The sequence below is a fragment of the Aphelocoma coerulescens genome, chromosome 2, assembly GCF_041296385.1.
Source record: "Aphelocoma coerulescens isolate FSJ_1873_10779 chromosome 2, UR_Acoe_1.0, whole genome shotgun sequence".
NCBI lineage: Eukaryota > Metazoa > Chordata > Aves > Passeriformes > Corvidae > Aphelocoma > Aphelocoma coerulescens.
In genome coordinates, this window is record NC_091015.1 from 158,298,910 (window position 1) to 158,443,088 (window position 144,179).

At 42.7% G+C, this 144,179-nt stretch overlaps 2 long non-coding RNA genes across 5 annotated transcripts in view; both read left to right on the top strand.

Moving 5' to 3' along the window:
• Window positions 1-7,028: 7,028 nt before the first annotated feature.
• Window positions 7,029-64,049, top strand: LOC138105467 (uncharacterized). Of its 4 annotated transcripts, XR_011148483.1 has the most exons (4): window positions 7,029-14,899; window positions 15,867-15,925; window positions 24,978-25,221; window positions 25,461-25,607. It is a non-coding gene; the product is annotated as an uncharacterized lncRNA (long non-coding RNA). The 4 variants fall into 4 exon arrangements; XR_011148485.1 differs by lacking the exons at window positions 24,978-25,221; window positions 25,461-25,607 and adding an exon at window positions 63,479-64,049; XR_011148484.1 differs by lacking the exons at window positions 24,978-25,221; window positions 25,461-25,607 and adding an exon at window positions 63,482-64,049.
• Window positions 64,050-142,159: 78,110 nt separating this feature from the next.
• Window positions 142,160-144,179, top strand: part of LOC138105469 (uncharacterized) — a 12,957-nt gene continuing 10,937 nt past the window's right edge. The window contains exon 1 of the long non-coding RNA XR_011148489.1: window positions 142,160-142,270. This is a non-coding gene — a long non-coding RNA (uncharacterized lncRNA). The remainder of the gene's footprint in view (window positions 142,271-144,179) is intronic.

Genomic DNA, 144,179 nt, shown 5'->3' on the forward strand with positions numbered 1-144,179 from the left:
ATGTAACTGCCCTGCTCAAATCTGATCAGTTTGTATTGCAGGGCATCCCATGCTGGTCAGCACCTGTGTGCCACGGCCTTCATACAGAGAACATCCTGCAAAAAACAGCTCTTCCAGGGGCAATGGCAGGCCTCCCTGGGCAGCAGGTGATTTCAGCAAGTGTAGCAATTTTTCAGCTGCAAGTGATTCCAGCCCTTGTGAATCAGCTCTTTGTGAAATCACCCAAGGAGAACTCGGGGACAGAGAGACAGGAGCCTCATTTGGCATTAACAGAGGTAGCTTTAATTGTCCAGCAGCCCCTATGAAGGGAAGGCCAGGAACAAAGGCTCCCTCCTCAGGGGCAGAAACAGGGGCTTTTCATGGGAAAGGCAGGGGGTGGGGTAGAAACCAATTACCCAGCTGGGTACAGGCTATTACCATATAGAAACAAGGCATGCTGGGGGTGGTTCACTTTGTCACCATGACCCGAGGAAGGTTGCACATCTCTGGGAGATTCTTTTTGCCCTCAGGCCTGTCTCCTCCAAGGGAGCGCAGAGGGTTCTTGTGCCAAGGGCTCACAGCCCTCCACAAGTTTGAAGGAAATGTAAACAGAAATGTAAATGTGTTTTTTCACAGAGCAAGTAGTCAGCACATGGGAGAGACTCTCACGGACAGTGGTGCTGTTGGGGAAGATGTGCTGTTTCACAGCAGCCAGGATAATTGCCCTGAATTGGTATCCCCTACTCCCATTACTTTCCTCCAACTCAGGGGTACTCCTCTGCTTGTGCACAGCCTGGCATGTGCATGGGTGACATGCGAAAGGCAACGAAGGGGTCAGAGGGCACTGTTGACCCTGAGCCTGGCAGAGCATCGCACATCATCTTTCCTGTGTGAGGAGGGGCAGCTTTCTTGCAGAGAAACAATTTCCTGTGCTCATGAAGAGACTTGTGTAACATCCTCTACCAGGGGGCAAAGGGATATTTTGTACTCTTCTGGTACCTTTCATACCAGAGGAGTACAAAGTGCTTTTAAGACTATTTTCATAGTCCTGAGGAAGGGATGAGCAGTAGGTTTTGCATGAAAGGTCCTTTCTTGCCAGGAGAACAGCACCCATCTGCAGCAGCTGCAGCGCTGGGAGCCAGAGCTTTTCCAGTGCACCGACTTCTGCTGGGCAGCAAAGCAACACCACAGCATGGTGTCATTTCAGAAGACTGGAGGAAGAGCTACCCAGAATTGTTGTGAGTATTTTAGGAGCTATTTTGAAGGAGAGTGGATTAAAGGAGAGGAAATAGTGCAGACATGGAAGGTAAACAGCTGCATTTTGAGCAGGTGGGCCAAGAATGGCTTTGAGGTGATAGCAGGGAACAGACTGCAGGTGAATTTCTGTGTGTAATGCCATCATACAGATACAAAACACTTCCCTCTTTGACAGAGAGATCTTTCATATCAATCTAAGGGAAACAATGCTTGGCTGAAAGAAACAGCATAGCTTTGGTCTGGTAGCACCTGGCATATTCCCTAGTCCTGGTTCCCCAGTCGAGCAAGGCTATAGAAAACATCAAGAAATGGAAAAACAATAAACTTTCTCCTAGGATCCAAGCCAGGAGAGTGTTCTTCTGGGATGATCCAAATGCCTTTAATTAAACTCCTGCAACTGGGAATGGCAGTTTTGTTGGCATCTGTGAGTCATAGCACAGAAAGGCAGCAGGTTGTGTCATCATCGTGACTTCCAGGTGGTGATCACAGGGCAGGGAGGACATGGCAGAAGATTTGGTGGAAGAGGAAGGATCTGCTATAGTAAGGAGACATGGGAGATTGGACAGGGTGATCCCAGTGTCCATGTCAGTCTGTGAAAGAGGGCAGATGCGGGCAGCTCTCCAGTGTGTCCCAATGTCACCGAGGATGTGGTGGAAATGGCAGCTCCTCATCCTGTGGTCTTTTTCTAGAGGTCTGTGGCCATCCACTAGCCTGTCTTGGATGGCTTCTCCAGTGTGATCACATGTTCACGACCACATCCATCAAGCAGTGCTGTCATATGGTGTAAGTTGGGAGCTGCATGGGAGAGCAGCCAGAGGAGACCCTGGCTGGCATGAGCCTCTTCCAGGGGTCTCCCTTCTGCTTTCTGACTTTGCTCAGTCTAGTGGTGGAAGATGTGCTCCCTCCTTGCAGAGTGTCCAGCCCAGCCCAGAGGCTGCAGGTCACACTTTGGTGTGCCCTCCCTTTGCCAGCCATGCCAGCTTGGCTTGCTTGCCAAGTCCATGTTCAGTGTGGTGAACTGTGTCAGCAGCCAAGAGATTGCTGGGGTGTGTTGGACTCTGTTTGCAAAGTCTGCAAGGAGATGGAAAAAGTCATTTTGTCTAGGGCACAGGAAGAAGAAAGAGGCATAAGGAGTAATGCCATGTGGATTTGTTTAATTCCCTTGAGGAAAACAAGGCATCTCTGCAACAACTTGATGATCTTGGAGGTATTTTTCAACCTTAATGATTCTATGATAGGAGAGCAGCAGGGAAATAAAAACTGAGATAAAGAAGAGATAAAAAACTGAGATAAAGAGAGAAAAACTGGCTCACCCCCTGGCAACCTTCTCTTGCATCTCTCCTTGCTGGGTCTCTTTACCACAAACGCAAGGAATAAAAAGGCAGGAAAAAAAAAAAGCCACGAGATGGGTTTTGAATGGATGCCAAGGTTGATTTAATTAGATGTATTGAATTCGTTAACTTCTGAACGACGTGGCTGTCACGCGGCGCAAGTGACGAGCTGCGAGTGGCGACGGCAGCGCAGCACCGACCTGCCAAAAGGCTCAGCAAAGCAGAAGGATTGACCTACTTCCCTCGGCTCCATGGAGAGCACAGGCGAGTACCCTCCGCTTGCTGTTGCTGTGCTCCCTGGAGGGCTGTGCATCCCTCTGTGCAGGGCAGAGCTCACTGGGCTGGGGGCTGCTGGGCAGCCCAGCATCACCCGTCATCTCCAGCACAAGCCCGGGGCTGGGTAAATGTCCGTGTGCCCTTGGGAGGCAGCTCATTCAAAGCAAGGGCTCCTGCTTTGTGTGCTGACTTCTGTCTTCTGGCTGACACTGATTTTCTGCTTCTCCCACCTATTGCACCCTTAAAAAAATACCAGTGTTCTCTGATAATGGAACGTAAGTGCTGTGGCAGCTGATAAGGGTGATAAAATCACCCATGCACACTGCCATGGCAACCTACAGCAATTGCTCTTCAGTCTTGCTTTGTGTCTGCTCTTTGGCTTGAGCACAGATGTGTGGGTTTGGTTGAGACTTGGCCTGGGAGTCACCCAAGCCTGGAAGATTTGTTTTCCATTACGAGCTCTGACATGGATGTGGAGCCACTGAGCAGCTCCTGGTCTTGCTTGCCACCCTCAGCATGGAACAGGGCATGCTTCCCCTTGTACTTTGCTGTGAGCCCTGGCAGTGCAAATTGCATCTTGAAAGATTTGTCAGTGCTGGGGAAGAGGCTTCCAAAAAAGAATTTTGTTTCCAAATGAATTCCATAATGGTTATCAAGAGGAACTGCTGGGTGTCTGCTCCCAGGTCTGCCATCGTGCAATGCATGCATAGATCCAGTGTGACCACAGGATCCTTTTGAGATCGGTGTGGTGCCTCCTGGACAGGTAACGTTCCAGCTAGAGGAGTTCCAACAACTGAGTGGCATTCTGATGTTCTACTCCTGGTACCAGCCATGAGCCGAACTCCACCCATTTGTTTGACAGTCCTCTCCATCTCTCGTTAGTGCAGATGCAAAAATATGTCCTGTCAAATTGTGTCTGTCAAGTGATGAGGAGAGAAAGTGGATTTCCTAAGCTTCCACCATGGAAGTGGTGCTCTTGTGATAGGGAATGTTCGCCAAGACCTTTGGAGCTAAAAGACACCAACAGAGATGTTTGTGAAGTGCACAAGTATAGAAATGCTGCATGAAGCCATGGTCTGGGTTGTGCTGAATATTGCTGTGTGACCAAATGAGATGCTGACGTGTAAGGGAAGCTTAGGCACACCATCAGCCTCCTCTGATTTTGTCAGTATTAACCCCAGATTGGTAACACCAGGCCAGGTAGTCACCCAGTATGGTGGGGAACTTGCTATTTCAGTGGGGAAATGAGACAAAGCAACATTGGGGAAGTTGTCTGAGGTCATGCAGAGAAGACAACTGGGATGTTGTTTCCCACCACCCAAGCTCTGGCCTTTTCCTCTTCTTCCCTCAAGTGTGGTTTCTTCTGGCCCTACAGCATCACTCAGCTGGAGGAGAGAAGGTTTGCTTGAGTGGAGAGATGAAAGAAAAAAACGTTATTCCATTGAGCAGTGTCAAGAAATTTTATGAGAAGAAGAAAAGGAGGACAGGTGGAAGGATTCCAGCTGTCTTCTTCTGCAGAGAAGAAATCTCTTTGTAGCATTGAGGCTGCTTTCAGGGTTCATGGTTCAGCTTTCAGGTTAGTTGTTGATGGTTAGGATGTTTTCATTTTGACTTCATCTGTTGACAAGGCAGTAAGAGCTCTGTGAGGACGCGTATCTCACCATCACATATGACTAATTGTATTGGGACAGCCGTGAGCACAATAACACTTCTGTTTTCTTCCAGAACAGCTCCATTACAGACTGCCTGGTAGCTGAGCCCCAGCAAGTGTTTTTGCAGTTTTGCTGATTGTGCAGCCCAGATAACCTGTGAGAGAGCAAACATGGAAAGTGTTGAATATTCAGCTCAAAAACCTTCAGCTCAGAAAACAGACGTGTTTCGCTGCTTGTCTGAACCGAGCTTTTAACCGCGTGTTGTCAGTGCTTTTCAGGAAACTCACCTTGTCTGGGACACATCATCTGGCAGCAAAGTGCTCCCATTTAGTGACAGCCATCAGGAGTTCTGCAAAGGCCAGGCCTCGTGGCTAGGCACTGTTGTCTTTGCAGCTTAGTTTTGTGTTTTACTTTCCCCATCTCCTTGGAGAGCAAAACTCAATCCATGCAAAACAGGTGCATTTTTAAACAAGATTTCTCTTAGTCTTGCACTCAAGAAACTGTCTCCAAAAAAGCCAGTGCATAGCAGAAGCTAGCAGAAGACTTTCTCTGGATGTTTGCTGCTGCTGATCCCGTTTGTGCAGGAGCCCAGGAGTTTTGGTGCAGTGTAAGAACTGAATTTAAACTTCTTTGCATTAAACTGGTTGCCCCTGCTCCTCAGGGTAACAGCTGTATTTTTGCATGAAAGCCACACTTGCATTCCTGAAGAAGTGTGTCGGCACAGATGAGCCTTTGACCTCAATATATCAGCTCAGTGGTCAACAGCCTTATGTAGAAAGAGCTTTGTGTGCAAGTCTTCCACTTGGTGAGTTTAATCTATGTATGGATTACAACAGAAAGTTCTCTACAAGAGGCTATGCAGGTTTAAAGCTGCTCTTGCCTTTGATGAAATCATTGCTTGCTTGTCAAGAAGGTTTGTGGTATTTGGAAGCTGCATTCATAGCATGCAGGAGGGCAGTCAGTCCAACATAGGGAGGTAGTAGAGATCTTTGTGACTCTTCCTCTGTCCGTTTTCCCTAGGAGGGAGGCCAGTTTTCCTGCCTGCAGCAAGGCATCCCTTCTGATTTAGGAGTGCAAGACTACTTCTGTCATGATGCCATCACAAGGCCATAGTTTCTGTCTGGGTGTTAGAGGAGTTAGTCAGTAGGAGAAGGATGACGTACCAGGAGGTAGTCAGTCAGTGCAGACCTTCTGAGGGCATTGACTTCTCACAGCAAATTCACTGAAGGTCCATTTCAGTCTTCTTTTCTCCTTGCTACGTTGGCTTTGTTGTTTGTTGTTGGAAGACAAGTTACATAAGGAGCTCTGGGCAACTGAATAGAGGAGTTGAGCTTGGGATGTGAACTTGGCAGCTGTGGACACCAAGGAGAAGACTGCTCTCCTGAAAGTATGAGGAATCTCTGGACACTGACAGAGGGTGCGTAGTATTAAGACTGAGATCTGCCCAGGGTGAGTGCTGCACAGATGCCTCTTGCAGGGGCTAATCCATGTGTCTGCAGCTCTTAAAAATAAGGATGTTGCCCGATGTCCCCTGTCCGCCTTGAGCTCCCGTTGGATGCCCTGCGGTGGGAAGAGCAGGCGTACTGGCTGCCAGTTCAGGTCTAAAAATGATGTCTGTGCAAAGTCCGTCCTTGTCTGGACTCCAAGGGGCTGCTGTGCACAAGGCCTTCACACAGTTTCCTTAACAGGCTCCTTTTCACTTTTTCCAGGGACTTGCACTGTGCTTCATTTCAGAGTGATCCAGTGAATTAACATATTGTTGCTGCTGCCTGGGTAATTGCATGCCCGGGGTCTGCTCTGCTCCAGCACAGTCTTCCCGGCTTCCCAGACAGAAAGCATCCTTCTCCTCAGGCAAACAAGGTTGCAAAGTATTGCCCTGAGGCCTAGCTCAGAGATTGAAGGAATGGGAGGGTGGAAAGAGGAGAGGGAGGCTGTTTCTGAAGGTATATCTGGCTTCAAGTGCTTACCTATCAACAAGGAGGTGGAGATGGGTTTTTTTAATCTTTATTTCTGTATGAAGGTACTAATTTTGACTGAAGCTGTGGTTTCTCTTGCTGATTTATGCAGACGTTGGTATGGGTGCAGTTACAGAAATTTAGTTTAGCACAAGTCACTATGAGGACTCAGAACTGCTTGAAATGAGCTGTCCTGGGTCACACAGGAATTTCAGCAGAAGTTGAAACTGAGTGGTCTGATACCCTCTTTTGTACTGAAAATAAAACTCTTTGAATAGGTAGGTGTAAAAATGCTTGCTGGTCTCACTTCCAAGTACCAAAAAAATCATATGTGGATAAACCCCTAGAGCCTCTAAGGCCCTGTGAGACAAGACCACATCTCAGAACATGTTGGCAAGCATATTATCAAAGCTGGACAGGTTTCTTAATGCGGATGCAAGTTTGCATTTTTGAAAGATGGTATTTGGTCAGGACTGACTTTTGGTGGGGAGCTAGCATCCCTTAGGCAAGGGGTCTTTTGGTCTCCAAAAAGAAGTGTGGTTATGTGTAATGTGAGGAGGGCAGCTTTACCTCCCAGCACAGCTTGGCTATCAAGCAGAGGCATGAGGAGGACAGGGAGCATCCAGACTCTGGGATAGCGGGGAGGAGGTTTATTTATGGCTCTGCCACTGACTTTCTTGGTGACCTGGGGTGAGAAGATGAACCTCTCCTTTTCCACCTCCTCCTTTCTGCCAACCCAATACATGTGACAGTCACCTTTTAGTTTGTATGGATCCTTCTGAGAAGCTGGAGCTCGGTAGTGTTGTCTGTAAGGTCCCTTTTCATCTTCTCAGTTGTGAACATTTCCTGTGTCCTAGCAAAATAAGCTATTTTGACTGAAAGCAAGACATTGCTCCCACACTCTTTGTGACACAAGGGACAGAGAAGATGGTATGGCCATGTTGACAGTGTAGCTGGATCATCCCACACTGGAGCTTTGCAGTTGGTGGGGCAGAGGGAAGGCATCTTGAGGCATCTCCATCCTGTGGAGCAGAGGCTGCTGCCTTGGGCAGTGTGGAGTACATGTATTGGCCTGTACATGGGGCTTAGGGAATCCTGCTTATTCTGGAACTGTGTGTGTGTACTTACACACATACACACGGAAGAAAGATGGCTGTGTGTGCGCTGCAGATGGGACATGGACAAAGGTTCCTTGGCCATTGATGCCCAAACTGAGATGAGCACTTGCATGTGGGTCACTGTGGGACTGCATGCAGCACTGGGGTTTGTCGTGTTCTGAGGGGAACATAAGGCACAGTGCCCAGGGATGCCTTCTGGGCCTTCATGGTCTTGGGATGTGGTTGTTTCTCCAACTCTTTCACTTGGGCGATATTGCGGTCCCTGAGCACTGAGTGATTCCCACCCTTTCCTCCAAAGCTTTTGCACTGGTGGCAGAGGCTAGAAGATGCCCTATAGGATAATATAGGCTGAAAGGGATCTTGGGTGGGTCAGCTGTGAGATCAGACCAGGTTGTTCATGACTTTGGTCAAGTCCTTCTTTATGTGAACCCATCTCTGTGTTCCCAGTCACCTCCCTGCAGATGCTGGGCCTGCTTCTGGATCCCTCAAAGCCACCTCTTGCCCTGGCTGAACAAGCCCAGCTCCCACAGCCTCTTCTCTTCAGGCAAGTCCACCAGTGCTCCTCCATTGCACTTGCTCTAGTTTGTCAGTGTGTTTCTTGTACATGTTTCTTGTACCAAAACTAGATGCAGTGTCTGTATGGGGTCTAATGAGTGCTGAGGTCTCCTGGCTGTTTCTGTTCCTGCCGCCCAGTATGCTGCTGGTCTTTGCTGCAGTTTCTTTCCTGAGGTCCAGTTGGCCTGTGGTCCTAACAACTGTCCCAGCCCTTGAGGAGTGGCAGAGCTGCTGGGGCATTGAGCTGTGCCTACATGGTTGCTTAAATAAGACCCCTGTACTGTGCTTGGAAAGCTTGAGTGTTTCACAGCAGCCAGGAGAGAAGAAGAATATCGAGGAGCCCTGGGGTGGCAAAGACTTCTTCTCCCTGCTGATGGTGTGGGCTCCCACAGGGAGAGGGACAGAGCCCAGACAGATGACCTGAGTTCTGCAGAAGCAAGCGAAGAGGTGTAGTGTTATAACTACCACTGTCTCACTTACTCATCTGGAAAGCAAGATTTTACTTGCTGCTGTGCTTCCCGTGGGGCTGTGACTGCTGATGGCCACGGAGAGCTGAGGTCCCGCAATAGCAGCGCACAGGGCTGTGGAACATAGCTCACTGTGCTCACTGGTGGCCTTGAACCATGACCCCTGGGAGCCCTGTGCAGAGGAATAGTATGGATCCATGTATATGTACCATACTCAGACAAAACTCTCTGATTCCATGCTGTGCTGCCAAGTTGGTGTGTGAGTTTCAAAGCAGCAACCTATATTCTTTAAGATCCAAGAGCCTTGGGAAAAGATCCATTTCTTATGCTGTACTAATTTAATAAATGCCTTTTTTTTTAGTGTAGAAAGGTAGCAATAAAAGACAAAAAGGCGAAAGGACAGAAAGACCTGTCCTTCTGAAGAAATACATGATTTCTGAAGAAAGAATACGATCATTTTAAAGGTTTTCTGCTTTTCCGTTCATGTTCTTTTCAGGAAATGAAACTGGCTATATATGGTATAGGAATGAATATCACAAGTCACTGTCAAGTTCATGAAGTGACCACATTGAAAAAGTGGTGAAAAATGGGTTCTTACTCGTGCCTTCCTAGCCCGTAGGAATCCTGGCTGTGGCTTGTGTCTGTAGTAGGGTGAAGATTTGCATTTTCAAGTTGGCGGTTTTCCTTTTTACTCTTCCACTTCCTACAAGCTAATTTGGTGCTGTGTTAATTGTGAATCTGGAATGCAAATCAACTCACCTGCTTGTTTTTTCTTTCATTTTCAGATTTTCTAACTATGGAAGCTCTCCTGAGGAGCTGCAAGCACTGCTGCCCCTGGGATGGGAAGCAGAGCAAGGAGTGAAGAAGAGCTGCAATGTGCCACTGCAAGTTGCTTTTGTGAGGAGAGGGGCTTTCTGGCATGTCATATGGTGCCAAAAGACATTTTACTCTTGGCAGCAAAAATCCTTATCCTTCTTGGTTTTTTTTTTTCCAGGACAGGTGATATTTCCTGTTAGAGATGCTTTGTATGCAAATCAAGGTGGTACAACAAGAAAAAAAGTCCTGAAAGCAATCACACTGATAAACTCAGCCCACTGGGGAATTCCTGCTTATCATTTATCTTTTATTTTTTCAGTTCTGTACAAGATACTTCTTTGCCTGTGTTTTCTTACTGTCTTTAATGTTTGTCCTGCCAGACCTCTTGCTTATGAACTACAGTGCTTGCATTTCGCAGGGCTCCATGTCAGTCTGCACAAACAAAAGGCAGTGAGTGCTGGAAATTGGGGTTAACAGTCCCTGTGTTTCAGCTTGATCTCACATTGATCTGGTACTTTCTGAAGTTCAAGCTAGACGTGAGCCTCACACTACAGATTGCCACATGCTTGTAGTGATGATCTACCTGGAAAGGTGATCCCAGAAACCTCAGGAAGGAAGAAAAGGAGATATAAAAAGGAAGAAGAAGCCAGCAAAAAGTTTACCTACTAACTTAAAAAGGAGCAGGATTTGACCTGAGGCACCTCAAGAGATGGTGTGGGCAGCACTGCAGTAATGCAGGGGCATGAGTTGATTGCCTCATTGCTCCAGCAAAGCAAACTCACATAGAATCACAGACTGGTTTGGGTGGGAAAGTACCTTAAAGATAGTCTAATTGAACCCCCTTGCCATGGGCAGGGACACCTTCTATTAGATCGGGTTGCTCAGGGCCCCTTCCAACTCTGCATGGAACACTTCCAGGGATGGGGCATCCACAGCCTCCCTGGGCATCTGCTCAGCCTGTGCCCTGTAGGTGCCCCTGTACGTGGATGGAGCTGATCAAAGCCTTGCCCTCACCAGGCTACCACCCTGCTGCCAGCTGCAGCATCACAGTGATGTTGCAACAGGTTGTGAGGGTGAAAAAAGACTCAGAAGCAGAAAAGGACATGTCAGAGAGCTGCAGAACTGCATTGCCAAAGAACATTCTCATGTGTGTCCAGAGATACCCACTGCAGTCCAGGTCTTGTTGAGTCATGCTGTGGTTGCTCTGGCCTTTGTGTGGGTAACAGTGATGATAATCATTGTGTGTGGTGTTGGGTTTTATTATTTGCTTTTTTCCTTAAATGTAAAATTAACAGTCAAATTGGCTTTGGTGAGGCAGCAAGCCTGGTGCAGCTTTTATCTATCCTGAACCTCGGGACAAAGGAGGGGAGGAAAATGTCTTGACCAGTTTGGCGGCCGTGCACGTAACGATCCTGGAGTTCAAAGCAAAGGGCACAACAGTCAGATACCCAAACCCGCCTGGGCTTCAGCGATAAGTCACATTTCAAAGTAAAAGGCAATCCTAAAGGGGCTCTGCTGAGTGCCTAAAGCCTCCAGTACTGAGTCTTCTTTAAAAGAGGATTTCATAAGGAGTAACATATGAACAGAAATGGCTCTTTTGTGGTTTTACACATTCCAAGCATGCCAGGACTGTCCCTGTCAAGGATGGGCAGTCTCTGGGGTTTTGGGTTCTTTTTCTTTTTTCCCCAAATATTTCCCACAAACTAGCAGCTGAAATGGTGAAAAATAAGAGAGAGTTGCAAAATCAACTACAGTAGCAGTAATGGAAACTGTGAGGCTTATACTTAATCTGGCTGTGGGGTTTCACTCCGTCTTCTGCGTTGTTGCACTGTGAGGATTGCTTCTTTTACCTGACCACTTCAGGATGGATGATTTGAAAGCGGAGGTTTAACTGTTGGTTGCCCAGGACCTCAAAAAACAGTGCTTTTTTTTTTCCAAAAGCAACATCTTTTCAACTGAACCACTGTTAAGTATGAATTCCTTCAGTGTCAGTGCAGTTATATGGCCCTACAGCATCTTTACATTATGATTTCTGCAGGTCTGTGTGTACAGAAATGGGGCCCAAGTGTTCTGCTTCACGTGCACTTTTGTTTCACACATCTTGTGCCAGTTTGGATTGCACTCGTACACTTAACACAGAATTTTAATTGATGTAAGAGTTTCAAGGCACAAAATTGTGGTGCCTAAAGTAAAGAAGAGCACCTTAGCTCTGCCTTAAAACAGTCGGAAGTTTCACATACAATAAAACACTAGATGGTTTGTGTAGACCTGCCCTGTTAGATGAGTGCCTAATTCATCAGCCTACATGTCCTGTTCTTCTCCACATGGGTACTGCTCCTGTTGCCATAGTTCTGTGTCTGGTTTAGGCAGCAGGACCTCATGGACAGCTGGGAAAGCCACGGCCAGAGGTGTTACTGCTATCACCTCACAAAAAGTATGGCTGTAGCAACGTGCAATTAAGCCTCAGCCCCCCCGAGACACCCTCCACAAGCACTCAGTGCCTTCACTGGCAGCACATGCTGACCATAGCCAACTCAGCACCTTCACAAGCTGGAGCTGCACCTTTACCTGCTCTGCAGGTGAGATTAATCCCTCTGGGTGGGGAGCAGAAAATGGAGTCAGGCTCATCCCAGCAGAGTCTGAACCATGGAATAGATATCCATCCTGACAATGCATTTTCAGCCTGAATTTGGCCAGAGCACAAATGCAGACAGAGGGTGAGAAAGCATCTCTTTGAAAGTGGCAATAAAAGAGACACTGTTGGAATGAACCATCTGGCCTGGTTTTATTAAATGTGAATATGGTTACTTTGTGGAGCAGGAACTGGAGTGGATTTAGGAGATGGTGCCTGAAGCCCCCTCCCATCCTCCAACACAGGCTGATGTTACAGGGGAGTCTCAAGGCTGTTGCCTGGGTTCTTGTGGGTCTGTGGGTGGAGGAACTTCATCACCAGGGTTGTCATGAAATGCTGCACTTACAAGATAGAAGGAAGAAGTACTTGTGTTAATTCTGTGCTCAACATAAATATTTTTTCATCTTAGAGGAGTCTGGGCTAGTAGCCTTCTGGACTGCTGCCATTTTGGGTTTGTTTCCTTAAGAAAGGAAAAAAAAAACTTTTCTTTTCCCCATCAGTGCTACCAACCACAGACATTTGGAAACAAAAAGTCAGAAGGGGTGTTCAGCAGTGAGGTGTCTTTTTACTAGGCCGATCTTTCAGGGGTTGGTTTTGAAGTGGATGTTGTTCTGTCCACTCCAGGTCTATGCTGTGGAAATATTTATTGTTGTGAAATTGTAGCAAGCCTTATAAGTGTCAGGAAAAACTACTTTTGTAACTGAACTAACGTGCTTTCCTTACAAGTCACACAGGTGTACACTTGGCATTTTTTTGTTCTGTTTTGTACCAAAATAACTTTTCCACTGTTACCTGGAGTGGGAAAATGAGTGGACCTTGAATTGTATTTTAATGTTGATTTCATCCATTTAGTCACAGCAGAAGGGTGCATAGAGATGCTCTGTTATTCTTCTTTTTCTGTGTACTTGCTTAGTCTTTTGTGCCTCAGAATCTGTGTTTTCCCTCTTTTTGATGGTTTGAGAGTTTTGACAGAGAAGGTAAAAATGCTTAAAAATTTTAATGTCCTTGGGAAGGCTACAGAAAGTTATGCAATGGTAAAGAGATGCAGGCAACCTGTGGAAGAGCCAGTTTTTGACAGCATGGGAAGTGGTTAGTGCCTCATTGGACGTCCTCACATCAAAGGTGGACAGTGGGCTGGTTGAGATACTCTGTTTGAACCACAAATTGCTGGGCTTCAGGCAGAAATCACTGTATGAAATTCTGTGGTCTTTATTAGGCAGGTGGACACACAAAATAATTTTGCTGGTTTCTGTCAGCTCTTAGAATTTATGAATCACATAGTCAGGGTGTTCTGGGAGGTTTTTTGAGTTTCCATGAAAAGTTTGCCTTGGTAGCATGCAGACAACAAAACCTGTCTGTTCTCTTGTCCTTTCATCATGCTGTGTTGCTTTTGAATTGTTCCAGAAGGAGGATGAAATTGGGCTTGTTATTTAAATTTCAGTATGGGTGGCCAAAGCAACTCTACCTTGGTTATCATGGGCGTCCAGTGACCACAGGAATGGATGGTGCCTAATGCCAGCTCTGATTTAACAAACACCTGAGGACCAACTCATCACTGCAGCATAGCCCATGGGAACTGTGTGCCATGGGATCCTGCAGCAGGGCAGTGTCAGGGAATATCACCTCACACTCTTTAGTAGTAAGGATGTATTCAGTCCTTGTAGGCTGGAATCTGATTAAATAGCACAGTGTGGGGAGAAAACCAACAACCCCACACTCATTTATGGCAGTTGAATGTGTGTAGTTGGGAACAAAGAATTCAGGTTCTGTCTATAGTGTGTGGGAGCCCATCTGGGGAGGACAGTGTCAGGGAGAGTCCATGGGATCCTCGTGTGTAATCATGTGAAAGCAAGCTCATGATGGAGCTGTGGGGCAGAAAGGAGCCCTGCAACTCTGGAGAGCAGGTAGAAGCAGGGACTTTCATGACTTTGTCCTTTTAAAGGGAGACACACTGCCTGGTGTCTGTACTTGAAGAAGGGAGGGGAAGTGCCAGGAAGAATTCATGGAAAGCCACAGATGATTTGGGTTTGCCAAACGAGAACTCCAGGCTTGAGGAGCGCAGTGTATTTGGTTAATGGGGATGAAGGCTGGCAAGGGGGTGACTTGATTGCCACATCTAGGGGAAGAAAGTTTTCGTCAGCAGGTTTGGGGTGAGGAGGAACCTGTAGAATTTCTATGTCCTTTTCCAGATTCTAGAGGAAAGGGCAATGTCTCTCTAGCATTGCAGGTTTAGTCAAAAACACTGGGCTTATTATGTAGAGGTCCTGGGTGAAAGGGACTGATGTGCAGTGTAGTGAAGGCAGGATGCATTTGGGTCTTTCTGCCTTTATGCTCCGAGCTCTGGTGCTCCCCAGCACCTTCTTCCCTCAAAGAAGGGAAGCACCTTCTACCCCTCCCTGGGGTAGGACAGTTCTGCTGGCCATAGTGTGAACTATCAGGACAAAACGCTCTGGAGCCATCTCATCTTAAGACGGGTGTCTAAGATAACTGGGTTTTCCTCTGATAATGGCTGTTGTCCTCCAGCAGCTGTGTGGGAGACCAGAAATCTGGCTGAGATGTGGACTCCTGTGCTTTGGATGTCTGAAGCCATGTGAGGTGAACCCCCCTCTCAGTGCCTGCGTGCGTGATGAGTTACTGGAACAAAGCACCTAACGAAGAACCGTCTGACACCACTGAGATGAAAATAATATGGAAACTTTAATCAGCTCTCCACAGCTGAGCAGTCCCTGGGGGTCCTGTACCAAATCTGACCCACTTGCTGAACCCCAGCTGTGCAGCACTGGGCACTCCTCTGCCTGCCTTCAGAAGAATGAAAGGACAGCAATCTAAAAAGAGACAAGCACAGGGGACAGCAATCATTGGTAAGTCTTTAATAAGAAAGAATTGGGGTATTTTGTTCATTATTAAAAGCAAACACACCTTCTGCAGCATTCTTTTTTGTGAAGTGCTGAGAAAGGAGGGAGGTATTGGCAGAAAGGAGGGAGATGTTCGCAGAGGTTTATTTTCAGCCTGATCAAATGTTTTCCTAGTTCTTTCCCTGCACCCCAACTCATCCCATCCCAGTCTTTCCAGCCATGCCATGTTGGGAAGCAGCTGTGAGCTCATCCTCAGGGCTGAGTTCCAGCATGGTAACTGTCCTGTGGTACTCCATCCCAGGCTGTAGCCTGCTTTGCAGGGATGGAGGGAGGGCTCTTGCCACTGGTAAGGAGCAGCATGACTCTTTTGCCAGATGTCCCAGTTTGCTGGCAGGATTGTCTGACATGAAGGCTCCTCATGAGCCCAGCCTCCCATCCCTAAGCTCCACAGAGATGTGACCACTTTGCCATGGCTTCAGATTAGGGCATCTGCGTGGGTAAAGCATCAGTGGGTAAAAATCAAATCCAGAACCTCTGGGCTTTGAGAGGATGATAGCAGTGGAGTATTTGCAGCAAACCATATCCCCCTTCCAGGAAGATGTTGCTCAGATGATTCCCATGTGCTCCTCAAAAAAGTTGCTGAGCTGCCAGACAAGCAGCAAGCTTTCCTCTTCCTGTGTGTACCCGCCCTGCCAGCTGCAGCCCTTGCTGGACCTTGGGAGGATGCAAGGCTCTGGCACTCACTGGCCTGACTCCCCAGGCAGAGCGATGCTCCAGGGCCTTTGAAGGGCTGTCCAGCATAGTGAGGACAAGCCACCTCCTCCCTGGACACAAACCACATTGATTTGCTGGTGTTTTTTCTTGTTTTTTCTTTTGGCTGGCTGAATAGCTGAAGTACAAACCTCTTTCACCTATTTGACATTAATTCACTAATGGATGGCAGAAGGTTTCATGTTTGTTTTTTAACTCACAGGGTGATGATGAAATTATAAACCTCACATCTGTGATGTATCTTGGAACCATCTGAAAAATGTGAGTTTTTACAGAGACATGGAATGCTGGGGGTTGTGGAATAAACTTTTTTAATCCCTGAATTTTATTCTAAGTTTTGAATGAATCAGATGTGTTTCATGGGACTGAAAAAGCTGTGATTTTTCTCCTTTTCTTCCTTCAGTGTTGGGTTTGGTGGGTTTTTTTAGGGGGGGGGTTGGTTGGTTGGTTAGGTTTTTTTTTTTGTAATCAACACATTTACTCAGTCCACAAGTTAAGTAAGTGGTTTCTCATCAACAAGTTGATGTCAAAGGCAAAGTGAGGATGAGGAGAGGCCAGACATTGGGTCTTAGTTATCTCCAATTTTTTCCTTTTTATTTAAGCTTCAGCAAAATAGCAATTGTTTCATTTTGACCCACTTTCAAATCACATTAGGGAATGAATATAGAATGGGAAGGGTAATCATGTGAACTTCAAAAATGCAGCAGGTCAGGGACGGGAGAGACCAGCAGCAATCCTGCTCTGACTGCCGAGACTTGGGTGTTTTAGTGTATCCTACCATATTTTCTGTGTCACCAGTAACAAATGTCCAGTGACTGGAAGGGGATAAGGAAGAAGGAGCCCCCAGCACTCCTCTCCCTCTTTGCCTTGGCTCACTTTCAGGTGACAGCAGTGTGCATCTCACAGTCACTGCAGCTGCATCAAGCACTTAGTTCTTGTGTAGAGCCCATCAGTGCAGGCAGACAGAGTGTGCCTGCTCTGGTCCCAGAGCTCTGGAGCCTGCCATCAGTGCCAAGGCTGAGCACAAAAACCTCGCCCAGAGGGAGGGTACATCACCTGCAGTTAGCAGCAGGGAGCTCAGTTGCAATGCTGCCAGGAACCACCGAGCTCATCCGCACCTCTCCTGGCTTGTGGCAGGACTTGGGCATTCCCAGCTTTGGCCTTACAGCAGAAGCTGCAGTGCTTTTTCTTCCATGAGTCCCTGATTTTTTTCTGGCACTTGCCAGGTGTAGGGAAGGGTGATCTTGGCGTTGCATCTCCTGAGACCTTCTTCATTGTTACCCTCAGCCAGTGCCTAGGAAACATGAGCTGGTTATCTATGAAAAAGAACAATTTTTGAATGAATGATACGTGGGAATATTCCAGTCCCTGCCTGTCTGCTGTTCTCACTGTGAGATTGAGGCACTGCATCTGTCTTCTGTTCTTATCCCCATTTTGATGATAGGAAACAGGCTGGCTGAGCAGCTACAGAAAAGGTAGCAAACCCAAGAGATGTGGGATGCTGATAGAACTCGCCAGTGTTTGGAGTGATGCTGCTGGGAGTGCCCAGCCTGGGGTGAGCATGGCAGTGACACCCTTGGAGTGGCTCTTTCCTGCCTGCCTAGGACCTTGCAGCCTGAGGATATGCGATACTACCAAAATTTAGCACTGTCTCAGCCAGGTCAACAAAGAAACAGCATTCTCTGCTCTTAATTGGAGGGAGGTATGGCTTTGCTTGGCTTCTTGAGAGCTGCCTAGAGTTTGTGCACAACTCCATATCCAAAGCCTCCCTTTTCCTGGTGCCTGACCACCAGGTGACAAGCAGAGGTACAAAATCCCTGTCCCCAGCCATCTGCAGAGAGAGAAGTTACCCAGGGACCAGCCCTGGCATTGCTCCCTGAAGCTCGTGGAAGTACTACTGCTTCCAGATGTCCTGCCTGTCCCCTGCTTGTCTGGTCATGTTTATTAACCTCTGCAGCAGATTGGGATTGGGAATCAAAGGGATAAAGCACAGTTTGGGGTCTGTGAATGGTTGCAGAAACCTGGGGCAGGGAGATGGGAGCAAGGAGTGATAATGTGCTAAGCCACTGCAGGTGCTGGATCAACAGAGGATGAAACAGCCCCTCGCTGCCCTCCCACCAGCAGGCTCTCACAGGGATGTGCATTCAAACAGCAGAGACCCGGGGGGGGGGGGGATTTCCTCCTGTCTTTTGGCACCTCCTCTTGTCCTGGTTGGCAGCCATCATTGGATGTGTTGCCTAATGCCAAACTTATTCATAGATGCCTAATCCTCTGCAGCCAACCAGCTCGGTGTCGAGGACTTCCTTCCATGAGCCAGATATGTCAGTACCATTATACATGTGGCTTTTGAGTGACTTGTGCAAGGCCGGGCAGCAAGCTTGTGGCTGAGCAGGTGTTGAAAACCAGCTCTCCCAAGCTTCCAGTTGGCAGTCTTTCCACCAGGAAATCCTTCATTTAACTTTCCACCACAGCAGATGGGGTTGCATCAACATAGGAGGGAAGTCTCCATGCGCTTGTGCATCTCTTCCCGTCCTTCTTCACCTCCCCACACTTCTCCCTGAAGGCACCTTCTCTCAAGGTAAAGAAATACTGCTCAGTGTCCAGGAGAGAGCAGAAAGGGAGCTGGATTGCCTCTGGCACCATGCACTGAAGAAAAGAATGGGATCGTTTTGGGCAAGGTTCAAGGCAGGTCATGCAAGTTTGCAAACAGCTCCTGCAGGGCTCCATCACCAGCTCTTATCCATGAGAGCCTGTCAGGTGTAGCAGCAGGTTTCTGTGCCACCCCTCACATCTCTCTCCTTCAAAGTGAGAACAGACTGCCCTGGAACAGGGTGACCTTCGGCATAATTATTTCTGCTTTTTTCCCCCCAAGTCAGGGGCACCCGAGTGAAAGCTGAGGAAAGCTAAAGTAACCTCAGCTTTTTGTCAGATTTCCTTGCAGCAGTGACAGGGCTGTTGTTCTGCTCTTGGCATTAAGTAAGAAATCGGTGTTACCATGGGAGCAAACTCCCAAACAGGTGGTGATCACACACATATTAACCTGAAGTAGTGCAGGAGGCACCAAGTCCCCCTGCAGATCCGCCAAGGGTAGAGGAGATCTCATTACTCTTTGTTTGTGCTCAGAGTGTGGCTGTCCAGAGGATGGTGCCCAAACAGATAAGGCTCTGGGCACAGATGTCCGGTTTGATTATTCCTTTCCTTTTACAACAAACCATATGGTACTACGGGCAGCACAGATATCTGGCAATCAGAATTCCTGGGCTCCCTCCCTGACTCCACCATTCACTCATTTAATTTTCAGAGTGGTTTTCATGCATCAGCAAAACTTGCTGCCTTGAACCTCCCCACCCCCTTAAAACAAGAGCTCCCCCACATCACTGGAGGTGCTTTTAAATGTAGTCACCATGTCTTGCTTTGCTATCGCAAAATTAGGTGCACTTAATGCTTGTAAACTACTTTGCAACCAACAGATAAAAAGGCACTACAGACAGGTTGCTAATCAGTTTGATTAAGTAAAGCACCTAAAGTTTGCCACTGCTGCTGGAGGATTGCAGGCTGATCCATCTATAACCCACAGGAGTAAGATGAATTAGGCATGATAAGGATTGTTTGGTTTCTGGTCTGTCAACCAGTGAATGAAATGACTCGGTGTTTATATGCCTGGTCACAGAGAAAAGTTTCTTGCGATTGGAAATGATTAGGCACACTGATTAATGCTTCCAGTGCTCTTTGATCCAGAACTGCCAGTTGGAATGAGTCTTGCTGCACAGAGACATCCCAACTGCCTGGTAGTGAAAGTGCAGGGGGTGGAAAATTGACTGAAAAAATGCGGGTGGGGATGGGAAGGCTCTGCTGTAAGATACGCTCTTTTTCCATCGGGCTCCAGGCTTGCATTCTTTGAACCATCCTCTTATTCCTGGAAGTCAAGGCGGTTTGTAACTCGTATTGTGCTTGTCAGGTTTATTCATTTTAAAGAAAATTTTCAGGAAGATTGCCAAGTTTTCTAAACCTCCAGCACTGATAAGGACCTCAGGGTCTGCTAAGTTAATAAGAAAACATCCCAGGTCCAAGAAAAGCTTTAAAATACAGCACTTTCTGAGTAGTGTCAACTCTTGTGAAACTGTTGTTTCTCTCAGTGTGAAGGTGGCATCCCCTTGTGATGGATGTTCCTTCTTTAAGCCATAGGATTTCCCATTTTTAATCCTCAGTTAGGATATGCCCCTTTTATCATAGGTGAAATATTTGAAATAGTTTCCTGTGACAGGACACCGGAAGATTTGCTTGGGTAAGAGGTGGATTCCCCACCATTTCTTACCATTCCCACACAAGCACACCGTTTGTCTTCATTATTTTGTGTCTCCTTCATGCCTTGGGTTCTGTGGATGAACCTTGAACCAGCTGGGGGACATGAACAGGGCTGCATTGCCCATGAACATGGTTGCATTGCCCACTACATTTTCTTTACAGCCAGGACTACACTGTTTGTCATGCTCAGTGTCACACCTATCCATCCACACTTGGTCCTTCTAGGGTGACATCCTCTTTTGTGTGATTTGTGTATATCAGGATGAGATTTTTATAAAAATCAAGCATAACTTTTTAGCAGGTGGTGAATGGTTACTCAAAAGAGCTGTAGAAAGTTAGGAGTGAAGACTCTAAAGTGCCTGGATGTACCATGGAGCTGAATTGCAGGTCTCCACGCTCAGGGGCATTAAGCCATTCCCAAATCACTATCTGCTCACTGTTTTAGTAGAGCCCCCAGATCCATAGCAATTTATCTCAAAATGCTTCTACTGCAAGCCCAGGTGGTTCAGCAGCTACAGCTGCTTTTGTTCAGGGAAGAGAGGATGCAGGAGCTGGGGCTGCCCCCTCCTCAGGCTGTCCAAGGACATCCCTGCTGCTCATGGCCAGCTCCGTGCTGGCCACCTTTGTGAGCCCTGCCTGTGAACCCTGCCTGAGCACTAAGCATTCTGGCCATCCCATATTTCTCTTTGCTTGTGTTCTCTTTGCTTGTGTTGCTGAAGACTCTGATTTTATGAAACATCAGAAAACTTTTGAAATACTGGAAGTGTTCAGGAGCTGAGAAACCACTGGATGAAAACCGGTGCCAACTGAGGGTGTAGATCAGTGTAAGGAGGAAACTGTAACACTTTTAAAGCAAAACTTCAGTTTCTTTGGGTATATCTACTTTTTCCATGTTTTACCAAGCACAAGAACTGACAACTTCCTCTTTGACGTGGGAGGCCCATGTCCCATCTTCCACTTGAGTCAGTCGCCTGCAGGGACCCCTGGCCAGACACCTTCCCACCACCCTTTCATATATCCAGAGATTATCTGTGCCTTCCCTGTACTCATAGACCTGGGACCACAGCTGGTCCCCATACAAAGCCTCTGATCTCTGATAGTGCATGAACTCACCCCAAGCTAGGCTGGCAACTTTGGGATTTCTCTCCTTTGCTCAGCTGCTTTCACAAAATGCATTGAAATCTTAACATCTTTCAGTTCTCTGACATGTTTGGTTCCTTCCAGCCAATGTATTCAGCAGAGGGAGGATGGATAGACAGTGAACTCCTGGATCTTGTTATGTGGGAAACTGGTATAAATATGAGCATACATCAGTTTCCTGCCTTTGTGAAGCTGTGCTTCATGCCTGTTTTCAAGCCTATATTGTCTTCCTGTGCATGGTCTGAATCAGTTAATACCTAATTGCAGATAATTTTTATAAAAATAGGTGCCTCCTCAGCCTATTTTCTAATTTCCAGGTGGCTCCATGGTGGCTGCTTGGCTGCTGCCTGCCCTGCTGCTAATGTTCCTGCTTTCCTCCCCAGCCTCCCCAGTGTGGCTGCCCTGGCATGTTGCTGGGACAGGGAGCAGTGACGCAGGGTCTCCTGGAAGCCTGTGGATGGGGCCAAGTAAAACACAGCTGGGCATCATCCCAAGTACCTCAAAGACTCCTGCACCGAGTAAGTTCCCATTGTCTCAGACATCTCATTGTACTTAATAGCGACAGAGGTGTCTGTACCACCCTCATTTACAGCAAGCTACTGTCTGGGGCCAGGAAAGGGAGGAGTTTGGGGTTAGACATGCCTCCAGCTCCTCAGGGTAGGTATTGCTGCTTATCAGAAACAATTTTGGAGAGGTATTTCAGGTGTGGCTTCCGTGATGGAGGCAATTTCACAGTGGTGGAAGCCATCCCAGAGGTGTGTGACAGCACTTGGTGGCCCCAACACCTCCCCAGCCACATGCCTCTGGCACTGCTCCAGCTCACTGCCATCCTGCTTCCTGCCTTGCTTGCCTGCCACATGCAGGACAAGAAAATGTTGGCGTGACTGATAAACCCATCCTGCTTATCATGTCCATCTCGGTATGGATCCTAGCAGGGAGACAGTGGGTGGGATGGTGAGTTTAAAGGTGCCTAGCCAAAAATTAGACAGCTCAATCATTTGCCTTGTTATTGCTACCATAGTTAACCCTTTGGCTGCTGGCCCTGGACTAGAGTATCTGTGAGGCTCTGTTGATCTCCTGGGCTCGTGGCTCAAGCCATGATGGGTGTTTCTGGTAGGCTGAGACCTTTGGTCGCAGCCAGTTTTGCCTTTACTGGTAGCAGTTGCCTTTTTTTCCTCTCTTTCATGAGAGGTTGCTGCTCCCAGTCAGAGGCTGGGCCATGCATGCCTGACCATGCCCATGAGGTGAAGGGCAGGGCTCATGCTTCAGGCTGGCGTGATGTGGAGCATGAAACAAAACCGTAGTTGGGGAGGCATGCCCAGCAAGAAGCATGAGACTCACAGCCCCTCTGGGCAGGGTTAGACTGGGCAGACACCTGGCAGAGAGAGTGTCTGCCAGGTGTCCAGGTTAGGGTGCAACCTAGGGCATTAAAAGTCTGGGTATGTGAGAGCTGGAGCTGCTGTCTGAGTTAGTGAGAGATCTTAAAGATCTTTGTATGTTGGACATTCATGGAAAAAAATTGCTGTTGGATCCTTACTGCTTTCTGCTCCAAATTGAAAAGCTCAGGACAATTCTTTCCCTGACATAAATACATAGCAAAGTGTCTATTGAGAAGATAATGGAAGGAATCACAGAAAATAGAGACAAGACTATGTTAGAAGGGACCTCATAAGACTATCTGATCCAACTTTCCATTAAAAACAGGGCCTTAGATTAGGTTATTTGAGGCCCAATCAACTCACGTCTTTATTATTTCTAGTGAGAAAGATTCCACTCTCTTCAGGCAACTGATCCTAATGTTTAGTTGCTCTCACAGAAAAGAATTTTTTTAATATTCAGGAACTTCCCTAGAAGCCACTTGTGCCCATTGCTTCTTCTCCTGTCATAGTGCATCCTCATGAAGAGATGCGCCTCCTCCAGAACTACTTTTTAGATACTGGAAGGCAGTGATTTTTTTCCCCATGCTAAGCCTTCCCTGCTCAAGTCTGAGCAAGCACAGTTCATTCAGTTGTAAAGTTCTCCAGTTCCCTCATCTTTCTGGTCCCCTCTGGACCATCTCCAGGCTTTCAATGTCTCTTGAACTGGGAAGAGAGAAACTGGACAGTGTGTTCCAGGTGCTGAGCAGAGTAGAAAAATCACATCTCTTCATCTACCAGCAATAGTGTCACTAATTCAGCCCAGGATGCTGTTGCCCTTCATTGCTGCCAGGATACTTGGCTGGCTCATGTTCATCTTGCTGTCTGCCAAGACACCCTGTGCCTTTTCAGCAGAGCAGCTATCCAGCCAGCCAGCACCCAGCTGGTGCTCCTGCTTGGGATTATTCCACCCCAGGTTCAGGACTTGACATTTATCTCTGCTGAACCTCATGGTAAACTTCATTCTTGCTGGCCAAATCTCAACAACCTGTTGAGGTCTCTATATAGTGACTTTTTCTTCCAGCACTGCTACCTCTTCACCCAACTTAGGCTCATCCTCAAATTTGAAGAGTGCATTCAAGTCTACCTTCCAGACCACTTGTAAGTCTGAATTGCATTGACTCCAGAAGAAATTAATTTGTGCCCAGATGCCAGCATGACTTTGAGCCTTTTAATTTTGAGCCTCTGAACTGAACAGTTTAGTCAGTTTGTCAGCTGTTTTGTGTTTCAGCTGCCCAGTCCATATTTTATTGACTTGTTATAAAGGATTTTGAGGAAGGCTGTGTCAAACACTGTGAAAATCGAGTTGATGATGATATCCACTACTTTCCTTTCATCCACTGAGCATGTTGTTTGGTCAAGCGGGATTGACCCTTCAGTTTGTCCATGTTGGCTTTTAGCAGTCAGGTTCTTGAAATGTGTTTGCGTGGAAATAGCTTTTGTAGGGACCTGTTCCATAGTTCTCTCAGGGATTGAAACAAGGTCTGCAGTTTCCTGGACCTTCCTTCTTGTAGAAAGACATAGTGTTCTTGTAGGCCCTTTTTGTCGGTAGACATAGTGTTCTTCAACAGTCTTTAGACTGGAAGACATCTCTCCACACAAAGCTGTTTACTCTTTGTTTTTCACTTCCCCTGCATGGGGAAATAATGTGCTTGACCCCAGACAAATGGCTTAAAGCACTATGAATGTCAGCATGCAAGGAATAGAAGATCCTTGTGTGTATTGATACCAGTACAAATTAGTTAAACAGAACAAAATCTGAGCTGGAAAGGACAATGGTTCATGGTGGCATTTGGTCATCACCTGAATTCTGAAGATGCTCTTGTTGATGGTAAAATAATCCTATCTGCAGATCTAGGTGAACTAAAGTGCAGTTCTGTGTAGCTTGAGCAATCATTAATATTACTCTTGGAAGTTTAATCTAGCAGGGACCCGTCTTTGGTCTTGCATGCATTCAACAGTCAGGGTTTTGGCCTCTCTGCCAGTATCTGGAAGCCAGGTCTCTCTAAGGAGTGAGCTTGGTTTCAATGGACTGTTGTGATATTGCATGGAGCTGTCTGGTACCATAATGGGGTCCTTAGAGTTGTCACTTCCTGAGATGCAGTTAGAGTTCTTTTAGGTGAAAGGTATGTGTGAAGTTTGCACAGACCAGAGCAGTAAGTGTCCTAGTTTTGGACTTACATTGATATCAATAATTATATATGTCAATATACAGATTGTTTAGTCGATGCAGTTACTTGGCATGATTACCCCAGATATACAACAACATACACTCTCAGGCTTGTACACTTCTTTCATGTTCCAAAACAAGATATAAATCTTAAGCTTGGACTATCCAGTTTTGAAATATTAGGAGTTACCCAGTGATACCATAGTAGTTGCGTTGGAACCTGAATTTTGCATTTTAATAATCACCACATTAAGTAGGAAATATCTTCTCTCTCCTTCCAAAGGATGGGTTTTTCTGCTCCAGCTCAACATCTGACTAAGTCCTTCACATATCAGTTGTTGGTGCTCACAGCTTGGCTTCTTGAGAAGAGCAAGAGGAGGATAGCAAGGGCTGACTTGGAAGCTGTAGAAAGACCGGGGAAGTTCATGTGAGGCTTCTGAATGGGACTATCCTCCTAGGCAGTGATTTGTTGACATTCAGCTGCACAGGGGTGTCCTTCTTCCGCACCTATGGATTCAAATTTTAAGGTATAATTGTAATTACAGTTGTAATTGTAAGGCAATTGACATGACATTGTTTAGCACTGTTATTAATATTCACAGAGCAGGTGGCTATATGTCTTCCCTTTAGGGGAGTGGAAACCTGGCATCCACCCAGGCTCTGTTAATGCTAATCCCAAGTTATTTCAAGATACTAAGGAAAGTGTTCTTTATTCTTCATTTTTCTGTTCTGTTTTCTTTTTTTTTTTTTTTTTTCTCCTTACTAGGATTACCAATTTGTGGTCTGTCTGGAAAGGGTCAATAGAAAACAAGATTCCATTGGAACATTGAAACATGTCATTGCAACACCCCTGGTCAGTATTATGGATGTATACTGTCAGCTGAGTTTAAATAAACATGCAGAATGCCTGGTTTTGGACGAGCAAGAAGTGGCAGCTGTTTGCTCCAGTGTTTCCCCCATGCTGTGGGCTACCTGCTGGCTTTGCAGAGGTGGAACAGTTTGGGGTGTCATTTGCTTGAAGCCCTTTGTCATGCCTTCCCACCAGCCCTCACTCCCTCTGTCTGGCTGCTTGCAGGTTTTCAGTGAAAGGCCCTGTTCACACACGCGGCAACTCAAATTATCTCTAAATAAACCAGTATATGTGAAGGGTAATTCATGAGCACTTCCAGCACGATGATAAATGGCAGGCAGTACAAGGTGGCCCCTCAGGCATGTGTCTCAATCAAGTTGTGCAAAGATGCTGTAGAAGGGTGTGGAAACATGACCTTAAAATAAGAGCTGTGTCTTTTGGAGCTTTAGAGACCAGATTGTAAGTGACAGACATGCAGTATTTGATCTGTCACCTCTTGTCTAATATTTTATTTCCAGAACTTGACAGATACTTCAGGTTCTACCCCCTCTTCCTCCCCATGTGCCTACCAGTCTGCTTCCTGGAGAAACAACAGTCACTTTAGCCCTTAAAAGACACCTTAGACAGCCAGATGTGATAAATAATAACAATAAAGTCTAAGAGTTTATGTGCTGACCAGCTGTTTTCTAGCCCTTGCTGACAAAATTCTTGAAGTGCAGTTGAGCTTTGTCTTAGCAGACACCATTCTTCTGTGATGACCAAGAGAGAGGAAAAGTCTTCAAATGCAAGAGCTATAGGAGGTTGTGGCCAGGTTTATCCCAGCAGGCTAAATAGGGACAAGGCATAACTCTGAGCACTGCTGTATACCTGTCCGTTCTGTCAGCTGTTATCACGGCTCCAGCCCCTGCTAGAGCTTCTTCAGACAATGCCTGGGCACCATCTGGGGAGGCACACTGGCCAGAGGCCATCACCAGTAGTAATTAGGCTGCAGGCACCTTGTTCTGGGGATGTGAAAGGACTTGGCTGGCTGGATACGAGCTGCTGGGCAGGTGGTTCCAGTGCCAAGGGATGGAACCAACGTGTCTTACTCACATGTATGGACAAGATGAAGGTTTTGGAATACGAGAGCCTCAGTGGTGAGGTACAGCAGATGTGAATTTTGCAATTTCTATTAAACTTTCAAGTACTGCTTTCAGATACTGTATCTCTTGAAAATCCTATGTTTGCTGAGTTTCTATTATTGCTTTCATATGGCAAGGAAGGGAGGAAACCCTTGGACTTCAGATAGTAGACATAAAATAATGTGAAAGAAACATTAAATGACTGGGGAGGAGTTTTGTTCTTGTCTATAAAGTATAGGAGATTCTTAGATTGCTGCTGATACAATTAAAAAGTGTGCTGTATCTTTCTATTTGTGAGAAGAGGAAGAAGGCACAGAAGGAAAGACAGCTCAAGAATAGGGGTATATTAAACACAAATGGTATGCAACCTGATGTTCAGTGTCTTGCTTGTCACATAATAGTGTCTATGCTATGTCCGTACACATCTGTACCAGTGTCTGTTTTATTATTAGGAATAAAAAAAGGCATCCACTGTAGTCAAACCAGTCATGCTTGTTGAAAAAATGACTGGTTTTCTGCCCTTAAAATTCCAGCTAAAATTGATCTGATTCAGTGCTGGAAAGCTCATCCTGCATAAACCAGCAGTCCTGGAATCCACCACACATGAATTATAGATGAAATGTATTTTTGCCCATTATGTCAATGCATTGCTTGTACTGGGGAACCTAAAATTGAACACAATGTTCCAGATGCAATTTCACAAGTGTCAGATAAATGGGAATTAAAACTTCTTTCAACTTACACAGTTGTTTTACCATAGTAAGTAGCCTGGTTGGCTAGCCAAGAGATCAACAAGCACTCTGTTTGTCCACACTGATGTGATAGGTTATCTCCAGAGGAGCTGGCATGTCTTTGGCTAAGGCACTAAGCTTAGAAATGTGTCTGACTTGAAAAGTAGGAGGTGGACTTTGGTCCTGCCTGTTTGTACACATTGGGGTATCTTCGTGTCCTGTTAAAATGGACTCCATGAGCATTAGGCGCTTGGTCTAAACAAAGAAGGAGGCAACACGGATTATTTTGGTATCTCGGCTTAGTGTGTAGGATGGTCCTTTCTCTGTCATCAATGTTCTTTGTACCTATTTCTGTATCCATCCAGTCTTTTGTATCTTGTGCTTTTTAACACAACTAGACCTGAAGGGACATGAGACCTTGCTGACGTGCCATGCCATATCTGAGCTGCTCTAGTTGGTGCAGCTGCCTAAGTGTTTGCAACATGTTTGCAGCATGTTAATGTGAAGAACCATGTGAATAAATGAGTAGCCCCAAAGTGCTGAAAATGAACGCTTTGTGATGGATTGAGGGACTGGGGGAAAAATGTCCCCCTCCTCGCCCTGCATCCTCTCATCCCCCTTCCTTTCAATATGCTCACCAAGGCGGGTGAAGGGGATCCTGGGGGGGGGGGGTACAAAGGTCTTGTCACGTTCCCAAGGTCTGAAGTCAGTTGACAAAATGTGCACTGAGCAACCCGAGAGCCTCTCCGCTCAGGCTGGGAGGTCTGAGCACTGCCAAAAGCTTCTGGCCCCCTCTCCCAGCCTGATGCTTTGAAAGAATATCGTTGGCTCCATGACACTGCGGGTCTGTTGACTTGTGTTTGTGTGTTTGTGCTTGGATGTGTGCAACTCAAAAGCAGGTCTGAGGTTAAGTAAAGCCCCTTGCTTGGTGGGGAACCTTGATCAGCATGTCACAGAACGTGACAATTTCCATAATGGTTTTTAAAAAATGTGTACAGGGTTAGCTGCCAGCTTCCAGGGAGGGATATGTGTAACCACTTGAAATATTCAACTTGTGGGCTCTGCCATCTTCTCCACAGCAGTTTTGAAGACTTTGTTTGATTTCTCTATGCCAGCCAGCTAGTGTACCATTTATCTGACATCTTTGAGTGTTGTGCGGCTTACTGAAGGGTTTTTCATGTCAGAGGCTTAATATAGGCTTTAGTGTTTTGGGTTTTTTCCTAGTGTTCTAACTGAAAAAGAATTGTTGCTTTTTAAAAATTTCTTTCTCTATTTATGTCTCTCTTTATGGGCAGATATTTAATACTTCTGAAAATTTACTCCTTTTATCATGTCTTAATTCAGGCATCTAAAACCACGGCCCACTTTGAATGTAGGCCAAACAGCCCTACCATGACATGACATGGTCTTCTCTTGGTTGGGCACACAACTTAACTCAGGACAGATGGGTTTGGAGGTGAGGGTGATAAAAAGATACCTAGGCTGCAAGGGTATAACAAAGTTTTGTCCTGTGTGCATCAGTTGTGACATACTCTTATGTCCCTCCAAGACACTGGGTTTTGCCCTTTATGAAAGGCCTGTATAAGCATGAAATGCAGGAAATAAAAAGAAGATTGAGAATAATTTTGCAGTCATTATGGGCTTTTATTTCAAGAACAATGTGACTACTGGGGTCAGTAATAATAACCAGAGTAGGCCTACCTTTCACAGACACTCATAAACAAGTGTTGGGGTACTTACATGAAAAGAGGAATACTTAAGATGCACAAAGGAATATTTTATTAGATAGGCAGAAATCCAGAATGATGCCATGACCTGCCTACCACCTTCTAAGGTCACAGTCACCTCTTCTGCCAATGCTGTAGTAATTTGCCCCCAATCTCATTTGCTACATCCTTTCCACTAATATACTTCTGCTACACATCTTGAAAAAGTTTAGTGTTAAACTGGTTCTCCCATCCCCACTGGAGGTCAGTGCAAATGAGAAATGAGAATCAGTTAAAAGCCCTATGACAACAACTATTTTTGGCTTAGCCCTGATAGGACAACAACTCCGTTGTTCTGCTCTGGCATTGTCAGTGTGACTCATCTGTAGAGGACTTTCTGGCCCATTTTCTTTAAAAATGTGCTCTATCCAGAGAACTGTCTGGGACTTTCTAAAACTGGAAACACTGAAAAAGAGCAGCTTGCCCGTTTTTTGGGTGTTGGTTAACCCTTTCTATACCACCTGACCTCAAAAGGTAGAATATATGCTGTTTTATGCAGGAAGGTGTTTTCAACCAGAAGCATGTTTTTAGAGATTTTTTTTCCTTCTGGTGGAGGGGGATTATGGAGAGGTTAGGTTTTAAGGCTGTCATGGTGACTGAACTCAGGTCTCCTCAGAGACTTGAATAGCTGGGTGGCTACTTCAGTGTGGGAAGAATGGGCAAGACTGGATGATTCCATTCTGAACCTCATCTGGCCTCTTGTGGTACCTGCAAACCTTGGGTTTCGGAGGATTTTCCTGGTCTTTGGGATTCCCAAAGCATGAGGACTGCTGCCGAGCTTTGTGGGTGCCACCACTGACAGAAATGTGATGCTCAGCAGAGAGCCTGGAGACATTCCCTCCTTTAGTCCCTCATTATCTAGGACCCAAAGTGGCAAAATGTTTTCTTCAGTCACTCAAATACCAGAAAGCAGCATATGTTTGAGAGAAGTGTTAGGGGGAATTCAGTCTTGCCATCCTCCCAGAGAGGACATGTCCCTTTTCACTTCTGTGTTTTCCCTGAAGATACAAATTTAGGTTGCAGTTGGATAAGTGCTTACTTAGTTTAACACTGAATAATCTCTCTCTCAAAGGCTTTAAGTACTATGTTGAATGAGGTCTTTAGAAAGGTAAAAGCCAAGTTCCCTTTGCCTAAAGGAGCTTCCATTCATGGAGTCTGGAAGTGGTCTGACATGGACATTGGTGACCTGCTTTGTTACCTGCATGTGAAATCTGGCTCTGCTGAAACCAGTGGCAAAACTGCCATTGATTTTAAGAGTTCTGAATTTCATTTTCAGTATGTTTATTTGCATTACCTTTTTTTCCTGTAACTTTTGATATGTAGGCATGGAGGACTTGGGGAAAATACTGATATGATTGAGACACAGTTTCCATTATGGTAAGGGGTGGGAAGATGTGACTGTGGGAAGATACTTTTAGAGTTTTGCCTGGCACTTTTAAATGCTTTTAATTTTTTCCAACCTGCCATGCTTCAGCCTTCCAGGTTAAACTTGAGTATGAATGGCAGGTCTTATTATTTTGAGTGCTCTGTGTTTTTCTTCATTACTTAGATACTGAACTTGAAAAACATTCCTCTTGCAAAACATTCCTGGGCAATTCATCCTCAACTGGATGTTAATGAGACCAGTGCTTCCTTTCCTGGGAAAGTATGTGCCTCTGGTGAGAGAAGCCCACCTTTCACAAACCACAGCTAAAACTTGTTTTTTCAGTGAAGCACAAAGCACACAGCCACTTGTAAATGTCAGTTTTCATAGCATGAAGCAAATATGCATTTTGTAAATGTGGGACAGACATGTTTTGATGTGGGTCTTGAACAGGGCTTCAGTATAGAGATAGCTCATCTTTAATTTATAGTTACATGCAATCGAGCCATTCCAGGAAAAGCCATTTTGTGGTTCTTGGGCCAGGGAAGAAGAAGAAGGATAAAAACCTTCTACCCTAAGCAGTAGCAGATACAACAGGCAGAACAGATCTATGTTCCCTAAACGAAAACTTAGTGTAGGGCTCTTAAAATGTTTTTCATTATTAAAATCACCGAGAAATTCATGCTAAAACTCTTTCAGGTATCAGCTCTTCTTTCTCTGGGAAAAAAAGAAACACTCAGTTTTTGTTTGCTACCTCTGTTGCCACATGCGAATTTAGTTAAATTCAGCTGGCAGCCAGTCACCAGTGGTGTTCCCCAGGGGTCAGTACTGGGGCCAGTTCTGCTTAATCTCTTTATCAATGGTACTTATGAGGGGATCAAGGGCACCCAGTAAGTTTGTGGCCAACATTAAGGTGTGCGGGGGTGTTGATCTGCCAAAGGGTAGGAGGGGTCTGCAGAGGGATCTGGATTGATGGGCTGAGGCCAATTGTTTGAGGTTCAACAAGGCCAAGTGCCAGGTCCTGCACTTGAATCACAACAACTCCATGCAGTGCTCCAGGCTGGGGACAGAGTGGCTGGAGAGATGCCCAGAGGAAAAGGTCCTTTGGTGAACAGTGGCTGAACATGAGCCAGAGTGTGCCCAGCTGGCCAAGAAGGTCAACGGCACCTGGTCTGCATCAAAAATGGCCAGCAGGACAAGGGAAGTGACTGTCCCCCTGTGCTGGGCACTGGTGAGGCCACGCCTTCAGTCCTGTGTCCAGGTTTTGGCCCCTCACTACAAGAAAGACACTGAGGGGCTGGAGCAAGTCCAGAGAAGGGCAATGGAGCTGGGAAAGGGTCTGGGGCACCAGTCTGATGAGGAGCAGCTGAGGGAGCTGGGGGCATTCAGCCTGGAGAAAAGGAGGCTCAGGGGGAACTTACCACTCTCTACAACTCCTGAAAGAGGCTGTTGCCAGGTGGGGGTCAGTCTCTTCTCCCAAGTAACAAGCAATAGGACAAGAGAAAATGGCCTCATATTGTGCCAGAGGAGGTTTAAATTGGATATTAGGAATAATTTATTGATTTATTCAGTGAAAGGGTGTTCAGGCATTAGAAGAGACTGCCCAAGGAATTGGTGGAGTCACAATCCCTAGAGAGATTTAAAAGACATATAGATGTTGCTGTTTAGGGACATGGTTTAGTGGTGGACTTTGCAGTTCTGAGTTAATGACGGGACTCAATGATCTTAGAGGTCTTTTCCACCCTAAAGAATTCCATGATTTTAAGATGTAACCATAGGTTTTAATCTGATTATGAGACCTGCTGCAGGAAATTCTCTGGGCTCTCTTGTGCCCAGTTTTGACTTAGTTGAATCAAAATGGCATTTCCGTACTGAAAATTCATCAATCATTGGAGTCCAACAGAAAACTTAAGTCATGTGGTATGTTTTTAGAGGGAGTTACAGTCTTTTAGGAACCAAAAACATTTTATAAACAGTAATTGGTTCATGCTTTCCTCCCACACATATGCAACCACCACTAAGGATGAGGAATGTCTTGGTTTTTTGTAGGGGATATCAATGGGGAAGATGTATGTAGGCAGCACGAAATTACAAAAAAATTGAGTTTTGTCATAACTTTGTATTCATGCTTCTAAAAGAGCTGTGGGATTTTTTAGGGGTCTGTACCTGTTGATTTGTAGAGCACCAGCAGTAATCATAGAATTATAGCATTATTAAGGTTGGAGAAGACCCCCAAGATCATCAAGTCCAACCTTTAACAGAATAGCACCATGCCCAGTAAACCATATCATGATGTTCCATGTCTACCCAGGGATGGTAACTCCACCACTTCCCTGGGGAGCATGTTCCTGACCACTCTTTCAGTAAAGGAATTTTCTCCTAATATCCAACTCAATCCTCTCTTGATGCAACTTTCGGTCATTTCCCAATGTCATATTGCTGCTTGTCACCACTGGATTGTTTGGGGGCTATTGCTTCTGTACCAACACTTGTAACACGTTTCTGGGTTATTATTACCTTGGCCTGGAATATCTCAGTGCTCTTTGATCAGCATTTGGGTGAGAGAAATTTCATTGTACCCCTTGTCTGTTACTGCAGGTGCCTGTGTACTGCAAATACAGCTGCGTGTCTGGCAGCGCTGATGTGTGCCTGCCCCTTGTCCAAACCAGCTGGCTCGGGCTCCGTGCTGAAGGCTGTCCCCTCAAGCAGCAGGGTTGTTCTGCACTGTGGTATATTCAGCCTTTACTGATGCTCACCACAGCTTCTCCTGAAAGGAAAATGAGTACTTGGCTAATCTGTCAGAAACGGGCTTGTCCTAAATCATAGGAACAAAGAAAAGCTTGTAAGGAAACTGCTGCATTATCTCTATCAGTCAGCTTTTCCTTATTTCCATTACATGCAGCTTTGCTTATGTCTCTGACACTTGGGGAATACTCAAATTCTGCTCTTCTTTTCTTTTTCTTCAGACCAACTGTCTTTGGGTCTGATCCAGACCCCAGTCAGTTTGAGGGAAGTCTCCCTAATGCTGTTGGCTGGTTTTGGATCTTCTCCGTCACTTTAGTGAATTGAGGCACATGTTTAACTTCTTAGAAAGCTGATCTCAGGAAGGCAGAAATCAAATAATTTCAGTGTAGCACCTCAATGCTCTGCTTGAAACAGATCTGTCAGACAGTTACTCATCCCAAAGACAGACATAACAAAGGAAGGATTTTCTCCTGAATATAGTATGGTTTCTAATATTTTCTATTAAATACAATTCAGTAAAAATATAGAAGAGAAAGAAATCTTTTTTGTGCAGATTGCTTCCTCTGCCCCACAGACAAATTCCGCAGGATCAACTTCTTACACCCCTACTTGAACCATCCTTGCTAAAATAAAAGACCTAAAAAACTAGTCAGATCTCACCATTTAATATATATCAACAGGGTGAAATGGACCAAAAGTCTAAATCAGTACTGTCAAATATCTGTAGGAACTAAGGAAATGGCTTCAACTCCTTACCCCAAAATCAGCAATGAATGTGGATTTTTGTTGGGTTGGGGGGGTGGGGGGCTTGTTTGTTTTGGTTTAGGTTTTGGTTTGGTATTATTATTACTATTACTATTATTATTACCACCCTTATCCCTGAGGAGGGGTCTTTTATGGTAATAGAAGTATTGCTTATTTCTGGCCTACTGGACTGAGGTCTAAATTAAAAGAGCAGCTGATCTTCAGAAGTCCCAAAGGTATGGAAGAACACAAAGGCAAAGGGTGCTTGCTGGTGGCCTCATGGAGGAATAGGAAAAGCACAGGGAGAGCCTGGAGACACCAAGGAGCAGGCTCCGTGGTGCCTCCTCCGTGTCAGGGTTTGTGCATGGGTCACAGTGCCATTGTACCCTAACTTTGGAGCAAAGCATCACTGAAGAGGACAGTGTGTGGGAGCTCCTGGCCAAGGGTGTCTGGAAAAAGGGACAGCTACTGCCAGTCACTCCAGGCAGATGGGATCAGCTGCTGAGGGAGCACCTGAGTTGGAAATGGGGATTTCTAGAACTCCAGCTGTTCTCTGAGCTGTACCTCTTGGTGCCAGGTGGTGGTTCTGATCCTCAGATCAGATGGGGCTTTTCAAGAGCACTCAGGAGCTGTCACTGGAAGAGGACAAGCTGAGAAAACTGCAAACTCAGCTTCTGCTTGGGCTGAAAAAGTAAAAATTTCAGTGAGGGCAACTGTATGGAGTGTGTGGCAGGTTTGAGGGATAGAAGGTAGTGTGATAGGGAGTGTGGCTTGGTGTTCCCTTCCTTTTCCTAAAGAAAGAGTTTCATGTCTTTAATTTGGTACTTTGTAAGATGAATACTGTTTGTGTCAAAGGCAATCTCAGCTGTTCTCCTAGGCATCTGGGCTGGGACTGGTGCTGATTTTACTGCTGCTCTTCAGCAGGGACCTTTGGAGGCTAAACCTGACCTTTTGAGACTCGGCAGAGATGTTACAGGTGAGCTGTATCTTGCTTTTGAAGGCCCTGGCTGGAGCCTCTGGATGCTACTGAAATGCTTACATATAATAAAAACAAGGGTTTCTTTTCATCTCCTTGTGCTGAGTGGTATGTTACCTTCGGGAGATGGCATCTGCCTGGGAGAGCACTGGATCTAACGCAGGGGAATGTTTGGGACCTGGTAACAAAGGTGTGGGTGCTCTAGTCCTTTTCCACAGAAAACCTGAAATCTAATAAAAATGTTTATTTATTGTTTTATCTTGGCTTGCTTTCAGCTCTTATTATATTACACCTACAGAGATTTAATTAAGAAGACTATTGAATGTGGTCAACTTTGTGCACACTAAGGATGTGATAAAAACAACAGCTACTGTAAAAACCCTTAAATAGTTCTATCAGGCTCCTGAAAAAGAGGAAACTTGGTGTTTTCTAACCAGTCTTTTCCTATCATGAAGCAGGATTGGGGGATTTTAGAGGATGATAAATTGACTATGAGTCAGTGGGGCAACATTGTGCTAAAGGAATCTGCTCTACTGTACTGCAGATAGTGTGGGGTGTACTTCAGAAACTAAATAAAAACTACCCAGACACTCAATTTTCCACTTTCCTCAGCAGTGACTGGACCACAGGATGCAGTTTGGGGCTTCATGTTATAGAATTGGACAAGTGACAGTCTAGAGGTGAGACCACAGCAGTTGTGGAAAATGAGAGTCAGTATTTTTGCAGAGGAGGGATGCTGCCCTGATGGGAAGAGAAGTGAACAAGGACACCTCATGACAATTACGCACATAAACACTCAGACTCTGCAGCAAGACACCTGATCATCAGAGATGCTGTCTCCAGGACCCTGCTCTGTATGGGATTAGAACTGCTAAGAGACAGCAAATAGAACAGCACAAGACCATATCAGTGGGAAAATGGAGACCCAGCTGCTTTGTTCTGGTTGTTATGTTGCTTTTGCATCTGTTCCACATTGCAAGAAGGCTGATACCAATTCCTGTATAGCCAAATACAGTCAGCAAAGCATCCTGTGTGGTTTAAGCCCAAATTCTTGGGGGAGAATTAATCTGGAGCGTGCATTTTTATTGTCTTGACTGGCAAACAGCTGATCTGACAAGAAGTCTGTGGTAGTGCTGAAAGCTCACAAAAGTATTTCAGAAGCATCTTAATTCATGGCTCATATCTCAGTTTGTGCCTCCACATTACCGGTTGCTCTACAGTAAATCTTTCAGCATTTGAGCTCAGCTGCTTCTGCTCTTTCCAACAGTAAAGATGAGGGTCACTTCTTCTCATTAGTCAGGAAAAGCTGAATTTAAAAATAACATGCTGATGTTGCTGCATGGAAGTGTTTAAGTTGGATTAAATATGAGAGAAAAATAAATCTGGGAAAAGCGAGCTACAAAGAGAATTGGAGATTCACTTTCCAGTCTGAAAGATTTTTAGGGCAGAGACTGTCAATTATTTTGTTTGTTCAACAATCTCAACATAAATGGGCCCTCTAGCTGCTTCCACAATGTAAATTATTGATGCTGTTAGGATCCACAAAAGACATGTGCCTAGCTTTAAGCACAGGGGTAATAAAATTGATGTCTAGAGGAATCCTTTAGCTCAAAGTTAAATATGTGCTTATGTTCTTTGGGCTTCTGGTGGCTGCTTTAGGGCTTATGTACCTGATGGGATGTTGAAGTAACAAAGCTGGCCGTGCTGTGATAGAGGATGCAGGTCTGAATAGACACACTTGGAAGTTCCGGATAATTCTTATGACCTCTCAGAGAAACTCAGCCCTGTTGACTTCACAGGAAACCACTTGAAATAGATAGTCCTTATCCAAAGTGACAGCAGGTACACGATCCTAATAAAAGAAACATGGTCCCGTTGCACATCATCCTGTCATTGCGTTACCTTGCCTGACAAAGGAAGGCGGCACACCATGATCTGAAAGAGATCTGAGGTGACACGGCACCTGACAAGACATCCTGGCTGATGGAAAGGGAGCTGGGAGGCAGGGAGGGTGGGAAGGAGGCGAGGCTGGAACCACCTGGAGCTGTGGCTCAGCACTCACTGGTTGCTTTGTGTTGGGTGGTCTGGGCCTGCGCTCCCGGCAACAGATGTGAGTTCGTGAGGTGCCAAAACGAGCCTTGACTAAGCAGAAATAACAAAAAGAAAAAACTGAAGAGACAAAAAAGTTAATAATCCTCAGGCTCTGGGGCCTTTTTGGCTTGCTATTTTTCACCCCAGCCTTCAAACAACCTGTGCTACAGCAGATTGCAAGCCCTTACAGATTTTCTAGCCTTTGCCTCTTGGAAAAAGCCTTGCTTTCTTTTTGGCTCAGTTTACATTCCTTTTCAGCCATCTCTCCCTCGCTTGGAGGTGGAAGTTTGCAATGTATTATGCATGATGTTATTTAAACCTCTATGTTGATTGTGGTTTCTATGGGGGCCCTTTTCTTGATGCTGATTTTTTTGAATGTTTCACCTGCCCTTGGAGCAAGACACTTCTGGCTTGGCTGTGAAATGGCAGAGGGAGCAATGTGAGAGGAGCCCTAAGCCCTGCAGACACAGTGCCATGGTGATCAGCAAAACCTCCCTGATCACACCTGTCTGTCCTGCTTGGGCCTCTGTGCACTCTGCATCCTTCAGTCTCTCTTCTCTGGTCTCACTTTCACACACTTGCCCTTTGCTGGGGGATAAGTTGCAGGCAGCCTGTTGGAGGCAGTGCCTGTGCTTCCAACCAGAGGAACACCCTTCAGGAGGGGGAACATGCATCAAAGGCATCCAGCTGCTGGGAAGGAGCTGTGGATTTTCCCTTTGCTTTACTTTTCCTGGGCAAAAGGGAGAGAAGCTGTGTAATGCCTCCTGTTCATCTCTTTATCTTCCTAATTGAAGTACAGAGCTGAGGGGCAACTTGCCATTCCTTACAGTGGAGTTGTCACCATGTGGTTATTTCTCTCAGGAACAAGGTGACACAAAAAACTTTGGGGAGATGTGCAGCAGGAGCCCATGAGAGATCTGCCTCTGATGAGCCCAGAGGGGTGGGCTCTGACCTCTGAAATCAGTGCACTACTTACCCCAGTGCCTCCTGTTCTACCTCAGCCTCCAAAAAAATGAGATTGTGCTTCAGTGAGAGGAAGCATGACCCAACTTTCCCAAGTGCTGAGGAGAAGGTTTGGCTCTGCAGAAGGAAGGTCAGTCTTAGGGCATCCAGTACAAGATGGCAACTCCTGCTCCTTGGGCTTGGAAGGAGACCCTTGGCTGAGCCTGGTGGAGCCCATCTTGAACTCTCCTGGTTCAGATGACCCTTCTGAGCATGGATGGCCACTCACAGTTCTGAGACTCACATAACACTGAGCCCTGTCACCTGAAGAGATTTCCTTTCTTCCAGCTTCTGGCTGTATCCTCAAAGCCTTTCCCTTCAGGAAGAGTCTTTTTTGGAGTGTGGGTGTACATATGTCCTCCATGGAGTCATTGTCAGAGCTGTGCTCACACAGCACTATGTTACGGGCAGAGTAAAACTGATATTTCAAACTAGAAGATGAAAAAACCAAAGGGAGTTACACAGATCGGGAAGCTGTAGATGAGTGAATGACACTTTTACCCCTCTGCTGAATTGTGTATGTAGTACACAATTTGGTTCTGGTCAATCAAGCCTACCTAGGGCAGAGACCTAAGGTGAAATGCCCTTTAAACAAGGAAGACATGGGAACTGTGTGCTCCTCAAAAAGCTGCTAGAGACCTCAGGGACATTCTTGCAAAAGTCAGTGCTGCTACATCTTCACAGCTTCCCCATCACCAAGCTCCATGTGCTGCAGTCGCACTGCTTGGTTGCAGAGGAGATTGTCTCCCAAATATAGAAAACTCCATGCTCTCATGTGCCAAGCAGCCATGGCCTCTGCTGTAAGGCCATCACTCACTGATTGCCTGGGCACTGTGCGAAAATTGACAGATTTCAGCTCTTGAAATCAGGTTTGGTTCATTAATCTTTGCACTGGGCTGACTCCCAGACTTACATGAGATGATTAATTTAAGGTGGAGAACCAAAGAAATTTGAGATTCAGAATGTAGGGTTTTTCTGACTTTGGGGGCAAAAATTTCTTGCTTCTCTAGAACACATTTGGGGTTCAATCCTCTCTTTATGATGCCTCTGTGGCCCAGGCAAGGGTTAACATCTCTAGTCACCCACCCCACTGCCCACTCTGCAACAGGCTTAGCTTGCCCTTCCATTGTTTGGACTAAACCTTCCCAGATTTACTTACTTCCTTTTGATGTCTGGCAATGTTTGTTTATTAGCGCCAGTGGCCTGTGTTAACTCTGAGTAAGTCTTTGACTAAATCCCATTCTCTGCCTTTCCTCCCTTCACGGGCTTGTGAGCTGATAAACCTCAGTGCTGGCTTTCAAACCCAGTGAGGTTAAACATGAACTTCTTTTACACCTGCCTGCTTTCCCAGCTAATGGACTCTGGTGGCTGCCGAGAGAAGAGTCCTTTTATGGCAAAGAGAAGGCTGCAAAAGTTCATTTCGTTTCTGGTTCGTATGTTCGAGAAGTGGGGTTTTAACTCTTGGAGAGGAAAGGATTATTTTAGTGAATTCCCTACTGTCCTGAGGTCATCTGCTTAACCACAGCAGAGAAATAACAACAGGACAGGTATTAGCCCATAAGTCACCTAGTGTTATATATAGTCCACCAAGCATTATTTTATTATTCCCTTTATTTCATGGTGCTTAAATACCATTTTGGGACTCAGGGTTTAGACAGCTTCAATCTAGAGTATGAATCAAGAGAAAGAAGATGAGAGCTGTTTGGGAAATGATAAGTACTTCCTATGGAAACTTTTGCAACAGTTCTGTTTTTCCTTTAATCATGGGAAAGTTCCATTAAAAGAACCAAGCCTACCAAAACAAAAAAAAACAGCAACCAAAAACCAAAAGCCAAATCCACGTTTTTTCACATTTTTAATGTTTGAAATGTTACATTTTCTTATGGGTCCATCTCAGGAGAGAAGGTATTGAAAAATCCCCTTTGACTGTTTGTGGCTTTTCATTTTAAGACAATCTCCTGACTAGAATTGCTCATGTTATTTAATTACAGACATAAGCCCTACTCTCAAATTCTATATGGGTTATGTGCTTTATGTATATGCACTAAGTTTTATGATTTACAAATATAAATTAAGGCTGCATGGTAATAACTTTAAAGTAAAGAATCTTTGGATATTTATTACTCCATTATTTCATCTCATAAAGTTCTCTTAATCAGCAATGATTAATTTTTGAGTCATCAGTATCTAAGAGTCCTAAAATGTCTTGTGGGTGCTTAAATATTCTTTTTATGGGATTTACAAATTCACTGATTTTTAAAATGGTGTTTCAAGAGTCTACAGATGTTCCAGCATGGAGAAGTAACTCTGGTGCCAGTCTGAACTTTTCTATGCCATATATTTGTCTTTGCCAAAAAGAACTTGCATTCAAACTGCAGATGATTGACAGGTGGCAAGAGGAAGGATTATAGAATATGAATTACAGAGTGAACCCAGATTGCACTGAAAGATTTCAAAAGCCTAGGGAGAATTTGTGGTCATCCAGAACTGAATTTACATTACAGTCAGATGACATAATAACAGCCCTCCTTTATATCTCCAATATTTTTTCTTCATATATTTTCTTGAACTGTAGCATTTGGTGGAGGGTCTTTTACCTCATTTTACCCATCATTCTTTGGCAATGCCTTTGATCTCTTTTGGTGTGGTGATGGAAGGTTTCTGGCATCATTCAAGAAATTGTCACCCAGATCCTCTCTATCCCCATCAGAACAGTGAGGGGAGCAGATGCCTGCCTTTCTACCCCTCTTATTCACAGCCCAAATTCCATCCCAGCCTTCTCCATCCCAGCCCCACAACAGCTTCTTCTCCAGTGTCCCATGCCAGCTCGGAGCAGGACATGTACTGTATGGCTCTGCCAGGAAAGGCCACCAGCAGGGACCACAGGGGTGCTTATGAGCCTGACTTCCACCTATCTCCACAAGCATCAGGGACCTGGTCACCAAGCCTGCAAAACAGACTTCTCAGGATACTTGGACACTGTGAGGGAGAGCAGACTGTTATTTAACTTTAAAGATCAAAGCTTGACCCTGTCTGCCTGTAAGAGCTATTCCTGTCTATGTAGAAACCTTTTGGTTTCAAGAGGTCTCTGGTTTACATAACAAGGGCTTTCTCCACTTCTTTCTGCAGCCAGCTTAATGCTGAGATGTGCACAGAAATACTCTGCAGAAGCCTGGAAACAGCTCACTGTGAGTCTGGGGGCACTATTTTCCAATAGTGCGATATTTCTGAGATTGTTATGATAACCAGTAACAAAAAAATCTGTTTACATGGAAAACAGCATTGATGTAGCAAATGTAGTTGCAAATCCCAAGTGCATTTCAGCACAAATCTGCATATTATAGACACAGTTCTTTGTAAGCGAACGCCCTAGTGCCACAGCAGCCTTCAGAACAGCAACAGCTTTGTCTTGTCTTTAGCTAGGGTTGTGAGTCACAGAAAGGTTTTGGTTCTCCTTTTTGCATGAAAAAAAACCCAGCCTCTTGTATGTTCCAAATATCTTCCTTTAAACATTTATTTGCCTGTTGCAGTGCTGGACTGCTTGTGCCCTTTGCCTGAGCAGTCAGGCAGTTCCCTTTGAAGATGTTTACTAATTAAATAAGAACAAAGATGGAATGAATGTTAAGCATTCCATCAAACACTTGTTGTGTGCTGCAGTTCTATGACTGTACTTCACAAGCTGCATAAAATCTGTACATTCGGGAATACACCACATTCCTTTAATGGATTCTCTTTGTTAAAAAGGTTAAGGGGAAACAAAAGGAATTCTGGCTTGTTTCATAGTCTGTTTTTCACATCTGCAACTTTTACAGTAGGAAAGGTGCAGAGTTTGTTGGATCTGGCAGAGCACTGAGACCCAGCATGGCAGATCCCAGCTCCAGCTGTGGCTTTAGGAAACTTACTGGCTCTGCTTCTTTTCCTTATCCACTAAGCATAGGCTGGTACCTACAGGCACAAGTGCAAACCAAACCCCTGCTACAAGCACTGCCAGATTCAGGGGTATCCAAATTCTGAATAACCCTTATTTTTAGGATCTGGGGTAAAGTTGCTTTCTCACTCGTTTGGGTGTGACACATTCATGCTGATCTCAATAGCTGGAGATCTTTTTAATTAAAGAACAATGATAAAAAACCACATAAAATGGGTTGCATCAAAGCATAATCATACTACTAATGCTAATTATTATAATTATATAAGATTGCTCACGTTTATTTTCTAGGTGGGAAGGCACACCAGCTGGCTGGGTTTCAATGTGTGGCTATTTCAGCAAAATTTCAAGGAGTCTGATGTCTTGCCTAGCAGTTGTCCCTTCCAAACTGCATAGCTATGGTCAGTCTCTCACCTAATGTAAACACCTCACTCAATGCATGAAAATTGACATGAGGGACTTTCTTTGAACAAGTTCTAGTCATTGACTTTCTTTGGTTTTCCTGTTTTAGGGACCTCTCCCAGGCTGAGTAACACAACATCCTCTGGGGAGGTTGTAGAAGTGCTGTAGGTACCTGCAATGTCCTACTGGGCTGCTTGTTCACGAGTGGTCCAATCACCTCTACTTAGCCATCCCCCTGGGATTATGTCGGGGTTTGGTCCCTTCCAGAGGAATAACAGGCCCAGCATGACTGGTCCTGCTGTTAGTGCAGGAGCTGGGGCATGGTGTGCAATAGCAACAACCTCCTTTTCCTCACTAAGAGGCTGGTGAGGAGGTTTCCTGGGACAGCAAATCTGGAGTCATAGCAGATACTGTTTGTTTGCTCCAGATAAATTACCAAGGGAAGCTTTGTCAGAAAAGTGGGAAGACACAGAATCCCAGGAGCAGCGCTCTGGTATAACAGGCAAGGTGGAGAGAAGGAGCCATGAGCTGGAAAAGGTCAGGAGACAGAGAGCAAAAGCCTCTCAGGGCACCGGAGGAACCACTGCTTGGTTGGGCTGCTCTTTCAAAGTATGCAACCAGCATTTGTTTTACACTGACAAAACTGTGTTAAAATATACTTTTGCTGAGCTAATGAGCAGCCCCAACACATACCTTGAAAAGTCAAGACTGGAGTCCTTGTCTCTGTATAAACAAACTTTGGGAGAGGGCTAAAACATCTTGTTAGGAACAAACAAATGAAACAAAGCAATTTTGAATCATTCACAATTAAAAATAATTAGAGGCTGTTAAAAATCCTGTCTAAAGATGATGGGTTTAAAAAAAAAAAAATCCCTAAGTGAAATGGTTCCAGAGTGTAGGGTGTAATTTTTCAAACTAAAGCAATTCAGTGGGTTACTTAGAAACTTGTGAAAAAAGGAGCTGCCAACCCCAGTTTATATTTTTCCTGGTTAAAAAAAAAAAAAAACACCACCACCTCAAAATAATATTTGGTTGAAATTTTTACTTATCTTTTTCTTTGGGGCCGGTGAATGGAGATGTGCAAGACAACTAAATTTGCATCAGTTAATTGTTAAAGCTCTTGAGTAAATATTTGCATGATCATAAGATGAATTGGATTGGAAGGGACCTCAGGACGTCTCTGGTCCAAACTCCCTCAAAGCAGGGGCTGTGCTGAGATTGGGCTGCTCAGGGCTTTATCCCTGAGGTTTTGGATACTCCATGAGGGCCCTTGAGGTGCTGAATGCAATGCTCTTCCACTGTCAGTGCCAAGAGAGGGCTATGGAGTTGCCCCATTTCTGTTCTCTGCCCTCATGGGTTGGGGCCTGACATCCTACTGCATGTAGAGGTCAATCTTACAGGGGAAGAGTAAAGTCAGGGGTTTTATTCACTGTTTCTGTTCAACAGCTTTTCCCTGGGGCAAAAGCAGCATCATGCAGTTCATCCAAAGCCAGGTATGGCATCCCATTTCAGATCACCCAAAGCTAAGGGCATTGATTTCATAGGGGAAACTGAGACAATGGGCACATCTGATGAGACAGAGAGAAAAATCTGGGCAAAGGGCACTAGTGATACCTGCTACCTTTCTGTTATGGTGTTTCTTTTCCTGCACTGGAAATAAAGGCACACACCCCTAACTTTCCATAGGCTTTCTTATCTCCAGGACCCAAAGCTGCACAGAAAAATTACTTTCATCTTTTAAGCAGCAGATTTTCACTATGATTAAAGTTGCATTTTCTTTTTGTGCCTAGTAAAGGGAGCTCTAACACATATTTCCATTCTTTATTTTCCACACTACTGCTTTAATAAAACTTCCTCTTGATAGAGGCAAACCATTACAAAAACGTGCAGATAGTTCCATGAGTAGCAAAGCCAAGGAAGCTTCATTTCCTATAGGTTTGTATCTTGAGGCTGGATTTTTGTGTGGTGTCTCTGGTGTTTAATGACAGATCAACCACATACCATGATTTAGGTGGGAACGGTCCCCTTGAGGTGTCTAATCCAGCACTGAGGTCAGAAAAGGTCTAATTCTGGAGGTAGATCAGATTTCTTGGGGTCTCATTCAGCAAGGTTTGGGAATCTCCAAGGTTGGACAATGGCCACCCTCTCAGGGGTCTTGTTCCAGCTCCTCTGAACTCCTCTGAAGATGAAACAATTTTCTTCTGTCCAGCTGGAATAGCCTCCAACATAAGTTGTGATTGTTTCGTCTTGTCCTTTCACTGTGCATCTTTCAGAAGGGGCTGTCTCCATTTCCCCTGTTTTCCTTCCACCAGGCAGTAAAAAGAAGGGAACCTGATCCCCCTGCCCATAGTTTTCTTCTCTCCTTGTTGAACAAAGTCAGCCGTCCCCGTCTCTCCTTGCTCATTATGAACTTCAGTGTCCCCTCCATCCTAGTGATCTTCACTTGGATGCCTTCAAGTTTTTATGACTCTTCTGACTCTTGGGTGATGGTCCCAAATCAATATAGAATACAGGGGGTTTTTCTTGCTATTTGATTTTTTCTTCTTCCTCATCCTCCTATTTGCATTGCTTTTGTGTCATTGAGTCTTTCACCTCTTTGTCAATGTATTTAATAATTTTTAAACCTGATAATATGTTTTAAAATTATTGCTAGAAAAGGTTAATATACAGGTTCAGTCTTATACAGAGTAATTACACAGGCCTCATATTCTTGTGAAAGGAGGCTAAAATGCCAGTAGTGATAATGTATTGCTCTTACATGGAAAGAGAGATGAAAACCAGGTGATGATTGGGCAGATCTCATTCCAGATCAGCTGTGTCTGTAGAAGAGGTTTCTTTTCTGAGGTATTTGCCATATTTTCCTGCTGGTATTTATTGACCTCTCAGACAAAATTATTTCTTCTAAAATCAGCTGGGTTAATCTAGACACAGAGTTGAGGCTGTTTCATCTCTCCTGGTGGATGCTGCTTCATGCAGAAGTGCCAGTAGAGTATCAGCAGGTGTTTTGAGTGATGCTCTACTAGGTACTCATTCTAGGTGACCTGAGAGGGTGCAGGGAGGGGGCTGAAGACACAAGTCATTGCCCTGCACATGGGAAATCTTAAAGGATTTGCCTCGCCAATGTTGTATCTTAAAGATTTTTATTATGAATATGAATGAGACCTATACTGGTAAAAAAACCTGGTTTACACCAGAATAATGTCAGTTTTTCCCAATGAACATATTTCTGGCATGGAAAAGGGGGTACAGGTTACATGGGGAAAACTCTTCTTTCACCTTTGTGGCTTAGTGGAATACTCTGCTTGGCTTAAGGCACAGGCATTTGAAAATCTGGGTAGGCTGGGTACTCAGTGTCTGTCACACATCACAGCCTGGCACCCTTATGACTGATGCTTTCCCAACTTTGTATTGCAGACATGGTCTAAAGACAACTATTGTAAATATTTTTGCACTAGCATAGCTGTATCGATTCTTGGAGGGTCAATGATTCTGCTTTGCTTATATGATTACAGCTAAACTGGAAGACCTTCCTGAGAAGTCACCTCGCTCGATGGCAATTCATTTTGAGCTTCTCAGAGGTTATGGTGAACATGGAAAACATCCAACAAATGGATTGTTCCCGCAGAGGCAATGAATGCAGATTGAATCGCCCTTGAGTACGGCTGAGTTTTCAGACAGCAACAGAGCACCATGCCTGTGTTATATTAGTTTTACATATTTATAAGCTAGTGAGTGTTACACATTTGACAGGGCAAGTCATTGCTCAGCTTCCAAGGGCTCTTTCTAAGACAAACAGACACTTTCAAAAAATCCACAGAATTTTTTTGTTTTTTGTAGAGGAAGCTGGAGGCTGAAGTTGGAAACATGCATTTCAAGGAGCTAAAGCCAGAGTCTTTTAAATTACTGGGTTTGTTTTTATTTTCTTTAAACCAGCTGTTTTGTCTCTTTCCTATGTGGTTTCCATTTCTTGCCTGTATGCAAACTTCTGTTCTTCATTCCTCAGGTCTTCATCCAATAGTTAATACTTGAAGGAGCACCTAAGATGGCAATGGATAATGAAGCCAGCCTTTTGAAGAGTCTTCAAATAATAAAATGGTCGTGCATCAAGCTGTAGGATTTATTTCCCAAAGACTGTGAAGAAATTAGCATGAACTCTTCACATTTTTCAATGTTCTATTCATATTTATTTTGTTTTTTTCCTCCTCTCCTATGTTTGGAGTCTGATCACAAATCATCTCTCTTTACCGTACAGACTTTTTTCTTTCTGTCTGATCTCACAGACTGTCTTCTGCTAAGTAACTGAGTCATCTGGCTCATCTCTACCTCAGACTTCCTTAGGTGCTGAGTACTGTTCTTTCACAAATTAAAGTCTGTTTTTTTATGCTTGGGGACTTTTCCACTTTTTAGCCCTTCCTTCTTTTGGACAGTCTGTACTGGTTGTCTTTTCCTATTCATGTACTTGCTTTTCTTTCCTACCCTTCAGGAAGAGCACTGTCATAAAGAAATTACTTCCCCTTTGCTTAGTGTAACTTCTGGACAGGAGACAGTGTGTACTGAAGGTCCTGGCAGCCAGTGGGTTTTCCCCAAAATTCAGCATTTCAATTTTAGTGGCATTTAACAAACCACCACAGTCAGAAGTCCCAAGATGCCTGATGAAGCTGCTTTGTATGCACCGACTTACCCACACACAAACTCTGATTGTACAGAGTGCTCAGTGTCAAATTGAGCATCAGCAACCTGAATCCTGATGGCACCTAGATTTCAGTGGTAGCCAAGCAGCAGTCTCAGTTTTTCTCTGGTCATTCCTCCCAGCAAGGAGAAAGTGCTTTTGATGTGCTTTTATTTATTAAGGTTGCCTTGCTGAAAGTGCAGTAGAAGTTGTGATACTCCACTTTTATGGGTTTTCACTGTTAGTTGTTAACTAGGGGCAAAACCAGAGCTGGGTTTGAGATGGAGCAATCAAGATGGCTCAGACCAGAACCTGTCTGCCTGCCAATGGGGCTGCTGCATCCTCTGTGGTTGGATTAGTGCCTTAACATCACCTCAGATCACATATAAAACTGATGTCGTAGAATGCTATGGTGCCTGTACTGAACACTCATGTTCCGTCACCTTCACACCCACTTACTGAAAAAAAATATCATACTTAGGGCTGTATCTTCATTGCTCAGAAAAGGAGTTTTTCTGAAGCAGAAATGAAATGTGCAGCAAGAACCCATGGGGTCCCATAGGCAGCAAGGTTCAGGTCAGTCACAGTTTCAAGTACAGCACTGCCAAGCAGTTGAGAAGACCTATTGTGTTAGCATTGTATTGCCCTGTTGTTAGCTTTCAGGAGATGACTAATGTGCCTTAATTAATCCCTGTGTGAAAAACATACTTTGTCGGCAACACAGACAAGGCCAAAACTGTGAGCAAGTTATTGGGAGCTGCATCTTCATGCTTTTCATCAGGGAAATGTTGTCCGCATAAGGAAGCCAACACAAACTGTGCTCTTTGGTCAAAACTTATTTACTGAAAATGATGAAAATGTGACCCTAGTTCAAGAAAAAGCATCTTCATAAGTAGAAAAATACCACTCAAAATTGCAATTAGCCAGGAAGACATGATCACCAGCTCACAGAGAATGGCAACGGACAGCAGCAGTGCCACAGCGTAGCAAAGACACGGTGAGTTCAGATGTACTGCTCTGTATAATCTGGACATGATTTCTGTATGCAGTGTGAGTGCTGTAGGAATTTTTTTTTTTAATCTTAGTAATAAAGTCAAATCCTTACTTAAATTAGGGCATTGGTAGTGATGGCAGATACACACTGCCACCATCAGCCAAAAGATCTCAAATCTCTTTGTAGACAGATATTCAAAGGTCATTTTGTCCACAGCTGAAAACCAGCCCTCTCTGGAAAAAAAATTAAGCAGAAATTAGAAATGTGCAGAAATACCAAGCCAGGAAGTGAAGACTTCCCCTTCCAGTTGAAGGGCAGAGGGAGGGTTAAGTGATTAAATATTAGCCAGAAGACTGACATAACAAAACTGCATTGTCCTGTCTCTTGCAATACAAAGGAACACCGTATGAAATTGAAAATACCTGATCCAAGTCAGTGGTGCATGAACTTCCTTAGTGTTGGATATGTTGTTGATTTTACTTTGAATGTTTTGGCACAATGTGATAACAGCAGTAACTGACCATCAGATTAGCCCCTGGTCCAGACTGGCCAAATGGAAATTCTGAGTGTGAAAATTGACTCCGTGGGGCCTAAAATGCTACATGTATATTGATTATGTGCTTGCACGGGGATATTTATCCTGAGTGTGCTGGTCACACATGTTATACCCATCCTGTAGGCACTGAGGGAGGTGAAACACCCGCCTTTCAAAACACTCAATTAGTGAAGTAAAGGCAGGAGTATTGAATGGGGAATGGCTTGACTGTAGCAATGCTTGTGAAGCTGAAGAAGTTGTTCCTGAGTCTGATCCTTAGCTAGCTGTGGATACATCACCATGCTGAATGAGGCTACATTGGGCTTGCTGGAATTTGGCCCAACTTTAATACTTAATTCCAGTCTTGAGTCAATGGTCTCTCATGGGAATTAGTTAAAATAAAAGCTAAAACTAGGCTTGGTGTGGGGGAATTTCAGTTTGGGAAAAACTATTTATGGGTGGAGGTTAAAGAAAACAAGAAAAGCAATTGTGATGCCATGACACAGGCAGCAGTTTGAGAGCACAGATAGCTCTAGGGAGTGAGCTCTGAAGTGGGGAATGTAATCCCTCATCACAGGTGAAACCAGCACCTGAATTCCTCTGAAATACTCAGACCAAATCTCCTACTGGGAACACAGTTTATCCTGGTGAGGCTTTGCTTTACCTGGTGATTTAGGCCTCTCCTTTCCATCATCTGATCACCAGCAAAACAAATTATGCAAGCAAGAGCACTGGAGATTCTTTTATGCTTCTGGAGTTAGCCCAGCTATGCCAGTGCAAGTCTGACAAATTTGGCATGGCAAAATTTAGTAGCCTTAGCCTGGCCTCAGATTACATCCTCTCACCCTCTTTAACTCACTTGGATGCTGAAGCCTCCTGGTTGTAAAGTCAGATGTGAGATTTCAAATGATAACATGGGATCCAGAATTTTCTCTCTGAAATGCACATTTCACTGCTGGGAAAAGAAGATGGTTTATGGTATATTCCGTGAAACATCTTCTCCCTGCTCTGGAAACCAGGGCAGACCTGAGCAGGTTGCAGAAGTTCGTGAAGGTGTGTGTCTTACACTGATAGGACCCAAGGTCTGTATTCTTGGGCTGTTGTTATGCTAAATGGTAGGAAAGAGTATTGTGAATATCTTCATATCATAGTCCTTACCCTGCATGTTTCAACTATTATTTTTCATACAAGAGAGACTTCTTTTTACACACCCTGCTTAGTTGCTGCATGACTTTTCCACTAAGATGGGCAACCAGACATTAGTTAGGAACTAATGAGAATTTTAAGCCAGTGGAAATCTTTGCAGACCTTCCAGTAGTTTCTCTATCAAGCTTGAACTCAGATTCTTCCTAGTAATTGGTAGGTAGCTCTGTGAATGACAATCTGATGTTATAGGGATGGCACAATGTGCTCAGGCAGAGCCTAACCTGCTCCAAAATACTCATGTGAACAAATGCATGTCCATGAACCACCCAGGAGTAATTAAGTGATTGCAGCCAGTTAAGTGGTTGCATCCACTTGTTATTTTGATCATATTTTCCCAGTTTTAGTCACTGCAGCCTGCTCCAGTTAAGTGCAAAACCTCTGCTCCTCAGAGGACACCTTTGTGCGTGAACAGGAAGGTTGTGTCATATCACTAGCAGAAAAGCAGTGCTTTTACTCTGCTGGAGGGACAAGAGATGGATGGTCATTAGAGGAGGAGCAGCAGTCTGTATTCCCAAGGATATTTAGGTACAAGATTCCTATTGATTTTCTCATGATCCAGGTAGCATGTAAATACCTGGAACAATCTGGACAGAGATAAGCTGGTTTCTTTATGAAGCTGCACTGAATGTTAAACACAGCAATGACTCAAATGCTGGAAACAAAGCTGAAGAGCAGAAGAGATGTGATTACCTGGGGCCATGAGAAAAGGCCTGAAGGACAGCCAGGCAGGAACTGCTCCGGGAGATCTGAAAGCATTCTGTGCTGGCAGTTCATCGATGAAGGTTGCTCATTATTTGCTTATTTTGAACATGCTGTTTGCTGAAGGCCAAAGCCTGTCAGATCTTAGGAAGGTTCTTTTTCAAGAGCTTTTGTTGCCTCAGCAAACAGGTCATGAGTCCAACCCACCCACTCCACAAACAAACATTTCTCCAAATTATCAGGGGAATGGAGTTCATTTGACAGAGATGTCAGTTTGGTAGAGACAGATCACTTAGGGTGTGGGAGTTTTTATTGTGTGTATGTGTCCAAGCCTTTGCCCTCCACTCCTCAGCTTTCTCCTCATGCATCCTGTATAATGACTGTGTGTGTGTGTGTTGATTTAATTCCTTTTGGAGCTGCTTACCTTTCTAATTATACTCACTAAGTATTCAGTACTTCAGTTGGCTGTGTTCCCAGAACAAAGGCTATAGCTGAATACAAATAACTGAATTAAAATAATGCTGGCTTATAATCAGAGGAAGGCCCTGTGTTGCTTAGGAAGTTTGAGATATCACTAAGCAGAAAGGTAATTCTACCAGCTCTCATGTAAATTGGGTGCCTGTCTGCTTCCCAAAGCAGCCTCCACACTCACATATCTGCCAGATCGCTTCTCCTGGTGAGCTTTGCAGGGGTCTAAAGGGAGGTGATGCCAACAATTTCCATAGTATTTAGGATAAGAAGGAACTCTAAATGGGTAAGAGCATTTTTCAGAGACAAGAATTACTCACAGAATGCCCGAGCTTGAGCAGAGGCCGTTTGAATCACTGGAAATAAAGTAGGGCAGGAATTACATATAGATGGTATCTGGAAGACAGTTTAGTGGGATCCTACTGCAGATCTTAATTTCAGTGTTCAAGAAACCAGTTTGGTTTTGAGAAAGAACTGGGAAGAAGAGTAGATGAGAGCAGCTTTTGGATAATGTCAGACATTGCTCTTGCTCTTCCAAGAGAACAGAGAACAGAAAACAGAACTAACGTGTGCAAAGAAAAACAGAGCTCATCTCTCTGCACTGATGATTATATAGATAAAAAAAAATTACTGGTAGACTTAGCTCACTCTGGTCATGCATAGAAATCCATCTAAATTGTCAATAGCCATTAATTAGAAACCATTTTTGTCAGATTTTAGCCCTCTTTTTTTTTTTTTTTTTTTTTTTTTACTATGGTTGGGAGTTCATTTTTTTGAGATTTTTTTGTTTGTTGGGGGTTTTTTGAGAGGGAGAGGGGAAGAGCTTTTTTATTTTCTCTGGTTTTGTTTAAATATGGCTAGTGCAATCCAGACCTGAGGTGCAAAAATATGTTTGTTTTTTTTTCCTTGGGGAGCAATTTTGATGATGTTATCATGAAATGAAACCATCCTAGAATATTATTATTATTATTATTATTATTATTATTATTATTATTATTATTATTATTATTATTATCAACAGAGAAGTTTTGTCTCTGACTTTTTGTGGTTTTTATTTATTTCCCTGATGACTTTGATTTCCAGTCTTCACCTCTGTGCTACTGTTTTCTATCTATTCATTCTTTTCTGCAAGCATCAGATGTCTGTCTGCAGAGAGTCCCATCATGTGATGTGAATTTGAATGGTATTGAATTTTTAATGCATGAAGTGCCCAAAACATGGGAAGTCCTTTGTAGCCTATTGCTAGAGATCCAGTTGATAAGGAGATGGGGATGTTAAGTTATAAGGAAGGCTGGAACCTGCTGTTGCCTGGTAGTGTCACTTGGACATCCTGGGCATACCTGAGAATAGGTATTTTATGTAGAAGTGAGAGGAGAAAGGTGGCATCAGGGATGCTTCAGCCCTCTGGGGCACAGTCTTGAAGGTGCTGGAGTCTTGTCTTGATGTTGTAATGACCAAGTTGCTTCCAGGACCCTAAGCAGTAAAGGAGCAACAGCAAATGCTATGGAAATAGCTCAGAAGAGCTCAAAAGAAATACCTGTCAGCTAGTGGTCCCTCAGGCATACACCCTTCCCTCACAGAATCGGGCATAGAATCATTCATTAAGATTGGGGAAGAACTCCAATATCATTGTGTCCAACCTTTGACCAAATACCACCATGTTAACTAGACCAGAGCACTGAATGCCACGTTCAGTCATTTGCTGAACACTTCCATGGATGGGGGTTCCACCAATTCCCTGGGCAGCCCATTCCAGTGCTTAATCAGTGAAGAAATTCTTCCTGATGTCCAACCTGAACCTCCCCTGGAACCTGCCTCTTGTCCTGTCACTTGCTGCCTGGGAGAATAGACCAACCCCCACCTTGCTTCAATCTCCTTTCAAGGAATTGTAGAGGTCTCCCTGAACCTCATTGTCTCCAGGCTAAACATCCCCATCTCCCTCAGCCACTCCGAATGTGACTCACTCTCCAGATACTTTCCCAGATCCATTGCCCTTCTCTGGACACGCTCCAGCACCTCAATGCCTTTCTTGCAGGGAAGTACCAAAAACTGAGCACAGAACTCAAGCTGTGGCCTCACCAGTGCTGAGTACAGGGGAACTGTCACTGCCCTGGTCCTGGTGGCCACACTATTGCTGATAGGGACCAGGAAGCCATTGGCCTTCTTGTCCACCTGGGCACATCTGGCTCATGTTCAGTCACTGTCAACCAAGACCCCCAGATCCCTTTCTTCCCAGCAGCTTTCCAGCCACTCTTCCTACACCCTGTATCACTGCAGGGGTTGCTGTGACCCAAGTGCAGGACCTGGCACTTGGCCTTGTTGAACCTCATACAATTGACCTTGGCCAATTGACCCAGCCTGTCCAGATCACTCTGCAGAGTCTTCCTGCCCTCTGGCAGATGAACACTCCCACCCAGCTTGGTGTCCTCTGTGAAATTACTGAGGACTCCATCCTCACTTTATTCCAGCTCTGGGGCTGCAAGGGTCATCAGAGTTGGTTGGGATCCTCTCTATCTGTAGACCTTGTATATGCGGGGGAACCCCTCTGGGGAGTTGTGGTTGGCTTCCTTTTCCCTTTGAGCTCTTGGAACAGATCAGCTGTTGAAGGTAAGGTAATCCCTTGAGCTGTGAGGGTTCATACATGGTTCCCAGAGACCTCAGGGCTTGTGGGAAGAGCATGTTCCAAATGTGTGTGCAACCCAGTCCCTGCTGTCTGAGTTGGGCTGTCAGTGTGTGCACAGATCACCCACAGCCTCCAGGCAGTATCAAAACACCTTGGAGTCATCTGCTATCAGAATTCGTCAGAGATGGTTTAGGTGTTCCTGATCCTGCCAGGGATTGAGCTGGATGGTCTCTTGAAGTCTTTGCCAATACTGTATTTCAGTAGTTATCATTAGCAACAGGATCCTGCTCTGAGAAAGGCTGGTCTGTGCTCCAGCTAACTGGAATGGGGGAAGAGAAACAGCAAAGCAGGCATCAGTTTTTATTAAGCAAACTGTGCAGATGCTCCAAATCTAACCTGGTGTTTTCTGAGCTGCTCCTTTTATCCTTTAGCAGTGCAAAATATGATGTATCACATTTCTGGCAGCATATGTTGTTCGGCTTTTATTTTTCCCCTCTGGCTTGGGGCTCTGCTTGTGAAACAAAAAGAAGAGAAAAATTATTTTTGGAATAAAAATAGTTTTAGTGAAAAAAGAATGCATGAATAAAAAAGAAAGCTGCACCTTTCCAGGTAAGTTATGCATGAATACAACTTGCAGAGTATCAGTTTTCTACTCAAATATTCAGTAGTTTGTAATAACTGATTGTCAGTTTTTACAGGTAGCTTTCAGAATTTCTTCTGTGATCCAGATGCAGTAGGTTTTGCTCATTTAAATCTCATCTTTGGCCTTTCGGAAGAACCTGTGTTTTGAGATTGAGAGAAAAATAGAACCTGATGGCTCTTCCCTTTGGTTGCTGTATTTCTGTGGGCAAAGCCTTCACCTTGTGAGCACTTGTTATGCAATCCAAGAGGAAACCCACCAGGGCAAACAAGTAGGGGAAATTCCTTCACCATGTTCTTTTCTGCTTACATTCTTCTTCCCCGTGAAAGGAACTGCTATTTTATATCCACACTGCTATCAATAGCCACACTTATCTATGTGTATAATTGCTTTGGAAGTAAAAGAGTTTGGGGGAATTTGTGGGGGTTGTTATTGCTTTTTTTTTTTTTCTTAGTATGAAAAGGTGAAATAGTGGCAAACCAAATCCCATTTACAGAGCATTTGGCTCACAGATTCTTTTAGATCCTTCTTTTCTGGTTAATGGAACTATTTCATCTGATCCAATGTCATTATCTAATCTTCAGTGATAGCAGATCTAGACCATAATGAACTCTGTTGGTCCAGAGAAAAGGAGAGTATAACAGCAGTGTAATTTAATTGTGAACAGCTCTTCAGTTAAGCAGAAAATGATATTAAAAAGTCAGTGGTTGGAAGCTGAAGGCAGAAAAATTATACCTAATTTCTAGGGTGATTTATCTACACATTCCGAATAAATGAGATTAACAATCATAATAAATGTAAGGATGCTTTGGACCTTAGGATTCTTGGCCTGGGACATATGTTACCCAGTTCTGGATGCCTATGATACATCTATATCCACTTCTCAGAACTCTATGTCTTGTTTCTTTTGGGTGAGGATCCAGTCAGCATGAGGGTGTGATTCAACCAACCAAAGTCAGGCACTTAATTTAGGATAAAACAAATAAAGATCAGAATCTCCAGTGGATATATTGACCATATCCCCACCAGATGTATAAGGGCCAGGTGACATGACATGACATGCAGGTGGGTTATTTCTGTCTCTGAAGGCTGAGTCTCTGAAGAACTCAGCCTAAATGACATTCTCCAGACCAGCCAGTGATAAAGAGCCTGAAGCAAAGTGAGGTTTTAATTGCCTGCTGTGCAGGAAATCAGAGGGCATGATCACCAGCCCCTTCTGGGCATAGAATATGTGAATCACCAGTGAGTAATTCTCCAACTGCTGTTGAAAACTCTGCTGATCATTTTGGGGCTTTCACTATGATTTCCTCCATTCCCAACGATTCATTTCTACCCTGGCCATGTCTTCGAATGAAGGCCCATGGAGAGGCTGCTTTTCTTGGTTTGGGTCTTGGCCTGCTGCTGGGAAAAATGAGGTACTGAAGTGTGTAAGCACCTTTCAGCTCATCCTGGTGCTTTTTTTTGACTGATGCTAGCAGAGACATGAAGAGTCATTGAAATCAGTAACATTTTGAACAAGTTTAGGGGCCTGCCCATGCAGAACGACTCACAACATTAGAGACTCTTTTTCTATCTTTCACCTGATAATGATCTTCTTGGAGTTGACCCCATTTATTGTTTGCTCCTTCCAGGCTGTTCATGTCCAGTTTCACACAAGAGCTGTTTGCCTGACGTGTGTGTTTTTGTAAGGGTTTCCTCTGTGCCTTGAAATGGTTCCCCTTGCCAATGCACCCTGCCTGTTGTGTCCCATCTGGTTGCTTTGCTGTGGACATACACTGTTCTCCACCTGCTTTGGACACAAGAGACTTATCAATGTGTGCAGAGAGCCTTACTGAGACACTTTGGCTCCCTGGACATTTCTCCATTGTGCATTCCCTTCAAGTTTTCATTTACAGATGCTCTTTTCAGGCCAGTGGTATGCCTTCCACCCTTGCATGGTTTTCCTGGGCACCCTTTCTCCCTGATACATGATTTTTCCTGGCTGTCACCCTGCTGGTTCCCTGCCACCCTTCCAGCTGGGATGCAGTAGAGCCAGTTGGCATCAGGAGTATTTGACTTCATTCAGCACCAACTTCCCTTCCTGTCTTTCATATAAGAAATATGGACAAAAACTTTTTAACAGGGCCTGCACTGACAGGGTAAGGGGTGAAAGTTTTAAACTAAAAGAGGGTAATTTATATTGGACATTAGAAAGAAATTCTTTACTATGAGGGTAAAAGAGGTTGCCCAGAGGACTTGTGGATGTCCCCTCTCTAGAAGTGCCCAAGGCAAGATTGGTTGGGTCTGTGAGCAACCAGGTCTAGTGGAAGGTGTCCCTGCCCATGAGGGGGGTTGGAACTGGGTGACCTTTAAGATCATTTCCAAGCCAAGCTATTCCATGATTCTGTGATAATATATCTCTGCTAAAGTTTCCATCAAATTTGAAGAAACTTCCTGGGGTTTTCTTCTTTAATTTTGTTTATTATTTCCTTTTCTTCCCACATTACATATTGTGTCAATAGTACATTATCCTATACCAGATAAAAATATCCTGTGCCTTGCTTTTCTTCCCCCCAATACAAAAGTTAAGGTTGTCATCGTGTCCTCCTTTCATTTCTGTCTCCTGACTCGTTAGTTTATTGCCAAATTCTCTTTTAGAAGTTTGTAATTCTTCCCAGTACTGGCAACAATCCTATCACTACAATCAAATGTCTAGCAGTTTCTATTTCTTTTCCGTCTCTTCTGACCTTCACACCTCATGGAAAATGTATGTTTGTTTCGCTGTTGTCTTTTTGTAAATGTTGCAGCAAAATAATGCCCTTTAATTTTCATTTCACTAGGGACTTTTTAAAGTTTTCTCTGTTCTGCCAATAAATTGTGTCACATCCTGTGAGGATTTAAACCTGTCTCCTTTGCTGAACTCTTAGTTTCTCACAGACTGTTGTCTGCATCTGAATTTTACTGGTCTTTTCATTTAGCATTTTAAGAAGTTTGGTATCCTTTGAGTCATTTTGTTTCCTTTCCTTCCCCGTGACCTACTGTCCTTATTTTTCACATTTCTTGCTTTCTTCACTGTCTTCTTCATTAAATGGACTTCATTCCCACCAACTTGCCACAGGTATCAATACACATTTGGGGATCACTTAATGCTTCCCTCCCCTTCCTTGGCACCAAGTTTCCTCCAAAGTGCTCCAAATCCTTCTGACCAAAACCAGAGCACACTGTACCTCATTTCTTTTCTTCCCAGTGCTGAAACCACAGTGATTAGTGGTATTGAGTGGGTTTGTTTCAACACAGTTTCTCTGCACCAAAGGAACCAAAAGCATGGAAACCTCAAGTGCTCACACCAACACTTTTCCTCTGGTTGTGCTGGACTAACGTGGCTCTCATTGGTTCAGCACTCACTCAGGTGCCTGTGTTTTCACCTGTGTGCCTCAGCCCAGGTACATATTCTATGCCCTCCTCGTTCTTTCACCATTTGTCTTGGTGTTTAATTGTGAACTGATGCAAATATTTGTTCAGGGAGCTCAGCTGGCAGCACGATCTCAGCCGTGTGAGCCCAGTTGCCCAACATGGGCTGGGGGAAGGCATCTCCTGGAAGATTCCCACATGGGATATATGTTAAAAGGTGTGGCATTTGAGAAGAAATTCTGCTGTTTTATTCCACTCTTGTTTGTCCATTGATAAACAAAGCATTCCTGATCTTAAATCTACTTGGAAACCTTTGTTTGCCAAAGGATGTTTTACTGCCTCTTCAAATCCTCATAAACCATCGAAGCTGAGCAAAGCAGCACAATTAAACCTCTCAGTCCATGTTGTTCTGTCTCCAGTGAGTGTTCCTGAGCAGGAGCAGCAAAATTTGCTACCACTTGAAATATGCAAAGAGTGCCTCTAATTTATTCATGAAAAATAATAAGCTACCTGCAAATGGAGCCACACCTGTTTTCTCCAACCAGAGGAGAAAGTGGATTAAACCCTTGTCTCATTTTTCCACAGCTCTTACAAAACACTGAGTACCGTTTACAGTTGGGAGCCTGATTATCGTTATGCTTCTTTAGCTCAGGGAAAAACAGCTTTTCCTGGTGTAGATTATATTTGCATTTATATTTATTCATTTGCATACAGATTTTTGTGCCCTACTCTTGGAAGGTAAAGAGATTCCAGCTCTTTTAAGGCAATAACAGTTCATTTTATGCCCTGTTCTCCATAACAATAATTGCTATAACTCTGAAGCTCCCCTGGCATTTTAAGGGCAATAAAGAAAGGGGTGGATGGAAGAAGAGAAGAAAATTCTCTTATAATTGGTGAGACTCTAGGTTTCTGTTCTGCAGTGTTTTACTCCTGTGAGTAATTTCATTATCCTTGATAGGACTGATTGTACAGAGGCAGCAGGATCATGCTCCAGAAGTCCAGCCTTTAATCAAATCTACCTGTTTAAAAGGAACACATGGTTGCCTTTCAGTGGGAGCCTTTAGCTCTGAAATGAGGATGTAAATTAGCCAAAATGCCTCAGAGGAAGGAAAACTTCATCTGCCAGGTTTCCCCTCTGTTCTTGCTGAAATTAATCCATTGGTTGTATGTGTGTGTATGGAGTGATTCTTTGCTATTTTTCCTTTCATAGAGGTTCAGATCCCCCTTTGGAGAAAAAAAATTTCACCATGTGTTTGACAAAAAAAACATATAAAGAGTTGTGTTGTATGGATGCATTAAAAAAACATATAAATCTTTAGTCAGGGAATAAAAGAATTGAGGGCTTAAGACAAACTATTTGAACGCTAGTAAGTGTATTCAGATCCCCTAAATGTGAGTTAGAAAAGCAAGTCTTTGAGATAGTCTTCCATACAGAATCAGATTTAGCCCAAATTCCAAAACTGTTGCATAATAAGAATAAAAATCATTGTGTTTTTTATAAATGTGAACAAACGTTACCACTTAATCTGTAGCTATCAGATGGGGTAGTGCAGAAAAATAACACCATCTTTCCCATACTAAGAAATAAAATGCCAGATGAAAAACAGAAAAGATGCAGAAAAGCTCTGTTTGTCTCAGAAAGATTTAAAATAAGACCCCAAAGCAGCCTCAGTATTTTTCCCCCCCCATAACAATAGACATAAACTCAAGTGGAAAATTAAAAGAGTCAGAGCAGAGGAGCCTGGATCTTCTTCTACTCGCTCTGTCCCCTGCCTGCCACCTCACCAGGCATCCAACGTTCTCTCCATCTTCTGCCACCTCCCTGGTGGCCTTCAGGAGCAACTTGAGGGAGGGTCATCTCATCCCGTGTTGATGACCCTCCTACCTTGATTTTCTACTGCTGTGGTTAAAGCAGCAAACTGCACAGAGAGGTGTCGATCACCTTTTGAGGCATTCATCCCATGGCAGAAGTTTTGAGCCTTTTAAGGCGTTTTGCTGTTCAGCTGCTCACACACTGCCATTGATAGCCTGGTGATCCAGTCAGTGTCAGGGATGGAAATGGAGGAATGGTACTGCAGGCAGTGGATGTGGAATGCAGGGGGAGGTTGTGCTTGACCTTTTGAAGAGCATCAAATGTCAGGACAGGCATTATAAAGTGACTTTTAGTGCCTGGCTGCTTCTCCTGACCTGCTCTTTGACACCAGTTTAAGACACACCCACTTACACCAAATGAGGATCTGACCTCCATTTTTAGGAAGAGCATCAAGCTTGTTTATGAAATAATTGACTTGGCATCCATCCCGAGCTAAGCATCTTTTTCTTTTGGTTTTGGTCAAGCTAAGTTCCTATTATGGTTAGCCAGGCTTGTACAATAAATATTTGGCAACTGGCAGTGGGATGTTGCTCAGCGTGAACTTTTTGTGCTGCGGTTGCTTACACAAGACCTGAGTGGCTGCTGCTATGGGACAGTGTTGGTGAAGGTGCAGTGAATCGGGGTGGGCTGGACCCACCAGCTAGGCTGACTCATGCCATCAGCCTTTCCTGACTCCACACCAGCCATCCAGACCCTTCTCAGCTGTGGGACCCTATGGGAATCTCTACTGCAGTCCCCACAATTTGGAAACAGAGGATGTGGAGAGGCTTAAAAATGCCAGTGGTACAAAGCAGGTACCAAGCATCTGGTGGAGGCTGGAGGAGAGGCTGCATGGTGCCATGGCTGTTTGCTTTACCCAAGACTGGTCTGTAGCTGCTGGTTGTGCTCCAGCACTGAGCAACATGACATCATCCACTTTCAGTTTAAACTGGAGCACTTTAAAGCAATGTTTACCTTTTTTGTTTGTTTATTTTTGAAAAAGGAGCTCTTTTTTTTTTTTTTTTTCCACAGCACAGAGACCTTCAGATTATTCTTTGTATGCTGAGTGTGAGTGAATTAGATATGTGCTTCAAGGAACAAAACTGTACATAACACCACACTATTCCATATATGCAACTTCATTCCCATTCACAAAGAAATAGGGTCAGCCTCCTGCAGCCCCAGGAGAGACTTGGCTTCCCACTCAATCCTAGAGATGACAACTTTCTGGGCAGAAGCAGATTCAAGTTTTAACAGATTTATTTATTAAAAATTGATGCAGTCTTATTACATCAATGACTTAATTTGTATGCAAGTATGTTAGAGAAACATCTGTCAGGATTGAAAAAGGTTCAGATAACTGTGTCTTGAGCATGGAGATAAACTAGGAAACCTCCTAAGATGCCATCCAACTCTTGTTTTCAGTGGTAACTTGATCCTTTAAATTGACAGTAGTTTTCCCAGGTAGGACATGTATACACAATCCCTGGGGTCTTGAGGGCAGTTTTTTGCTAACAAATAAGGTGAACCTTACTGAAGTGCAGCAGCTCTGGCATGCAGATGAACTCAAAAGTCACTGCAACACAAAACCCCTCAGTTTTGTGAGGGTAAAATCTGAAAGCTTTTGTGTCATTAGCTGCTACATCACTCCCCTCCCTGATCTCAGACCCGTCCTCTCAGACTTTCACTTCCTTGCTCTGATTTGGTTATGCCCGTGATGTTGAAACACTCTTCTCTGTGTACCTCCTCCTGCTACTATTAGTTCCTTATTTTTTTTCTGAAATCTCTTACATTTGTTTACAGATGAAACCCTCTAACTTCCCCTAAGTCACCACCTCTGCTTGTTTTCCTGTGAAGATCTCTTTCATAATTTTACTTTTCCCACTAATTTTAAAGCTTAATATTCTTTGCTTTCTCTCATGCTATTTCCCTTCACTCTGGAGTTTTCCGGTGTATATCTCATATTCTTTTCCAGTCTTTTCATTTTCCTGGGGCTGCCTACTACAGAAATTGTTGTCTTTCTTTTCTCCCAGTCAATTTAATGTTTTTTTGTTCACACATAACTGTTTTATCTCTCTGAAGCTCATGTGAGCTGTGTAAGTGCAAATTGTTTCAGTCCATGAAAGAAAGTCTCCCCAGACTGAAATCTTTCCTAGCTGCACTAACTTTCCTGATAGTTCTCTAAGGTTTTAATCTGTGCTTTTCATAGGGAGTCTAGATATGAGGTTGTATTCTTTTAGTTAACTAATCTTGCCTTGCACAGGACAGGTATTTATGGAACTTGCTTGGCACATGAAAAACCTGAGCACCAGCCCATGATGGGGATCAACAAGGGACTTGAACTTTGGCCATCTCTGTCCAGCATGAAGGCCCTGCCCATGACATTACTGACCCAGCTGAGATGGGTAGCTCTCAGAGGTCCAAGAAAGTCTTCTAGATGTCACAGAACTGTTCTGGTGTGAAACAAGAGAAATCTCAGAAGTGGAAGCGGTTTGGGAAAACCAATTCTCACAGAGCAGCCACAGGGCTCATATCCTCAGCTTTGTAGAAGTCATCACAATGTGAGGACTGGGCTGGTTGGCTGCTAATTTCAACCTTCTCACAGAATGGTTTGGGTTGGAAGGGACCTTAAAGATCATCCAGTTCCAATCCCCCTGCCATGGCCAGGGACACTTTCTACTAGACCAGATTGCTCAGGGCCCTGTCCAGTCTGGCTTTCTCCTGGACTTCAGGACCACTCGCAAAGTAGTAACCTGAGACTTTTCCCTAATTTTCTCCCTGCAGGCCCAAGTGTGGACACCAAACATTGCTGAGTGCTTCTACCTCTTATTTGTCCCTTAGAACAGCATGCATCTCTTCTGCTCCTGTGAAACTTAACATGTCACCAACTTCCAAGTATAATTTGCCTCACTACATAGGATCACAACTGCCTTCACACTGTCTTTTTATTTCTCCATGTTGTACATGCTAGGAAGAATCTCAAATTTTCCTTGCTATTACTTTTTTAGATGAACATTTCCTTCCTCTTTGCCAGTTTATGCAATAGAGTAAAATTGCTGTCAGGATCAGCAATGCTTCCTTTGACGGACCCATACAGGCAACATCACTACCTTATCTCCTAAAAATAAAATAATTAGGAAAAAAATAGTGCCCCATTTTTCATCAGCCATTGGAAACGAACCTGTGTTTTAGATGGAAATATTGAAAGTATAAGTCTTCTTATTTTCAGTTAAAGCAAATCAGCCTGTTCTTCCTCTTTATTTACAGGTGAAACTATAACATTTCCTGCCAAACAAATCTATGATTCTGTCTTTAAATAGTTTTTTAATTTTGTTTTGTTTATTTTGGTTTGGGTTTTTTTTCCCCCTCTGTATGGCTGTAATGTTCCAGTTTTGCATTTGTTTTGCACAGGAATAAGGAAAGACAACTCTAATTTATACGTTTATTTTTAAAAGGTGTAAAATGCAGTACAAGATGCAAAGGACAGTAGAACTGGTTTATGCATTATTAGTCCAGTCACAGGGTACTGTGTTCTGGTCCATGTCCTTAAATTTTTGTATAAGTGCAACCTCTTTTACTAGAACTGGAAGGATGAAGAGGTTCTGTCTGTGTTACATTAAAAATTTGTTAAATTTCACTAGTGTTATTAACCTGCAGTCTCATTCCTCCCTTTGACATACAGACAAATTAATCTTTACCTAAAACTCTGAGTTTCTTTAAAAATACGCTGATCATTAGCTAATTTTTCCTTTTGTTTTCTTCTCTCAATTGTTTTATTTTCATGACCAGAAAATGTCAGCCCTTTGCCTGTGGCTAAACAGCTAAGTTGTATAAGACTGGAACAAACAATATTCGTTGCAATGAAAGTACACGCAGACCTTCTGAGTCTCGTGCATTCAGTGAGATTGCTTCAGCCTCCCCTTCAGATTCCTCCTTTGCCGTGGCTGTATCTCCCACTGGTGAAATAAAATTTCATGTGCTTTTCCCAGCAGCATTCCAGGAGAGACTGGTTTGGTCCAGACTGGAAGGAGGAGGCGTGGAGTACGTGATCATTGCCACGAGGATCAGTGCTGCCTGAGCTTCACGAGGACGGCCCAGCTGCCAGTCTCAGGAGCCTGCTCACCCTTTTTTCTTCTTGTCCTCTGGCTTTGAGGCTCCTGCAAGTCACTCTTTCTACTTCATCTCTCTCCTCCATGGCAGGGGAAGGGTGCCTTCTTGCTGCAGGGTCTCATGAGCTGATGTGTCTGAAGGCTTCTTCAGTAGAAAGCTATTGGCATTTGCAGAGTGCAGCTTCATCACGGAGCTGAAGTAGTAAAAATGTTTCCAGAGGATGCTCTGTGACATCTGCTGCTTAGACTTCGAGGCATTTGCAGAGGTGAAGTAAACATAATATTAACTGACTAGAAAGCAAATCCCTTCTCTTTAAAGTTCATGTTAAATGCAAAGTGCAGTGGAAGAGGAATGGAAAACATCAATCCAGATCATTTACTGTTACCCCTAAGGAGCAGATTCATTGTCTTTTTTGTTCAAAGGATTGCTGTACAGCTATTAAAGAGCATTCTTGGCTTCATGGGAAGGAGGGGAATGTACTCCTGTTGTCATTAATTATTGATAATTGATGGCATATTTAATGAGTTCAGAAAATGATCAGTTCATTCACAATAATCTCTTCTGCCTGCCCCCTTCAAATCCTCTAGGAAAAAAACCCCAACAGACAGCAAAATGGAGCCACTAAAATTCAGGATGACTAATGGGACTTGCATAGTCTAAAATGGCAGAAGGAAGACACAATTCTGTGAAGGTTGTTGCTATTTAGATAGTTTTAAAAATACAGGTGAGTTTATTTCATTTTATTTTTTTTTAAAGAAGGTAGGGACAGAGACAACCATAAAATACCACACCTACTGAAATGTTGTTATGTTAACTTAGATTTGAGCATGCAAAAAGGAAAAGAATGAGGAATTAGGTATTCAGAAAGTGTCCCCATAAAGGCTATTTAAAGCCAGCAGCAAGAATGAGGAGGCTGGTCCCAAAGGGGAATCCATGCTGAGTGAGAGGGGAATTGCCCTCTGAATGTCTTTAGTCTGCAGCTGTTTGGGGTGCAGCTTTTGTGCTATGCCTTTACAGTCCACAGTAAAATGGGTCACTGGCTTGTGACTAGGAATCCTAATGCTTATCCCTAACAGCAGTCACCACTGTTAAAATATCAGCAAGAATGATAGGAAGTATCAGATATTTGGGAGTAGTGGGAAAGGCAACAACTGTTTATTCTCTTTTATTTGCAAAAATGGATTCTGGCAGTTCCACATCTGCTGAGGATTGCTTTGCTCCTTAGGAATAGAACAGGAAGGAGGAATAATAGGAAAACATTTTATAAAGTGTGACAGCAGATGGGCTATTAAGCATGACTCACTGTGTGGTGTGCTGGCAAACTCTTACTAATGACCTTGTGACTCGGAGGCCACTTCGGCAAAGGTTACAGACTTGACAGGCCATCTCTGCCTGGCAAAGGTGAGCCTCAGCCTTGCGAGCATCATGCTGTTCTGAGACTTGTGGTGCCAAAAATGTGTTATCTGAGTCAGGGAAACTGAACTATGTGAATAATTAAAATTCGTGTCAGAGTTGACTGTTGTGCACTATGTGGATGGTGAAGTTAGTTCTGCCTACGACCATTTCATCAGTCTTTTAAGTTATCAAACCAAGGGGCCTGTGCTAAAGGTGGAAATATTAAGTGGGGTATCTTACCCGCATATTAGGTAGGGGTAAATGAAGGGAGGGTTGTATATATCAGAAAGGTGAAAAATGCAGTGAAAATGCCAGAGCCACCTATCAGTTGATAGATCCATGTTTAATTTGACCTTTAAAAATCAGATGAGATGACCACTATATGATGCACATTAGGGAAGGCCCCTGCCATAGAAAGGGAAGGTACAGACTGACCTAGTACTTATCTGGTTTTAATTTCTGTATCACAGATGACATTTTAAACATCAAGTGTTCATGAAACCTGAGGACCACTGGTTTTAGAATGACTGCATATTCCCACCATGGGCATAGGAGACTATCAGGGGTAAAAGACCTGTAACTGGTGTCAAAGCTCACCTTTGGTGCTTGTATTACAAGGGACCTAAATCAGCCTTTCTTCTGCTGTCTGCTGAAGCAAGCAGCCAGAGTTGTAGTCCTGTAGCTGCCTGTGATATTTTCAGTTCCAGGTGCATTTAATTTTGTTTACAACTGCACTGGACTTGCTCAGAGAACCACTTGCACCTCTTGCCGGTACTTTGGAGGTGGTATTGTCATGTGGAATAAGGAAATTACTATTCTGTTATTCTTCAGACTTTACATAAGAAAATATAGGAGGCATGAAATAGCTTGTATCTTGCCTATTTTTGGTGTATTATGGAAATCAAATACTTTTTATTTTTGTGGGCTGAAGTTGTGTCTCCTTCACCTTAGAGGTGCAGTTTCTGTAGAGTTTGCTCCAGAGGCCATAGGTGCTGAGCAGAGAAAGGAGTGTGTCCTCTCTACTGAGCACCATTAATACGTGCCATTGAATTATTATGAGGAGCCTGAAATTTGATGGACAAACCTCTTGGGAGGGTTAATGATGAAGGGGATGGCACTGAGGGAAAACCTGAGGGCATATCTCTGCTGAAGGTGCAACACAGAGATTGGATGGCAGGGCAGGCAGGTAAGGGAGGGTGGGAAGAACAGCACTTCTGGTTTCCCAGTTCTTTGAGAGAGGGGGGAGATTCCTGCCCTTGGCAGACAATCTACAGACCTCCAAGAAAGAGGGGAGAAAATCTCAGTGTCTTCCTCCTCAAAGCATACTCCTGCAGTGAGTTCAAAGGGAGTTTGAAATGTTCTTTACAACAGCTATAGGACCTGAGGATTCAGAAAGCTCACTTTGGCAATATTTATGAAGACTGAGTAACTTAGTGAAGCTTGCATGCTCATGTTTTCCAGATCCCTGCACCAGATGGATATTTTGATCCAATGCAACAAATCAGAGCACCCTCAGTTCAGTGAACAACATGGGGCTGTGACATGTGCATTTCCAATGCATTCCTGGAGTTAGGTATTATTGGAATGGTGCAATACTGGATGTCCTCCTGCCATTGGGAAATCTCAAAAAGGTTGTCCCACAGAATTTGCAAAGTGAAAAACTTGGGTTGTGATGTTCTTGGGTCTCACCCCTGTTCATAGCCATGCAATCCAGGAGAATATGGAGGGGCAGAAGGAAACAGGTGGCTCTCCTCTGACAAGAAGGGACTGAAGGCCCTTTTGCAATAACCCTGCACTCTCTATTTCCCCAAAATTTTATTATCCACTCTTGCATGAAGTCAAATTAAAACTATCTGGGGACAAGCACCAGCATGCTCATAAAGCCTCCCGAGCTACCTGAGGCCAGTGCAAGTGCCTGCTTTTCCTGATGCAGGAGGATTGCTGTGTAAACTTCACCCTGTGACTTCAGCCGTGTAATCTGTATTCAGAGAGATGCTGCCTTTGCCCCCCCGGCTTCCTTTGTCTGGCTGCTATCTGTGCAACAGTGGCAAGGGAAATGCAGCAGACACAGCTGGAGGTGATGTCAAGGTGGGGGTAGAAAGCCATCACAAGTGGAAGGCAAGAGTGAAACTTTAATTGAGACTCTGCAAGGTGCTATGAAAAGGCTGTGTCCCTTCAGTAGAGCATGTACGGAAAATGCAAAAAGTTCCCTGTCCTGCATCTCGTGCTACCATGTGTCCCTGCAGGTTTCAGTTCATTGGCACGTAATGAATCCTCTTATTTCGGCAAGAGGGGATCCCCATGTAGGAAGTCAAATCCTAGGGAAAATGGCCTTGCTTTCCTTTGATTTTCTTCTATAGACTCCATAGGAACCTGCAGTCCTTGTAAGACGCCAACTTTCCCCGGATCCAACCCAGCCACCATCACACTTGATGCAGGGAGGCAGCCTGCTCTGCAAATTCCCTCTGTCCCACCTATAAAATAGGTTTTGAGCATAACTCAGCAGCAAGGCCTTAATGAGGCTCTCTCAGCCCTAATACAAAAAAACTCCATCGCTCAGTGAGAGCTCTTACACTCTCCATCCCCTCAACTTTTGGACAGATACACATTGACCAGCTAAAATTCTTTCTTTGTTTGGGGGTGAATGGGTACAAATTGACTTTCTTCTCTGTTCCAAGGCTGGAGCAGGACCTGGCAGCAGTGTATCAGTATGGGCAGCTCCCGACATTTTAACAGCCAAGCCTCTTTTGAGCAGATTGGCCATGTCTTCACCCCTCCCTGTATCCCCACTTTCCTCCCAGCCTGGTGGTGATGCTGACACCAAGCTAGCAAGGCCACCTGAACCTCTCTGTCCTTTAGCCCTTTCTCCAGGGCTTCCTGTATGTGAAGACATTGGGAGCTGTCAAAGCTCAATCAAAAAAAAAAGTTCACGGGGTAATCCATGCCCCATGCTGGTAAGGCACTTTTATTTCACCGAGCTGTTGGAAACAACAGCTCTGTTATGTCCCATTCCTACTGAAAATGGGGCATCTGGGGTGGATGTGATTCCCAATAGTTGAGAGTGACACAGGATGGAGTTCTTAGAGGTAAGGTTTTGACCTGTTTGGTCAAAGAAAAAAGAATGAAAAGAAAAAATCATAAAGTAAGTCTGTGAAAAGTTCAGAAAGATTTCTCTTGTGAAAATGAGGTTAGTGCAAGGAGACAGCTTTGCTCAGCATTTACCTTCTGCAAATTTCCACCCCAGTCAGCTGCAGTCATGTAAAAGAATGAGTAAGTGGAATGAAGGACAACATTTTTGCACTGAATTCTTGGTTATCTGAAAATTTCCTCGGATTGAAAAAAAAGCTACTGCCATCCATTCCAAGAGTGTTTAGATGTGATCAGGTAGAAACAATCTCAAACAAATGCAGCAGAAAGAGCTTTAAATTGCAGTGAGTGTCCTGTCTCAAAAAGAATGATTTCACAGGGGAAAAATCCAAAGTAAAACTGCAAGAACAATGCTAATTAGAGATGTGTCAGGTGCTGGCTCTGGATTACTGTTCTGCTCCTGCGTGCATTTCAGGGACAAATGACAGGCAAGAACTGGGGTAGATGTTGAAATATCCCCATCATTTTTTTCCTTGAATTGACCCAGAGAAGCCCTTGGGAATGGAAGCTGGAGTGTAAACCACGCTGAAGGCTCACTAGCCCCAGCTGGTATGCTATCTGCAGCTGTTTTCATTACTGGCTAAATTGTTGGAAGTGCAATCCAGAATGAGAGGCAAAACTGAAATCTGTGGTGAAAATCTGGCTGATATTTTTTAACTCTCATAAACTGGTACACTTCCCAGCTTCAGACAGGGCTGAAAGCAGTGGTACTGTCAGAAAAGACTGCTTCTGGCTGCACATCCTGCCTCACTGCAGACTGACAGGAAATTTAGCCAGAAATGTTGAGCCTCACAACTCTGCACAAGATCTACTCCCCAGGGTCCCCACCAGCTAATTAGTGCTCTCCTGCCATGAGCAGTGATCTTTTCAAAGTCCAGCTTTCTTTTTCTGTTAAAACCGAAAGGCTTTTCCAAGCAAGGGCATTAGTTGCAAGTGAAAGTTTCTTTTTAATTAAATTGACACAGAATTTCTCCCTGAGATGTTGAACAGGTGTTTTGTCTATATTTTAATTAAAAAAAAAAAAATTCTTACAGGTGTTCCTTCTGGTGTCTCATCATACTGATACCTCTTCAGTGTTTGCTCTCTGGGTTAACCTGCACATTGTTGGAACTCTCCTCACTTTCAGTATATATGAGCCAATTCAACCAGTCACCAGTTTTGCTTGTGTCTCTTGCATTCCAAATAGTGATATTTGCAAATTTTTTCCTATGTACACTGTTTATGAAAAACAAATGTCAGGTCCTGTTGCCTGTCTGTCCTAGAAGAAATTCCTTCTGCTCAGAAGACTGACTTATTATTGCTCATGCTTGGGAAAGACCCCAAGGGTTTGCTAGGTATGATTTACACTGTTTTCTCATCTGCTCACTCAGCATTCAGCCATTTGTTTTCTTATTGCTTTAACGGTGTGATTTTTGCTTAGTATTTGACTCTGTCTTAATGTTAGGATAAAAAGCAGTGGTAAAATGGGACAAAAATAATGACTTGTGTGCACATGCACATATATCTATGCATCTGAATATCAGTCATCAGATGTATAACAGGATTAATAACTGAAAAACTGCTTTTTTTTTCTAGTTGAGCTGCTTTTTTCAGACTCTGTGATTTACAGGGGTGTTTAGGGCACTGATCCTCACAATCCCTCCCTCTGCTTTCTGCTTCTCTGCCCTGCATCCTTTGCAGGTAAGGAGGAGCTTGCCCTCAGTGGGGAGATACCCATGCAGGAGAAGGATCTCTGGCAGGGCATCTCATGTCCTGTCCTAGCACACACCCTGCTTTCACCCCCTCTTCACCTGACCTCTGCATCTCCATTTTCTGTGGCTATGGATGAGTCCAAGCCCTGCATCAAAGCCTCTCTCTCACAGCCAAACTCAGCTCTGCACTGACAGCCCCACTGCTCGGCTCTGCTGTCATTTTGCATCTTTCAGGAGATGAGAAAATACTCACATGCAAAGTTGTAAACTGCTTGCAGTTCACCTGTCTCTGCTGGTGAATAAACAGAACATTCTGCTTATGACACTTTCTTTTTAGAGGGAAATATTTAGCAGGTGAGCTAAGGCACTGAAGCGTGAGCAGCATTAGCCATACTTGTGAAAAGAAAGACAAAAAAGTAAGAAAAAACAGGTGTAGTAAGGCAAAAATCCTGTAGTTTGTAAAACATTTCCTGACCATCCTACCTCAGCCACATACTAGAGAATCTAATCCTGTAAAAATTCTTCCCATGTCCTTCCAGCTGCATAAGAGCCTTTAGCTTTATAAACTTTTTATGAATACTTCTCCAACAACTTATGCTACCTGCATAAATTTTAGTTTTTCTTTTTTTTCTTTTTTTTTTTTTTTGTATGTGATTTTTTTTAATAGAAGACTCTTTGTACACTGATGGCATTACAGAGCTGATGAGTAGTTTGATTTACATGAAATAAAATGGGGAAAATTGCATGAGTAAGACAAGCTAATGAAGCATTGAAGAAAGAAAATGTTACTATGCTGTCAAAAAAAAGAGTACAACAAAAAACCTCTGTAGGCTGACAAGAAACCAGACAAGTAGACTCTCTGAGTAATAGATTTACCAGCAGTGTAAGTCATCTTTAGTTTTGATAACATCTTCACTGGGAATGGGCCTGAACCAAACTTTTAAGTTTGAATAACTTAAGACTGGGGTTGTGTGGTTAAATAGGAATATGCAAGTGTGTCTCTGTTGGTTTAATGGATTGACTGAAAATTCTAAGCCAAATAAGTCTTAGCACTTATATCCAGCAGTAGTTTTAGACATTCTTTTTCAGTGGAAGCTTTAGGCTTATAAGGGGCAATTTCACTTACTGGAGTAGTGAGTTGTTAACTGCTCAGGCATATTTATCTTGTTTGCAAGAAGCAATGGAGAGTGGGAAATCTATGGACCTTGACTTAATTTCCCTGGAGTTGAAATGACAGTGCTTTTTTTTTTTCTTCCTTTGCTTCTACAATATTCAGCCTCTAGATCTTGGTGCCTACAATTTCTTACATTAGAGATATTGGCACATATGAAAAGCCTGGTGTGAATCACCCCACCACATAAAAAAAACCAAACCAACTTTTAAATTATTTGCTTAAAAACAGAACCACTGCTAATGCTAAAAACAGTTTGTAGAACAAAACCCAACCCCTCTGTGTTTTAAACATTAAGGGAAAACACTTCAGGGTTGGATCTGCTGGCTTGCACTAATGCCCAAGGGCTATGATCCAAAACTGCAATTTATTCTGCCTGATGGGAGACTGCAGATGTGGCTTTGTGTTTCTGTCCCAGGGTAGAGGCTCCTGTACACCTGTCAGAGCTGCATTTCTCCCAGACAGTGCATTCATCTGTGTGTGCCTCCTGCATCCCAAATGAATATGTTGGGTGGTATTAGCAAGCATTTCAGAGGTGCCCAGCTCTGCAGCATGTGTGTGCCAGACTTGCAGGATAAATCGGTCAAGTGAGTGCCTTGGGATTTGCTGTCTTCTTGGCAGATTTTTGATTTTTGACCCCTGTGAGACTGCCAGTGAGTGCAGTAGCTTAGACAGGAGTAATTAGTGATGGACACCTGGGTAGTGTTTCTGCATTCAGCCTTTTGGCAGCACAAGCAATGGCTTTGGGACCCACCCTCACAGGCAGAAGGTCTGATTTGCATCCACCGGACTCTGGAGCATCATTTTCTCCTCTCTGATTCACTGGCTGTGCTCTAACACCCTGCTGGGGCCACCAGACAGCCTAGGTCAGGGATGCTGGTCTGTCTGACTTGTTCCTTCCCCCCATACCCACCAACCTGTCCCAGACTGACTCCTCAGTGGAGTGGTTACAATGTCCCTCAGGTTCCTCCAAAGTGCCCAGCAGACAGACCCTGCCCTGTGCCTATTGCTTCCTTCTCTCTGAGGAGATAGTGAAAAAGGAAGGAAATATGACACAAAGACACTAAGACCAAAAAGTCATCAGCACAAAGACGAGCCCCAGCCCTTGCTGAGTTGCATTGCAATCTCTACAAGGTAATGGTTTATGCTTCGTGTCACAAAGCACATCTTCATATAAAATGGAGAAAGTTCAGAGATGTTTGGCTGCACAATAGGGCACTGCTCTCCCCGGTTATTTTTGATATTGGTGACATTGCAAGTCAGGTCAGCCCTTAACTGAGGTGCTTGTGCTGAGGCTGACTTATCTGATTGGTTTGTCTCTTCCTTGAGACCAGTGAGCAATAAACTTAGCAGGATCCATCCATATTGTTGCAGATTTGCATTAATATACCCATACCATTGATCCACATATCCTTTTTGCATTGACTTGTAAGGGAAGTCCCAAATTTGTTGTGCCTCTTGAAAGTAATTCTCTTTCTCTTATGCCAATCACTGACATTATCTGGTGCTTTCTGTGTGATTTCCTCCTACTTTTGTTACTTTATTGATAATGCTGGATATTTTAAACTTCCTATCAGCAAATTCCATTTGCACCAGGCTTTGGGTTTTTTTTTTTCAAGTAATGCTATTAATGAAATTATTGTCACATCAGTCTTGAGACCAATCCTTGAGGAACTCCAAAAATATTCTCTCTAGCCCAAAAGTTCCGCTTTGCGCACAGGCCATTGTCATCTCCCCATTAGTCAGTTCCTTCTCTCCAATTTTGAGTAGTGCCTCACATTTTAAATTTGCATTGTCACCACATCCGAGACATTGGAACTGTCACAGACAAAGCGTGATGAGGGCAGCTGGATCCTGAAGCACATCCGTACGTGTTTGACACCTTTTGGCAAGTCCTTGGTAGCAAGCTCTGCATGCATGTTTCAGACTTGGGAACCTAATTGCCTAAATCTCAAGTCTTGCTTCCTATCCCAACATTAATAGTCTGGGAATGTGAAAGACATCTTCATCCTTGTCAGAGTTTTAACTGGATTTATATGGAATTGCAGTAGCCCTAGCTGGTGTGTCACTCTATGAACTGATCACTGTGGGCTGCTCCGTGGTCCCATTGAAGCAACATCCCTTAAAGTTATTTTCTCAGACTTTCCCACCAGCTGACTTCCTGCCTACCTCTTCTGACTTCTGAAGAAATTTTTCCTTTGCTTTCACCCTCCAAGAGTGATCCTTTTACAGAAGATTGCCAGTCAAGCTGAGAGTAAGACATTCATATGAAGTCAGTAAAGAGATGATTTTTTAAAACTCAGGTCTTCTCCAAAGATGAAAGAGTTACACTAAAACTGCTGGAAACATTGGTGTGCATTGACTTCATCTGGCCTTTTAGATATGACTTTTTCTATACTGAACCTGTTACGTGGCTGAGCTTGGTGCCAAATCATTGCCTGACTGAAACAATTTTCAATTCTAATATTTATACCAGGAGAGGTTCTGGCAATATAAACTTCTGTAATCTACTTCTTAACCAAAGTAAAATGACATTGCTCTTAATTTCAGTGAAGCTTTGTTAATACCAGCTGAAATTTTGGGTCATTAATTTTTTTTCTTTGCCCCACTCCTCCCACCTTAAAACTTCCAGTAAGTCCTCTCCGTGAAGAGTCATGTGGACCTGGTAGGTCGCAGAATTTTATAGAGTTTCACTCAGATATATATGGCTGGGAGAAAGGTTACTCAAATATTTGTTAGAGGAGTGTTGTATCTCCTATGTAGAGTGACTGATTGGCATCAAGAGCCTTATCTCCCCCCATATCACGGAAGAGTGCACCAGGCTCAATTGTCAATAAAAGCAGTATAAAAGGAAGACACTGATGCTTTGACTGCATGAAAGCCTGTTCAGAGTTACGAGACTAAGACAGAGCAAAAACAGGTCATGTGGTGGAAATGGAAAACCAAGTTGTGGTGCATTGCAGGATAAAAAATCTCCTCATAAGAAGAATCGATGGATTTAGGATAAGTTAAGCACTGGACAACTTTATCCTAGTGAGCTACTGAGCAGGATACATCTGCTTCCAACACTGGGGCTGTGAAGCCAAAAAATTTGCCCCAGCCAAGACCATGACCAGATACTGATCAAGAAAGCAAAATAAACTAAGCTCTATGTGAAAAATGACAGATACAATTGGGGTGGAGGGACAGAGGAAGAATATGTGGGTGTGTGAATTTCTAAAACTACCATATACTTCCTCCTATGATTATTTTCCCTACTAGTGGCAACTTTTTCATAAGTTAGAACTTTCACTGTGGTAGGAATTATACTAAAGACATTGATACTAGCACAAGTCTCAAATTAAAAATGTTGTATTTTTATTTCTCCATTTGCATTTCTGTATCTTTTTCATTGTGATCTGATATTTGGTAGCCCCCTCAGTCTGTCTTCCTCAGGCTTGCTTTTGTTTATTTCCACTTAGAGATAATTTGATTTTATTAGTGAAAAACAGCTTCTTTTATCCATCTCGAATATAATCTCTGCTTTTAACTGTAATTGTAATTTTAACAAACCCCTTCACTTTCATTGAATATTTGGTTTATTGGGAAATAGCAAATGTATTGACACCATTTCCTTTAAATTAGTACTGAAAATATTCAAACACTGGGTGTTTCTCAATTCAAAATAATGAGATAATTGATATCTGATGAGAAAATGCAGTCACCTTGAGGAAGTCATCAATGGGTTAATGAAAATGAGTGTGTTACACTGTTTTTGGCTCTGTTGAAAAAACGAACCCTGAACATGTTTTTCATTTGCAACGTGCTGTACAATGGCATCAAAGCCTGTAGGTGCTACAGAAACATCAGTGATGCTCACAGAAACAGAAGCTTTGGTTTTCCATAGCCATACCTGCGACAAAATATTCAATATTGGACACTTGTTCCATCAAAACAGTGCGGGCAAACAGAAAGTCCATCAATAAAGTGTGAGGCCAAGTTAAGAAAAAACATCCTGAGTGCTGGGAACTAGAATGGTCAGATAAATCATAAGAGATTTCCATAGCTGGAGGCACCTGAGATACGTTTATGTGTATCTCACATTTATGAGATACATAGCTCACATTTATGTGTGGCTACATGGATGGGAAGAAGCCTTTGATATTGACCAGAACAGAAATCCATGTATCTGTTGTATTCACATGAGCTTGAATTCACATCTTGAGCCTTACATCTAGACTTTTTTGCCTTTGCTGTCTCTAAGCAGAAAAGTTTTGAAGTATTATCTATAAGATGATGAAGTGAAGCTCGTGTATAAGCATATGAAAATCACAAATTTGCAGGAAAACTTATTGGAAATATCAAAGAGCTAAATGTAGCAATGTAGGAATACCATTCAAAGAATAACAGGGCAACTATGGGACAAACATCAAAATCTATTATTGGACTAGTAAAAACTCCCCAAAGAGTTGGTGTAGCCCCCACTGCATGAGACTTTTAAAAGGAGATTGAACAAAACACTGAGAAACACACTATGGAAAGTGTCTTCTGTGATGGACTGGATGACCTTGCTGCTTTTTTATTCTGCTTGCCTTAATCTTTGAACAATAGTGCAGTGAACCAGTCACTGCTTTTCAAACACACTTCTGAGGATACAAAAATCCACGAATGTGTGCTTGCTTCATGGCTCTCATCCCTCCTCTGTTAAGCAGCACCTATATCCAACAATAGACATTTCTCAGTCATTGCAGTTCCAGGTATTTGTGAATATCCTATTGAAATTCAGGAGTGGTTCCCCCTCTTGAAGCCAATAATGACCCAAGTTTCTTACAGATGAAGGGAAAGGATACCCAGCCTCTGAATATTATTCAGAGAACCACAAAGGTGATCCTCTTTACTCCTTTATGATCTGGTATATTCTAATCTTGACAAAAAATACTTTATCAGAAATGGGAGGGGAACCCAGGCAAAATGGCATGCTACACATGAGTCCTGAATGTTGCAAGTGCTAAATACTTGGAAGGATTTTCGCCTCTTGCAACCTCAACTGCATAAAAGTCAAGCATTTAAAATAAAGTAGTAATTAATTTGATGTCCCTCTGTAGGACAGAAGGAAGGAGTGGTCTTCAGAGGGTCCTGATCCTGCCCAGGTATGTTGCCTTCTCTCTCCATTGAGTACAGAGCCTAGGAAACTTCCTTAGCTTAGATGTTTGCCTCTTAGATGGCTAATCTCAGATAAAATGAATTCTGCCCACCATGACTCGTTTCTTGCTGTGTGAATGACCTTCTCCATTTGGATTCCACAGATAGCAACGAGTAAAACTTTGGTTGAAAATATTCACGAGAGTTTTTCTTTTTTTTCTTTTTTTTTCTTTTCTTGAATTTCTTTGAGATAAAGCTAAAACCAGCATTGTTTCCTGCCCTGCCTTGATCACACTCATACCTGTGCATGAATGAGATCTATGGATATTATATTTACTCACAAAGAAATGCTGCCGTCCCATCCAAAACTATACATATTAAGGATCTTAAAATGTCCTGGGTTGGAAGGGACCCACAAGGATCATGGAAGTCCAACTCCTATATGCATGTATAAGCAACTTGCAAGCTACTTATGAGATGGTATGAAGAAAGGTCTGAAGAAAAAAGGGACTGCTAGAGCACATTTCTGTTAGTATAAAGAAAGTATAAAGCTGCACTGGGGTGCCAGCAGTCTGACCTCCAGCCACCCTTCTGCAGATAAGTAGAGCCAATTGGCAATGGTTCCACAGCAAGCATCATCTGTTCTTCTGCAATCATGCCATATCAATTCCATGCCATTTGCAGACCTCCCAAAGGCTGCAGGTCTGACCTCCAAGGTGTGCACAGTCTATACAGTTTTTGTGCCACCCGAGTGAGTCATTGGAAGCTGAGTGTTTTGGAGAATATGTTTTATAATGTACTTCCACAGAAAAGTTCAGCAAAACAGGATTATCAACCTCTATATCTCACCTGTGCCAAATCCCCCAAATCAGATAGCAATGGTAACAATTCAACATCCAGTTTATGCTCCATGCTTGATGCAGTCGTTCCAACTCTTTATACCCGGTACCTTGTGTATGCTGCAGGTATTCACTGTCACCTTGAAGAATCCCCAGCCATGTTCCTGGGTGATGAAATGCTAGGTTTTGTGAAGGAATTTTGAAAGGGTTTTTTCAAATTACATTGCTCAAAGATCCATCCTGGAGAAGGAGGGAGAATGTGCTTGCGAATGATACAGTTGAGCTGTTGACGAAGGGTTTGTAAAGCTTAGCAACAGATGACTATGGATGTGTGAATGACAGCTGTTGGCAATTCCTCTGCATTGGACACTTGTAATTTCTGCAGCCACTGCAATTCTATCTCGGCTTCCCATGGAGATTTCAGTTTCTGTATGTGTGTGTGGCCATTGGTTTGATGCAGTGCATATGGGAGAGGAAGTTATTTAGCTGTGCAGTCAATTCACCATTATCCATGGGTGGATTTTGTCTATGAGCCATGCAGTAGGTGTTGAGAGATCCAGCTCTGAACCACCCAACCCATCATTTACTAGTGCAGGCACAGTGCCAAGTGCATGTGCCTATGCTGCTCTCAGAGCCAGTGCTGGTCTCAAAATAGTGTAGCTATACTTGCAATTTACATGGCACTGAGCACCAGTTGATAAGCCCCATAGCTTTAAATTAGATTTTTAGGTCCCTCTTCAGCACGGGTTCATAAATGACAGAGGTATGTGGAAACCATCCTGTGACAATCAGAGGTTTCATGTGCCCCTTGCTGAATGTAGGGGTGATCCTGCAAGGCCATCATGGGAGGCTTTGTCCATCATCCCCAGAGCTTGCTTCTCAAAAAGTAGCTTGTTATGGTTCAGAGCTTCATGTTGTACCTCCACTGAAGTACTTTTTCACCATGTTGGATTGGAGACCTCCAAAATCTGTAAGGATTGTGGCACTTGAACCAGTCCTGCCAGAAATATTACCCAGGATTTTCTTTCACCCAGGATATCCCTGCCTTACCATTACACTACTAATTTCTCATAACCCTCCAATGTGCTACATTACTAAATGTGTTGTAGGACAGGAAGGGATGTGCAGCTAAAGCACTTTCATTTAAACTATACCTCTCATACATGGTCAAATCTCTGAAGGGTCCTTACCATTGATTGATCTCTTAGCCTTGAGATATATTGTGCAGTTAAAGAGTGCAGGCCTGAAAGGGGTCTCTTGTGTGTAGGCAATCACATTATATAATCCCTTTTATAGACTGATTAAACTCAGATTTTAAAGTAGTTAATATGTTTTATGCCCAGATGTTCTCACATGAAGCTTTTTCTAGTAAACTACTGCCCTGATGTTTAGAGGTTCTGCAGTCTTTCATCAAAATCAGTTTACACTCATTTGTTCTTGGAAATACAAGCAGATTTTGCACGGGACATTGTGCAAACCAGCAAGTCCACAGAGACCTTGCCTGAACTGCCTGTAATGTTCAGGTTGCAGGGACATGACTATTTTTTTTCTGTTGAGTAAGCAGAAGGCAACCTACAGTTGAGCTCATATCTTTGAAAAAGAAAAAACAACTGCCCTTTAATTTTTATCTTTTTTTTTTTTTTTAATGAAATGAAGGCACTGTGACTATTCAATAAAGTAGATCTGCTGAGTAAGGTGTTGTCACCTTCAGGTAGATGGCTTTCAGTCTGGAAATGGCCTTCAAGAGACTTTCCTGAGGTCAGACAGCAGCTCATGGCAAAGTTGGAAATGCAGCCTGGACTGAGTGATTTGCTGCATCAGAAAAAAGTGTCTATCAGTCATCTGTCTATGTCAGTCATTCTGCTTATTTATTCTGACCACTTAAGTATCTGTGCACCTTGAAAATTATAGAGAAAATGAAGCGTGTCCTGTGTGATGTTTTTTCTTGGGAACCTTTGCTGAAGACTGAATGGGATCCTGGCTGTTACTGTCAGCAGGGTCCTTCACTGATGGCAGTGGGTACTAGGTCAATGTCTCGGTGATTCAGCTTTCCATAGCTATATACCCCATAAATTTTCCCAAAATGGGACACACCAGCTCACACAGGGAGGTCATAGGCTCTTTTTGTTTCAAGGTACTAAAGCAAAAGTGTGGGGAAAAGTTTTACTGTGAATCTCTGTTCAGTCATGGGGGAACCAATCATGATGCAAAATTTGAAACAAGGGAATAATGATGGTGGCAGGTACTAAATTTCCTCCAAATGTAGTGCACATGACTGGAAGGCTGTGAATAAAAGCTGGGAGAGGTTGTAGAGTTCCTTTCTCAATCCCCTTTGGTCTTTTGGAATGATGCCAGCATGATTTGCCCCAGGCATGAAATATTTTGACTCTGTTTATGGTAGGATAGTGCTAAAGGAGGAATGAAGGAGGTGAAGGGATGTGTGATGCTGTAGAGGAAACTGAGGCAATTGTGTGACAACAAGATCAGCCTGTCTGCTCTGCTTTGGAGGTCTGCTCCCATCACAGTGGTGATGCAACCACACAATCCATTTCCTAGGACATAGAGATGAGGATTTTCTTAGTGAAATCCTCAGGCTGCTCAGTTCTTTAGGTGAGCCAATTCACTGATATTTAGAAATTTTCATTTCACTCAACTAAAACATCCAGGTAGGAGAAAATCTAGACATGAACCCTAGGAAACAAAGCCTGTTTCAAAACATTGCTTCTGAAATTGCAAAGGCTGCCAGTAAAATACAATAGGTAAATGTATGTCAGGAGTTTTAAAACAAGCACCAGCTAGATGCTGCCATTTCAAAGCTAAGAGTGAAAATGATTTACAGAAGCAATGTTTGGTTGTAAGTGACTGAAAAGCATGTCTCCCATTCCGCTATAGATGGAGGCTGTTTCTTGATCTCAGCTGCTTTTATTTAATTTCACTTCAAATAATCCTGGCATAGAGCTTTTTCTCATGCCTTCATTTTTTATTTTTTTTTCCATTGGCCATTCGGCTACCAATTACTGTGACAAATTCTATCTTGCTAAGTGATAGGCAGTATATTTTTCTCCCTTGGAGTTCTCCCTTTTTTCTTTCCCCTATAGAATTCTATTTGCCAGAATTTCATCCATTCATTAATACATACACTGAGTACTGAAATATTATAAGCAGGTTTAGCTTCAGTGATTTTGGGGAAGGCACACCCATAGATTCCCCTTCACAAGCTAGCCTTTATATGGGAGAAATGGGCCATTCTTTTAAGATAGAAAGGGCCATTGTCCTGTCTTTGAAATATCTCCTGTTTGGTACTCAGTGAAGATAAATTTGAGTCTTTCCTTAAATTACTTTTCACTCTGAACTGATGTGACATTTATCTCTGCTAGAGTGTTGACTATATGAAAAGCTGAAGCTTGTTTAAAGAATGCTGCCAAACAAGAAAGATTGTAATCCATCTAATTACTGAGCTAGGATGTGCCAGTGCTGCAAACTTCAATTACCACCATTACAGCATCAATTGAAAGCTTCAGCTGATTCCCAGAGAGTCAGACACTTCGAGATATTTCATGCATTATACAGATGTTTTGCTGCTCCTTCAGTCACTAATGGTTCTCTATTTTGAACATTTGGGACTCCTGTAACACGAGAAGTAAGCTCCAGATGTAGAGGGATTTCAAGTGAATTCTGCCTCTTTAAACTATATTTTGTCAATTGTTCCCCCAGTAGGAACTGATGACCTCATGCTGGATGCCTTTTATTTTTCCCAAGTGTTATAAGATAAATTTGCCCACAGGCTTACTTACAGTTCCTGAGAATCCACATTTCCATGGATATCAAAAGCCCAGTACTACAGTGAGGTCCCTGGGACAGAATTCTGCAGGCACACAGATCTCTTTGTCGCCTCAGCTGCTAATTCTTTATATGTCAGTACTGCTGTCCACACATTTAAAGAATAGCTCCAAAATAGCAAAAAAGGCCCCCATGTTTTGAGCAAAGCTCTGGAAATTTTGTGGGCAACACCTTTTGTGATAAGATCCCCCTTGTTTCACTTTGACACAACTGTTAATAACTCAGTTTGATTGATTCCTTTCTGGCAATGTGCTCTTAAGTCAGAGCTGGGTCAAAATCAAAAGAAAAAAATCCTGGAGTCTAACCTTTAAAAAAAAAAAAAAGCCCAAGGCTTTAATAGCTGAGCATTGAGGGAAGTTTCAGAATTAAAAGTCAATTTGAATCAAAGAGTCAAATAATTTTATTTTGGAGACATTGAGACAAAACTGTTCTATTTCCAAACCCGTCTCTTTTCTGATGCAAATCATCTAAGAGAGGTCACAGAAGTCACTGCTTCTGTGTCACTTACGTTGCTTATATTTGCCAAGGGCAAAATTTGCACCTGTGCAGAACAGCCAGCTCTAGAGTTAAATCAGCATTTATGGGCTGCCCAGTGACTTTGGGCACTACTGACTTGTACCCAGCTCTCCAGAGAATATCCCTCAGGAAGATTACACTGCCTGGAAAAGTGATGTGGCTGCAGGCTGAGGCCCTCAATCTAAAATGCTGTGTGGAACTTCTGTGCTTAATATTTTCTCCTTTAAGAACAAAATTATTTTCACTGACAGCCAATTAGCAGCTTCTTTCTGTATCTATGTAGTTAAACCCCACTCGGTCTAATCTTTAACTGATTTTTCCAGGAGGGCTCCCTAAATAAATACCAGTGTTTCTGAGGACATATTAAAAGAATGTGAACTATATTTTTACCAGGGTCTGGGAAGTGGGAGTTTGTGGCCACAATTATCACATATTTCTGTTTGCCAGTGCATCTTTCGATCTCTTCCAGGTACTGCTGAAAGAGATTTGGAAGATAAAGGGAAAAGACTCCGTCCTGTGAGGAGAGATTTCAAGTGTAGAGGCTTCATGTCACGAACAGCTTTTACTTTTGGGCAATGGTCCAGAGCAACAAGAAATGCTAAAACACACAAAGCTGGAAGGAATTGTCTGTCAGTCTTTTACAAAGTGGTTTCATGAGGTGTTCACACGAGACCAATTAGGAGAAACTGCAAGAGTGAACACCCCGGTATTCTGCAAGTAGTGGAAAATAGCATTTTAGCAGCACAAGGACATAGGCAAAGGTATATAAAAACTGGAACTGGTTCCCCAGAGAGATGGTAGGTGCCCCATCCCTTGAAAAAATTCCAAGCCAGGTTAGATGGGGCTCTAAACAACCTGATAGAGTTGAAGATGTACCTGCTCATTGCAGTGGTATTGGACTAGATGACCTTTAGATGTCCCTTCCAACCCAAACCATTCTATGATTCAATGAAAGTATGAAGCCCAGTGGCTTTAGAAACACTGTGTATAATTAGCTATTCCATAGATACTGGTACAACACATATGGCACAACCATACATTCTCATTCAAATTTTCAGTTTATGGTAGCTGAAAATATAAAAATGAGAAATGGTAGACAGCAAGTGTGCCCAACAGGTCTGTAAAAGTTCTATTAATGTCTAAATAAAAATGGCAGCCACTTCTGGCAAAGAGGGGACTGCTAGCAACTGAGGTTACATCACAGAAGAGACAAATGGAAACTATTGCCTAGTAAGTGGGCCATTCCTTGTTTTAAAGACAGCTAGTAGCAGAATTGCCCCAAAAAGAAATGGGTATTGACAGCAGTTGAGGAAAGGTTATGCCTTTTAAATACAGAAATGCAAGAGCAGCTCCACAGTCAAGATCCAGGTATTCCAGGATTTCCGTCTCTGACACTGATTTGCTGTAAATGTTTAAAGACGAGTTATAAAAACAAATCAAGCCTTCAGTTTCACTTCCCCAGCATCTCCTTGCAGCAACATGTGGTAAAGGAGGTGTGTATTTATTTTTCATAGTTGCTAATGGATTTTAATTCAATACACTTGTTTAATGGCTTTTTTAATTCATCTAAACTTCTGGCACCTACAATATCCTGTAGCAATGGGTTCCATTTGTTTAGGTATGCATCACATAAAAGGTACTTCCTTTCAGATTAAATCCTCTACTGATAACTCATTGCTTGCTTTCTTGTTCTTGTTTTAGGGGAAAGAATGAATAATTGTTCCCTAATTGTCTGCTGCTTGCCACTCAAGGTTTCATACACTGGCCTAAATATACAAAGAATTAAAAATATTCAGTCATTTTTGAGACGTATTTATGGGAGGAAATTCAATGGTTGTTTTAATTCATCCTTCTGCCAATGAGTGAAACAGTAACTGCATGGTTTTTTATGCTCAGCAGCCAGTGGCAATAACTGAGGACAGACAACTTAAGAAGTTTTCTGTAAGTTCTTCCTGATGTTGAAATGTACATGGAAGCACTGCAACTGCTATAGGGTTCAAAAACTGAAACAGTGCTAAACATCAGTGTAAGGAATTATGGGTCCTTCCTACAGCCGTGGTGGTGAACTCCGTTCTCTGTTGTAACCATGGTGTTCTTCCATTTGCTGCAAAGATCAGGACAAAAAATAGTTGGGCTTATTGTGTCTAACCCAAGAGCATCCAAGCCCTGTGGATCTTTCTAGTAAGTCAGAATTTAGAATGTGTGTTTTAGGAAACCCTCTGTTTCTCTGCTCTACCCTGTTGGCACCTCTGAGTTAGCTTGAGTAAGGCTGGTTCATACACTCAAGTGACATAAATATGGTAACAAGGGTATTTATTCTGCTCAGGCCAGTCTGAATCCTTAAATTTATTCTGTGCTCTGTGTCTCTGTGATGAGTAATGACTGCAGCTGAGACATACCTTGTGAGTAATCTGGGAACCATGTTCTTACTTATGGAAGAAAAAGTGCAAGCATTGGCAAGGGAAAAAAGTAGCCTGTGTAGGGAGAAGGCAGCTCTTCTTGTGGATGTATCCACAAATACGAAATTGTTAAATTCCTGAATAGGCATCACTTCAAAGGACCTATGGGTACTGCAGAAAATTATGCAAGCTATTATGCATCTTGCAAATTTTAATCCAAAGGGCAGGGTGATGTTCCAAGATAATGACCTGTGTAAAGACTGGAGGCAAAGAAAATCTTGGTCTGATTGAGTTGAAGCTAGAGGTGATCCATGGGACAGAGGAGGATGTAATAACATTGAGAAAAGTGATCTGTTTTCATATTTAGGTGACCCCATAAGACTAGTCAACTGCAGGCATGCAGACACAGTCAAACTTTGTTGGGTAGAAGAATTCAATCTCGTTTTCAAAAGTTGTTTCTGTCTTCTATTAACAAAAAGGGAATGTTGGGAATATGAGCTGTGAACACTGGGGCAATCAGTCCCAACAATCAGAAGATACTTTCAGGTGTGAAATGTTTTTCTGGGTTGATATTTTCATTTATAGAAGTTACTTCCCAAGCACCCTTGGTGCAATTCAATATACTGATCTCAGAGGCTTGTCTCTATGCCCTGTGTTGAGGCAGCCTATGAGTACCTGGATGGTTGAAGGCTCCATATCTTCTGTGGATTTGTTAAAGGAATCACTGTGTTACCAGTGTTAGGAGTATCCTGAGGATCACAGCGGTTTATTTTCTTGTATCCCCAATCTTCAGGACAACATATCCACCACAAAGAACAAAAGGCATTAGGATTGTACTCATAGCTGAGGCCCTGCTTTTCCCTCTGATGTCAAGTTTGTCAGTATCTGACTTTGCTGGAGGAGAGAGAAAAGTGAATGTTCATAAGTGGCTCATAATGGGCAAAATTATGTAAATGAAAAAGTATTTTCAGTAACACTGGCTTGTAATTCGTGAGAAGGACCCCAGAAATCTATTTATTTCTAAAATCCCTGAATGATTGCCACTATTTCTGTGTACTTCCTAACATTATTAGGAGATAGTTTCCCTGCATTGAATGACAGGGACGGCTTTCTCAGAGACTCTGAACTGGTGGGAACATTTATGAGTCTATTGCTTTGTTGAAGGATCCTCTGCTTAAGTATAATAAAAGGCTAATGAATAATTGTTGTCTCTTAGACTATGTGGATGTTTGTGTATGCAAGTTTAATCATTTTGCTCTGTTGGTTTTAAGGCTTGTGTGTCTCTCCTAGGGGTTGTGGTCTGTTTGCATGGGGTTCACAGCAGAGCATTCACACTTCTGTAAAACTGTGTGCTCTGCTTTAAGACTACTCCAGAGTTATTATTAACAATGAAAGTTAAAAAAAAAAAAAAAAAAACAAAAAACAAAAAAACCAGAAAAAACACCTTGCTGCAAGTCATTAAGAAAACCAACTCATTGAGTAAAAAAAAAATTATCTTTGGAAAAGGAAACAGCCAATATAACTGCAAACTACCGGTCTGACCACTCATTTTTCATTCTTACAACCACAGAACATACAACAAAAAAATCCCCTATCTCAGAGATTAAAGAGAACTCAGACTGACAGCTTATTTAAATGAAGTCTCTCAAGCTGTTTAAGGCTGAAAATCACACCTGTGCCGAGAGCCTGGCACAGAGATGAAGGGCTGGGTCCGATAACAGGCATAGGACTTTGCAATTCTTTGGTTTTAGGTCATGGAAAAGAATTTTAAATTGACCAGCCATTTACCTCTGAGGATGTGCTGAGAACCCTCTGAACATGTTCCATGGACCAGACCCCTGGGGTGGGGGCAGCCCTGACTGCAGAGCATGAATGCAGCCTGGGACTGGGTGTGTGCAGAAAAGTAAACACATGTGTGCCACAGACCTTTCGAAGAAATGTAAGGAAAGGAGAGCACAGGGCTAGTGCTCTCAGTCTGCGAATTTGGCGCTGATGTGCAGCTTCAGTCAGAATCAGTTAGATTCTTAAATCCTGAACTACTTCTAGGTGGTCAACAATGATTCAAGGCCAGTGCTGAAACCATTAAAAATTATCTGAGGTCTTAACTTATGTCCCTGGCTGTCCTTCAGGGTATTTGCTCATGGTGTGCTTTGGTGACTAACTTGTAAATCAGCCTGGTCCTGGCTCTCCGTCCAGAGCTGAGCAACTCCCAGCTTACAGTAATAAACATGGACCACAGAGGGCTGAAATCTGCTGGCAGATACACCCCTACTAGACAGAGGATACCTCATTAACTTCATCTGGGCTGCTTCTGATTTGCATTGGTTTAACTGAATAACACACTTTGGCTGGAAATGGACGGGAGCAGCAAATCAGCCCCAGCACAGCACAGCCATGCTGAGATGGAGGAAGGCTTAGAAAGGCCTTTTCTCATGCTAAAGCAAAGCATAAAAGTCCATCCCACTGCAATCCAGGAATCACACTGCATCATTGTGTTTCATCCTTCAGTTCTATCATTGCCGATTTTAACTAGGCAAGAGAATCAGGTCCAGGATGATGTTTCCTGGAGCTCTTTGTTCAAACTACCCTTTGCTGCATGAGCAAGCTGGAAGGTGATGTTACATGTAATGCAGCTAGAAAAAAAGAGGCAGCACATTCTTCTGCTGTCATGAAGTCTTGCTCATTTCAGTCAGTTTGTTTGAGCCATCTGTCCTCAGCCACCAGCTATTCTTTTCCAACATAGTCCCCGTGTCAGCCAGCCAGGAAGACTGTGTCCTGAAGATAATGTTCAGTTGTCCTTTGCTGCTGGAGGAATGTGCCCAAGAAACATTTCTCTCTGCTCAACCAGCCTCGAAATGCTGGTGATGAATTCAGTTCTTTGCCAATACCGATGAAACTGCATTTCTTACAACCACTGCCACTTATATAATGCAATATCCATATGGTGATTGTTTTATTTATGTTTCCCTTACTTCAAGGCAGAGGAAGTCAGCAGCTGGGGCTGCAAGATAGAGGCGCCCACCAGTTACTGGGCTGTGTTGTTCACGGGGGTGATAAGCTTTTATCACCCACTGGGAGTTAGGATCTTGTCTAAGTGATAGCATCCATCCCTTGAAAACAGAACAGAGCTCTCACTGTTTGCCTGTCTGAAAGGAAAGAGTTTATAGCCCCAGACTTTACAGTGGCTGTGAGCTAAAACATGACATAGCTTGATTGTCTTCCTTTCTTGACTCATGTAAGTCACAATATGAGCATTTGCTTCCTTTGCATCAAGAGTTGAATTGTGTTTGCATTGCCCCCTTCTCTGTATTACAGACTGGAAGTCTTTAAAAATATCTCCCCCTCCTATGTGACTTTGATTCTGCTAATCCCTACCCACCTTTTGAATCAATTAAAGGGAAGTTTATGGTTTACAGAGAGAAAAAGTGTAAATGAGAAGCAATCCTTTGGTCATTGTGTGTGTAACTGGAGGATGTTTCAAACACAAAACAGGAAAAAGGTTTACTTCAATGACTTGTTTCTTTTGCTCTTTGGATTTTGTAGCAAGGGAGACAGAGGGTAACTCTTGTCATTTTGCTTTTATAATTAAAATAGCAGCATAAGATTAGCTATATTGTAGTTGGATATCATCTGTATGGAAAATTCTTCAGTTAAAAGGAAAACAGGAAATTTTCAGAAGCTCTTTTTTTAACTAATCTAAAGAATTATCTACTTGTGTTATTTCTTCACATGGATTCCCAGGAATTTCAACCTTCTTCACAGAAAGAGATATTTGGCCCAATTCTTACACTAGTCAAATAATTTTATAAGAAAATTTAAAGCTTCAGGGTCTGATTTTAGAATTCTAATTTTGCATCTTTGTGATTCCAACTACAGAAAAATTATTTTAGAGTGTCTCTTCAGCTAGGGAATTTCTACAAAGCACGATGCTGTAAAATCATAGGGGATGGAGTTGCCACTTGCTTCAGTGACTCTTGTTGTTTCCAGAGTCTCAACAACCACAGTCTAAAAACCAGTGAGGGCTCAGGCTGCAAAAGTAAATGTGACCCAAGTGGGAGCTGAGCAAGAGAGAAAGGGCTCTGCTGTGAAGAGGAGTAATCCTCAGACACACTTTAAGCTTTAGCCACCGTCTTTTCAGGCACAGGCTTTACTTCTTGTGGGGCAAGCTTGCTGCCTTGGTGTAGCTTGTTTTATTTTATGTGGCTTCTTCCCCAGAAGGTTATCTCCTACAGGTGTAAGTGTCAATTGTGCAACAGCAGTGACACAGTAGGCCCTGATGTGCCATAAATTGCATACACTCCTATCTGTAGTCAGACTGTTGCACGAGCATCTGACATCCTCAGGTCCATACAGTGGTGCTGTACTGTGGTTGGATGTGACAGTCTAAACTCCTGTGATGCCTTTACATGTTTAGCCATTTCAAACTGATGTCTTCACAACATAAAAGGCTTTAAAAAAATGAGAAAGAGCAACCTTCACCTCTGCCCCAACCTCAATTCCAATGCTTGGTAATTGAATTCCCATAGAATTACTTCTGTTGGGTAATTTCTTAGAAAGATGCATCAGCTTTTAATTATATCATTAATACTGCATGTAAGGGATGTCCCTCTTTTTTGTTTTTAAACAAACTCTTTTTAAGAGTAAACTCAGGGAATAGAGCCAGATTTGATCCAATATTCATACAGCTCTGTGATCTAGAAATTCAAGTGTGTTTCATTATGTAAATTGTCTTTAGAAAGCTATTTATTCTGATACATTTTTGGTCTGAAGTGAAATATTTCTGGGAATTCCTCACTCCCACTTAAATTTTTCCAAGGAAACTCCTGTGACATATCAAAGGAGACATTTGTATTTCCAGAGCAGAGCAGGAAGGGACACATAATGCTTTTTCCAACTTGATTCTGAGGGTGGGTTTTTCGTAAATGCTTATCATTGGAGTAGCTTCACTCCCACTTAATGAGTGGCTTATGGGATTTTCAGGGCTCCAGCACAGTGTGCCTGCTATGTGCCACAGTGACTCCTCTAAGTTGGTTAATTTTATTGCTCCTGCTCTTGCAAAATTTTTAACAGTAGAGGTGAAGAGGAAGAGTGGGATGGGAAGGAAGTGGTGTGGCGACCTGACTCCAATTTGTGCTCTTCTAACAATTAATTCATAATTTGGAAAATCAGACCTGGGGCATATTCAGAGAGTGTTGATTCTCTGTGTGTGTTTAGGGTTTCCCATTTAACAGTGGTATAGTAAGATCAGTAAGATATAGTAAACTCAACATTTCTAAGGTGTTTGAACTATGATTTTCAGTTTTTATTTGTACCAAAGGGGGAACAGTTTTTCATTAATATTGTGAAGTCTTGTGATGATAAATCCGCAGGTACCAAGGAGAGGAGGGATACTTAGATCTGATGGGTGAATGGAGGGGGGTATGAAGCTTCATGACTGTGGCAAGCACAGGGTGGTCCAGCTGGCCCACCAGTGGTGCACCAAAGTAAGTCCTGCTTTGAATTTGGTATGTAAGGTCCCTTTGCCCTCTGATGCTCTCCCTAGGAGAAGGAAAGCAGGGAGCTGAAGCAATGGTGGCAGAGAGGCGAGCAGGAGGGCAGGCGGAACTGACAGCCAGCACTACCTGGCGCAGCAGGGATGCTGAATTCAAGGAGTAAGGTGAGACAATAATGCCCCCTCCCTGCAAAGAAGGGTGACCTCCGAGGACGAGTCCTGCCTCCCACTGCCTCCCACAGCGTTATCTGTTTCTGATGTGAGCAAATGCTGAAGTGAAAGAAATGTCCTCCCATGGCAATAAAAGGAGAATGAACAATGACAAAAGTTAAAGGGTTACGCATGAAATGTGAGGGGAAGAGCTCCGCCCAAGTCACAGCCAAACCCAAGCAGTGAAGAGGAGATTATCTGCACCCAACCATCCTGAAACGGCAGCGAGGGATGCGGGGGTACAGCTGCGGGGATCAGCCCCAGCTGTGCGCACCTACTTGAAACCTCCAGATACTGGCAGGGGGCTTTCTCTGACATGAAACTCAGGGAAATTCCTCTGCAAAGAGCTGCAGTTCACTGCATTGAACAGCAAGCTGGAGGGCAGGCAGTCTCACAGAGATGGGCACCCTGCATCACTCAGACACGCAGCATGTGTGCACATAAAAGGCTCTTCATCTCACCCAGGGTCAGGTTTGTACCCACGTTTGACGTTGACCTTTACAAATTTACCTCGAGGTAAAACTGGAATGCTTTGACTGTGCTGTGTTTTTAAATTATGATTCCTTGTCTGTGTTTTCCTAAAGGAAAGCACGAATTGTTATTAGCCACAGAGATAAGAAGATAAGCCAAGCATTGTCCGCAGCAAAAGAAGAAACAAAGAAACAAAGAAGCAAGCCAGAGATAAGAGATATGTTTTGTTTGCAGAAAGTTTTTAAATTTCTCTCACACTGATCTGAAGAAATGACAAGGGGGGAAGCATTATTCTTTATGTGCAAACATAATCGAAAGATATTTTTGATGGCAGCGATTGTAAGAAATAGGGGCAAGTGTGAATGTCTCCCACAGAAATAGTCATGTGTTTTTGTCTGCCTTTAATTCTGGTATTTATTCAGTAGTTTCAGACACACTGGTTATTTCTCAAAGGTCACAAATTATGTCTTTGTCAGTGGACCATCATTATAAAAACAATTATTACTACATTTTTTTATTTTATGGGATTGTAGAGATGTACTTGAACTTCAGAGGTCTGTAAAAATCTCTGGGTATTTCCCATTTCACCTGCCACTTGAATCAGGACAATTACCAGTGCTATATGAGATCAAGGTTATTTGCAAGTCTTTTTGAAGAGTAAATAAATTCTTATAATTTTCAGAATACTGAAAGTAGCTTCTGTCCCTGAGGTCAAACATTTGCTGAGCTGAGACACATCCAAGATTATCTCCAGGTCAATCTTGTCACCCATTGGCAAAATCTGGAGCTCTCTGGGGCAATAATTTTTATGGTGCAGGTATTGGCCACTGAAATTACTCTTTCAGTCCTACTGGTATAATTTGAATAAAGCAATGTCAGTAATCAGTAAACAGGAAGCTGATTTTGGCAGAAACTCTGCCCTGCCCCTGAAGCAGCTGTCTTGCTTCCACCTCTCCTCTGAGTATCACAGTCTTAGCGTTGAACGCAGCTTCCCTGCAGCATCTTGTTCAGGCCACTAGCACAGACTTTCACACCTCCTAATCCCCAGTCCCACGGATCTGTGTGGCCATCTCTGTGTGCCAGATGTTCATTTCTGCAGCTGCTGAGGAGCCTGTAAAGTTTTGCAGTCAGATGTAATAGCTTCCACACCTTGGGGGGAGGTTGAGCTCAGTCCATGTCTGAGGACTCTGAAAGACTTGGGCTCCATTTGGGTCCTGAACACACCTTTCACAGTTGCTTGATGTCGGACTTCAGGTTTTTTCCTCCTTTTTGGGCTGGCCTGTATAGAATTAATGTTATGTTCATCTTTAGTTCCACCAAAAGAAAAAAAATTATACCTGCATCAAGAAAATAAAAGGAGAGAACCATACAATGAAATGCTGCTACACTAAAAAGTGCAGTGATGGGGTGAGGCAAGAAAGTGATCTTTATAGGAAGTTGTTTTGCTTGAAGATCAGATTTTTTTTTCAGGAGTGTTAGGGAAGGTGTGGGCAGTACTGTAACTGCAGGCAGAGAAGGGCCAGATTTGGGCTTATTCCAAGGGAGTATCAGAAGAATAAACTATGATGACATTATTTTGGTAAAGTTTATCAGTTAGGCCATGGTTTGCAAACCTCAATTCTAAACTCAGCTTGTCCAAATTGTGAGGCTTTCAAGCATCTGTGTTGGGTCAATCTTTAGAAAAATGAAAACAAGAAATTCCAGAAGCTTCTGGTATTTCCAGCACAAGGCCAAATTTTGCATGATCTGAAGAGATATGTTTCGGTTCTGGTTACCACTGAGAACCCTAACCAAGAAAAACAGAAGAAACTTCTATCTTAGAAAACCATAAAATTATCTTATAAAGTTTCAGGTGAACAGAATAAACAACCGAAAGATGAGCTCTGGATGAGCAGAGGAATGTGCTCCCTTGCTTTCTCAAGCTCATCTGAAACACATTTCCAACCTTTCTAAGGCTCATCCTTGCTGAGAAAAGAAAAATATACATCTATTTAGGCTGCTATTGCTCTGGTTAGGAAACTGGAGAAGCTGCAGTTACTATTTTTACAAGTTTGCTTCCTTCAGGGGAGAGATATCTCAGGGTTGAGGGGGAGGTAATGTGATGTCTTTTTCTATTTTTATAAAGGGCCAGGGGATGCACCAGGAAGCTGCAGATCTGTGCAGTTGAAAGTCTTCAGCTCCTCTTTTGAGGTACTAGGGGAGGGAGGAACAGTTAGAAAAGCATGGCCTAATTAAGGATATCTAATATGGTTTCAGGAAGGGAAGGGCATGCCTCATTAACTGGCTGGAATTCTTTGAGGATATTGCTGCTCAGGGAGACCAAAAAAAAGGCAACTCACTGTGACCATTGTGTACCTCAGTGTGCTGGGAGAGAATAAAACACATTTAGGAAGGTCTGGGGTTGATACTTCCATTTACAGAGAGGGTAAAAATATAACACAGAATTACCTGGTATTTAAACCTGCAGGGAGTATAACTCTCTTAGCTCTTGAAATCCTGGGTGCATTATGGCTTTTAAATATTTTATTTCTTTTTAAAAAAAAAATTATTATTATTGATCTAATTGGCTTTTGTGATTCAGCTGAAATGAAAGGTACAGCATTTTCAAATGATCTTGTGCTAAATTTGGAGGGCAGCGAGGAAAATTCCAATTAGATACAGACAGAGTTAAATGCTTTTTAAAGTTTCTATCATGGCAGATGGCATATTCAATAAAGGTCAGATAAATGTAGCATCATGAAAATAAGTCAAAGATCCTAGAATCAGGAGAGGGAAAAGGTGGGGTGGATGGAGGGTTTCTCTGTGTATTGACAGCTTTAATGTGGGAATGACAGGAGATACAGTTTTCCCAGATCTTTGCAGAAACAGAATCTAAAATGCTTAAAGTTATATTTGGGATAGAGAAATTACTCATAAAGGAAACTGAAGCACGTTTTGTCTAAGGAAAAGTAGAGTTTCACATGAACCTGCTCAGCGCATCAGGAGCAGGGCTGCAGCTGAGGGAGAGCAAGAGCTCATGGTGGAGGGAGGGTTGATTGGGGTGCGAGATTGAGATCAGTGGGGATGTGGAAGCAGAGAAGCCATTTGAGCTCTTTTCAGCTGGGGGTGGCATGGGCCCATTTTGGCACCTCATCTGGTTGCCTGGCCATCCCAAGGGCTACAGGACCAGCTGAGTGCAGTGCTGTCCACTTCTAATCCTTCACAACCCTGTTGCATGTCTGTCTGCTGGGAGTAAGGGTGCTGTCCTCATAAGATCTCCACCACCTGGAAATTCCTTCAGAGCCAGGAAAACTACATGGTTTTGATCCCACTGTGCTCCTTAGAGCTTTCAGGGCTGCTCTCAAATCTGTTCGTCCCCTAGACTGTATGGATGGGGGGGGGGGGGGGGTCCCAACCCAGCTGTAGCACCTTGACTCAGGTGCAGCCCCTTGACCCATTTTCTACATAAATAGTCCTTCCATCTTGATTTCTTGGGAAAGCTAGGTATTTTCTTTTGTTTACAAGAGACCCTGAGAACTCATTGAAGGGGCTGAGAAACAGCCTTGTGACTCAGGGAAGGTTTAATTCCTTGCTGAGCAAAGGGACCATTATTAGAAGAGGGAAAACAGGTGTTAGAGAGGAAGGAAATGGGGAAATCCTTGTGTTTCTTTTAATAACCATGAAATTTTAAGTGCTTTGAAAGATTCTTGCCTATGTGTCTCTGTTGATGAGGCTCCTTTGCAATTTAGCATGAGATTAAGCAAACATCACTCTTCACTTTGATGAAAGAGGATGGGCACACAGAGGTGGAGGTCAGGTGAGGGGAGTGCAGTGAGAATCTGCCTGAAGGAAGCACCAGGCAGCAGGCATGAGAAGAAGCATAGCTCTGCTGGAGGGAGATTGCTCAGGGATGAGGGCTGCGTCGAGCACCACCCCTTTCCCACACCCCCCTAGAGTCTGCTCACAGACGGGGTCCAGGCCGTTCCTGTGGACTGTCCCTGCCCCTTAAGACCTCATAAGAGTCTCTCTCTTGTCTGCTACTCCCCAAAAGCCTCTCTGCCAGTGCATGTGTAGAAGATCCACTCTTTCTTTTGCTTGCCTGAGGAAAAAACAGCGTGAGTGTCACTGCTAGGAAAAGGTGGCAGACTGGTGATCCTGTGTTCAGCCATAGGCTGGTTACAGCAGACTCAGTGTAGTGAAGATGCTTGCAAAACATGTCATAAGTATTTGTCCTTATTTTCTGATTTGTTCTGTGGGAAGGGCTCCTTTTCAAGGACCATGACCAATCCTCATGACTGTAAGGGCTGTACAAGCCTCAAAAACAAAGAGATCCTCCTTCTACAGAGCCTCAGGTATAGGATGGAGATAGAAGCAAGCAAGCAATGATATTCGTGAGACAGGGGAGGGAAAGTAGCTGGGGGATACCAAGAGACAGCATCAGTTGCACTGGCAGACCATGTTTGGGGTTGACTACTCGTCTGTCAACCACATTTTTAAAGTCTTGCAGTGACAAAGCATTTACCTTCAGAAGCATAACTTGTTTTCCAGAGGTTATTCAGTTCTCAATCTCTGGATTAATACAGTCAGGGAGGATATTACCCATGATGACTATTTTGTGAGAATGTATCTGGTTTTAGGGAGCTGGAATATTCAGTACATCTTACTAAATTGCTGGCTAACATTCAGCAGGGAGGAATAATGGAAAAATTTGTTGGAGGTGAGTTTTGAGGTGGAGGAGCTTGAATTTTTGTGTGCACTGATGGGTATCAATGTCCCATAAGCTGTATCCTTCTAGCCCCAAATTTTCCATGGGGAAAACCCTAACTTGCAATTGAATTTGAGACAGTCACCAACCAGCCAGGCTTCTGAGACTATTATCTGTTCTTAATAGGACTTGCACCACGACTCTGAGGTGTTATTTGGCTGAGTGCTGTATGAGTACAAGGGAAGAAATTGTAGTCTACAGACCTGTAACCCAGGTTATAATAAAGACAATTTTTGAAATTCCAGCTGAACTATACTCAATAAGTGTTTCACTACTGATCTTAAAAGATTGAGAAGATCACCAAAGCACACAGAAATTATAAAATACATACAATAGGCTATTCAGTGCCCCAGAGGAAGCAAAAGGAGGCAGGAAAACAATAGATGTCCTAGACTGATTTGATTGACTGTATTTTGAGAATAACATACCAAAAAATAGCATTCAATAAATACATACATGCACAGTCATTTGTGCTGTGAAATGTCATGTGCCTGCGAACAAGTAGGCAAACAAGGTCTTGCATATTCATTCCCCCACCTGCATGCAGGATGTTTCCTGGTCTCACAGCACAGTGCTCTTTGCACACCAAAATGCCTTGAAAATACACACGTCTGAATTAAAATTCCAGAGTACTAGACTGGCTTCAACAGCCACTAAAGACTTCAGAGCAGAACTTGTTCTGGGGAGTGAGTTTTAGTCCTGGGACCTTCCCATAACATTGGCAGCCCTCCAGCACCCAGCTGTGGCTGTGCAGCTCCTCAGCACTGGAGCAGCCCTCTGTTTGTACAGCACCTGACACAATAAGCTGCCAGTCAGATTTGCTGGATGCTGTGTTATCTTGTGATATTAATATTATAATGATAGCATTATAACTGGACCATTCAACTCCGTAGTTTGTTCTTCTATAAATGATTTATAAGTTTTATGCATTTTATATGTCTCTCATTAAAAATGCATTGAAAAATACTATCAAAATACCATTTTGTGAGGCTCAGTCTCTCTTTATTCTTGTTACAGCCATCTGCCATTAAGCTTTAATAACTGGCTGATTATAATTTATTAATTTATCACCTGTTCTTTATACAGTTGGATAAAATAATTGTCAACCAATGTGAAATGGCCTCCTATTGTGTTATTAATCCCCAAAGCAATTAGAAAACCCACTGATTGCATAAGCCATTGAAAACGGGCAGTAACTCAGGTTAGAAATTATCTGCAGTGCTCGCATCAGTGCGTGATTGGTAATGGCATTCTGTTGCCAGTGAGAATTTGAAAGGGGCAGTTTAACTGGGGAGGCTTTTAATTTTATTTATTTATTTTATAATAAGCCTGGATTTATGGGGCTGACAGTAGATGTGTAGGTTCCAGTTTGTCTTACAGATTCTGTGGGCACAATCTGAGAAAGGCAACATCAATTTCATACAGTGTTAAGCTCTTGCTCCTCAAACCTTCTTTGGAGAGATTTCTGCCCTGGCTAACATCCCCAAGGATGAAAGGGTAATTTAGGGATTGCTTTAAAGGCCAAATCTTTTAGGAGATTGACTTCAGTCAGCTTTGGATGAAGACATCAGACTTCAGTATCTCTCCTTTGATTTTTATCTGCCAAGGATTCAGTATGGGTTAGTTGTGGGCTTTCTGATATGGATATTTACAGTATGTGAAAAGGGACAGAGCCAACGGTTTGTTGGATCCAACAACTGTCATTTAGCAAAGCCGTTTGCTTACTCTGCCAGTGTGAAGGAGATATGCAGCCCACCCCAGATGTGAAGAAGTTCCTTATCTCCCATCCTATTCGAAGTGCAGACTGTGTGTTACAACACCTCTGGCACTAACAAGTCACATTCCGGTAATGCTGTCCCTGATGCAGATTTAACTGCATTTCTGGGAAAGGAAAGAAAGGAAAAAAAAAAGCTACTGACATCAGAAAGCAGAGACACACCACTGAGGAAAGCAGCTGTAAATGGTTCTTTGTCCTAAACGAAGCTCCTGGCCCCTCTGGTGTGTGTGCTCAGGCAGGGACCACGCTGGTGGGTCAGACACACTGGAGGTACAGAGCTGTCAATTACAGTGACATTCTGTTCCACGTGGCTTGAAGTGGTCTGGGAGAACTTTTACTTAAACAAGATGATCACATACATCAACATTCTGCTATTGAGCAGGACTCTGGTCAGACTTAGGAAGAGATTTTCTCATCTCTCTTCTGTCTCCAGCAATACCTACCACTGAGTAAATATGTGCATTAGTGAGATGTAATGATTCCAGAGTATAAGAAAGTCTTGAGTCTTCCACCAATATCACACTGCCTCTGCACAGTGGTAGGATAGCTGAATTATTGCCCTTCTACTTAACACTTCTGATGCCTGTGCTGTCCTATTGCAGGTTTTGTAGCTTCTCCACAGTTAAACACGGAGAAGCTACTTTGAGAAAAAGACCTGGAAAAAATGATGTTGAATTGAACATATTAGGAGATTTGTACTTCCTCCTTCTACAGGGAACCCAAAGCAGAAGTTAAGAGGTCATTCTTGAAATTCTTATACTATTTCTGGCTTTTCTGGAAGTAAAAATCAGAAGAAATCTCATGCAAATGTTTTTCCTTCTGAGACATCCAAGCCAAATATGCAGATATAAGGGGTTTAGATAAAGTAGACAGTGAGTACATAAAGTACAGAGAGTCCCTGAGAAAATTTTCCACTTTAACCCTCCAGTCTGTGTCCACAGATAAAATCCAGACTGTAGAAAGTCCTCAGAAATGGTGTGGCCACTGTAAGTATCTTGCACCTTTTGCTTACACAATCCTCAGCTGGGATGAGCACGGAGAGGATTTTCCACTCCTTCCCAGCTCTGTAGATATAAACAAGACTAGTCTTCAATCTTAAACTAGAGCAATTACTACAACCTCTTCACCTTGGGTCACAGCAGAGAGTTTGCCCTCTACCATGACCAACAGCCAACTAATTGTGGTTTCCCCAGATTTGAATTTCATGGTTCTTCTTGAGTCAGGTTCTCAGCACCAGCTGGGCAACTCCTGGGCATGAAAGCTGGTTATGGCATGGCACAGACTTGCAGGCAGGTCATTTTTCAAAAGGTGGATTGACAACTGTTACAGGTTGTGTTTTCACTGCAGGTAGGAGGTCTCCAGTTAAGGTTAATCTTGCAATGTTAGTGGACCCACAGTGCATATAATCCTCTCTCAATGAAAGAGCAACACAGAAGGAAATCCACACTCAAAACAAGACTGAGGGCAGCTATCCATGTAAGAGAGCTCTCTGGCTTCTGTTGTCTCCAAAATTGATGGTCTATATAATGCACCAGAAAAAAAGTTCACAGCTGAAGAACAGTATCACAAAAACCTCTGAATCGTGAGGGAGCACCACTGGCATTTCTCCTCCACAAAATCATCATCTAAGGAATCTGTCATATTTTTACTTGACTAAGCTCCAGTTTGGGAATCCATTAAAAGAATCACTATCAATCACATATTAAGGTCTTTATTATAGAAATGTGTGTGAATTCCATGTGGGTCTGTTTAGCAAACCTTGGCCATATCCCATATTCATAATTTCCACAAAGGCATTGCATACACCCGTGTGCATCCCTGAACCCACCAAAGTAATATCCTGTAACTATTTTTACTGCATTAAATGATGTTCTCTGGCTACATCTACCCTGCTGAACACATCCACTAATGGTTGCATCCCCACCAGACTGGCTGGCCTCCTTGACAGCAGCGTAGCTCTGTCCTTTCCTTACCACACTTGGCCTTATGTCCTTCTGGTCCTTCCTTCCCTAAGACATAGCTGTCATTTTGGGTCCCTTCTCAGTTCAAACTCTGAGCTGTGCTACAGTCCTGATGCTTGGTGTACTCATGGAATGAAGCTGAATTGGCCATGTATGTATGATATGACAAGTCTGGAGTTTCTGAGTTTGCAAAGACTGTAGGGAGTTGCTGGAGGATTCTGCAGAGCACAAGAAAAACAGCTTGGTACATTCTCATCCATACTGCCTGCTGGGAGATATTCCCAGAGCAGAATAGATAAGACACAACACTTTGATTTTTCTTTTAAAGGACCTACCTGATACTTTCCAAAAATAGCATGAGAGTGAGTTAATATTTGTGCAATACGGAGGATCAGTGAATCCAGAACAGGCATGCTGTGGGGAATGAGATGATGGTGTAGACATACCCCTGCCCAGGTGACTGTATGTAAATTGGACTGATTTTCTGGGGACAAAGAGGTGTGGGAAAACACTGGGGAACTGAGCTTTCAAATGCTGTGACTGCATCTTCAGCACTGAGGGTGCCAGCCCTTGTGAAGAGATCCTGAGCATCAATTGGTAATCCTGCTTTGAATGAAAAACACACCCCCAGATATGGGGTTTCTCTGTGAAGGAGGAAGAGACAACAGCTTCACCTGAGTTAATTCTGAAGTGAAAACATAAGCTCTGACACACATGATCATTTGCACTTTTATGTGGGAAAACATATTATTAGAGCTTGACTGAAACGTGTAGGAGACTAACAATAAAGACACCTAACTTCGTGTTTCAAATACTGAGTACTAGAGTTTGGTGATGACTTTCTCATCCTTGTTTCTATCTCCTTCTTAGGGAAGGTCTTGTGAAAGTAACCTATTTCTTTAAGAAAGCTGTGCTGCAATGTGGATGGTAAAGACAATGAAGATCCTCTGGAGACCCTCTGCAAAACACCCCGGAGCCATTTGCATCAATTAACTCCATGACCAGCATGTGGCTGCCTGTAGGCCAGGCTGTTGCCTATTATCTCTTGAAGTGGAGATAATTTTTCATAGAGAAAGTTGGAGGCTTTTGCTTATGAGGATGAATTCACCCAAGGGTGCTCATTTTAAGGGCTCCTCTGAAGTCTCCTAATCAGTGTGGACAATTTATAAGACAGTGCTTAAAAGAAAAAAATAATTTTCATTTAGTCTGTTGAATTTTGCTTAATGTGCTGCAGTTCTAAACTCTGATGAGCACGTGGTGTGTCACATTCCCAGGATGTGATCCAAGACAGTAACACAGTGGGGTAACTACCATCAAATGGTGTCCCTGGTTCCAGTTCTGACTTGAAAAGAGCATCCCTAACACCTCTAGCCACAGTTCTTTGGCTTTCTTCCAAGGTTTCCTCCCCAACAGATGCTGAAATCCCAGAAGAAAGCAGGGATGAATATAATGGAGCAAATGAACAGCATAATTAATTAGTAATTAAAGTCTCTTAAAACAGGTAGGATTGCACTGAATCAAAAAAGAAGGAAGGTTTATTGGATCTCTAACCTTAGAAGATTTTTCTGTTGCACCTATCATGCCATTTTCTCAGAACTAATTTTTAACGAGTGGAAGACGGGAGCATGTCCTGATGTCAGATACTCAAAGCAGAAATCCAGAGCAGTTCTGCCATCTCCAGTAAGACAATTCAGTTTGCTTCAATGGTAGCAAAAGATAAGTTTGCAGCCAGGCTACTGCTTTCAGCAGAGAACCAGCAAGAGAAACAGAAGGAAACACACGGAGAGCAAGCCTATCATTAAAGGACAGAAAGGGCTTTTTAAAGGAGCTCCTGTGGACAGGTCTCATTATGTTTGTGCAGCATCTGGCACAACAGAGCCTTTCTGAACTCAGTTTTTGGAGCTGCAAATACAGCACCAAATACCGAGGCTTAAAATAAAATTTGTGACAGATGTATTAGGACCAAGATTTGGAGAGGAAGAGGATCAGGGCTGATGGACTCTGACAAAATTCCACCACAGTGAGTCACATTTTAATTGAAAAACAATAAAAGAATGCAAGGGTGGGGAAAAGACATGGGTGAAAATCAGAGGTCACCTGCCATTTTGATAATTTAACTGAAGTTTTGGAAATGAATCATCGCAGCAGGCGATGGAAGGTTTCACCTCGGGCAGTGACAGGAAATGCAGGGCTGTAGCTGTGTGCAGAGCATTTTGGGCTCTCAATCAGCTCTTATTGATTGGGAAAGTACAGCTGTGCTCAGAAATTCTCAGCTTTTCTCTCACTTTCAGTTCAACAGAAAGAAAAATCTCAAGCAGCCATTTTCAGGTTCTTTTTCTCGGAAGCAAGGGGGTAAGTGGGAGGGGAGTTCACAGGAGGAAGACACAAAACTCACAATTTTATTCACACATCGAATGAAATCACATGCTGTCAGTGGCCAAAAAATAGAAAAAACAACAATAAAAAAACCCCCAAAAAATAACAAACCCCAACAACCAAACCAAAAAACCCAACCAAAAAACCAAACAAACCTCACAACCCCACGCCCTCGCTTGAAAGAAGAGATACAAACAGCTGCTCAGGAAAAGACCCTGTTGAGAGACCTTTCAGAAAGGCTCACTTTTGTTCATAAGCATGCAGCCATCTAGGACATTCCTCTCTGGGCATCACACTTCCTGATGGGAAATGATCTTGCCCAGAAGTTGAGCTTAATGCCAGTATTTATAAGCCAGAGTTTTTCAAACTTCTGCTGCCAGGGTGCCTGACACCGCCTGTGAGGTCTCCTCATTCTAGGCCAGGTTGCAGTACGCATCAAAACAGTTCACGTTCCACAGCAGTACACTTACTTTGGAAAGGTATAATCATATGGCTCTGGATGTGTTTGCCCTTGGGGTGAGAAAGGAATGTGAAAAGATCAAGGCACACCACTTGGTGTGGCACAACTCTGTGGCGGCCTCAGCAACCCGGGAATGGGTTAAATGCAAATGCCCTAATGCTTTATCTGGTTGCAAACGTCTTCTGTACCAAGCCTAAAATGTCTTGGGAATGGATTTTTTCTACAAATCAATAAATGCCGTGTGGTGTCTCTATCCTTTCAGGCATCTCTGTGCCATTTTTTATCTCATGCTGTGGACATGGTGAAGAATGGTGGGCTTTTTAAAAATCATTGCAACCATTAGATACTAAATGGTGTAAGCGAGGAACTAGCTGCAGAGACCCCTGACATCTCTGAGGTCTTGTTATGGACCTTCACTTTGCCTTGATTTAACTCTTGTCCAAACATGGCCCATTGGACAACTGCCCCCTGAAGAAACGATGGGTGACTGAATGGCCATTATGTGACAGTGCACAGAAAGAAGCAGCATTTCCATTTTTTGATATTGCACTGTCTTTAAACACATGCATAAATGGATAAATATGTGCTTGTGCATGTGATGCCCCACTGGATTACGGTGTGGTGCACACTGATATCATGTGGGCTTTACCAGGGTTTCATGTGAGAGCTCCACTCTACATGTAATACACGCACAGTGACTTGTGTACATGACTTATGGGTGTGCCAGTCATCTCAAAGAGGAATCAAACTCTGGGAAAGTTAAATAAGATTATAGGCTGTGAGGTACACATAGATTTAAGAGAAGGTAAAACTCTCCATGCATGATGGATGCCAGGCAAGAGTTGAGGAGAGCCACAGGGAGGAACTTACTCACAGGGTTTGTATGGAATAAAGATTTTAAAAAGTGTGAGAATAGGTAAAACTTAGACACTGCACTAGGTTTTCTTGTTTCCTTATTTTATGCTTAAAAATACCCAAGAAATTATATGCAAAACAAGAAGTAACAAATCCCCACCTCAAAAGAAGAGGCCAAAACAAAACCAGAATCCCCTTATCTCCTGTCACCCTTAAAGTCCCCCAGCATTTTCACAGTCTGATGCATGTGAGATGAAGCATTGAAAAGCCAGGAACCTCTGAAAGTTACGGTATCTCACAAAATTTTTCATGTCTGTAGGAGAGAGTTGTCAAATTTTCCTTGTAACTCATGTTTCCTTTATCATGAATTAATTAAATATTAATTTATTATTAATGTAGACTAAAAAATGCAAAGAATACAAAGTGCAGCAGAGTGATTTTGAAGTGCAAAATGTAGCCTTTCTAATTTGAAAAATGTTTTACACCCACTTTACTCTGCTGTTACTTCCCCAGATACAAAACCCTGCAAAGCAGTGCCCAAGTAATTACAAAAACCCTTGTTAATTTTATTAACTGCACTATTTGTCATACTTATTGTTCCCTGTGTAAACAACTGACATATGGTGATTTTTGTACCAAAAGTCTATTCCCAAGAGAGTCTCAGCGTTCTGAGCATCACAGCAACATGCCTGTAGATGTTTAAGTGAGTTTGAAAGTTTGTTTTGATCTCTGAAGCTTAGCCTGGCTTGGGCACAACCACAAAAAAAAATGCTGCTAGTCCTAGGATGCTTTTGTGCTTCAGTGAAGCAAATAGTAGTATGAAAACTGGAGCTAGAGGTAGGATGAGCCAGCGGTGTGCCCAGGTGGCCAAGAAGGCCAGTGGCATCTTGGCTTGTATCAAGGATAGCGTGGCCAGCAGGACCATGGAAGCGATTGTCCCTCTGTGCTCTGCACTGGTGAGGCTGCATCTTGAGTGCTGTGCTCAGTTCTGAGCCCCTCACATCAGAAAGGACATTGAGGTGCTGGAGCATGTCCAGAGAAGGGCAACAAGGCTCATGAGAGGACTAGAGAACATGAACATGTCTTCTGAGGAGCGGCTGAGGCAGATGGGTTTGTTTAGTCTCGAGAAGAGGAGGCTCAGGGGGCCCTCACTGCTCTCTACAACCACCTGACAGAAGGGTGAAGTGAGGTGGGGGTTGGTCTCTTTTACCATGCCTGCAGTGAGAGAACCAGATGAAATGGTCTTAAACTGAGACAGGGGAGATTCAGATTACATGACAGAAACTTTTTGTCACTGTTAGGATGGTCAGGCATTGGAATAGTTTGCTCAGGGATGTGGAGTCACCATTCCTGGAGGTGTTTAAGAGGTGTCTGGATCTGGTGCTGGGCAATGTGGTTTAGTGGTTTAGTGGTGCTGGTCTGATGGTTGGACTGGATGATCTTAAAGGTCTCTTCCAACCTTGATGATTCTATGATTCTCTTCTATGTTGGAGTAGGGTTTCCCATAGTATGGGGGCACTAGCAGGCCATCCCCATGTTTATGATGAAAATCTCAGAGCATGTGGAGTGGCTCTTTAAACACACAGGTTTTTGGCATTTTTGGAAAGGAGGGAAAAAATTATTTTCAGGAGTTAATAGATTTTAATACATAAAATATGCAAATTACTGCATTTCAAATGAATTCTCAGATTACTTTGAGGCCACCCAAACCTCCTAGATCAGGAAATTATGGAATTGTTTGGTTTGAAAAGCACCTTAAATATTATCTAGTTCCACCCACCCTACCATGGGCAGGGACACCTTCCACTACAGCAGGTTGCTCCAAGCCCCATCCAATCTGGCCTTGAACACTTCCAAGGATGGCATCCACCTTGTCTCTAGGCAACCTGTTCCAGTGCCTGGAACACTTGTGGTAAAGAATTTCTTCCTAACATCTAATCTGAATTAATCTTTTTTGCAGTTCAAACCCATTCCCCTTTGTCTTATCACTACATACCCTTGTAAAAAGTCCCTTTCCACCTTTCCAGATGAACACCTTTGTTAGCATCAGGGTAAATTTCAAATGTACAAATATTGAGTAGGGACTTGGGGTGCCGACAACAAAAAATACTAAAGCAATGAAGGTGCTTCATGACCCTCATCACTGGTGCACCCCAGCATCATGGAGCATCACTTGTTCATTCCTGCAAACTCCAGCGGGAAAAGGAGCAATGACCTTTCTGGGGTCTTTAAATAGAGATGGTCTATGATTCATGTGACCCAGAAGGGACTAGAATTGACATCTCCAAAATCCTGTGTTAGTGTCCCTATTGTCAGACTTGGTGACAAAGTTGTTACAAACCTCTGTAATGCAGTGGCAATATCAGACCAGGTCTGTCTTGTTGGAGGTGATCTATGAGATGAGCATGAGCTGAGCTGGATGAGTGTGGCTCTGTGGACCTGGGGTGGGGTCTGATGCAAAGACTGCAGAAATATATAAAGTCTATGTTACTATCTATTAGTTTGTAAGTGATCAGGCTTGTAACTGCTGCGGTTGAAATTTGGAGTTTTAATTGGCTTTTGTAGATATGTAGATAATACAAGATTTCCAGCTTTGGTGATATGAATATTAAGGAGACACACTTAAAAGTATGGACTTACTATAAGTATTTTTGACATCTCTTAAAAGCTGAGGACTGTTTTATAAGTAAAATAACCAACACCAGTATTGCTCAATTCTGCACCAAATTAAGTTTAAGAAGTTTGTACATAATAAATAATGTTATGATTTGAAAATGTTCCATTACATTACCTTAATAAGTCTTAATAGGCATGGATCATCACACACAGTTGTTAGCTTTATTGTTAATCAGATCTTTCTCATTAACACACTGTAGTTAAGAATGAAGTGCCCTAAAACTGACTGTGTAATGTTAAATGTAATTTCTGAAACTGCCATATAATGTGGTTCTAAGTACCTTGGAATTGTTAATTTAATGGAATATTCAGCCCCTAAAATAAATCCTTTATTTTCTACCATTAACTTCACAAAATGTTTTAAGGACAAGCATAAGCACACTGTCCTTTCAGGAGAAGGTTGAAGTTATTAGAGGTTTGAGAGATCCTGATCAGCAAATGCCAAATCTAAACTTGTCACAACTGTACTTATAATAGCTGAACTTTCCACCTCCCCATGAGTGGCCTGTCTTGTCACACTTATTCTACCTGACCTATTTTCCAGCTCTGCACCTAAAGATGTTAAAAAAAATTCTGCATCTCTTGAATGAGGACAGAGAGTTTTCATAGTGCTGAATCAACAAAACCCCAGTCTGTGGCTGGGGACCTCTGCCTTCTGCTTCCTACAATATTTTCCTTCTGGAGCACTGGACTCCTTCCATCTCCATCATTCACTGGCTGGGGAGTTTCATAATGAGGTGAAGATGCAAGGACCTCATGGCACATCACTGAAATGATGCCATGGCTTGAAGGTAAAGAATATAGGGAATGAGGAATAGTGTGCTACAGGTGTTCAGTAAAAGCATTCATCCTGCTGCACTGTCTACATTTGCAGAGGGCTCCAGAACACAATCAAGCTCTCTTGCCTTGGAATGACCGTGGCATTATTTAACCTATTGGAGTAGATGTTGTCTAAAAACTTCAAACTTCCCAGTTAGTCCTTGGTGCCACATAATTTATAATATCACACTAAGGAATAAATCATAGTGTTCACGTGAAGAAGAAAAAGGTTATAATTTCAGTTTTACACGTCAAAAAGCTAAAGCCCATAGGAATAAATCCTCAGAAATTGTTGGGAGTCGCCTATAAGCAGGCAAGACTATAAATGCTTATTGAGATTCACACCAAAAAAACCCTATAACAACACTGCTAAGAACTGCAGATGCAACTGTGACATGGATGGCCATGGACCTCATCCTTGTTTTAAACACAATGGACCCTTTATTCCAACAAATACATGGCTTACAGACAGCTCTTCATGCTCACTGGACTTCCCCAACTTTTAGAAGATTTGGCAAATGTTTTATCTTTTGCACATGCATAATTCTGCTAAACGAAACAATTAGTCAATGTGGAAACTGGTTTTTACTATAAAATTGTCACTGGAAAACCAGAAGGGAGTACTGTGTAGCTGTAGTCAGGTCCCCTGTTTCTTCTCCTGCTCTGCTGAACCAGCACTTTGCCATCAGTCTATTGCCAAAGGAAAAATGCTTCTTTTTTTTCCATACTGTGGCAATTTTGGGTTTTTCAGAACAGAGCCACAAAGGTGAAAATTAGTGGGGAGGGGATGTGATCTTCCCTCAAAAGGATTTCAGTACCATTTGCTGGTAGGAGAAATATGGGTTTAGCCTGGACCTCCCCCCTCAAACCTGTATTCTGCCTGTGTGAGACAGGTCAGTGTATTTTTAATTAATTACTCATGTCAGTCAGAGCTTCTCTGCTAACAGCAGTCATATCTTAACAAATGGGCTCCTAACACCTTTCATAAATATTTTCTCTATCAGATTCAGCAAGAATGGACCAGTTTTTAGTAAGAGAACACATGGTTCAGACATAAGGGTCCTATCTGACTAATGGCATAAGTATGGTGAGTTTATGTCTCACATCAGGGTGTGTGCATGTAGTTTTGCAACACAAACATTTGAGACAATGCTTCCCTTCTGGCAGATTCAGAACTTGAAAAATTCAGTATGTGACTGGACGTTCTTTGGCGACAGAGCCATAAAAGCAGACAGATCCTCAGTGGGCCAGTTCCCAAATTATTGATGGTCTTCTGGTTCTTTGCAGAGCATTTAATAGTTCTATTTTCTCTTATGGGCTGTGATTCTGAAATGCACATCTTTACTTTTGCACTTCTGCTCCTGTCTCATTGAATTCAATATTTGCACAGTTTACTGTTGAGCTGAGGTTATGTTTCTGGAGCTCTTCCTAACCTTAGCTTCAAAAGTCACTCTGGCTAAGTCTAGAGTACAGGTGTGGGCATCTGCAGAGAGCCTCGAGGTATCTTTAACAGGGCTAACATAGGCACAGGCAGGAATTTTCATGTTTCAGCATAAGCTTCAATATCAATACCTGAACTCATTTCTAAAATTAGTTCAAACTCTCTATGTGTGTTACAATCATGTTTTTGACAGACCCAGCTGATAAAACACATTATCCTCTTAGCTATTTTCTGAACTTACATTAGCAAAATACTTTTTGCAAATGGGTATGATGACTGGAACTTATATCCCAGCAAAGTTATCAGTCGTTGTATATATTACTAAAGTACTTTTCAAGTTCTACTTTATACTGCACATTTTTAGCAAAGATGGAGACAAATCTAGGCTATTCAAATGTACATCCTTTAGTATGGTTCAGCTTTCTGCAATTGCATGAAAGGTCTTCAGATGACAGTAAAAATATTGTTTGCTCATACAGCACAAAATACACATTACAAAATAAATGCTCTTCATTACTCTTCATTGCAAGCTTCTTACATGGAGATTTTAACAGTTTGTTATCATATAATAAAAAGCAAGACATCTAATAACAGTATTTAGAGATTTCTTTTAACATTTTCTTCTAACTCAAACACAAATCTTGGTTGTCTTTAAAATCCATAAATCATGCAAAGTATTCATGCTGCAGGAACTAGGCCCCTGGGCTAGGTACCCTATGTTACATTTGGTACATATCCTGTAACTGGTAAAAGTAGTACTTATTTTATTGCACTATCATAGAGTTATCAAACATTAGAAGGTTAATGAAAAACAAATCATAATGATAGGGTTAACTTACAAGGACTATTTCTGCTAACACATCCTTGGTCTCCATTTAAACACCATTCCAGTCTTTAAATATTAATATACTGAAGGTTGATTATTATTATTATGCTTGGAATTAAATGATCTTTGTTATATTAAAATAAACAACTAAACACTAATTTCACTGTTGAATATTCTGATATGATACAGAATATGAAATGATACAGAGTCTGAAACAGATACAGAGAATGATACAAAGTCTGAAACTTTTTGCTAAAATTCCTCAAACCTTCAGGATTCTCTTTTTATGTTGAAAAGCCTTATGGATTCTTAAGTAATTCAGCATCCCATTAAGACTTCTGATGATTGCCATGATAAATTTAGATGTCACTGGGGATTTGGGGTGCAGTTTTATCTTCAATTTAACCTGATACAACCTACTTTCCCCTCTCTGCCCCCACTCTCATATTCCTGCCCCTTTCTCACATCACATCTGCAGATCATGCAAATGTACATTGAGTTGGTGTGGAAATTAACCCCACACAGGAAAAAAAGGATTTGTTTTCTGCTGGTTTAGCAAACAGACCCATTTGTTCAAGGTGATGGTAGATCTGATGTGAGGAGTGCTGCCGGGTGGGAAGGGGCAAGACCCAGCTGGCCACCTTCTCTTGGTGGCTGCTCCAACTCTGGGGTAAGCGTAATGGGATGTTTTGTCTCTCTCTCTCTGTCTATTTAACTCTTTATCACCCCTAGCTCCCACATTTGCTGCTTCATTGTACCTGCAATGTGATATAAGACACAAAGTATGTGAAAAAGGACAAAAAACCTAGAAATGATGCCAAAACACTAAATGAAGGGGAGCAAGCATGCTCTGTCTCTCATCCATGGTAGAAGTTGCAAGAAAGCCTGCCCTTTTTGCAACCACAATGACAAGGAGGGATGCTAAAGGAAGAAATTAGATCTAACAACTCAAGACCTATACACAAATTACTCCTTCCACTGACTGGGCTCCAGGATTGCTGATCTCCAATAGGAAGGCCCAACACGGGACCATGACCAGGCTTTCCACTACCTTTAGTCAACGATAGGGTAGCAAATGTGTTTGAGCTGGGTAGCTCTGGTGCATACAACACAGATTTTACATACTAAGCCTAATATAATCTTTAACCAAGAAGAGGATTGGTGAGAAACAAGTGTCTTAGGGTTGCTAAGGATTTTAAACATAGAAGTATTGAAAATACTTGTTTCTTATTTCTTTATTCAGTGTGAATGCAAGTGAAATGCACAGTCAGGCTGCATGAGAACTTGATAGTAAAAAGGCAATTCATAGCTGTTAAAGTCATCATCTTGCAAAGAAATCATTAACTCAAGATGCTGAAAAGATATCAAATATCTGCTGAGATTCTTTAACCTGGAATTTTTATTCACTGCTGCACAGCTTGGATAGGTTTTTAAATGGTGTTGGTATTGAAGAGGATATCCCTCTACTCCCAGGTACCTGTTCCAGTGGCAGGAGTGTCAGGATGTATTCAGAGCCCCCTGGCTATACTTCCAGAAGCCTTTTCTGTAGGAAGCAGGTCTATATTTTATCTCAAAAGTATTGGGACACTGAGATCTGGAGCAAGTAATATGTAAATCCTAAAATTATTTACATCAAAAAAATACTCATGGGCTTTAATTTACCTTTTCAGCTCCTGCATGCCTACCTTTGAAAGTGACTCATCTTACAGAAATCGTTTCCAACTTACGGCTTTCAGGAAGAGAAGACCTTTTCAGGCATCTCCTCTTAATGACCTGAAATTAGTAGTTACTTATGAACCTTAAGGCCCATCCTAGTGACTCTGTTTCTTAATCCTTCCTGCAAGTCTGTGCCATTTGCAAAATATTTTTTGATCTGCTTGCATTATTGAATTTGCCTCTTCATTCTCATTTGCTGAGTTTTTCATCAAATATGTGCTGCTGGAAAGCACCAGAAATGTGAAGTGCTTTGACAAAAATCAAAGTTATTTTATGTGAAGGGGGTGTGTGTTTGGGTTGGGGTTGTTTTTTTTTTTTTTTTCTTTTTCACATTATCATGTTTGGTTTTTCATTCACAGGAAGCCCAAAGAACATTTGCACAAAAATTAAACCTCACCAGAGAACAACAGGTATTTTCCTTCCACCTTCTCAATGGAAAATCAGGACAAATGCCCACTCCAGTGTGTGCAATATCAGACACTGCCTCAATGGGCAGCTGTAAAGATTTCTTGTAAGATTCACAGCACACATACAACCTACTCCTAATTTCTGCCCAACACATGAAATCGAACCTGACAGTTTTTAGTTACACATGGCCACTAAAAGAAACATTTCTGTAGGAAAACAAACATGAAACCCACTTAAAACCCAAAGTTGGCAGCAATCAGTTACCTAGAAATCCAGCTTTGCAATGCTTAACTTATGGGAATAACTATATACAGGGTACTTTATATTGCCCAGGTGCTTCAGAAATGGTAACTCATTGTAGTGTTTTGCAGAAACTTAAGCAAAGAGTGATATTACTTCCCAAGGCCACAGTCAATAGGGGAGACAGGGTTTGATCCTGGTATTCCCAGTACTTAACTGGGTTTTTCTTTGGCTCACCAAGTGCATAGAATTTTACAATAGAGGACTCCTTGCTTCCTCCAGGTCTTCACAGGCTCCTCAGGAAGAAACATAGGAAAAATGGCCAGCTGCAGATAGATATTCACTTCACAGGCTTTGACCAAGGAAACTTCTGTGAAAACCTGTGCAGTCTCTTCTCTGCTTGCTGAATTTTATCAGGGCACCCTGAAGTTCCAGACCTTGAGCACTTCTCTCATTCAGGCAGGCTGAAGGGCTGTGCTTTCTAGAGATTATAGAGTCTTTAACACCCTGCCATCACAGATGCAGTGAAATGGAGCTGGTGTGACACCAGGCTGTGGAGCCCCTGTTCATCCCATCACTGTGGTCCTGATAGTTTGGAAAATCTGAACATCTCAGTTTAAACTGGGGCACTGGCAGTTCCACAGTTTTCTTCCAGGCTCTCAAAAGTCAGCAGATGCTGTTCTCCAACTCTGAGAGTCTGCATTTGGACAGGCCTTCAAAGATGTTAGAATTTCCATATGAAGAAGCATTAGAACCCTCTCTAAATACTGGGTGATATTCAAACATTTGCTTATTTCATGGTTTCCTCTTCTTCTCCCCACCATTTCCATGCCCCCACAGAATTTTTTTTTTTTGTGTTTCTGCTTCTCATATGAAATGGAACGTTTTAAATTTTCTCCTAAACTTTGAGATTTCCCTGGATTTTTATTGGATCTTAGCCCATTGTAACTGTACCACTGGACCCTGACAAGCTGCTAAGAGTGCTTCTCTTACTGCTGTTTTACACATACCCATTTGGAACCAGTCCTAGTGAGCAGACCAGAGAGAGAGACTTCTGATCCTGATCCCTGAAGATCAGGACAAGCTATTTCTTTGATGGGTTTCCACAAGAGTTTCCATGTTGCTGATAAGCACAGAAATGAGCTGCCAGCATCCTTCCAACCACAGCAGCTGCTGGCTGCAAATCTGTGGTTTAACTAATGAGTGTCCTCTGCCTGTCTGTCATTAACCCTCTGCCAAAGACAGTCTCCAGCAAAGGCTGCCTGTGAAGGGGTCTGTAGGAAAGACACTGCCTAGTTGGTACCAGGTTACTCAGAACAGCCCAAGTACTTGCTTTGAAACAGGCCTGCTGATGGTCCTGAGTTGGAGGAGGAAGAACCAACATGTTCTGCTGCAGCCCTGGAGATGAGGGATGCTCATTTGCAGTTCTTGAGCACACACAATCAGCAGAGCCAGATCCAGATGAAGAAGGACTATCACAGACAGTCCAGATCAAGCTGCCCACAGCATGTCTGGAGATGGTAGGGAGGTCACTGGCAGTCTTGGCTTCTTTGGGTTTCTTGTCACTGCACAGGGGTTAAGCCACAAGAGATCTCTTGAAAAGGGAAATATTGTGTGGACAAAAATCACACTTTGCTGCCTGCACAGTAAAATTTACATTAAAAATTAGAATTGTGTATTGACAGCCATAGAATTCCTCATATGAATATAGAATGAGGCTACAAACACACCCCAGACCTTTGATGTGGTGGCTAGGAATATGATGAGAACTATGATGAAAAACTCAGGTGATGCATGCCTGATTTTGCCTGGCTGTTGAGAACGGCTAGACAGCAAGGGTGAAGTTTTCCTGGTCCAATATATGCTCTCAAAGAAGTTGTAAATAATAACCTTCTTCCTGATGCAGTCGAGTGGACTGAAGACCTGCCCATCAGCAGGTTACTGATCCTGCAGCAGAGCATCCCATGTCCAACTTCCCCTGCATCTCATGGTATTGCTGCTGCTTAGTGAGCCAGGGATCCCTCCTCAGCCTAAAATGTTTTGCAATACCAGTTATACCACCAATATCAGTCACTGTCTTTCACTGTGAAGCCAGCAGCAGCAAAATCACAATCACATCAACAACCCTCTGTTGCCTGATGAGTGGATTGCTCAGCATAATTCACAGCACTGCAGGTTAGTCTTAGCAGTGCAATTTTGTTCAGGAACATGGTGCTTTCACACATCTAATTGAATAGCTCTGCTTGATCTTTGTATCTCAGGGTGGGCCCAAAGCATATGACGATTTGCAATAAAAATGTAGCTTAAAATGCCTTTGTGAAAAAAACACTATTTTCACCAAAAACCCCATTACTCCTCAAACCTTCCCCATCCTAGTAGTGTGAGTAAAAGATGTGTAGTCCAATTTCTTACACTTTTACATACTGAGAGTAGCACCTTTGGGGCTATTGACAAACACGAGGCAGCTCTTATTTGTAAAGTGGTTATTTTTGTGGAACAGACCTAAACATTTCCTGTATTGCCCTTACTGAAAAAACGCTCTCAGCTTTGAGGGTAACATTTGTCAGTGCAGGGTGGGAGCTGCAAGGAGGGGAAGCAGGGCAGGTGGAGCTTATTGCTCCTTGATGCTAAGGAGGTGTCAGGGGACAGGATGCCATCACACCATCACACCTTCTTGCTGCAGCAGCTGCCTACATGTGCACACTTTCTGACGAGAGTGGATTGAGGACCTGACAAAGCCATGGTGCTTGTGCAACATGACCAGCAGTCAGGGCATTTCATGCTCTGCAGATGTGGGCAGAGACTTCTTGGAAACTCATTACACTTCAAACTCTCATATTTGAAGCATTCTCGACACTTACCAGGTTTTCACTGCAGTGTGGGCTGTCAGCCACTTCTCTGGAGATATTTTAAAATAGTATCACCAGTATCTGATCTTATCACTCTCTCAAGATCTCACCAAGATTGCTTTTGCTTTCACTGCAGGGGTGAAGGAACTAAAGAGTGTCAAGGGTCTCTTCACCTTATCAATCCCTTCTGCTCCCTCTTAAAATGCATTTGTAAACTCTTTTTATGACCAGCCAGTTGCAGAGGGGGAAATCTGGTGCAGAGACTTCTTCACTCTCTGCCCAGCCAAATGAGACAAGTTCTTAAACCTCTGACTTGCCCTAATTCTCTTCCAGGGTAGGACTCACTGGGTTTAATTTGTGCTCTTACACAGTCCCTATCCCTGTGGTACCTGAGCTTCCTCTCACTTCCTCCTCCTCTAATTCCCTTTGGGTTAGTTTTGAGAAGCAACAGTGACTCATATTACTAATCAGATAGAAAATGGGAGAAGAGATGCTTATAGAACATAATTTTTATGTGTCACATGCATACTTCTGTGTTGTAAATCTCCAAATTATTGTACAGTGGTTGATGATTGATTCTACTCTTTGGAATTCAAACCTCTAGTCTTCTCAGAAGGCCTGACAGAATTTGACACAAAATGATTACTTAGCTATGGATTTTTTTCTGTCTAACCCACTGAATTTAATAAAATATTGAGAAGTGATTTCACAAGAGGGTTCCAGAACCAGAAAATGGAGGGAGGAATTGTCCTTTAGTAGCTTGTATAGGATTTAGATAATTTCTGGATTAGCTTGTTGAATTTGATTTACATCCTGATTCAGCAGAGCATTTTAGCACTGCTTACTTTGCTGAAATGAATAGGGATGGATGTGAACACAGAGATCATTGCATATTAGTGGATGAGATTTTTAAAGGTATTTAAATGTTTAACTCATCAAGTACCTTTAAAAATCTGTCTTTAAATACCTTGCTGGATTAGGGCCCTAATTCCCACTGAATCCTCTGTGGGCTGGATTCTCCAGTTTGCCAAGTTCATTTGTTCCCTTTAGACTTCCTCCTGAGGTTTCCCTTGATCAGCAAAGGTGTGTTGAAATACACCTTGTTCTGTCTGTAGCTGGCATTTAAAATAGATTCATTAAACACATTGGCTAATGCGTTATTAAAGAAACACCTTTTATCCTTCTCTAATCATATTCTTGGTACATCTCTCATGATGCAATGGGTGTTGGGTACATTTCAGAGGTGTGCAATTGTGTCTCAGAGCATCATGATGTAACAGGCTTCTCAGGTATCATCCTTCCATGCGTGAGACAGGGCTGTGCTGGTTTATGGGAGGAGAGCATATCTGATATGTTGGAACTGGGTGGAGGAAGAGGTTGGTGGTAATGCTGCCGGGAGGTCATGCAGGGTTCTGGTCCAGTGCTCTTTCCAGAGCAGCCACCCCACTGCTGGGGACATCATACAGAGCACGTTGGACAGGTACATGGGCTGGCAAGGCTATAAAAGCCTGCATAACAGACCCATGAGGGGAGCACAGGGAGAGCAGTGGTCTCTGCACAGTGCCTGAAGCAGCAGCTCCATGCTGCCAGGAGTTCTGGCGACCCTGGTCTGAAACAGAGGGAAGTGTGCTGTGCTGCCAGGCCTGGGTGACACAGAGCACACCCATCACCCCACACTGCCAGCGGGGTGTCACAGCCTGCACATTTCCCCCAGGAAATCTCTGCCTGTCCATCTCAACCCTCGGTGCCTATGCCTTATTGCTGAGCTTTGGAAGGAATGTAAGTGCTTCATTGACCACGGGGTTGAATTTCGCCTGGATTAAATCCCTTTGAAAACCTAAACTGGCTTGCTGATGAGCTACACAGAAACACTTCCTGTCTCCTGCATTAGTATCTCTGAGTTTTGCCCTTTCTGAAACACAAAGCATCCATGGAGGGATTTCAGACCTCGTGGTAGACAGTAGTGAAAGAAACATTATCCTCCTGTAACATGGGGATTGCTCAGTTGACTTAAGTCAGGTTTAGCGGAAAGAATTTCCATCAGCTTTAGCCTCGTATGCTAAAACCTGGCATAAACATGATTGAATATTTTTGAAACTAGAGAAAAAAACAGACCCGTGAGAGAAATCGTCATTAGACCCTCAACAACAAAAAATCTGCCACCTCTCTGCATTTGTGCCATTTATCAGTATTTAATACAAATAGATGCACGTTGGAGCAAACGGGAAGAAGAGAACCCCACAGGACATGAGTTCCAATTAGCAGGGGGTGACATCCCCTGCTGTGGTTTACTATTGGATAAACATGCAAAAGATAATTGGACATTACACTCTCCTCTCCCCCTGCTGCTGGCAGCATTAGGAGGAGAGCTGCTCTGGACCCCTTGGGGAGATGGGGAGAAGGGATCAGGCAATTACATGCAGCGCCACATAATAACAGTGATTCATACCCTCGTGGCACTAAACTCACTGGGCCAGATCTTTAGCTAGTGCCCGCTGGTATAGCTTCATTGACTTCGGGAGGGAGATGCTGATTTACGTCAGCTGCTGATCTGGCCCATTTACTTTTTCTCTTTAAGAAAGCAATAAAGTATACAGAGGGAGACCAGGATGTGTAGTGCTCCACAAGGCAGCATGATGGGATTCTGCAGAGGAATGCTAAATACTTGAGAGATAGTGACCACTTCTGCTACATAAGATCAGGTTATTGTGCCTTTATGAGTTGGCTTAAACTGTGAAATTTGCTATTTTGGACTTGAAATGCCCAAAGAAGCTGGAGCGGTGTTAGTTATAAACTCCACCAAACAGTCAAGGAAAAATCGCTTTCTGTACAGCTTTAGAAACAGGTTCTTGCTACCAGAATCATTGTCTGGAGGTGCTGGTATTCCTAATATTAGAGAAAGTTTCCTTATTCTGATCATTTTCTTACCCTGATTTGCCTTGGTCTGCGTTTGTCTAAGGGAAGGGAGCATAGTACAGCCTGGGGACTGGGGGTCCTCATGTCTCAGTCCAGCTCCAGCAGTGACTTGCACTGTGACCTTTAGCAAGTCCCTCAGCATTCCTGCAGGTCTGACTTTCCTCCTTGGCTCTTAAGAAGATTTTCTTTCCTTTGTGTGATTGCCTGGGAATTTTACAGCTTCCTAGGAATAACAGGCAACCCTTCTCTGATGAGGCCCAGGCCAGACACAGCCTTTTGGGCTGAGATTACACACGATTCACCCTGGCCCTGGGGTAGAATAGTTTTAGCAAGAGGATCTTGGCACTTCTGGGGTGCAGGGGCCAGGACAGGCTGAGGTCTGTGCAGCTGTGCCAGGAATATGGCTGCTGTAGGAAGCAGGAGGTTTGTGATGGGAGCGCCAGGGACCTGGGACCTGCAGACTTACCCATCCCATTGGCACAGGCTGTAGTGAGGAATTTTTAATGACAAGGTTTAGAAATGCTAGCAGATTGTGTGTAGCTCGTAGCTCGTGCCTGCTTTCACTAGCTGAACCAGGCAGTGGTTTAATTACATGTGCGGCTCACAGCTGACTTATGCATGCCTGTCTGCCGCATTCCGGGCAGCCCGGTGCGGGAAGGTGGGCTGGCCCCGGGAAAGGCTGCCGGGAAGCCGTGCCCGTCTGTGCCGACCTGCGTGTGACTGCCAGGGCCCGGATTCAGGAGTGGGAATTGCATTCAAGGGCACAATAGTTTCCTCCCTAGTGACCAGGCTTGATGTGGTTGCAAGAATACATAACCAACATGTCTGCTTAATTCTTTTTCTTTTTATGTGGCTTCCTGTTCTTGTCCCTCTGTATTGCGATGTTGTCAGCTCCTCGAGGCAGGGACCATGACTTTATATACCTTTGGTAAATGCTAATACACTCATCACATTGCTGCCTAGTGAGCGAGACAGCCGTGGTGTGAGCTGGCTTCAAAATAGCATGAGCTCTGTCTCACTTTCTCAAAGGCTCAGGTGGTGCTGGGGTTGTAATTTAGGTGCCTGTACTGGTGAATTGGAGCGAATTGTGCTGATCTGATCTTTACTGCAATAGCACCTGAAGGGGAAGAAACGGGAAGAACGAACCTTGGTATTGTCAGCTCTGCATTTACAAATATATATATATATTTTTTTTTATCCTTAATTAAACCTCTATCAGCTTAGGAATCTTAATACTTTAAAATAACTATTATTGGGCTGTTCCAGGTGCTCCCCTTTTGCATTCATGTTTTTCAGCATTAATTTCTTTCCTTTGCCACCCCCTAACACTCCAATTTCCTGACTATGAAACTTTAGGCTTTATTTTAATGGGGAGTGAGATTATGAAGAATCACATGAATCCAGGAGCTGTGTGATCAAGGAAAAAGCATACACAACACCACAAAAAACCCCCATGCTCATCACATCAGCATTTTCTGCTGCTAGAGAAGTCCTAGGAAAGAGTTAGACCAAGGCTAGAGATGGAGCCTGGGAACTGGTGTTTCCAAAATTTTTATTAGCATCATATACCAGATGCATCAAAATTAACCTTCTTAATGCCATTTTGCAGCATGCAAGTGCTGTTATTTCCATTTCACAGCTGGGGAGCTGGGACACAGACAGAATTAACAATTTGCCCAAAGTCACTCAGGCAATCCCAAAAGAGAGAGAGAGAAAAAACCCAACAAATGTGTCAGAATCCTTGGTCAAAATCCTCATCAGTGGGTTGTTCCTTCTTGCAGGTGAAATTAGCTGGAGAAGAAGGTTCGTAGCACCATCTTAGCCACCCCAGGCTGAGTTAGGGCTCAGAGTAAGGAAGCAGGCAAATGTGTGGCTGTCTATCTGGAGGGTATTTGCACTAATAAAACTGCTGAGTCTGGAAAGTTGAGCATTTTCCCGTGTGATTGCTGCTGTTTCATTTTCTGGTCATGGTGGGAACAGCCTTTCTGGTTCTTAATGGAATTAGTAAAACATCCAAACATTTCATAACTTTAATGGCTGTAGAAGTGGGAGAAACTCCAGCTGGTAGGAGTAGAGATGGCTCCTGGTTTTCCAAGTCAGCTTGCCCTTTCTTTAGTGAGCTATTTTATTTTATTTTAGTCATGTAATGTTTTCTCACTGTTTAAGTCTGGTCAGAGGGAAAGGAGAAAGCAGGTAAGTAGGGGTATAAAGTTATCATGTAAAGAAGCATCCCAGAAATTGGAAGAGATACATTAAATACACCTATAAAAATTATGTATCTACTACATCTGTGACTGTGCACACAGATTGGATGAGTATCCTATTTGTTTGGAACATAGAAAATAAACATTTTAGGATTTTATAAAACTACATTTAATATCCTTTTTTGAAGTCAGTAAATAAATAAATAATGAATTCCCTGGGCTAGCAAAAAATGGGAATTTGTAGTGACCAGACCTTGAACAGGAATTTGGGAACACTGTGCTCTGGGTTAACTCCCACAATGAGTCATCTGCAGCCTCTTTGGTAAATCACATGGAGGATTGAAAGAAGATGCTTGAACTCACCTGTAAATGTTCCCCAGTATGTTACCCAGTGCATCCACTCCCATCTGCATGGCTCCTTCATCCTCTGTCTGCACATAGACAAAGCCTACACTTATGACTCACAAAATCCTACGTGGGGATGCTTTGATCCTGCCAGAGTCAACATTTGCAGGTACCCAGTGTGGGAGACCAGCAAGCCTGGTCTGAGGGACAACTTTCAGTGACCTTTTGGAAACCAGTGCAAACCATTCAGTTTTTCCATTAGTTTAGAACAGGAGTAACACTTTTCTCTCAAAAGCATCATGACACTTCTTTGGTAAATGTTCGCTTGTCCTTGGTGAATCTTGCTCTGCAAACAGCTCCATGGATCATTTTTAGATGGATTGCTGTACACTTTAACAGGGTGTGGCAACGGGTGGCAGAAATGGATTCCGAATATTTGCGCTGTGCCTTGGGAGCCTGTGATGAAAGGCGAGATGCAAGTGCAAAGTATTATTATTCTAATGACGTCCGACTCTCACTGAGCTGTGCCTTGTGGAAGTGTGTGAACTTTGGAGCATGCCCTGATGAATGTGAACCATGACAGCTCTCTGGAGATGCAGGGAATGCTGGCAACAGCTTAATCAATTATGACAGCAATGGTAAGATCTGTCCAGATTAGAGCACTTCAAAAACTACAAAGCCTCAGGCTTCTCTGTCTAGGTTTTTTCGAGAGTGGGACAATGAAGGAAGTGGATTGATTTGGGTCCTTTGAAATGTAGTAATACTAGCATCTGCTGGCTTAAATGCAAGCACAGCCAGATAGTGTTTTACCATCTAAAGATCCAGGATGGTACAGGAGGCAGTGAATTTTACAGTTATGCTTGACTGCGAATGTGTTTCCCTGGGAGAAGGGTGGGTTCTCTCAAATGTGTTACTGTAAAATAAGACAGGATTGAAAGAAAACAAAAGGAAAACATCACACAGAAAAGATCTGTTGGGGAATGGCTAACTGCAAAAACATCAGATCAAAGGAGGATGTTTTCTGTTAGGAATCAAATTATCCTCTTCCTTTCCAAGTCAAATGGACCTATTTGAGGAACAGATAGGCAAGATAAAGCCTCTCAGACAGTGATTTTATCTCTCTCTCAAGTGTGTGTGTATGTGTGAATCTCAAATAAACACAGCAGCAGAACACAAGAGTTATGTGAGCATGACCAATTACTTGACTAGGTGTGTGTTTTCGCAAGAGAAATGAGAAAATGAAACCAGGTGAGACTCAAAGTTTCCAAATCAGCAAAGAGGAATAAATACATTATTGTTGTAACAATATTTCCTAGTTATTGTCCCCACAGGCAAGCCACAGACAAGATATTCAGCTGAGTGGAATATTCAGCTATGTGAATATTTCAGGTTGTATGAAGATGATCAGCTCACTTGGAAGCCACTGGTCCTTTTAAAGGGCTTCACAGGTAGCTGCTCAATGAGTTGCCCAGACATTGCACAGAGTTGTCCTTTCACACTGGCAGGAGTGGCTGCATTCAGGGATGTGTCTTATGCCAGGGCTCTGCTGCACAAGAATGAGTCGAACCACCATGGCCCCCTTGTCCCCAGCACCCACCCCTATTTTCTGTAACTGTTCCTGACAGCTACATCCCTTCCTGCTGCCAAAGCATGGCCTCATCTGGATCTCAGCAATAGGAAATCAGAATCGAGCGTGCAGGAATGATCCCGAGACACACAGTGTGTTGCCACTATTTGCCTCCTGGCCTGGCTGTGCCACTTACGTCTTCAGTGATGCATGGAAGCTTTTTTACACCGCAGTGACGCTGCTGGTGTCACCTGCAGCACTGCCCCATCCCTGCCTGACGTACCAGAGGTGGAGACAGGAGTCAAGCACACAGGTCTCATGTCTGGCATGTGAAGCCTGGCAGGTCTTACACAGTCCAGTGACAACAGCGAGAGCTGGAAGCAAACCTGCAGATGTACAATAAAGTGAGCAAACATGGCCGGGCTTGTTCAGGAAGCAATGCACTCTGACTCCCGAGGGAAGAGTGGCTTTGCCAAACACCTTGGCTTTGCCAAGAACCTCCACCTGCTGCCTCCATTCCAGGGTTAATGCCTTGTCTGAACCTAGAGGATCACAGCAGACCTGTGGCTCTGACAGCCCTGCATACATGGCAGGAGACATGCTAACTGCTACTGCACTGTGCTGGGGTGGATGAAGCAGAGGGTTAAAGGTGCAGTCCTGGCTCTAGATGCTGCTTTGGAGGTTGGTAGCAGGCCAGTTTACAATTTTTCCTCCCAGTGTTATGCAGGACTCTGGGGAGCAACCATTTGGGTTTGACTCTCACTGTGAAACCTTGGTGACGTTACAACATTTCTGTTTCCTCCAGAAAATGCAGATCAATAACATTCACTCACTTAAGCAAAGCACCTTGAGGTCAGCCCATGTGGGGGAGTGAGGAGTGCCACACATTGCTGTGGGTTGGTGGCCCGCTGCCTACGCTGTGAAATCTAAAAAAACTAATGAAGCTTTGCCATCCTTCCTTCATCTATTGTTTGAAATTACTTTCTGTGCTTGACCCAGCTTAGATAAGGCTGATTTTATTGCCAAACAGGTCCCCTAGTATGAACCCAAGCACCTAGAACAGTGTTTTAGTTTGGTAGGAGATCAGAGTACACCACCATAGACCCTGATCCATGTACAATAAAGGGACATAAGTCAAAGTGTTAGGCAGATGGCTGACTGTGAGTGCCTGACTTTGATGTTGCAGCTCTTTCTCCCTCTTTATTGCATAGAAAGGCACAGTCTGGCAGTACTAAATGCTAGGCAATGAATCACCTACTTAATGACTGTAATAGGCAGCCAGAACACAATCCACAGCCTTTTGGGGTCTGTCCAGCGTCTACTTGCCTGTCTGTAAGCACATATTTAGAAATAATAATTGACCCCTGATTCATAGGGTCAGTACTTTTACATACCTATGTTTTTATGATGAAAAGGAAAAAGTGTTTTCTTCATGGGATTTAATTTACAAAGAGGAGAGGATTGAACAATTGTTGGACTGGTATTATGGGAATAAGAAGGTTGTAATTCAAAAAGGTGAATAATCCTAAAAGGGTTTTGACCTTTCTTTTACTTTTAAAAAATTTTCTTTTCCGACCTTGCTGTTTTAGAGCTGCATAGTCTCTTTAAGAAAGTGGACTTGTTGCCAGTGTGAGAAAGGTTTTCGTCATTACCCCAAGGCCAGCTACCACCCAGCTGAATAGTGTAACAGAGCAAATAGTTTTTCATTTCCACCACGAACAGAGACCTGTTCTGAGTACCCGAGTGCAGCCTCTTTTGCAAACTCTCCTCAGTAATTAATGAAGTGCAGAGACCACCACTGCACGTGTTTTAACACCATTCAGGATGGCTGGAGGTTATCTCCACAGGCATGTCTCCACAGGAAACCCCGGATGTCTTTCCTTACCATGTATTAAATCATGGCATCTTCTCTTTGTCCTATTATACCTGTTTACTTCCTAGCTTGGAATCTGGCATCATGACTTCCTCAAAGTTTCTTAAAGTAGCTTTTACCATCATTATCTGAGCTGCACTCTGTGTTCCCTGCCTACAACACGAAATATTAGCAGTCACCAAGTCTTGCTCTTTCCTGCCACCTTCCACAGCCATCAGAGACATTACACAGGCTGATGTCTCTTCTTCATCTGTGTTCATGCACTCCTGGATGGGGCCAAAAATGAGTTAGAAGAATCTGTTTGCAACTCCCTTCTGGCCCTTGTGCCCAATTTCTCTTCCATTGATACCATGGAGTAGGGAAGGGAGCTGCATGACTTGGTTTGTTGACTTCGCTCTTGCCTCGTGATGGCCGCACTCACTGGACAAATGCTGAGCTAGGAGGGTGTTATTGTGTCCTTTATCCCTCTTGACTAGTTTCTATCACTCATTACATGCTCTGTCTCTCACAGCCATGATTACTGACTTTGTACCTGGCCCTGGAAGCTAGAAGGCTTTGGGAAGATAACTGGATTTCTCTGGGGAGGCAGGTTGTTGTGGGCTTGGGTTTATTAACTCTCATTGCAAAAATGACTGAGCCAAACTGCCCTTTGTGTTCACAAATCTGGTTGTAAAGATGTTGTAGCCTCCAGAAAAAGTAAGGATTCCCCATTCTCACCCAGCAGCATTGCCACATGCTTTCTACCTATTTTTTTTTTAATCTCTAAATTTCCACCACTTCCAAAAAAGCAATAATTTCACAAAGAACGAGAGGACTGCAGGAGTATCAGTAAGTCCCAATGGGCATTTTGAAGCCCATCTTGCCTGCATCAGCTTAAAAAAGATACCTATATCATCATGAAATGATATCTATATCAATTCAAAAGGATTTGAAACACCAGGTCTGACCTCCCAGAGCTGCATCTGCAATGAAAATGGTGAACTGAAGAAGAAATTCGGACTAGTTCTGGAAAGTCTGTGAGGTGAAAGGTGGCCTTGGTCCCTCCACAAAGTAATTGATTTTTTTTTTCCCAGTGGCTTCTTTGGAAGGTACCCTTTTTTTTTTTTTTCTTTTTCATTAGAATGATTCATAGACTTTTAGATACTGAGCTTTCATGAACAAGAAAGTTGGTGGTTTTTTTCCAGACAGTGGTATGCTAAATTTTTCCACAAGAAACAAGTGATAAAGAGAGATGAAAAACCTGAGAATTTTTTGAGGGGAAATTTTACTCTGTAAGAAAAATAAATCTCTGCTGAAAAAAGGCCCACAGAAAGCAGAGAACAGCTGGACTGCAGGTTCCTAGGAAACAAAAAATACCTTTATTCTGCCAATGTCTGTTGGGGAATTCGGCATTTTTTCACCAGGCTGAGATTTATGAAGGGCATTAGGGTTAGTAACCACCAAAGAGCACACAGAGGGACTAGCTTTAATATATCTGCAGAGGCAAGGATTGAACTTTGCTTTTATGATTAATCTAAAAGACAGCACTTCTGGTGGTTCTGAACCCTTCTGACACGATCTAGCCACATTTGTTTAGATCTGACTCAGATGTGTGACTATCTGCCACGAAATCATTGGCACCTGTTTTGCAGCACGAACTATGACCTACAGCTTCTATTTCTTTTTTTTTTTTTTTTTTTTTTTTTTTTTTTTTTTTTTTTTTTTTTAATTGGGCAAGATCCAGACTTGGAGCAGTTTGGCTTCCTGAAAACTGACAAGGTTGGAGCTTAAATCAATCTGGCTTGAGGAGAAAAAAACTGAGAAACTCTTCTCAAAGTCCAGTCTCTGAGAGAAAGAATCAGGGGTACACACTAGATTCATAGTTCTGCCTCTCTGTGCAAAGTACGCTTAGAATGAGCACAGGTTCTAGAAAAGGATTGTTCTCAATGGTATAGAAATAACTCCATATATAGACAAGCACTGAGTAAGCTGTTTATCTTTCCTCAACAAGCCTGTTACTTACTGGTATTTTTCTGAGTCTGAGGTTAATAGCATGAAGGGGAAACCCCTAATATGTGACGGATTTATGCTGTGATATTCTAGAGGGTGAGTGAAGTTTTACCTTTTGAGAGTGGGATGTTCACTCATGGAGATCCCAGCAGAGCTGGTTAATTTTTTTTCACCCATTTAAGTCACCGCTGCAAAGGTTTTGCTGTGACAGGAGGAGGTAACTCACTCTGATCTCATGTTAATGTTTGACTACATCACAGTCTGAGTGACCTTTTAATTGATCAGTTGCAAACTGCTGAAATGACAGGTTCGTATATGTGAGTGTAGAGAAAGCAGGGAACCATATTCAGGTCAGGTCTTAAGGTTGTGCAAAGATCCACAGTGGTAGATTATCTGCAGACAATGTCTAGGGGAATTCTGTATGTTGCATGCCGTGATAATTATCAGTCTTAGAAAAATGTCTGAAATTCCTGGAGTCATGGAGTTTTTTACTGCAATTTACAAACTTATGTGCTCTATTGCAGCTGTGCAGTTTGGTCTTGTTAAAGATGAATACACATTTCTAGCAGCCCTTATCTAGCTGGTTAATTCTTAGTTCATTAGAAGACGAATTGGAATTGTGAGGGAGACAAACTAGGTGAGAAGTTTACCTGTGCTGATGACATAGAGTGAATCTTAATAATGTGTAGTGTCTTACAAACAAAAAATACAATAAATTGGTTTGCATATGGAAACATCAGACTAAATGATTATTCAAGCTAAATTGGTTAGATAACAGCCAAGTGAAAGACATAGAAATAGACACTAAAATAGTCTGTTAAGGTGAAACATCCAAAGACGTGAAAATGTAGTAAGAAACTATTAACTAATTCACTTAGAAGTGAAAGTAAATGAGAGATCTTTAACAGTGTTGTCACCTGGCAGGAGCCAGATGCCAGATGAGAAGAGAAGGTGAGATAGTAAGGGTCTGCCACCTTCAGGGTGACAGATGATGGGGTAAATCTGGGAAGAATTTTTCACCTAAGGATAATAATTTGTAGTTCAGTAGAGAAAACACATTAGGATATGCATTTGAACTTGTGCCCCTCTGTATTTTTAGCCATGAACAGAACAGCAATTTTAGTGTACTGAGACTTGAGCAACAGTTTGGCAGCTTGGCCTTCCTGACAACAGCTTCATCTGTGGTGGAGATGATGGATAAATAACATGTCACTAAGCCAGGGTTGTTTTTTGGAAGGTCTCTACAAGGCTAGTGAGCAGGAAAGATTTTCCACATGGATCATCAAGGAAAGTCTAGGAAACACTTCCAATGGATTGGTAGAAGATAGATAAGAAGAATGAGCTCACTCTTTAGAGACTCACATTGGCTATACAGGGATTTGCTCTTTGATCAAGGAGGGTCTCCTAAACCAGCAAAGTAAAACTGGTTTTACACACAGATGGAGAGAAGCAAGAACTTGATTGAGGCATTTCAAAGGGAAAGGAAGTTCTATGCCTTGACAAGGTTGTGCGTTCTCTCCTTCACAGGGCCTATTGATACATACTCATCACAATTACTGTGATAAGTTGTTGTTCTGGAATAAAAAGTCTCTTCCATGCAAGGTGTTAGCACAGCTGTGCAAACAAAAACTTCGTTTAAGAAAGATGTGTGTGTGAATATCCTCCCATGTTGGAATGACTGGATGAGTCAACCTGTGCATAAACAGAAAATACTTACCCAGGCCTAGTCCTGGTGCCATTGAGGCTGGTGGTGGGAGTTTTGCTAATGTGAGAGGACAGAACCAGGTTTTGTGATGGTTCTCTGGGGTGGGACAGACAAAGCACAGTGGACTGAGTTGTGTTCTGATAATGTGCCACAATGTTTTAATCAAGGGACTTGAATCGTTCTAGGAAAGGAGATGCCTAGTGAAGGGTGGAGTGCCTCAGATAAATGAGCAACTGAAAGTTGGGATGTTCATTCCCCCCTTATCTGAACTAGCCAGATCTCTTTGTTGTGCAAAATGGGGCTGAAAAGCTTTCTAGGAGAAGCTTCCTTCTGACATTTGATATTCTCTGCTTCTGCTTCAGCTGCAGGCACAAAATCAGCTTCACACCAGTGTCCATTCTTCTGTACTTTGGTTTGGCTCTTTTCTTCACCTCACTCTTTACCATGTGCCAGCTGCTACAGGACACAGTCAGCGGCTACAGCTGCTGTTGGAACCAAATCCCTTCACATCCCAGCACCTTCCCTTATAGCTACAAGTGGGGTTAATGGCTTGTAAGTCGGTAACAGAAAATTTAGGCAACATTGCTTTTGTGGGTGCAAGGAATTGCATCTAAACACAGAGAATTATTAAGATGCTGAAGGAAGTGAAGCAGGATGAGTTCAGTTCTGTCCAGGAGCTGCTGCATCACTGTGACCCAACCTTTCTGTGTACTTTAGGTTCCTAAAAACATTTTCTTTCCACTAAACTTAGATGTGGCATTACTAGTAAGCAAGGTATGCAGTTCAACGTAAGCTAATACAAATCTTTTAGGCTAATCTCAGTTTCATTCTGTAGGTATCAGATGTAGAACTGATGTTTTGGTACAGGTTTTCTCTTGGTTTGTGTTTCCAGGATATTTAAGAAACAGGTCTGGATATGCAATCCTATTGTGAAGTTTTAAAGGTATGGTTTTTACATGTATAGATGGCTGATTTATGGGATGAAACAGTTCTTAGATGATTAAATGATATAATCTAAAGCAAGAAACAGAAGTCCAGTGAAGACAGAAATAAAAATATTTTATTTCTGGAAGATGTCTGGATAAAATTTATTTGAAGAATAAATTTCCAGCATTTGCAGAAGGGTCACTAGTGTCACTTTTTCACTGAAAAGTCAACTGAAATGTTTTGATCTTCAATGGCTGAAAACTGAGCTTTTTTAGCAAGTATACTGTTGACAAAATTCCTGTGCTAGGATGGAAACCTTTTGTCTGTTAGATTTTGCACTTTCTGATGAAGGGTCATGCTCTTCTGCAGAAGGCTGATTCCTTTTATAAAAGTAGGCTGTTTACCTGAAAACTTATTTTTGTTTTAAAAAGGTTTGGTGTGCCCAAGGTCAAGATCTGCTATAAGATCTCATCCTTCCTCATGTTTGACTCTTTGCAGCACCATGCTTCTGGGTTTCCAAAAGGAGCAAAAACTGCAGGGCCACTTTTTATGGCTGTTTGGAGAGGGTTTTACTTAGCTCTCTACACTATCAAATGACTCAAGGAATCACCATATGTCAGATTAGATCAGCTCAAAAATTGCAGCCAGGAAACTGCTGATAGCTTTTTTGGAGTTCCATGAAAGTTTACATAATTGTCATTGCATGTCATTTGGTTTAGCAGCTGCAGGAAGATCCTGCTCTCCAATAAACAGAGATAATTGATTAATAAACTGTATCTGCAGCCATCAGAGTTTATTCTATGCATAGAGATCTGTGTACCCAGGTCTGGAGTTCTGCTCCTGAAGATACAATTTACACATTCATTTAGTATAAAGTCCATATCTGGTCTGAAAAATTGTGGTAAATCATTTAAAGACCCAAAACTGATTAGGCCACATGTACATGTTCATAGGATTAGCATTTCAGAGTGAGCCCAATTAAATTTGTGGCAAAATTTGGTTTGGTGTTTGTACGATGTAGGGGATGGGAAGGTTGCTGAGTTCAGGCCCTCTGCTCAATTCACAAATTTCCACAACTTCTTGTGAAAAATCTCCCAGCTTTTCTAATGTTTTCAAAAACTTCATCTGATGGTTAGAGAACCCCTATTCTTCCTTAAGGGTATTCACAGGCAGCTAGCTTCTTTTATTAGCCAAGAATCATCCCATTGCTTGAGTAATTTTTCCATGGAGTTTATCAATATGGGTTATCTAGATACAACATTCTGTGTCAGCCTCTGTCCGCTGAAGTTAAACAAAACTTGTACACCTTGTCTCCTCTCATTAAATGGGCTCTGCGTGTCTCTGGTCAGTTCAGCAGCTTCCTCTGCACCTATTTCCCTGTGAATTCAGCTTTCTTGCAAAGGGATGGCCAGAATCACACAGGATGGGTTTTTTCAGAGCTGTGCACTTTCCCATTGCCCTCATCTGGCAAACTCCTCTAAGCACAGGTTGCTAATATGCCTGAGCTGTTTCCAAGAGCTAATTTTGGGGGTGGATGCATCCCAGAGGAAGGCAGCCCCACCAAGCAGGCTCTGAATCTTCCTCCCCAGGCAGGGCCTGGGATACTTCAGTGGATATCTTCATTTTATGACTTTTTAGAAGTGAGAGGCAAGATCTCAAAGGCCATGACCCTGGGGGAAAGGAGTGCTCTATCTCCTGCCCGTGACTGACCCAGGGTGGTGGTGTTTGCAAAAGCCAGTTTTTATGGGGTTTTTGTGACATGATGGAAGCCAGGCTGGGTGGGTGGAGGGTGCAGGTACAGTCCCAGATTGTTGTGTACCCAGTGAGGAGCAGGACCCTGAAATAAATCACCTGGGCTCCAGCAGAGTTGATGTGGATGTTTATACCAGCCAATGATCTGGCCCCTGGGCTTAAGGTTACTCTGCAGAAATAATATATTTTCCTTTTTCTTCTGGAATTTTAGTGGATTTTATGCAAATAGAAGAATGATAGTGTAACTTCAAATAAATATTTCCAACATTTTTTTCTCTTCCCCTCCCCGCTGCTTTCTCCTTGCCTCAGCTCTTTGTATTAGGCAGAAACAAGACAGTCACTGGTCTGTTTGGCTCCCTGTCTTGGTTTGCTGTGTCCAGGCTGGCTCCCACAATAGGGCTGGTGGTTGTACACCCATTGCAGCCCACCAGTCCTTCCTTGCTGGAGCTGTGTGTCCTCTGCAATTCTCCACTCCCAGGTTTGGCTGACAATGCGTGAAGGTCAGGAAAACATGCTCTCAGTTCAGCCAGGCAATGTAACATGTCCCAGGCTTTTGAAGAAAGCCTTTTAGGTAGCACAAAAAAAAAGGCTGTGCAGTTATAATGAAACTTCCTGATATTCTCTTAATATCTCATCATCTTTTGAGTTTTCCAAAGGTATCAATAATAATTTAAAAAAAAAATCTTCAAAACTATCTGCTTAGAGCAGATTCAGTTTATTTAAGACATGCAATAAAACATTCATGAAGTGCATGGTTTAGATATATTCTATAAACCTGTGGGAATACATATTAAATTTGTAATCAAAATACAGTTTTCTTTCAAATGCATTTTAAAAGAAACAAAGGAATTATTCAAAATCTCATTTAAAAATACACCTACAAGTATATAAATATGTATAATTAAAATGTATTTATATATGTATTCCTCACAGGAAGGATTCTGCACTGGCAGGGAAGGTAATTGATGCAAACTGTGCTCAGAAATCCCTTTTGATAAGATCCTGAATCACTGCAGAGTTAGACAAGACATACAGTTATTTAGTGTGTTGGGGTTGGGCCCATTCTTTTGCTTCCATATACTGCTAAGTTTTCAGTTATGAAAGATGGTCATTAGTAAATGTCCATGAATAATTTTCCTTCAAGGAAACAGAAGAAAAATTGGTCAGAATAAAACAGTTTAACAACTGGAGTTGAATTTATGGGATCAAGCAGAAAGAATTTCCTTTAAATATTGCAACATTTCTTTCTAGGAGTTATCTATTGCAAACATTTTGACTTTTCAGTTGAATGTGGTGTTTCAGTTTAGAAATTAACCCTGAAAAGAACTCTGAAAGGGAGGAGATAATGCTGAAAAATACTTCAGTTTAAATAAAGTTTTTTGTGATTAATACAAAGTAGTTTTTTTCAGAGAGGTTTGGATTTTTTTTCTTTTTTCATTGATTGAAATGGGAAATATTGTAACTAATGCTCTGGAAAAGGTAAAAATTGCCCAAGTTTTATGACTAATACTTCCTTGAGTAAAAATCTGGAAAATGAATCTTCAAAGTTTTCCTTAAGTTATTAGGCATAGTGTACTCTCATGTTACTCCCAAAGCAGTTTAGCAGATATACAAAAATATTTTATCAGTTCATGGGAAAAATTCAAATTATGAGTGCAATAAAGCATAGATTTATTGTGTTTTACATGTCCATTAGTCTGTACCTTCACAGTACCCCTGGACATGCGTATGATAAGGATTAATCTGTGGGTGTATTTTATCATATTTTTGCATGGAGGAAATTCGTGCCTTAGTTTGGACATAATTTAACCAAACATTTACAGATGAAGGGATTGTTTATTTTATTTGGTTGTTTCACAATTGTTTCTGATTTTTTGCATGCTCCTGGAACAGTAGCCTTCCTTATTCCTTCAGGCTCCTCGTGGTGGGGTCCTATTCAACCAAAATTCAGGTGGTTTCATCTTTCCTAGTTGTTTCTGCTTTCTGATGGCTTGATGAAATATGTGTAAAAGCAAACCATTGCCTCAGTGTTTCGTCTCCCTGTGGACATGCTACGGATAAGCACCAAAACCCATCTCTTCACACTTTGTGGAGGGGGTAACATAAGAAGAGATGAGCCATAAAATTGCAGCCACTGCCCTGTAAGGAGCTGGCACTTGGTTGGCTTCGATGCTAGAGGGGCCCGGGTACCACCACACTGACTGTTCTTCCAGGGGAATGTGCCTGCACCGAGGTGTTGGTAACAGAGTCCGGCCTGTGTCTGAATGCACAGGGAACAGAGGACTCAAAGGTCATTTATTTGTGCATGCAAGGCCCCGCTGTTCTTTCCTTGTCCTGATGTGAACCTCTGATTACTGTGTCGCATGCTTTGAAGCTGATTAACTTCTTCAGTCACCTCGTGCCCATGTACATGCAGGTATGTGTGTGGGGGCACTGTTCCTGCAGTCAGCCTGCCTCGTGTTTGAGGACACGTAGGTTTGTGTGACAGCATCTCAGACTGGGATGGGGGGATATTGTGGTGCCCCTGCTCACAGCAGAGGGGTTGGAACTAGGTGGTCTTTAAGGTCCTTTTGACCCCAAACCATTCTATGATTCTATGATATTTAAAGAGCTACTGTAAGAAAACATCTTAGTTGATGCAGGGAAAGGAAAGGCCTTCTTATAAGCACCTGAATATTCTTGCTTTGGGAGCTCTCTCATCTCCTAATTCTTCAGTGATGGGAGGAGAGGCAGGTCCTTCACCCAGGACAAGAGGAGAGGTTTCCTCACTGCCCTGCTATGGGTGGCAGCCAGAGGTGGGGACAGGAACATCCCACACCCAGCCCCTTCCCCTGCCATCAATAACTCCATCCCATTAGGGCTGCCCCAGTCTCCCTTGTAGATCTAAGAACAACTGGGCTTTAGCTTACAGCCCTGTGGGAATATTGTCTCACTGTGCAATCCCCAGAGCAAGACAAAGGCAGGCAGTGTCTCTCAGGAAAGCCTGGCTCCCTGCCGTGCTCCTGCTCTGCCTACATGGGAAAGCTTTAGCCTGCTGTTAGTTAATGCTGCTTGCAAACTGCACAGGCTGAGCTGTGCCAGCTGCTGCCCCAGAGGAGCAGCACAAGCCTTCATTCCTCTTTCCACTCACCTTTCCTGTAAAGCTTTCGCTTTTGAGATCAGAAACTCAGTGACCTTGGCAGGGAGGGAAGTGGAAAATAGGTTTAGTTGGAAGATATTACTCAAAAACACTGTTCAGGGCTCAGATATCTTCCCCTGGGGATTACAGAGCGAGCAATGCTAAAATCAGTGTGTCAAGATGTCACCAAGCATGCACTGGAAGAAACTTTACACGGCTCGATGAGAGTGCTGCAGTCGGGGCTCCAAGTATAAAGAAATGTTCCGATTCAATCAATGTCCCTTCCTTTATCCTACTGCCTGCTCCTTGTTCAGCAGGAAGCCTATTTCATTCCTTTTACTGCTGCTGTGCTCTTTACTGCTTCCCTCTCCATGAGCATCTATCACAGAGCCATTCCCATCCTCTGGCTCCGATAGCTAACAGGCACCTGTCACCAGACAGGGCTCTGATGACGCTCCATCGATCACGCAGAAGGAAATGGTTATTGAGTGGGTGGCAATCATCCTTTTACCTCTCCCTGGAGCCAGAGTGCATCAGTGTTTCCCAGCATTAGGCAGAAGCCTCTTAGAAAGTATTTTTTGCACACACATTTCCTCACGTGTAAGGCTGTCATGCTTGTGCTGAGTCACAGGGCTCAAGGGACACAGCTTCAATTTCTTGCTAAGTTTCACTTTGAACTTAGGGCCAAAGGAAAGTAGGAAAGAGATGGTGCCAGTGGTCACATCTTCTGGCAGGTTCTGCTTCCCAAGTAAAACCTGCTATTGAGATAAGGGGAAAAAGTCCTGCTGATGCTCAAGGTTACTATCACCCCTTTCCAACTCTGCAAACAACACATCTGAACTGAGGTAGAGTGCAGAGACACATTAGCAAGCACTACGGCCAGCATTACTGGAGAAAAGAAGCCCCACTGCAGATGTTCAGTGGGAAAGAAATAATTGGGATTAAATCTGACTTGATACTATATACTGGTATAATCCCAGCATTTGCTGGAAAAATTTGAATTTTCAGTCTGAAAGAAGAGAAAGACAGAGCATTAAGAAGAAACAGATCCTCTGGTTTCCTTACTGGAGTAGGGAGTAAACCACAGCCCATATGTCCTGATCCTTAGTGGCATTTGGGTAACTCTTTTCTTTAATTCCCATTAGTGTTAGCAGATAATTGCACTGGAAGAGGTAGGCTTCAACCAACAGGACTCAGAAGGCCTCAAGAGGCTGCAGGGCTGGCAGGCACAAGGCATCTGATTCTGGGCTGCACACACATAGCACTTCACATCTGCCCACACATTCATTTCTGAATTGATTTGTGGACATTTTTTAATGACCTTATGAATTTTCTAATTGGTTTTTAATCAAGCCCTGCCTTCGTTTGATACTGTGTGGCATATGGGATGATGCACACCTCACTCTTTAAGGCCATAGACTTGGATCCACTGAAGTTTTTCTGCATCAGAGCTCTGATTTCTAACTAGTGCTGTCAAACCAGATGAACAGTGAGGCCACAGTGCTCAGCAGCACCAACTCCTCGTGGCTGGTTTGCTGCACAGGGGAGGTCCTGAAACAAAGTGTGACAGCTCACTTCAAAATGCCAGGTTAGAAACTGGTGGTTCGCATGCTGATTGATAATCAGCTGCAATGTCCCAGCTGTCTGGGCAGTGAGAACAGCTGGCTGTGTCACCTCTGCTGCTGGACAGCGTGGAGCCATTCCCACTTCTCAGTTGGAGCTTGAGATCCTGCACCATAGCAGGACTTGATGGTCAACCTCATCCTATGGTCTAACTCTACAGAAATGGTCAGCTTCTATATCCATCATCTCTGCTGCATGTGACAGTTTATTTTGTCTCAGTTGTGTTTATTTGCACTTTTCCCACTGGCTTTGATTTGTGTTTTCTATTGGGCCAGCCGGCAAGTGTGTGGGTGCTGCTTTTGGATTTAGTACTGCTACTAGCAAGAGCATGGCAATGACTCAAAATGAGTGATTTGTTTCATGAAGCTCCCCATTTTCTGTTCACAAATGGTTCATGAACAGAGTGCAAAATTCCCTGATGTGGCCATTAGCAAACATAATTTGCAAATTTCTTTTGGAAAGTAACTCTTGATCTGCAGGGGATCATTCAAATTATCACTCGTGTTACTACTGCAGACGTGATGTGTGCAGTAACGTGCGTAACTTACCAACATATGTAACTAACTTAATGACTCAAAGCATTTGAATTCCAACCAAGTACTATAGCTGATTCCAGAATAATCTATTGGAGCAGTGTTGGTCATCTGAATGGTTGCTTGGTCTGGAGAAAGGAACTGTGGCAGAGAAAAGTATCCTTAGGTTGTCCGTACTTGGCGTCTTCTCCATCCCTGAGCAAGAACCTTGTACCCTTGAACTGGTCCCCCTCAAAGGGTGGGGGGTTCAGTAGCATTAGCAGCAGCAAGCAGCAGCTTTGCTTTTGTACCACACATGGATGGAGATCAGCAGCAGAGTGGAAGAAAACGGGGGTTGGTTAGATACCTGTGGTTCTTGTTGGAAGAGGAAGTGATGTCCTACTCCATATTTCTAGAAGAGAGACACTAGTAGGCCGCCCTAGATACAACACAGACTAAAAAATCCTTAATATGTTCTTTCAGGAATCAGGCGAACAAAAGAATTTTAGTCCCTCAGTAAGAGGAGGGGAATGTCTGTATCAGCCAAGCTGGTGTTTGTGGCCAGGGGCCACAGCAGTTTACCTGACCTAGCAGACTAAAGTCTACATCACTTCTGAAAATTTTCTCCCCTCTCCCTGAGTTCCTGTGGGAACATTGCTGGAATTTATGGAGTTTTGTGCATCCACCCACACCTATAGATAAGCATGCTTTAAATTACTGCAAAATAGTTGTTACAAGTGATGGCAAGATATCAGGATTCCTGATTTCCTCAATTTGCAAATTCTAGTAATTGTTTCTTCCTATAACAAGGAATAAGTAGGATCACAAAGGTATTCTGTATCAAAAGTCTTTTCATTCTGCCTTGGCTTTTAGACAGCTTCCGATCCAGATCTACTATAGATATCTCCTTTTGGCTACTATTGGAAGCTCCCTGAAGCGTGCAATAAACATTCACTTCATATCACACATCTCTCCCTGACAAGCAAATCCCTTGCATATCAATGTGGCCCTGTGAAGAGATTTTGCTTTTTTACATTCCTTCCACTCCCAGCTGTTAATGTGCACTGACTAGATAGCAGGGGGTCCCACTCTGCCCCAGAGACATGCTTGCGACTTTCACCGACTTTAATAGGATTTGCATGAACATACGCGGAGTCAGTCCCTCAGCAGAATCCAGACGAGCTGGCTAGAAATTTCAAAGTCATCAACGGTTTTAAACAGCCAGTTTTTCTTACCTTTAATGGGAAGGAAGTGTTCAAAGCTCAGGTAATCGTTAAAAACCATGGAATTCATAATAACGAACTAGGTTTAGTTTTACTGTCTCTTCTGTAAAGCAAACCTACTGTCTTGTCTGCATTCACCCTCATCAAGACAAAAAATTAAATGAAGGTAGGAATTAGTCTTTCACTTATAGAGATTTTATTTGAAGTGAACTGCAAAATGTTCATAGGTTTGGTTACTACAAGTGTGAATTACTTCTACAAATATTTTGACAGACCTGCAGAGGACTGAAAACACCTTTTCCTGCCACCATTGTTTGTAGAAAATGATTTATGTGTACTACTGATAACTCCTATTTCAGATTAAAACTGAACTACTTTAGATTAAAAGTGTAAGAGAATACTAAACTGTGCAGGAAACATGTAAGGATATAATGTATATATATGGCATTCTGTGTCTGATTTTCTTTATCCACTTGAGGCATAATCAGCAGTTATTAAAGTTATTTTAATACACAGTGGAACTGACAAAGGCATCTAAACAGTTAGATAATCAATTTCCACAACTTTCAGAGAATATATGTGCCAAGAATACACTCAAGGAATGGGCTGGGATTTGAGAGTATTTTAGGCCCCAATTCATTCCAGAAAGAGGAAAGCACTTACATGTTTTTTAAAAGTCCATTTTTCAAAGATAGCATTTGATATCTCTGGTGCCTCAATTCTGGTTTGTCTGTCCCCCTAGAACAGCATGGTGCTTCTGATGGAGCTGATACACACAGGCAGTGCAAAAGAACATGATTAGCTGTTTGTTTTTTAAATATTAACCAAGTCTTCACTGTTCCAATTAAAATTTATCAAATTAAGCAAATTGCTTGGGGATTGGAAAGAAAAAAAACCCAACCTTCACTTAATTATTTAGCCAATATTTACTGGGTATGAGTGTATTATTAACACAGCAAAGGAGGCTATTAATTATTATTCACAGCATTTCTAATAAAAAAAGATGGCATCTGCTATTTCTGTAAAAGAAATATTGTCACTAATAATCCATTCTAAATTGTAAATGCAATATAATAAACTGGATGTGTCATTTCTCTGTTCTGTACTGACGTGCTATATGAGGGAGTTGAGCTTTTTTCGGGGCTGTGTCAAAAGGCTTTTGTTGGTGACCTTTAATCAGCTAGTATCCAATTATGCAGAAGTCTAATGGCATATTTGTGTATCTGCAATGTATTTTCCACCAGCCAACTGTGCTTTAGTATCATCTTCTTTTTACTCATTTTATGATAAGAGAGGCAGCAAAACTAGAATGAAAAAATCAAACAGGGTGCTATTTTCTTTGCAATGTGAAAAAAAAATTTAATGTGCCATTTATTGCATACTTTACATGTACAATCTATTTACTGAGGCAGAGGAAGTGAGAGGAAAGATATTCTGAGGTAAAGACTCTTGAACTGGTGTTGTTAAGGTCAGCCTTCAATTTTCTGCTTGATTTTAGATGCCCCCTGTGAACTTTGGTTAATCATCCGTGACCTGTGTCCCTGAAATCCACAGTGTGTCATGGAAAGAAAAGATGGATAAAAGGAACATTTTGAAACCTTTTAGGCCATATGTCTATTCCGTGTTAGGATCACCTCTACCTAAACTACTTCTGGCAAATGTTTGTCAAATTAATTTTTTAATGTTGGATTTCTTGCTACAATTAAAATCCATGTTTCCTCCTAGCCTAAGCATTTAAGAAGAGCTTATTCCTTTTCCCCTCAAGCACTTCAAGAATGTTTTCATGTGTCCCCTCAGCCTTGCCCTGTTCCAAGGGAATCCCAGTTCTTTCCTCCTGGGTCACATTTTTCTCTGCATTACATTCTTGCTGCCCGGTCAGTCCTTCCTGAAGCTGGATGCAGCCCTGCAGGGCTGAGCAGAGCAGGAGGATGTTTCAGAGGACTTACAGGTGACATTTTTACTTGTAAACATCAGTGTCATATTTGTCTTTTCAAAAACAATGCAACATTATTGATTTATGTTCAGTTTGTGATTACCAAATCACTTTCTTTGTCTCTACAACAGTTCTTTGTCCTGTGCTTGAACCAATTGTTATTCTCACCTACGTGAAAAAATTTCATTTGTTCCTGTTGAATTGGGCCTCATTTTTCCACACCACAAAATTTGCCACAATTTTTCTAATTCCTGTTCTATCATTCAGTGTGTTTACAGACTCTCTGCTTGAGCTTGATTTTATCTGTAAATGTAATAAACACATTATTATCTCTTCTTCTTAATCATTCATAAAAATACTGAACCAGACATAGAACAGAACTCTGTGATTTCCACCTGGTACAATCCTACCATTTTGACACCAAATCATTGAGAAATTACTCTTCAAATTCAGATTTCCAGCTATCTTAGCACATTTTTTCTCTGTAGTTTAATCTTGACCAGGTTTTTTAGCTTACTTGTGAGAATATTATGTGAGACTGTGTCAAAAGCCTCACTAAAGTCAAGATGCATGACATTTTCTTTTCCTCCTCTGCCCACAAGGCTTGTTACTCTGTTGTAGAGTGGAATTAGATTGGTTTGACATTATTTCTTCTTGACACATACATGTTGGCTGCTACTTCTCTCCTTGTTACTTCCTAGGTACTTAGAAGTAGTTGGATTATTTGTTCCGGTGCTTTTCCAGGAAGCAAGTTAGACTGTCAGTCTGGTAATTCCCTGTCTCCTCCTTTATTCCTTCATACAGATAGGTGGTCTGCTGGCTCTTCTTCAGTTTTCTGACCCTACAGATCTTGCATGAGTTCTCTAAGAGATTTGCTAATGCCTGTGAGATGGTTTCTGCCTGTTCTTTAAGTTCTTTACGTATCTTGGGATAAATGTCCTAAAGCCCCACTGAACTGGCAACTGGAACCCTAAGTATTCTTTAATCTGATCTTCCCCTGTTGCAACCCGAGTTGTTGCCCCTTGGTTTTATCAACTGTCTAGTCATAGTTAACCTTTCCAGTGAGGGCTGAAATAGAAAAGGTGCCAAACATTTAACTTTTCTGGGACTCATCTGGCAGGAATTTGTTCTCTCCTTTGAGCAGTGAACCACTGTTTTCCCTCAGAGTTCTTTTTACTGCAAATGTGCTTACAGAAAGCTTTTTGCTTCCTTTGCAGATTTCCTCTCTTTTTGTACCTTTGCCTTTCTGAATTTTTCCCCACATATTTATGTCATTCATTCACACTTGTCTTTAGTATTTCAATGTAGTTTTCACTTCCTGTACATTTTATTTAGCTCCAGGTCATTGAAGAGCTCATGGTTTAGCCAAATTGTTTTCTGATTACACTTCCTATCCTTCCTTCATGTTGGCATGGCTTCTGATTGTGCTCTCACTGTCATTTCTTTAAAGAATTGCCAACTCTTCTGGACTCTTTTGTCACTTCAACTTGTTTCCGAGGAGATCTCACCCACCAATTTACAGTGTTTATTGAAGTCTGCCCTCTTGAAATACATTGCTTTTAGTTTTCTTTTTCCCTCCTTCCTTTGCTAAAGATAGTGAATTAATTTCATGGCAATTATAACTCAAGTTTCCTGATCCATAAATTTGGATAACGTGTTTGTCTCTATAGATTATAAACCTTCTAGGGAAGAAAAGAATTCTTTTTTTCTATTTTTAAAACTTTTTTTTTCAAAATGCAACACAAGGCAAGAGTTTTCCAGTACCAGCTGATTCCTTTAGCTTTATCTCTGAGAGATAGCTTTGATAGCTCTCTGCTCTGACATCCTGCTGTAGTAACTCAGCATCTCCTCTGTTGTCAGCTTCCTAATTGTCTGCTGTTAATCAGGTTGAAGAGCACAGACAGTTGTACTGGCAATTACAGCAAATAACAATATAAGTGCTGGTACAGAAGAAATAGCCATATTGAAATATTTTATATATATTGTGGGTCTGATGCCCTATTAGAACAAGATACAAGTGCACAGAGGTGTATGTGTGTATTTCTCCTGAATTTGTTCTCTGGATATGATGTGAATGAATGTGGCTTTGCAGGTCAGAAAACAGCTGTGGAACAGTCCAGTTGGCTCCTCAGTGTGAACATCCGGGGGAAAATGTGGAGCCTACACATACTCCAGAGACCAGACACAGCATCATATTCTGCTGTTCAGGGAAGGGGTAACCTTGTATACAGGAATGTAAAGAATTTCCAGACAGAGATATCTGATTGAAAACCTTCAATTAACTTCAACTGTAAGAGCAATAAATGTAGGTCACTTGGTCATTTGCTCTGCATTCATCTATGGATTGTCTGGGTGTGGATAAGACTAAGGAATTATCCACAACTTCGTTGTTTTAGTCTTCCTGTGCAAGGCTCTTCCCTTGCATTACAATACATTGCACAAGGATGGAAAAAGTAGCAGGAGTGGTTAGTGGTCAACTCTGGCCACTCGTATCATGTCTGAGTAGCTGTGCAGTGAGAAAATGGGCTTATGATGCTGGCCAGAGAAAATGGTCAATCAGACCTGCAATCCTCCACTCATTTACCCATTTGAGTGCTGTTGGCACCATATCATGAATGGCAGCTGCTGAATCCAGCCACATGTGACACATTTGCAGCTAACTAGAGTTTGCTAGATATTATCTGACAAATTAGGCTTCTACTGGGAAATGTCTTAATATCCATTTATTATGGAAAGCGTGTCAGGTTCATGATAATATTTCGGGAATTAAAGAAAGGCAAGTGGGAGATATGGGCTGAAGATATGATCTTGCCCTGAAAAATCGTTAGCTCAGTACATATTCTTTAGGGATCTAGGTGGTTGGGATTCAGATTTCAAATCCTAGCTACTCTGAATTTGGTCTTTCTACCTTTTTACTTAAAATTGTTTCCCTTTGTGTAAAACCCCTATATATTAGATTAAGGATTTTAACTAAGGTTTTCCTTATTCGTGGTTGTACTAGAGCCCCTGGATTATACAGACAATTCACTACTAAGACATGTTATTTAGTTTTCTCCTCTATGCCTGCTGTTTATATCACCTCTGTGCTGGAGAATCCCATGGTTCCATGAGAGGAGATTAACACAAAGCTAGAAACCTGTTTTAATTATTGCAATTGTATTATTGCAATTATTAAATGAATGAATCCTTACGCTTTCAACAAAGATTGAACCCAGCTCATCCAGAAGTGTTTTATAGTGAGCAAAAATGGTGTGAAAAATTTTGTTTCCTCTCATAGTCATGTCTGAGGGTGGTTCCTTGGGATTTATATATAGTACTCTTAAAAGGTCTTTATTTCATCTGAAGTAAAATTTGGAGAGAGAAAAAGAGAAGGAATTAAAATCACTAATATTTTTGCAGAAAATTAATTCCCGCCATGATCTACAAGAAACATCTTGAGAAATTCACAAAGGAATTTACACTTGTAAACAGAGGAAAATGGAAACAAACCCAGTTTTATCATCTGAATGCAGTACTGCCTCAGATGCCAGGATTAGGAGATTTCTATTTCAGAAACTGCAGGAACATTAGTGTGTGGATTATAGCTAAAATACTTTGTGGAATAGTGAGCCAGACACAATGTGTATGAATAGCTTTTCACTGCCTTGCTCCAAAGTCTTGAGTATTACAAAAGCCACAATGTGACTCCAATACAAATGTTTCTATTTAGCAACTGCTACTGAGGGATCATAAGAAAAAACTCTGCTGTGCTCCCGGCGGTGTCTGACTCAAGTTTATGATGTCATTCATTTGTTAAATGCAATCTAAGGTATTCTGTGCAACCATTGCACGTCAGAAAGTGAAGTGAGCACTTCTCTTGGCAGCATCAAAGATGCATTTTCCCTCTGTAATTCCTATAAGCAATGGAGCATCAACATAAAGAGTTGGATTTGCCAACGGTGATTCTCAGAATAAATCTTAAACACGTGTTACTCATGTCTCATATCTATTCTTATTCTATCATCTGGATGGGTTAAGTCATGCACATTCTGAAACCACGCACCATTGAGGCTTCTGATATTTTATAGATGTATCAGTAATGACTCTGATGATTTTCACCTTGTAGAGGATTTTGAAATTTAAACATAGGCAAGGTAGCAGCAGTTGTCTTGCGCAACTGTGAAGATGAAAGTGTTTGCCATTACATGCTGCAAAGTGGAACAGATTCTGATATTTGAGTATTGGGAATTGAGACGAGAAAACAGCAGAGATATGTCTGAGGTGGTGAGCTCTGGATACCTTTTGATTTGGAGAACAAAATAAAATCAGCATTGTCTCCAGCAGTAAATCCTATACAAATTCCAAATGTATTGAGATGGGTTCAAAAAATCCAAATTAATTTCTTTAGGTTTTGGCTTATTAAAAATATATAATATCAATTATGACATTAAAAAATGTTGTTTTCAAGTATCATAAAGCTTGTTTTATTAAAAACTTTTTCCTGTTCTGCAAACTAAACATCAAAATTTGATGAGATTTCCTGCAGTATTTCAGTTGTCCTGGAACTAAACTTTTTGGCAAAGGTGAAGCTTAAAATTGATGTAATTCCACATGTATACATTCCTCTAACAGTCAGTATTTATGTGCAACCTGATCCCTGAAGTTGCTGCCCTATTTTTTTAACGTTTTTAAATAGTTTTAGAATAAGTTCCCTAATATTTTGCAGTTGAAAAGAGCAACGGAAAATGCATAAGAAGAGAGAATCATGTAAACATGATTTTATCCTGGCCATTGTATTCCTTTTTTATGCAATCCTCTTCAGTAGCTGGAAATTTATGTTGCTAGCATGTAGATGAAAACAAGCAGATATGTAGTAAACTATTTTTGTGAGGATGATTTAAAGCGTTTCTGAAATGTCTCTGTTGCTGCTCCAGATCACTTTCTACACTTGCAATGAAAATGCTGAAGGGACTTTGAAGCTTCCTATAGCTCCTTTCATAACTTCAGTTTTTTGACCAAGACTCCTCTGACTTGACACTCTAAGTTTCATACAGCTGGTTATTTATTTATTTATTTATTTTTAAAGCAGGTAAAAATAAATTCTTATTGCTTTTTTACTACACAATTTTTTTAGATGTATTTTTTCCACTGAAAACTCCAGATCCTCAGAGGACATCCCAGCTTATAGCCATGCATACATTACCTCTTTTCCCTCTTGTGAAGCTGATATCACCTCAACCACTCTGAGGAGCTGAGGGAAACCTCTGCCTCATTTAACTACAGCTGTCCCAACATGCAGGTGTATTATATCATTATATTATTAGCTCCACAGGAACCACCCAGAGGTCATAAATCTGCTGCATGAATATCAAATGGGCTTCAGCTGAAACTTATGTTTATGCAGAATAAATGACTTGTATTTACAGATGCGTCTCATGCAATTACAAGTGTCAGGCTGGTGAAATGTGGCCGATGTTGGGAGCCTTGGTGACGTAACCAAGATGAGGTCAGTAAAAATGCATGCAGTTTATATGCAACCAGAGGCCTCCTACACAAGTGCAAACAGGTGGGAGTTATTTTTATTATAGTTTTAATCAGGTTTTGATGGAGTAAACATGCTAAGTTTTAAATAACTTGATGATCTATGTGCCATGAGCTTGACTGTGATTATTGCTAGTCATTTTGGTGGAACATCTACGTAAATTAAGTAAGTAAATACTCTGGGGCAGGATTTTTTCATGTGGTTGTGCATTTTGAGAACACAGGCATCTACAACTGAACAGCTCACCTCAGTCTCTCTTTGTATCTAGAGGAGAGTCAGAGTCAGCCAGTGGAGTACTGCATTTGTTTTAGCCAAAAGATGACATTTCCATTCAGTTTGAAGTATTTCTCCCTGACACTATTGGCTCTGCTGGTCTGGTTTCTACTGGCTACAAGAGGCGCCCAGACAGCTGCCTCAGATACAGATGTTTACACTATGGGGACCTTGGGAGCAACACCCCAGGCCTTGGATGGCTGGATCTAATTTAAGGACAATTTTATTTGTTGTGCAGGACTTAAGCCAGCTCACTGTGAGATTAAGCAGCTGGGGATGAATTTGGCTATTCACTGTGAGTCTTAAGGTTTGAAAACAAAAGTATTTCAAGCGAGCAGAGGGAACCAGGGGTAAGAGAGTGAATTGTATTCAATGAAGAGTGGTCATAGGGTCCATTTCATTGACTCCAGCAGGGACAATGTCTGGTTTTGGTGCTGATAGTAGGCCAGCATGTCATATGGATGTGCATGTATGGATTGATGACCCTCATTTTGCTCTTTTGAAGAAATTGACCTTCGCTTCAATGGCTACAGAAAACCAGGAATGACTACTGATACTACCTGATCTCTTGCTACTGATGACATCCCCAAGGTTTTTTTTTTTGTCAAAAATAGCAATTATGATGGAAACCGCTTTTGTGGTTTGGGTTCTGAGATGCTGAATTGTTTCGATAGATACTTGGTTATTATGCTCAGTTGAAACCATGGCAGAGAGAGAGAATTCTATTTAAAGAGCAGAGTCAGCTCCAGATTCTCTTCTTTTTGTGTACTAATCAGTGCCAAACCACAGAGCAGTGTGTGAGATTGAGACTGTTCCTTGCCTAACTCACTTCCTAACAATAAGTGAAGGAAAAAAGTTGAATATATGCTTGGTGTGAAAGATGTAGAGGATTTTGGTGGTTTTCCTATGGATCTGTAACACAGGGATGTTCTTGGGGTGTATGTTAGTGAGTTAAGCAACTCGTGTAAGAGGCCTAGGCTAAACAAAGAGTGAAGAACCTACTTATTAATCAGTGCTTGTTGTGAAAGAAATGGGGGAGATGAAAGGGAAATTAGGCATGAATAAATGTAATTTCAGCACTGGGTTCAGAGTGCTAAGCAGCTGGGTTATGGAGGCAGACTCATATCAGGTTGACCAGGGAAAGTACTCTTGAATGTAGTAGAAGCAAGGCCTGACTGCTTGTCTTGGAGGCTGGTGAGATGCAAGGGTTGATGCACATTATTTCTTACAAACTGTCGACCTTACACTGGTGCAGCATGGGTCAGCTATACCAAACTTTAGTTCAGTGCTGGGTTCTCCTCTCTTTCAGAACATGAGTATGTGTTTCCATCTGGTTTCACTCAGCTGCTTCTCTCTATACTGAAATGCATGGAAGATTCTAGGCAGGAAATGTGAGCCTGGTTCTGCCACCTCTGCCTGCCCTGCAAGGTGGTTGGGTCAGCTTGCCTGAGAGTTACATTACACTGGGCTTATCACAGTAGAGTGGCAGAGGGATTGTTAAGGGTCGCATCTCTTCTCTCTGATCTGCTTCTGAGTAGATCTTATTGACGTTATAGACTAAGCCAAGCTGAGCCGTCAGGGTTGCCATATTTATTACCATAAGGTGGATACTACCTTCATGCAGGGAAGCATCTGTGTACCACTTTAGACTAAGCTGATA